The sequence below is a fragment of the Schistocerca serialis genome, chromosome 7, assembly GCF_023864345.2.
Source record: "Schistocerca serialis cubense isolate TAMUIC-IGC-003099 chromosome 7, iqSchSeri2.2, whole genome shotgun sequence".
Classification (NCBI taxonomy): Eukaryota; Metazoa; Arthropoda; class Insecta; order Orthoptera; family Acrididae; genus Schistocerca; species Schistocerca serialis.
The window spans coordinates 548,547,591-548,691,769 of NC_064644.1; positions in this window are offsets into that span (position 1 = coordinate 548,547,591).

The window sequence follows — 144,179 nt, forward strand, 5'->3', positions numbered from 1 at the left end:
CATTATTACAAAAATTTTAAAATTAAATTTATAATCTTAATAAAAAATCTAAAATAATTATAAAATCAAAAATAAAAATAATGAACTAAAACGTAATCTTAGAAATAGCTGGTTTAAAGCTTACTATTGTATTTTATAAAACAAATTATAGGTTATTAACTTCGAAGCTTATCCCTTAAAGAATAAATAAGTTAATATTTATACCTAAAAAATTAAATAAAGACAATTAACTTCAAAAAATTAAATTTTTTCTTAAGAAACTAGATATGTTGGGAAACGATTAACATCTCATTTCTATAAATAATTTAATAATAATTATGACACATTAACCATAAATTATTTATAAATCAACCCAAATCGAGACAAGTAAAGTAAATACTAAAATTTTGATAAACCCTGATACAAAAGGCACAATAAATAAAATCTACTTTTAAAAATTTAAAATAATATTTCATAAAACAATTACATTACCAATAAACTATAATCTAAAAAATCAATTCTACAAAATATATTAAGACAAAATTCGACAAAATTACTTTTATTAAATAATTAAATAAACAAAAAATAAATATAATAAAATAAATAATCAAGATATCCTGATTTGCACAGAAAAATTTTCAGTGTAAATGAAACACTTTACTAATAAGTTATATCTTGAAACTCTTCCTAGATACACTTTCCAGTACATCTACTATGTTACAACTTATCTCATCTAAATTGAAGCTAAATTAAAACAATAAAATAGAATAATCAATAATGAGAGCGACGGGCGATGTGTACACACCTCAGAGCCAATATCAGTTAAATTAAATAAATTAAATTACTATCAAATCCACCTTCATTAATAGTATTTCACCATCAAATCCATTATAAACAAAAATCTATTGTATCCCACCTCCTCTTAATTATAAGCTGCACCTTGACCTGAAATATTTTATAATTATAAATCTTGAGAATTATAACTCTAAAAAGATTCTCTGATAATGGAGATATACAAACAAATAATTTAAGTAGAGTAAATTGTGTATTATCAATCATGGGGTAGGTTCCTCTGAATGGAATGAGATACTGCCAAATTCTTTGGGTTTTAAGACCTTAACTAATAGTACCCTGGTAAATATAATTAACATTTAAAATAATAGGGTATCTAATCCTAGTTTATTATTCAAATTTCACAGATTCATAAAAAGAGCTATAAATAAATTTTAACATTTCACCTTACAAATTTATATTTTAACCCTAAAAATATAAACTGTTTTAACCAATAATATTCACTTGTATCAATCGTATAACCGCGGCTGCTGGCACGAATTATGCCGATACTAAATCAATTGCTAAATCCAAAATCACTTGATAATTAAATCAAATTACTACAAAATAGAACATTTAGTTTCACAAAACTTACATATAATACAAAGAAAAAGTGAATAAATAAGCAAGAATAAAACTTTTGGAAACAAAATAAGAAATTTAAAACTTTATAAAAATAAGAAAAAATAAAAGATTCAAATATTTAAAGAAAAAAAAAGAAAAAAAACACAAAAAATGACAAAAAAAAAAAGACACGCACCCTTGAATGACCACAACAACTTCTCTATTATATATAAATAAAGATTAATATGGAACATGTATACCAATAAATGTGTTATATTCTTTCTTATTTAATCTTTCTTTTCACTAATAATAAGGAAAGATTAAATAATATAATAAATATATTTCATACAATTATGTAAATTAATGTAATGTGGTATTAATATAAAATTAACTTTATATTAAGTTAACTTAAATATTAATTAGTTAAATAATCTAATTATAGATAATATATTAAATTATATTATTATAATTAATATAATTATTTATATTAATATAAAATTTTATATTTAATAATATTAATTATATTTATTATATCCAATTATAATAATATTTAATATTAATTTACATATTATTATATAATTTATAATATAATAACCTATTTTAAGCTAAAAACTTAAGTAGCTATAATCCTAGGTAAATAAATGTATTAAAATAATCATTTAATAATTATAAAATAACATTATAGGTATTTAAATTTAATTAAATGTAATATATTAATATAAATTATTTATTATATATAATATATATTCACATTATCCTAACCGAGATAAATTAATTAGAAATAACCAAAATAATATGTAAACAAATTTTAAAAAAATTTTAATTTATATATTAAATATAAATGAAGTGCCTGATTAAAGGGTTACCTTGATAGGGTAAATCAAGTAAATAAAATTACCTTCATTAAAAATTACATAAGACGGAATTAAACTACCTCCTTTAGTATCAAAAACTAACGTGCATCCTACACCTTAATGTAAAAAGGTAAGCTAAGCAAGCTAATGGGTTCATACCCCATTTATAGAGGTATCAATCCTCTCCTTTTTAATCATCAACAACTCTACAAAACTTCTCTTCCTATCAACATTAATGATAGGAACGATCCTGTCCATTTCATCAAACTCCTGATTTCGAGTTTGAATAGGACTTGAGATCAACTTACTTTCATTTATTCCGCTCCAAACAAGAAATAAAAATATAATAATAAATGAATCATCAATTAAATATTTTATTGTCCAAGCAATAGCATCGACAATACTATTATTTTCAATTTTGCTGATTCAAATAAAGTATCCAATAGGATGAGAAACAGAATTTATTCCATCAATAATAATTAGATCTAGATTATTATTAAAGATCGGGGCTGCACCCTTTCATTTCTGATTTCCAGAAGTAATAGGAGCTTCAAGATGAAATAACTGTTTAACACTAATAACATGGCAAAAATTTGCCCCAATAATGGTATTATCTTATTGTATTCAACTAAGAACTTTCATTTGAACAATTATTATTCTAAGAATTATTATTGGCGCAATAGGTGGTTTAAATCAAACATCTCTATGACAACTTCTAGCATATTCCTCAATTAGACATTTAGGGTGAATAATTAGATCCCTAACAGTGAGAGAAAACATTTGAGAACTATACTTTATTATTTACTCACTATTAAGATTAATTATGGTCTTATTATTTAAGCAAATAAATCTGTTTTTTATAAACCAAATTTTTTCAGCCATAAATATAAAAACTGAAATTAAATTCATAATATTTTTATCTCTTTTATCCTTAGGTGGTTTACTGCCATTCCTTGGATTGCTACCAAAATGAATTGTAATACAATCATTGACAGAAAATAACATAACAACTATTATAACAATTATGGTTGTATTAACTACAATTACACTTTATTATTATATACGTATTAGATTCTCAGCCCTAATTATGTCATACACAGAAAATTCGTGATCTATAAAAATAAAGTATCAAAAATCAAGAATTATTTTTCCTATAACAGTAATAATTTCAACAATAGGATTAATCTCAACATCAACCTTAATCTCATTATACTAAGGACTTAAGTTAACCAAACTAATAACCTTCAAAGTTATAATTAAAAGAATAATCTTTTAGGCCTTAGTAAAATTTTACATCTCTAGAATTGCAGTCTAGAATCATAATTGAATATAAGGCCTAAAGCATGGTAAGAGAGAAACATCTCATAAGTAGATTTACAGTCTACCACCTCAGATTCAGCCATCTTACTGCAAAAATGATTATTCTCAACAAACCATAAGGATATTGGTACTTTATACTTCTTATTTGGAGTGTGAGCAGGAATAGTAGGAACATCAATAAGAATACTTATTCGTGCTGAACTTGGTCAACCAGGATCTCTAATTGCAGATGACCAAATTTATAATGTCATTATTACAGCCCACACATTTGTAATAATTTTTTTATAGTAATACCTATTATAATTGGTGGATTTGGTAATTGACTCGTACCATTAATAATTGGTGCACCAGAAATAGCGTTCCCACGAATAAATAATATAAGTTTTTGATTACTACCGCCTTCACTAACCCTTCTTCTTACATCTTCCATTGTAGATAACGGTGCTGGTACAGGATGAACAGTTTACCCTCCTCTTGCAGGAGCTATCGCACATGGGCGGGGCATCTGTAGACCCAGCTATTTTTTCACTTCACTTAGCAGGTGTATCATTTATTCTTGGTGCAGTAAACTTCATTACAACAGCAATTAATATACGATCAGAAAGTATAACTCTAGATCAAACACCTTTATTTGTCTGATCTGTAGCTATTACAGCCCTTCTCCTCCTTTTATCGCTTCCAGTATTAGCAGGGGCTATTACTATACTATTAACAGATCGAAATTTAAATACATCAGTCTTTGACCCTGCTGTGTGGGAGGTAGAACCTCCCGTTGCACATCCGGATGCACTGTATCCACGTTACACCTAAGTCCGTCTGACGTGGACTGCAGTAAGCAGATATCCGACGGCGCTAGCCGTCGTTTCTTGTGGCGCTTCGGCGATCGTTGTTTGCGCGTGTGCGCCTCCGTATCCGAGTGCGGAAGTGACTCCCGGGTGCTCAGGGACGAAAGCAGCTGTCGGCACAACAGCAGGATCAATTTCCATACCTCCTACCGATTCTTTCCGCTCGGTTAAGGGCGTCGTCGGCGCCGGAGCGGCAGAAGTGTTCGTCGTTTCGTCACTGGAGGCGGCCTCTGCTGCAGTCGGTTGCCGTAAACTGTCAGGATTCTGTAGCTGGTCATTCTTCGATCTGTTCGAAATGCGTCCGCATACGTTAGTGGCAGCGGCGTCAACGTGGACGGAGGCACGGGTTCGCCGTTTGGAACTTGCACTATCCTCCGCTGCATGCATTCGGAACGGACGTGGCCCTCTTTCCCGCAGCCTGAGCATGTTTTGGGTTGTCCATCGTAGATGACTATAGCTCTGCATTCGCCGATGAACAAGTACGAGGGTACATGTTGTGTCAGTTCGATTCTGATTTGACGCACCCCATTGAGAACGGGGTAAGTCGTGAAGTTGGACCATTTTTCCTCAACGTGGCTAAGCACTCTTCCATATGGGCGTAAGGGGTCAACGACCAAGTCAGACGGAACCTCGAAGGGAAGATCGAAAATACGTATGTTTCGTAAGCCCAGTCCCGCGTGATCAATAGTGACTTCTCCAACATGTCCATCAGAGTGACGAAATTTGAGTCCATGTTTAGTATCTCGGATGATTGTCACGTAAACGACACTGCTCACTATGGAGAGGTGGATTCCGATAAGTTCGTTGTAGTCAAGTTATGAAACGTCCCCTTAGAACAATTATACATGACTGTGCTGAAACTGCCACACAATATTTTTAGCGCAACGCAATCTGACTTTCAAAAATCCCTACAAAAGAATAGCTCTGACTAACATTAACCTATACTTTTCACAAATCACTTACCTCACCAAACATCTTCGTTACTCGAACTACTGCAATACAGCGAGCGCCACTACTGCCAGCTAAATAAAAGATTCAAACTACTGAAGGCACTAACTACTAATAGGCATAGTTAGCAAATGAAAGATTTTGATAGAGAACAAACAATGTATTTACCTCAATAGTGTTTAAAAGTCATAATGTATATAGCAGTTCATGATATCCAGTCTTACAAATTTCAAAACTCCGCCATCTCTCTCCCCACATCCACCACTGCTGGCGGCTCACCTCCAACTGCACAATGCTACGCACTGTTAACATCCAGCTACCCAACACTACAATAGCCAACAACAATGCAAACCAGCCACAGACTGCACACAGCACAGCCAGTGATTTTCATACAGAGCGCTACGTAACGTTGCCAATAAGAAAACATAAACAGCCTACTTACATAGCCCCCATGCTCCCCACAAAAAATTTTACAAATTGTTTTGGGCAGTGGCCAATTATGATTTGATAAAATTTTTCATAATTACAATAATAAAGATATCAAATGCACACACTTATTGATACAATGTTGGTAAAAAGCTAAAATTTTCTCACAGTCCATAAGGACAGTCCTGATCATTCATCACAGTAAAATTGCGGTGTTTTTCTCAAAGTCTGAGCAGTAAAAGAAAATGCACATGGAAGTAGTGGATTTCCATGCAGTCTTGAAGAAGTAGTGTTGTCCTTCCAACGGAAAGACAAAACTGACTCTCGACATGCAGACAGGTAATGGGCCACAACAGAGCAAACCCACAGCAGAGTCATTCGAAGTTTTGAAGAATATTGGTAGGTAGGTCATCACAGAGTAGACCTACTGTAGTCCTGGCAGAGATTGTGGTATTGGTGGGCCACCAGAGGTGCAGACCCACTGCAGTCCTTGTAGAAATAACGGTACTGGTGAGTCAGCAAAGGTGTAGACCCACTGTAGTCCTTGTAGAAATAATGGTATTGGTGGGTCATCAAAGATGCATACCCACTGTAGTCCTTGTTGAGATGGCCAGCAGCTATCTGTTGTGACTGTGCAGGTGCACAATCACCATTGAAGAGTCTTGCGGATAATATAGCAAGTCCATAATCACCACTTGGGCACTCACAAAGTTTTTGGAATTGTCCTTAGAACCAGCAATGCTGTTATCCAGTCCCTTGCTGAATTATTAACACACGTGCAAAAACTAATAGTCCCTACTTCTCACATATTGTCCATATACTATGACCAACAGAAACGTGTGCAGTGAAATGTAACTTACAAGTTAATAATATGATGAACTGGTGACAATTACAATTTTATAACATGAGAATACAATTACAAAGATACAGCAAACATAATTAAAAACATAATAATACAGATAACATTTGTAGTAAAACAGGCTTTACAAAAGAATCGAAATAACATATACATCAGTGTTACTGGAATTATAAGTACCTACATAAAAGTTCAGAATAACTTTTGAAACATTAACTTCACACATGAGTAACCACACGAAACAGATAAATAATGTCTAAACATCTTTACAAAGTAAATAACATATTATTAATGCAAATTATATTTGAGGATAACAGTATTCCTCATCATAGTGAATGTAGCTGAGTATTAGAAAAATTCTACAACATAAATCGTATCAGATAAACACATAAAGACAGGATGAACACAATTATACAAGGGTACACAAACACATAGCAGAATAATACAAGGAAAGGACAGGGATTGTTTTACTGCAGTATTTTTCAAACAAAACTTTCTTTACTTCTTGGAGATCTCCCTTCATTCATCATTATTCCCAAAAAGTCCCATCTATACCTGCTTTCTGTATTCTATTCATATTTCTTTCAAAATAATTATTTCTCAGTGTACAATACTCATTTTGGCCCAAATCTTTTTCATATAACTTCTCAATGCATTCTTTCCCTATTGTCCATAGTCAGTTTCTTATATAGTCTACCCCCTCTTAAGCTAACTTAAATCTACTGAGCTCAGATGCATAAACTAAGGGACGAGGCAATGCAGCAGCACAAAACAATTAATACAAACAGCAATGACAAAAAAAATGAAATTGGCGATGCAAGCAGCATTATAGAAATTAGCAAAGCAATTGCAATATTACAACTAATATAAGGCAATGTGAAGCAAACAATAAAAATAAATCAGTCATAAAACTGGCTTAACAGAGTAATACAAAGTCAAATTCAGTAACATTATGCCTGGCAAAGAGCAGCAGCAAATGCAATAACTTATATCTAAACATGACAAAGCTCAAGCAGAAAAATTATTACAGTAAAGATGGCCATGTCTGATACCTATGTCACATCTTAGTGTCTATGTAATTAAGGTGGTGCACCACAACAGCTTATTGTAAAAAAAAAATATTACCATGTACTTGAAAAGAAAATTATGTATGCAGTTACTGTTACTAGTCCCTCTTTCCTTTCCAAGTGCTCCTTTTTTGATGAATGTGGATCACAAAATTATTATTTAATAGATCTGTTGACAGAAAGTGTTCACATTAGCAAATGCATTTTATTTTATTTTATAAAACTAATGCTGCAACACAGCTGGAAACTAGATATCAAATGAAATAAGCAACTATGAAAGGCAATATCATAAATAGTCATGTCATATCATTCAATAGTCAAAAATATCATTCAATAGTCATGTGACATTTCATAAGTTGGTAGAAATTCTCTCAACTCTCGTATAAAGACGCTTGTCATAATCAGGTGTGCAGATGTAAGTATCTTTCCAGGTAATGGGCGTGTCGCATTTGCGATGTTTCTCTAAAGGAATGTCAATGGCGAGGATAATGGCCTCTACTTTTTCTCCACCTAATGGCTTTCTTTTGTCAGACGACTACCTCTCAGTGGGCGCCCAAAACGCATTTCGTCAAGGTCACTTACCTTTCTTACTGAAATATTTATGACAGCAGTTTCTGCTACAGTGGCAGTCTCATATAAAATATTTCACAGGTTGAGAATTTGCATTACAAATGTATAGAAACAAAATCCTATACATATAACAGTGTCCAAAAAATTTTCACTGGCATATACATACATTTCATAACTCTTAAAGTACGATTCTTGGTTTCCAACATCCTTCTTCACAAGTCAGAGTCCCTAACCACTACTCATTATTCCTTACCTTATTACGCATATAGATATTCGTTGACACTCTTCAATATTTCATCATTATAAATATGTAGCATAATCAAATTCCTCATATAGCATCAGCTTATTGATCATAAACATACCTCAACAGCATAATACACATTGTCATCGTAATAATAACATCATAAAAACTCAGCCAAATCTCAAAAACGTCGTAGCTTTCTGCAATAATTTCAAAATCTAAAGAAAATTCTCTGCTCATTTCAGTAACGTCATCTACCTCAAACGTACTTTAAAAATCATGATCTCATACCAAATACATTATTCAAAGCTCTCATAGTATCGCAATGGTTCCGAAAAAATATGAACAGTTCACACAGTACAGACAAAATATAGTTTCACAAGTGTGAAGTTATCCAGCTGTGTAATTGTGTAAACATGTATCACTGATGTATTAAAAAAAATGTTTATCTCTCAGTTAAATGATCAGATAGCTGTGTAATTTGTGTGATAGAGGAATATGGTACCGATGTGTAAAGTTGTATAAGCAAATACCATATTAGCTAGGGCTCCTTGTGCTTGCCAAACACATGGTACACAAAGTAAATGTCTACCCCCCTGAGGATTAATGTAATTATACCCTCAGGTGTTACAGATTACAGCAATGGAATGAAATGTATTACAGAAAACCTTTGTATCATTGTACTTCAAAAATCTTTAAAAATAAATGTTTTAAGTACAAAATTAATCACTCAAATACGTGTACTATAGCGCTCAACTGTGCGTCTTGTTGTAAGATAATCTCTGTGGAAGGGTCGTAGTTATCGTCCTCCAAAAGCTAAGTTCTGCAGAAGTCAATGTACTTACCTCATGATAAACAAAAGTGAAATGCTTTGCATATAGATATCTTAGTTATTACGCTTATTGCCATGATGAATAAAGTACTGTGCTGTAATGTATTGTTGCGCTACGGAAAAGGCTGTCTCATTGTAGGTATACCACAAAAGTTATTACTAAAACATGTTTTACTTTCCAGAATAATACTGAAAAACTGTGCAGATATAAAACAGATACACCACAAAAGCAACATTGTAAATTGTCACTCATTAGTAGCATCATGATAAAATCTTGTAGTTGTCACATAAACTAACCACTGTGTCATCTGGTATCTCACAGAAAATACTTTAAATCCAGAATGTATTTTCATGTAAACCAAAATGTTGCATTAAAATCTCATTAGCAGTACCAGTATATGTTCTAAGTATGTAAGCCTGATAGTCATTACGTAATCGTGCAACTTGTTGCAAGAATATATAACACTGTGTCGTCTGTTCATTATAACAATGCATTCATAATTACTGTCTAAATATGTTGCCCAGGTTCTTGACTGGATATTTAACTTCAAACATTGTTGCATGGAACAGTTTCTTAAGTCTGACAAAGCATACTAGAAATGTGAAATGAAAAGTATTATGGCAAAGACAAAGTTAAAAAGCAGATTATCTCTCAATAAACGGTTTTACATGTGAAATGTGGTGCAATCCTTTACTCTTCATGTACTCAGAGTTTCAACTTGAACGCAGTTATCATGCGGTATACGTCGGTAAATAATACTGGAACTTTTCTGAAGGTTAGCTTATGTTATGTTCCTCAAGCCGAGCCGGCACACGTGGCTGCCTGCGGTGCGAGTCATTGTCTGTCTCTTTGTTGGCGCGCATCATTATTGGGATTAGGAGGCCTAACTTCTACAAATTCACCTTGTCGAGAGTGCCCTGCTCTGTTTGAATCTCGCCAGTTCTGATGCAATTCAAGTCTGTCGTTACGATTATATCGTCTGTCGTCATGTCGGTAGTTCCTATAGTTTCTTTCTTGTTGGTTAAGTGGTGGAGACTTTCTCCCTGAATTATCACTGCACGGTGGACCGTTGCGTCTGAAGATATCCTGTCTCCCGTGATAATAATAGTTCTGGTTGCCATATTGTCTGTTACTATGATTGTATCTGTTATATTCATTACTGCGGAAATGCGATCTTTCTCTGTAATTATTACTACTCTGCCAACGGTTGTCATATGGGTGGTGTCTGTTTTGGTCACGATTTGTGTTGTGAAAATAGCCTTTTCGTGTCCAGTTATTATTTCTTTCATGGCGGAATTGCGACGGATGTGACCTGTAATTGTTCTCTTCCTGTTTTCGCGTTCCGCAATTGTCAGTGTCAATTTCTAGTTCTTGTAAGAGTCGCTGAAAAGCTTCAATGTCGTCTTTGCAACGTCCTGCCAAAATAATATGTCGTAAATGTTCAGGTAATTTGATTAAGCAAATGCAAATAAGTTCTGAGGGGCTGTATGGATTTGACAGGTACTGATTCTTGTGCAACATGTCTTCAAAGTATTTCACAAGACTGGAAAATTCAGATTGTTCGAGATGTTTCATCATTATGATGCTATGTTTTACTCAGTCTTGTGTAGCTTGAGACCAATATGCTGAGAAGAAGGCATGATAAAGTTCTCCTTCACTGTGGCAATCGTGAATGACCGATCGCATTCTTTCAGCTGGTTCGTTCTCTAAATAGCCGCACATAAATTCTAATCTGTGCTCTGATGACCAGTTGGGAGGAAAACAATGAGAGAATTGATGGAGCCATGCTTGTGGATGAATGTCGTTGCCACAGTTCTTAAATGTTTTGAATTTACGTGTATTAATGAACAGCTTATAGTCAAAATCATCATGTCGGCGAGTCGCATGTCGGTCTTTGTTACGTCGTTTCGGCAGTTCCATCTCAAAATTCGGTGTACCTTGCCAATTTCTTTCATAATTTCCGAAGTGCCCTGAGTTATTATTTTGTGGCTGTTCCGTATTTCTATGTCCCTCTTCCCGTATTGGAGCACGAGTGGCCTCTAAAATATGTAATTCCTGTATTACCTGTGTCAACTGATCTTGTACTTCCCGGATTTCTCTTTGGTGTTGCGTATTAATTTGAATCTGATTTTGTTTGAATTTCCTAATTTGTTCATAGTCCTGTGTGTCATTAAAGACTACCGGTTTTGTGTCATTCAGATTATCATCTACCTTCGTAGATAAATTATTTAGCTGATTCGAAAGTTCAACTACTTTATCTGATAATGAACTAATTTCCTCCATGTGTCTTTCTGAACCAATTTTCAGAGTATCTACTGTGTCCTTTAAGTTTTCTTTTTGCAAGTTGCGTAACCGAATCGGTAGATGCAACTGAGTCAATTTTAGATTGCAAGGTGCCGTGATTTTCATGAACTATAGTTTGCAGTTCCTTTATGGCTGCTTCATGATTCTGTAATGCATTTTCATGACGCAAAAAAATTGGTTGGAAATGCTCACAAATTTGTGTTTTTACGTCATTACAGACTTTTTGACATTTCGATTCGATGTTATGTAACTCAGTAGTTAAATCTTCGCGTGTTTCTTCAAGTGTGGTGTCCAACTTTTGAAGCTTTTGCTGTGATTGTCTCTGATTTTGTTCCATTATGTCTAACTGTTGCTGTGTTTGTCTCTGATTTTGTTCCATTGTGTCTAACTTTTGAAGCTTTTGCTGTGTTTGTCTCTGATTTTGTTCCATTGTGTCTAACTTTTGAAGCTTTTGTCCCATTTGTTGCATTAATTGTAACAACAATGCACTGGTGTCTGAAACATGTTCCTCAGCGCTTTTCGTCAGTGAAGTTGCACCAGCAACATTCACATTTTGACAAGCAGAAAATGTGTCCTGACTTATTTGAGAAAATGGTGAGGACCCAAAACCTGAATCTGCAGTATTTGCAAAATTGTGTCCTGTCATTCCCGATTCCTGAGGCGGGCTGTTGCCGACCGATCGATCGATAATGCTTCCCTGTTCACTAATTGTTTCACTGTCTACATCATTGTTTGCAGCCCGCTCCATTTCCCTATGTACAATTACCAAATTACTACTTTGAACATTAATTAATCCATTACTCGGTGGCGCTAACACACAGCTTTCGTCTTCACTGTCGTTTCTCCGTTTACTTTGGAGCCTAGTATTACGTTTTTCACACGCCATTATTGTCACAATATTTCACACGATAACACAGAAAAGCACAATTTGAAGAGCAAAATAAGAAAACACATTAACATAACATTGAAAATAATATCTAGTTAATTGCAAGCGCAGCTGCGAAATACTTGCTGCAAATCTACATGCATGCCAAAACTGTTTTACTGTACAACAATGAAAAACTACAACTACAAAGGAAATTCTCTCTATAATTACGCGCTAGCAATAAACAAAAGCTACACTAATTACACAAACTACAAGAAAAAAATCAGAAGATTCCAGTGCGGTATCCTCGGCTAAGGGTCGACATATGAAACGTCCCATTTGAACAATTATACACTCCTGGAAATTGAAATAAGAACACCGTGAATTCATTGCCCCAGGAAGGGGAAACTTTATTGACACATTCCTGGGGTCAGATACATCACATGATCACACTGACAGAACCACAGGCACATAGACACAGGCAACAGAGCATGCACAATGTCGGCACTAGTACAGTGTATATCCACCTTTCGCAGCAATGCAGGCTGCTATTCTCCCATGGAGACGATCGTAGAGATGCTGGATGTAGTCCTGTGCAACGGCTTGCCATGCCATTTCCACCTGGCGCCTCAGTTGGACCAGCGTTCGTGCTGGACGTGCAGACCGCGTGAGACGACGCTTCATCCAGTCCCAAACATGCTCAATGGGGGACAGATCCGGAGATCTTGCTGGCCAGGGTAGTTGACTTACACCTTCTAGAGCACGTTGGGTGGCACGGGATACATGCGGACGTGCATTGTCCTGTTGGAACAGCAAGTTCCCTTGCCGGTTTTAGAATGGTAAAACGATGGGTTCGATGACGGTTTGGATGTACCGTGCACTATTCAGTGTCCCCTCGACGATCACCAGTGGTGTACGGCCAGTGTAGGAGATCGCTCCCCACACCATGATGCCGGGTGTTGGCCCTGTGTGCCTCGGTCGTATGCAGTGCTGATTGTGGCGCTCACCTGCACGGCGCCAAACACGCATACGACCATCATTGGCACCAAGGCAGAAGCGACTCTCATCGCTGAAGACGACACGTCTCCATTCGTCCCTCCATTCACGCCTGTCGCGACACCACTGGAGGCGGGCTGCACGATGTTGGGGCGTGAGCGGAAGACGGCCTAACGGTGTGCGGGACCGTAGCCCAGCTTCATGGAGACGGTTGCGAATGGTCCTCGCCGATACCCCAGGAGCAACAGTGTCCCTAATTTGCTGGGAAGTGGCGGTGCGGTCCCCTACGGCACTGCGTAGGATCCTACGGTCTTGGCGTGCATCCGTGCGTCGCTGCGGTCCGGTCCCAGGTCGACGGGCACGTGCACCTTCCGCCGACCACTGGCGACAACATCGATCTACTGTGGAGACCTCACGCCCCACGTGTTGAGCAATTCGGCGGTACGTCCACCCGGCCTCCCGCATGCCCACTATATGCCCTCGCTCAAAGTCCGTCAACTGCACATACGGTTCACGTCCACGCTGTCGCGGCATGCTACCAGTGTTAAAGACTGCGATGGAGCTCCGTATGCCACGGCAAACTGGCTGACACTGACGGCGGCGGTGCACAAATGCTGCGCAGCTAGCGCCATTCGACGGCCTACACCGCGGTTCCTGGTGTGTCCGCTGTGCCGTGCGTGTGATCATTGCTTGTACAGCCCTCTCGCAGTGTCCGGAGCAAGTATGGTGGGTCTGACACAGGTGTCAATGTGTTCTTTTTTCCATTTCCAGGAGTGTACATGACTGTGCTGAAACTGACACACAATATTTTTAGCGCAACGCAATCTGACTTTCAAAAATCCCTACAAAAGAATGGCCCTGACTAACATTAACCTATACCTTTCATGAATCACTTACCTCACCAAACATCTTCGTTACTCGAACTACTGCAATACAGCGAGCGCCACTACTGCCAGCTAAATAAAAGATTCAAACTACTGAAGGCACTAACAACTAATAGGCATAGTTAGCAAATGAAAGATTTTGATAGAGAACAATTAATGTCTATACCTCAATAGTGTTTAAAAGTCATAATGCATATAGCAGTTCATGACATCCAGTCTTACATATTTCAAAACTCCGCCATCTCTCTCCCCACATCCACCACTGCTGGCGGCTCACCTCCAACTGCGCAACGCTACGCGCTGTTAACATCCAGCTGCCCAACACTACAATAGCCAACAACAATGCAAACCAGCCACAGACTGCACACAGCACAGCCAGTGATTTTCATACAGAGCGCTACGGAACGTTGCCAATAAGAAAACATAAACAGCCTACTTACAAAGTTTAACTTCGTCTCGTAGGAATCTTTCTATTTCGTAGGCTTTCGGTCTCGCATATTCATTCGAAAAACTAATCTTGAGAGTCGACTTTCGGTATGCATGTGCCATTCTACGTCGAGTCGTCTAAACGCGCGAGTACGCCGAAGAGCTAAACAACTGCGCGAGCGCGAACTTCTCTGGCAGGGACGTAAACAGGTGTCCGTGCCGTAGCATTGCCGAAGGCAGACTGATAACTGAGCTACCCAAGCACGACTCACGCCCCGTCCTCAGAGCTTTACTTCTACCAGTACCTCGTCTCCTACCTTCCAAACTTTACAGAAGTAGAGCACTTGCCCGCGAAAGGCAAAGGTCCCGAGTTCGAGTCTCGGTCCGGCACAAAGTTTTAATCTGCCAGGAAGTTTCATATCAGCGCACACTCCGCTGCAGAGTGAAAATCTCATTCTGGAAACATCCTCCAGGCTGTGGCAAAGCCATGTCTCCGCAATATCCTTTCTTTCAGGAGTGCTAGTTCTGCAGAGTTCGCAGGAGAACTTCTGTACAGCTTGGAAGGTGGGAGACGAGGTAGTGGCAGAAGTAAAGCTCTGAGGACGTGGCGTGAGTCGTGCTTGGGTAGCTCAGTTGGTAGAGCACTTGCCCGCGAAAGGCAAAGGTCCCGATTTCGAGTCTCGGTCGGGCACACCGTTTTAATCTGCCAGGAAGTTCCATTTGAACCTCTTTCTCTCCACCGCAGACTTTCCAGCAAAGCTCGACTCCCCTACCTCGTAACTGCAGAAGGCGGATATTCTCGAGATCACGGAATATTATCCCCCTCTACAGATTCTGCCGAACGCCGACCAACCATATTTCAGTATTTTGTCGTCCAGCGCCAAAAGTTTGCAAGGTACTACCTATCGCCGTTAATTAGGAATTCATACAATGGCACGCTTCTCAGAGTAAAAATCCTCGAAAATAACCCAGCCTGCGTGATTTCCGAGGTAACGCTTTCTTGTTCCTCTCCGCTGTGTCCAAGATCTTCAGAGTTTCCGGTTATCCGTCCGGCCCTGCTACAATACCCGCCACTCTATTGTGCTTCAGCGCTCAGGTGCCCCAACCGGTCGGCTACGGCTGCTTCCTCTGTTAATCAGAACCAACTCACCGGTGAGGGCTTTTCCACCCATGGTCCTATTTATGCCTGCCGTTTCATATCCGCTGGCGTTCCAACCTCTACTAGTGTAGGTAATCATTCATTACACCTTTTTGAAAATGAAGACACTCCATCACCTTTCATGCAATAAGCATTAACAACTATTTACAAGGTGTGCGTGACAATATCAGTGCTCTTTAAATATTCATATACAGGGTGTAAACGGTATAAGGCGCCAAAATTATACAGATGGCACATCTCGCAATGCTTGACAAAAAAGTCTAGTAATATGTTTGCGTATTTCCTACGGTTGTCCCAGAAAAAAAAACAGTTAGTCTCAGATAATGGTTTTGGAAAAGTAGATACATGGCCGTGCACGTACGTAAGCAATCGGTTCCTGTTCTTACCTGCTGCGCGTATTGACATCGCGAGCGTAAATCGTAAACACATAGGCAACTGCTGCGTCATTGTAATATACCGAGCGACGACAGTAGGCGAGTAGCCTGTGCAGATGATATTGCAACTCTGTTAACTATTAGGATGGAAAGGAGATTTACTATAACTGAACTACGCGATATGCATTTTTATGGCGAGGCAAAAGGTGTTGAGAGGGCAGCTGTACGAATTTATCGCGAACGCTTCCCACAACGACGACTTCCTGCACGAAAGACATTTGCTGCTGTGCACCAAAGGTTTTTGTCATTGTAATTCTCTATTTGTATGCGATTATTATGCATTTACATCTTAATAAAGGACAGTAGTTATCTGCACCTTTCTAAATTTTCGTCCGTATGCGAAACGTATCTTCTGTTCTGATATGCTTTCCGTTTTTGTTACATCATGACAGAATACAACTGACGAGTACGTATTTAATTTCCTTAGATTGAAAGATACTGGCTCTTTACTGCCCCGCGCAGAAGGCAGAGGCCCACAACGCGCCGATCGTACATTGGAAGCTGAGGAAAGAATTCTGGACCGCATCCAGGAGGATCCTTCTCAGAGTACTAGAAGCATCACCCGCCACGTGGCTATATCGCACACTGCCGTTCATCGCACTTTGCAAGAGGAGCGTCTGCGGCCTTACCACATTCAACGCGTAAAAGCACTGGAAGAACAAGATTTCCCTCCACGACGTGAATTCTCAGAGTGGTTTTAGTTGCACAGTGCGCAGCATGATTTTGTCAACAAAATACTCGTCACAGATGAAGCGTTTTTCACTCGCGACAGAATAACTAATCTCCATAAAATGCACACGTAGAGTGTACAAAATCCTCGCCACGTAGTGGCAACACTTTTTCAGCGACTATTTTCCGTAAACGTGTGGGCGGGTATGCTCGATAATCACACTATAGGGCCCTATGTTTTACCTGCACGTTTGACTGGTATCTATTACCGAACGTTTCTAGAGGAAACATTGTTACCAACGTTGTTAGAAGATATTTCGTTAGGCATACGTCACAACAAGTGGTTTCTCCACGATGGTGCTCCACCCCAAATTGGTCACAGAGTACGCAGATTTTTGAATAGTCGATTTCCAGGACGATGGATCGGGCGTTCGGGTCCAGGTCGATGGCCAGCCACTGGATTTTTACTTTTCGGGCCATCTGAAGCAACTTGTTTATGCTGAGCCAGTAAATAATGTGGACGAATTGACGCAGAAGATTTTAGATGCTGCCAATACCATAAAGGCCAATGTCCATGTGTGTGAACGAGTGCGACGAAACTGGGTTTGCCGTAATGAAGCATGCGTAGAAGTGCATGGTGGTCAAATGGTTCAAATGGCTCTGAGCACTATGGGACTTAACATATGAGGTCATCAGTCCCCTAAAACTTAGAACTACTTAAACCTAACTAACCTAAGGACATCACACACATCCATGCCCGAGGCAGGATTCGAACCTGTGACAGTAGCGGTCGCGCGGTTCCGGACTGAAGCGCCTAGAACCGCTCGGCCACTGCGGCCGGCAATGGTGGTCATTTTGAACATTTATTTTAGTATTGGCGTAAGAGGAAACGAAGTAATGGGTTTTCTTTTCGTTACAATGTTGTTGTACAGAAGGAAAATAATGTGAATTTGGTATTCGTTATGGCATTGCCGTAAAAAGGTGAAACAGTTGATTGTAATTAATGCACAACTATCTACTTGGTGATTAATTGAATTTGTACTAATGGAAATACATTGTGTTTGATATTAGCTTGTCATTACTACTACGACCTTCGTTATCGACTTGTTGAGAAACAGACTGGTTGTATTCCATTCACGTAAAGCGAATGACACATTCTTGACAACCCAAAAACCGTTTACATTCCTTTTTTTGGTACCACCTGAGTATCACACCACGTCGTTATGCACGTCTAATGATTTCAATCCTCTGGTCGGCTCGTTGCCTTTCTCTGGCCGCCCCGTCATTGTAGGCAATAGGCTCAGTAAACCGTGTACTATCGGTTGACTACGTAAACAGTAATGCGTATACTACCTATCCTACGAACATTAGGTTTTAATAATACAAAAATAAAGTACATGATACAAGAAAATGTCATTAGACTTTTTTGTCAAGCACACCGAGATGTACTGTCTGTATAATTTGGGGTCTTATACCGTTTACACCCTGTATACGATGTACAACCTATCAAATGATACCTAATTCTAGCCGTAAATCATGTCAAATGATGTAGGTGAGTGCTTGTAATGTGTGAAATTATAGCCAGCTTACAGTCAATTGCTTTCATTTCCAGAAACATGTTCTTCCTCTTCGCGACAAACTCTTGAAGGTCTTTGTCAGAAGATATAAACATTGCTTTCCATAAACCATAAACTTCTTAGTTATGAGACAAAAGTAATAGATCTGAATGTCGTGTACATTTGGACCCACGCGACGTGTCGAATACGAAGATCTAACTGCCGAGTGGCTGTTTTTTCAGTTTTTGTTACTGACACCATTTGGCACCATTTTTCGTGAAATAAGCACAAAAACAAAGTAAAGAAGATGAAATTCATAGTGCTATGTTTCTCTCGCCCCTTACAGTAAGGACAGTGGCTAACAACGGTAACGTATAACCTTTGCCATCGCTGAGCAAATGGCAAATGAACGTGTACCACAACTCAGAAGAATTTTATAAGAAAGGCATAAGCAACATATCGGTGTAAAAGGCCAGCTCCTACTTCGGTACAAAGCAATCCCACACTGATAAATGCTGAACCGTCTTCTCGTGTAACACACTAAACATTGAAACAGACACTGGTAATAAAGAATGACGTTTTGAAGGATGTCAAACAATTGAAGCAATGAAATGAACGCCGCTGCGTGGAGTGTCGTTCCAGAGGCGCATACTCTGCGCTGTCTCTTTGTGATTACTGTTGCTGCCCTCCAGTGAAGCTAAAAGCTGACATCAAAGAATCCTTAACGATACAATTAAATTTTATTTCTACGTAATTCGAACCGGAACGCATTGCAAACTGTTTTCGCAACTCGCCATACAATCTCACACATGCCAAACGTTATTTGGAACGCATACCAAACGAAATGATACGCCTGACAAGATTTTGTAAAATTTCGCCATTCTTCCGCCTCGTATTATTGAATGCCATCAGTGTTTACCTTTTGACTAAATAAAACCTAGTACGGAAAGCCGAAAACAAATTAGTATCAGCTAAAATAACTCATTTCAGACCCGACAAAGTTGACTAACCATTGTGGCCTTCAGTGTCCTGGCAAAATTAAAGAAAACTTTATGGCTGTTACCAAGTTTAGACTGAACCGAAAATGTAAAAAGACTGAATAATAACATGCTTTCAGTATTTGCTGTGTGACCCATCAACAACTCATAGAAGACTATATTCAACCATACCCGTCCTCACAGCGGATAAGATGATGCTGAAATGCCTCTGTTTATGAAATTTTCAACATTCATAGGACACTATGGGAACTGAATAATGAAGTTACGCGTAATTTATAGTGACGCAAAGAAGCCACAATTTACGTATAAGTACAAAATATCACAAAACGAGCGACCACACCGAACCTAATGATTAAAGAGGTATCTCATTCCAACTGTTCATCTATACAATTCTCTCGAAGGCATTACTCAGCAGACCAGAACCACAAGTTGAAAGGTGGCTACACTGAGTCACAGCGCCAGAGATTGCGCCAAAGCTTATTATTGGTGCAGTAGTAGTTCAGAGGAAGTCGAGTGCATTTGTTGTTCTGTTGGGCGAGAGAGTAGATGCTGTTCGGTTGGTGTAATGTATAGATGGAAGATGTTGCAATTATCACAGTGTATTTGAGAATGGAGATAGGCTTTAGATTTATGTTGCTGGTGTAATGAATAATTTCGTCAATATACAGTCAACAAAGCATCTGGCTCGTTTTCATGTATTAGACTTATAATTCTGGCTTCTATGTGCAGTTACAGTATTTCTGGTTTTTCAATTAGTTCATTGTAAATGGTGTTTAAAATATTTTATCGTATTGAGAAAGAACCGAGCCAGATACATGTACGTTGAGTCACACTACCACACGCAGAACAGTTACACTTGTGCTTTGTTGTTTCGTAGCTTTTATAGTTGCAGGGGCATAATTAATCAATTGTGGTAATGGAAATTCCTTATCATTCTTTATTTTTATTTTTATGCAGTCAGATTGCGTGCTACTACTAGTCAGGGCCAACCGGTTTCGAGACTTCGCAACCGGTCACACAGCTACTAAAATTATTGCATCGTTTTCTTTTTAATTAAGCCCCCATGCACTGCTTCGGATCATCCCTTGGAATTCTTTTGATAATAAAAATAGCAGACACTAGTATTGTTGTAGTAATTTGTAGTTTAGTAATTGTAGTCTATATTGCAGGTATAGATTTTGTAATTGAACATTTGTAGTTGTCTTGTCATTCTTCTGTTGGTATTTTTGTAGAATTTAATTTTTGATGAGTCGTATACGGGTTTGACTATTTTGTGCAATTGTGAAGGTTTTTAATTGTTCGTTAATCGTGTTTGTCGGGAAGCATTTCGTGTGGATGGTATTTGTGATAAAGTCTTATATTGTGTGTACTTTTTTAATAGGGACGAGTTTTGTATGTTTTGTAAATGATTACGCGATCGGTGAAAAAGGCAAGAATGGTGGATAGTCAGAATAACGAAATTGTTAACATGTCGAACTCGCCAACACAGGAGAACAGTATGATGAATGACGAAGGAAGTTAGTTTTACGGGAAATGTTAGGGGCGAAAAGAATTTCGAACCAGTTAACATGGAGCAGTTGATGAGTGCAATATTAAATTTGGGATCACAAATAGGAACAATTAAAACTGATATGGGAACAATGGAAACACGGTTAGACTCATGAATAGGGACATGTTTTAAAAACATGAAAGATGAATTAAAGAAAGAAATTAGAGAAGAAGTACAACCGATTTTGAATGCTCACAGTAATAGATTAATTTCAATAGAAATTAGACAAAAGGAACAGGATAGAAAACAGGAAGAAAGAGATCGCGTGATAGCACAAAAATTTTCAGAGTTAAATTTTCAACGTGCACACGATAAGGAAGAAATATTTAAAAGAATCGAGGAATCCGTACCAAATGACAGAATAAATAACCTAACACAACAGTATGAACAGTTAACTACTAAATGTGTCAATACTGAAACCCGAGTCGCGACACTTACGGAAGACGTAAATAAACAGAAAGAACAAATAGGTGACTTATCGGAAAGATTTGAGATTTCAGATAACTTGACAAGTCTTAGTTTAAATGGGGAAAGAGATTCAGATGATACAGCTCCATTGCCATTTGCAGAAACAGAAGAATACCAGAATATAAATAAACATATTGAAAATCAGGCAAAATTTAATGAACGCGTCAAAAAGGAATGTGAGGCGTTACGAAAGAAAGTTAAACAAATTGAAAGTGAAATCGTAGGAAAAGACAGTAGAAGAAATTTAGAATCACCGATAGCAGCGGGTTTTGAAGAAAATAATTTATTTGATTTACGAGATGCAACAAGAGAGCGCCATTCGTGCGAACTTGACAATAATCGACATTCGGACTGGGACAGATGCGGTAGGTCTTTGTCGCCACGAGGCGAAAACCTTGACCATAAACACTTTTTAACTGTTCTGAAATTTAATACGAGGGCCGTTCAGAAAGTAACCTCCGGTTGATTTAAAAAAATACACCAAGTTAAATAAAAATATTTTAATATATACATCTTACAACTACATCTTTGCACTATTTTTCTACATAGTCTCCATAGCGATTGAGGCACTTATCGTATCTCTTCACAAGCTTTGAAATTCCTTCTGCATAAAAATCACCCGTTTGTGCCTGGAGCCAGCCTGTGACCGCTTTGAGCTCTTTGTCGTCATCAAACCACTGTGACCCGAGCCATTTCTTCAAATGCATGAAGAGGTGATAATCACTTGGCGCCAGGTCTATGCTGTAAGGTGGATGGTTGATAACGTCCCACTTGAAGGACTGAAGAAGGGCTGTTGTTCTGCGAGCAGAGTGAGGACGGGCGTTATCGTGCAAAAAAACGATACCGGAAGTCAGCATACCACGGCGTTGGTTCTGTATAGCCCGTCGTAACTTTTTTATTGTTTCACAGTACACGTCTTGATTAATGGTCGTACCACGTTCCATGAATTCAACCAACAACACCCCTTTGGCATCCCAAAACACCGTTGCAATCAGTTTTCTGGCAGAAAAATCTCGCGAGGCTTTTCTTGGTTTGGTAGGCGAATTTGAATGTGCCCACATCTTTGATTGTTCTTTTGTCTCAGGGTTCACGTACTTAATCCAGGTTTCGTCACCGGTCACGATTCTGTTTAACAATGGTTCTCCTTCGTCCTCATAACGTGACAGAAAGTCTAATGCAGAGGCCATTCTTTGAGTTTTGTGGTGGTCGGTAAGAATTTTGGGCACCCATCGTGCACAGAACTTACGGTAACCCAATCTTGCTGTCACTATCTCGTACAAGAGAGTCTTAGAAATCTGTGGAAAACCAGTAGACAACTCCGACATTGAGAAACGTCGATTTGCACGAACTTTTGCATCTACTGTCTGAACGAGTTCGTCAGTCACCAATGATGGTCTACCACTCCTCTCTTCATCATGAACGTTTTCTCGTCCACTTTTAAATAAACGTACCCATTCACGGACAACTCCTTCACTCATAACTCTTGGTCCGTATACGGCACAAAGCTCACGATGAATAGCTGCTGCAGAATATCCTTTCGCTGTAAAAAACCTTATGACAGCACACACTTCACATTTGGCGGGGTTTTCTATTGCAGCACACATTTCAAACTGCCACAAAAACTAAACTAGCGCAGGTACGACGTTCACTCGACCACGGCTTGATGCCGACTGACCTGTTGAGTGCGTGAACGCACAGATGGCGTCGCTACTTCCCCCACAACCCGCACTGTGACCAATCGGAGGATACTTTCTGAACCGCCCTCGTATCTTTCGCAATTCTAATAATGACATACACCCATGTTCATGGTTAGATCAGTTTATGTACACACTTCCGCCAAATTGGCCAGTAAGTCACAAACTGGAATTTATGTGTGGATATTTAGAAAACGAACCGGCGACGCGCATGCGCGCACTTATTAGAGATTGTAATAATTTAAATGATTTTTATCATGCATTTCTATCGGTATATTGGTCCGAAAACACGTAAGACAGAGTCAAACATAGTCTTATTATGCAGCGTAATTTTAAACAGTCTGAGTTCTGCACGCCGGTAGAATACTTTGAAGATTCGAAAGAATCAATTCTTTTCCAACCCTTATAGCCCGGCTGAATTAATTCGCATTTGTTTAACTAAGCTACCACAATCGATAAGACACGTTGCTTTAGCCGGAAGATGTAAAGACGACATTGAAACTTTTAAGACTTTGCTACAAGAACTTGAGAATGACAAAGACGACGGAACTTCTTGTAATTTTTTCAGTAACCCTAATCACAATAGAGTTTCAGAGAAAAGGGATAATGATCGGAACGGACGTTATAGCGGTGATTTTGAAAATGACAGACGAAACAGACAGGACAATAGATACCAGCCTTATGACAAAGGAAAGCGTAGCGATTAGAAAGTATTATTTAGTTCGTAATGATATTCTTTTTAAATGAAAATCGGTTGACAACTCTGTGTGGTTAGTTTGCATTCCTGATGAGTGGGTTAATAAATTGATTTGGTATACACATTTCAGTTATGCACACTTTGGTCCCAGAAAATGCTTTCATAAATTATGAGAAAATTGCTACTTCAGTAATATGGAAAAACGTATTCGATTTGTTCTTGCCAAATGCAAATTATGTCAAAAGGCTAAGCCGCCAACTATTTCCCACAGAGCACCATTGTTTCCTATTATTCCAGCGAAATTAAAGGAGATGGCTGCAGTCGATTTGTTCGGTCCAGTGGTTCGCTCTATTAATGGTTTTGCGTACATTTCGGTAGTAGTGGAACTGACATCAAAATATGTGGTTTTACACATTTACGCAAAGCAACAGCTCGTTCAGTATCTAATGCTTTCATCAAACATTTTCTTAAAGAAGTGGGTCATGTTCATAGATTTATATCTGATAATGGATCACAATTTCGCTCTAAAATTTGGCTTCGTACTCTACAGCGTCGTAAGATTAAACCAATTTTCATTTCACTTTTTCATGCTCAATCTAACGCTTCAGAGAGGTGGATGAAGGAAATCAATAAATTGTGTCGTCCTTATTGTCATCATAATCACAGAACGTGGGATCAGTATCTTCATATTTTTCAAACATTCTGAATGAACTCCCTAATGATTCAACATATTTACCGTCTATATTGATATTAAAAAATAAAGCACCGACAAATCGTATTTCTGAAATCGTTCCCTTTCCGCCTACACGGAAACTGCAGCATTCTTAAGTTGTCAACCTGGCTCTACAAAATATTGCATCTGCGGCTGCTAGAAGAGAGAAATCAGCTAAACGTCCTGGTCGTTTAAAAACTTTGTCAGTTATTCAAAAGGTGTTAAATAAGTCTCATCGTTTGTCTCACAAAGGAAAAGGCTTGTGTCACAAATTTTTTCTGCTTTATAACAGTCCATATACAGTTCGCAAAATTATTCATGATACCACTGTTGAAGTAGAAACCCTTAAATCATGACGTTCTAAGGGAATACATCATATAACGAACGCTAAAATTTTTGTGGAATGACATACTTTTGAGAAATTAACAGTTACACGTAAACACACAGTGAATACAGGGATACCGCGCCGTGTTCTACCGACAGCACATACACAAAGCGACAGTCAGTCCGCGCGCTGCACAAGGCAGCCGTTGACCGCAAACAATTACTTCCTATGTCACACTTACCTACAGCTGATCGTGCGCTCAGTGCGAATGCACTGACAGCCGTAGACAAATAAACAGTCTAATTTCTCCGATTAAATTCTGTATAAAGCTATAGTGACTTGATAACTTATGTTATTATCGTTCAGTTTTTCCATGATACAATTGTATAAAATATTTAAGAACTTCAGGTAAATTCTGTGCGTGTCCGACGTTAAGAGGACTTGCTATCGAGAAAATTTCAGGAACAATGTAATTTCGAAGAAGAAAGTAATAAACTAAAAAGGTAACTATTAATTGAGTTTATTTTTCAGGTAACATATTTCTACTTAGGTATGTACTTTATACGTAATTTGCTGCTCGCGATTACGTGATTTATACTTTGTGTTAAATTTTATGCTCTATGAATTTACTTGTGAAGCTACATGCTTGCGTACATTTGCCGATTTTGACAATGTTTTATTAATGAACAGCGTTGTTACTTGTGCATATTATGCATCGCTTGGCTGCTATGCTTTTTCACTGATGTCATATTTTTCATTATGTGCCTGCTGTGCCTATTTATTTAAATTATAATTGTCACCTGATTAGTTGTGCTGATATGGTTATGTATGTAAGTTATACTTTGTGATTTATCTGCTTGGGCCTTCATGTTTACTTATTGAGATTACATATGAACATTTATTTGCTTATGCTGATATGATGCTAATGACCTATTTTTCCGTAAGATACATACTTACTGCTTTGTGTATGGATTGTATAATTACACATTTCTGTTTTGTTGTCATAACTACTCTTTAATTTACACTCCTGGAAATTGAAATAAGAACACCGTGAATTCATTGTCCCAGGAAGGGGAAACTTTATTGACACATTCCTGGGGTCAGATACATCACATGATCACACTGACAGAACCACAGGCACATAGACACAGGCAACAGAGCATGCACAATGTCGGCACTAGTACAGTGTATATCCACCTTTCACAGCAATGCAGGCTGCTATTCTCCCATGGAGACGATCGTAGAGATGCTGGATGTAGTCCTGTGGAACGGCTTGCCATGCCATTTCCACCTGGCGCCTCAGTTGGACCAGCGTTCGTGCTGGACGTGCAGACCGCGTGAGACGACGCTTCATCAAGTCCCAAACATGCTCAATGGGGGACAGATCCGGAGATCTTGCTGGCCAGGGTAGTTGACTTACACCTTCTAGAGCACGTTGGGTGGCACGGGATACACGCGGACGTGCATTGTCCTGTTGGAACAGCAAGTTCCCTTGCCGGTCTAGGAATGGTACAACGATGGGTTCGATGACGGTTTGGATGTACCGTGCACTATTCAGTGTCCCCTCGACGATCACCAGTGGTGTACGGCCAGTGTAGGAGATCGCTCCCCACACCATGATGCCGGGTGTTGGCCCTGTGTGCCTCGGTCGTATGTAGTCCTGAATGTGGCGCTCACCTGCACGGCGCCAAACACGCATACGACCATCATTGGCACCAAGGCAGAAGCGACTCTCATCGCTGAAGACGACACGTCTCCATTCGTCCCTCCATTCACGCCTGTCGCGACACCACTGGAGGCGGGCTGCACGATGTTGGGGCGTGAGCGGAAGACAGCCTAACGGTGTGCGGGACCGTAGCCCAGCTTCATGGAGACGGTTGCGAATGGTCCTCGCCGATACGCCAGGAGCAACAGTGTCCCTAATTTGCTGGGAAGTGGCGGTGCGGTCCCCTACGGCACTGCGTAGGATCCTACGGTCTTGGCGTGCATCCGTGCGTCGCTGCGGTCCGGTCCCAGGTCGACGGGCACATGCACCTTCCGCCGACCACTGGCGACAACATCGATGTACTGTGGAGACCTCACGCCCCACGTGTTGAGCAATTCGGCGGTACGTCCACCCGGCCTCCCGCATGCCCACTATACGCCCTCGCTCAAAGTCCGTCAACTGCACATACGGTTCACGTCCACGCTGTCGCGGCATGCTACCAGTGTTAAAGACTGCGATGGAGCTCCGTATGCCACGGCAAACTGGCTGACACTGACGGCGGCGGTGCACAAATGCTGCGCAGCTAGCGCCATTCGACGGCCAACACCGCGGTTCCTGGTGTGTCCGCTGTGCCGTGCGTGTGATCATTGCTTGTACAGCCCTCTCGCAGTGTCCGGAGCAAGTATGGTGGGTCTGACACACCGGTGTCAATGTGTTCTTTTTTCCATTTCCAGGAGTGTAGTATAGAAAAATACTTATATACTGTGTATGAACATAGAGTTTAGGTTACACTATGGTATTAATTATAGATTGTTCGTTTGGCAGAGCCTCGTTGTAGGGATTGTGCTGCATCCACTTGTTGACTTCTGTTCTCTACTGCTATATTTACTCGCTATTGCATGTTTTGCTTACGCTCAGTGCTTTACAATTTAAGATAAGAAAATAAACTGCTATAATTCTACCAACTACATCGGTACAAGAAACTTCATTGAAGTCACATGAACTGGAGGTTCTATGGCAGCTGTATAATTCATTATAATAGAAAAGAAGCTGACGACTTGAAATACCAACGTTAGCTTTAGACAACTGACAGTTATTACACTGCATTCTTCGTGATCAATTGAAATAGCAAGTGACACTTGACACAAAGAAATACTCCACATGTTTGCTACTGTTTTGCCATGATCCTTGAAGTGGTGTACACACTGTGAAATATTATGATTTATTCATTCAAATTCTTATGTGATCATTAATACGGTGTACTCGCACCTACTTACTGAACGTTATTCAAACTGGAGGCTGTTAGAGGTCATGTATGCATTTCTTTTATTTTATGATGGACAAGGTAACCAAAATGTATTTTATAATTCATAATGAGTAGAAAATTTGGTTCAGATGGTTTACACAGAGGTTGTGTGTGGACATTCTGTCTTCGGATTGTATGGGATGATGAATTGAAGTTTGCACTAGGATTTTATCTGTACTTGTTTGAGGAGACTGACTAGAGGAAAGAGTTGTTATGGAAGTGAAATGATGTTGGTTATAAGGTTTATATGTATCGACATATTGAAGAGGTATTATTGAAGTATTGAAATTGTGTGATGCTGATGTTTATTGGAGTTTTGGTGGATTAGAGGTAAGGTAAGTGAGGGGCATTTTTTTTTTTTTTTTTTTTTTGCTTTATGTGGAACACGAAGGATGAAGATGGCAGACTAGAGACTAGAACACTCCAGTGGAAGGAAGATTGCCTACACACACACTTTGTTAAATCAATAAGCAGTATATACTTTTTTTTGGAGAGAGGAAGTATTTGCAGATCTTGGCACACTGACAGTTGTTCAGCAACCGTACATTTTGATTTGGCTTGGCAAACATTGGTCTTGACATGATGACTATAACGTTGACTAACTATTATTGACTATTATACACTACTGCCATTAATATTTGATACACATATTGGACATCAAATTTTGACAGAATTGCATTTACACAGTTAACACTATTCAATTACACAATAGTATTTAATATGTGGATGAAAGATGAGTGAGTGTGTTTTGTGTGTTTTCCTTTCCTAATCCCAAATAATTGGTACCGACCTACCTCCTAAATATTATTTTACGTGTTTGTTGTGGCTTGCACTGACACCCATAAATATTATAGGTTTACTGATATTTGTGTATTTGTAATAGTTAACATGACAATTATCTGATATCATTTGTGTGTTTATTATAATTTGTATGATTAGTGTAAGAGCATCGATAATAATTTTGTAAAAGCAATTGTGTGTGTATTCAAACTGTTGTTCGTGCTTGCACCTATTATCATTGATGGGTGCCACTTGGAAATGTTTAATTTGTACTGTTGAACTCTGATGAACTGTTTAATTATTGATGGTGAATATTATGGACTGTTACCTACACTTGTTCAACATTGCTGGGTGACACTGTTGGAACAGCTCAACCACTGATGAGACGTCACTTGTTGTTGTTTGCACCTGCTCGCCTTTGCTGGGTGCCACTGTTGGAACTGCTGCTACTGAAATGATGTCACTTGTTGCTGTCTGCACCTGTTCAGCATTGCTAGGTGCCACTGTTGGAACTCCTCAACCACTGATGAGATGTCACTTGTTGGTGTCTGCACCTCCTTCCATTACTGGGTGCCACTGTTGGAACTGCTAGTATTGATGTGGTGACACTCATTCCTGTCTGCACCAGTTCAACATTGCTGGGTGCCACTGTTGGTACTGCTCAACCACTGATGAGATGTCACTTGTTGGTATTTGCACCTGTTGACCACTGCTGGGTGCCACTGTTGGAACTGTCGACTACTCTGAGGAGTGCTACTTGTTTATTGAACTATTGAAAAGATTTTATGTGAATATTTGTGTAAACTGATTTATTGTGTATATACTGTTTATGAAATGTTATGAGACTCTTACATGCACCTATTCGTCATTGCTGGTGCCATTGATTGAACTGTTTGACTACTCAGAGGAATGATACTTGCGTAAACTATTATGTAAAATCACATGTATGCAAGCATTTGTATTCCTTACTGTATTTTTATATATTAGGTTATTGAAGGGTCAGTGCAAAGCCAAAATGTATTTAGTTATGTGATATTTACTTATTAATATCATCTTTTATTTTTGTCTGTGTTTTTTGTACGAATTTGGTGGTATTTTCATCACCAATGCTGGCAAAAATACCACCAAATTCTAGCTCGTGGAGGAGGGGCATGTGAAAGGTGGCTACACTGAGTCACAGCGCCAGAGATTGCGCCAAAGATTATTATTCCGCCGCCTCCACTGCTGCAGTAGTAGTTCAGAGGATGTTGAGTGCAGTTGTTGTTCTGTTAGGCGAGAGAGTAGATGCTGTTCAGTTGGTGTAATGTATAGATGGAAGATGTTGCAATTATCACAGTGTATTTGAGAATGGAGATGGGCTTTAGATTTATGTTGCTGGTGTAATGAATAATTTCGTCAATATACAGTCAACAAAGCATCTGGCTCGTGTTCATGTATTAGACTTGTAATTCTGGCTTCTATGTGCAGTTATAGTATTTCTGGTTTTTCAATTAGTTCATTGTAAATGGTGTTTAAAATATTTTATCGTATTGAGAAAGAATCGAGCCAGATACATGTACGTTAAGTCACACTACCACACGCAGAACAGTTACACTTGTGCTTTGTTTTTTCGTCGCTTTTATAGTTGCAGGGGACTTAATTAATCAATAGTGTTAATGTAAATTCCTTATCATTCTTTATTTTTATTTTTATTCAGTCAGATTGCGTGCTACTACTAGTCAGGGCCAACCGGTTACGAGATCTAATATTAAACGTGGCATTTTACATTTCCAATATAGCTCTCCATTATTATAAAACATTTCAACATTTTCAATCATTAATCTGATTTAAATGAAAGGTGATAACACGTGGCGACAAGTTCTGATCTCTCCCGACGGCCTTTGGGCGGCGTGCTAGAGCGGCCAGCGACGAAGATGTTACCGACTACTCGTCATGGCGCCTTTGCTCGACATGAAACAGAATACAAACAGAACACTGAGTATACAATATTTAACTGAGTATACAATAATTAACGCTAGTCTTATTCAACAGCGGACATCATATCGGTATAATATTGACCCACCCGCCTACTAAACGGTAGGACATGGTGTAGCTTTCTGGACGTTCTTGTCATGCCACACCATACTCTAAGCATCAGAAACTACCACAATCAGAGCATGAGGCATCACAAAAACAGAAGAAATAGGACGTAAAATCCTCAGAAAATTTTTTTGGAGCAGTACACAGAGATGTTACGTGGATGAAGAGACCAACGAAATAATTATACGACCCACTGACAGACTCACAGGCATGATCAGAGAACGTCGACTAACATTCTACAGACACATACACAGAATGAAGAACAACAGACTCACAAAGAGGTTTTTTAATGTCATAATTAGTTGAAGCAATAGAACCAACTAATTTCAAGAAATAGAAGCAGACCTAAAATAAGCAAGGATCGGTAGGGAAATGATAAACGTAAGAGACAAATTCAGAAGCTACATTATGAACGCGAAATTTGAACTAAAAGAAAGTAAGGAAACAGGGAAAATATGGACAGAGCAAAGGAAACAGAAACACAACCAAATAATGGTCTTGGATGTGGAAAAGAAGGAAAAAGGGAAAAAAATGAATTATCATGTAACATTGATGTTAATCACTTTACTAGGGGGGGGGGGGGGGCGGGCAAAAACGTGTAATAATAATAAAACACCACAAACATAAAATCGTAATTGGGCCTAGCTGACGCCAACTACAAGAAGAAACTCTGCACGTCGTGACATTAAACCTGAATGCCTTTGAATGAGTAAGAGACAGAGAGTGTGATGGAGGAAGATCGTCGTCTTCCTCAGGTTCCGACACAGCTAGCCATTAATTTCATCAGACAGGAAGCAGAAGAAGTAACAAAATTTTCTTGTTGTGTATGTGCAGTACAGCAGGTAGAACCACATGATTACGTTTTTGGTGATTTGGAAGTGTACGCTGTGTGAAATATAGTGCACTGAACTACTTCCTATGGCAGCAACAATAGATCTGATACAACTGGGAGTCAAGTCGAACTGACTAACTCATTCGTCACGTACTGTTCCAACGTTTCATTTAATGTAAATAAATAAAATAATTAAAATATTGATAGGGAAATACAAGGTAGATAAATATTCTCTGCCGTAATTAAAAACTTTTGTACTGATATTTTCTCAACTGAATTTTATACTTGTACTTGGATCGTGCAGGAAGCACTTTATTTAGACAAATCCGGCTTACTAGTGGGAGTATTCAAACAGTTACTTTTTTCATACCTCTATGATCTCATAAGTCTTGGATATAGACGAAACGGACCGTCAAAACTATTTCTATTTAGGTAAAACCTAAGACGCAGAAGATATTTCATTAACAATGAGGAACGTAAGTTTTGCTACAAACAAGTAACTAAGAACGATATTTTCGCCTACATTTTAGTCATCTGATATCCACTGTCCAGTCGCATTAATCTGACCACCTCTAAAAAGCCCGAATAACCAGCTTTTGAAGCGCCGACAGGTGCGAGACGTGCAGTAAGAGAGTTAATGAAGTTCTTTGTCTGTTGGGTTTAAATACGGGGAGTTTGGTGGTCAGAGGAGTACAGAAAACGCATCCTGGTGCTCTTCGGACGACTCACGTACGCTGCCAGCTGCGTGACACGCTGCATTGTCCAGCTGGCTTATGCCACAGTACTGAGGAAGAGGAAACTGCATGTAGGCGCGGACATGGTCCCCTAGGATAGATGATCCATTGTGTTGATCCATTGTGATTTCATGAATGACTAGATTACCCAGAGAATGCTTCGAAAACATCCTCCAGACTGTAACGTTCCCTCCTTGTTTGCTTTCAGGCGTTTCATGGCGTCCAAGCAAACGGACGTCTATCCAATGGAACACAAAACCTGATGCATCTGGAAAATCCACCTGTCACTACTCGATGGACGTCCAGCTGCTATACTGGGGTGAAAATTCCAGCCTTCGTCGGCGATGAGCAGCAGTCAGCATGGATGCTTGAACCAGTTGCCTGCTGTGAATGCCTGTAAACAGCAACGTTCGCTGAACGATCATTGTGGAGACACTGTTGGTATCCCCTTGATTCATCTGGGCGGTCAGTTGCTGAACAGTTGCACGTCTGTTCACCCGTACACATCTCCGCAATCGTCGTCCATCGCTATCATCTACTGCCCGTGGCACACCACAGTTGCCTCCACGCCGGTTTTGGATGGCTCCATTTTGTCACGCATAACTACGGCTGCACGCGAACTCTTTGTAATCTTAGCCGTTTCGGAAATGCTTCCACCGTTGTCCCTAAAGCCAATGATCTTGCCCTTTTGTTCGTCAGATAAGAAGCTCCATTTCCACATAGCTACAACGAGTGCGCTCTTTTCCGTATCCCCTAACACGCTTTATATACGCTTCACTGCTTGCTGTCTGTGAGTGGTTATTGTACATTGACTCTAAACATGCTGCGTGGTTTCTGTTTGTTCTATATCGTGTCTCCCTACCACTTTCGCGCAACGACGCTCTGAGCGTGTTTTTTAGGGAATTGACTAGTTTGAACCTGGGATCTGTTGCTGGTAAGGAGACGCCAGACCACACATGACATGTAGAATTCAGAAGAGTTCAGTGAGACTAGCGATGATATAACCAAATACTTAATGATTTCAGCGTCAGCTCCACTGCACTCCTTGTAAAAGAATCTTAATACTAACTAAATTTAGTGGAAGGGGTTCAAGGCTTTCCTATTTTTAGTTAGCTGGTAAAATAACGTCGAAAAAGCAGTTACGTTTACCATTGGAAATTGTATTCTACTCACAAAACATCGTTTATAAATCGCACTATTGATAAAAGGAAATGTTTTAATACAGGATGGTAAAAACCGACTGCGTTCAACAAAAATGTGAACGAATATTCCCTGAATGGGTTTCCAAGTTCTACAATGGATCGAAGGATGACCTATGCCATATCACATCTATAATCTAGGTTTAAATTAAGTTTCACAAAAGAGAAAACTATCAAAATGGTATACAGTGACCCTCAATTATCTTTAATTACTTATCTAACTTGTCGTAAATTACAATGGCTGATGTGGCTTCTCAATAACTATATAACAGAAAAATCATCGCGTTTCAGATTTTTACTTCAAGTGGCAAATGTGAACACCATGAGCTTTAATTGACGATCGACACTAGTATTACGCAAAAAGGGGATGTAGCAGATGAGACTTCTGCAGTTCTGACAGAAGCTTTATGCGCTGTTATGTGGCATCGCGTGCTTTGATTACCTTGTCGGTGTTCGTCAGGGGGCAGCCGGCAGCACAGCTCCGCTCACCTCGCCGTCTCGGAAGTAACTCTCCCCTAACTTCTCCTTACTATAATTTACCGAAGTTGGTTTAAAAAAAAACTATCTGGCTGTGTTTTCATCTGACCAATCAGGGTCTCAATGTTAACCTTAAGCTCCACCTACAAAAATTCTGTCCATCCAATGAGAAACGTTATACTTTCCGTGGTGGGGCAATGTTTTTTAAAGTTTGCAACGTAACAGAGACGCGAAAAAGTCTCACGCTAAAACTTGCGGGTGGTGTAGCACTTTTTGTGTTATCGTAAGATCTATACTGTTCTTCTGGAGGGCTCTAGCTTTTAACATGGGCTGGGGGGTGGTCTTGACGTAACAGACGCGAAAAAGTCTCACGCTAAAACTTGCGGGTGGTGTGGTCCTAGCAGTTAGCTGGCGACGTGGGTGTCCGTCCGTCCCTTATCGTAGGGCCTTCCAGCTTAACCCGGTTCTGCTCTCGGCTTCTGTTCTCGTTTCTCCCCTCGGAACTGCGTCTGTCTCACGGTGGGAAGGTATGACATGCATTTAGGCATTCTTGTGTTAGTCTGTGGTATTCCATTTGCTCACTCGTTACTCGTATTACTTTGGTTAATTAAATGTCACGATTTATTCGGAGCTATGTGACATATTACTGGATTTGCTTATCATGTCAGGGTTTTCATGGAAGGTGTTGGATTTGCCTGACACCTTACATGACGTCCAACGAAATACTAGACCCCGACATTGGTAGTCTTGCTCAGCTATTTTAAAACGTGTGCTGTTATGGGAGCAATCAACTGTTGCGTCATACTCGTTCGCACATGCTGGCCAGAAAGATAGCTACAGGGAAAGAGAACATTTTGCATAGCAGAAAACAAGCGCCAGGGGACACACTCAAATCAGCGATTTAATACGAGGGCTATTCGGAAAGTGAGGAACGATCTGGTCACGAAATGGAAACCACTGTGAAAATCCGACGAGGCTTTTCACAGACGTTTTGGGCAGTGTCACTAGTCTGCCCGTCGATCGCATCATGACGCTCTTTTCAGTTGTGAGCGTACTGTGAGCGAGTAAAGGTGCCTAGAACAAGAATGTCTCCCGCCAAGTAGGAGGGACCGCTGAGAGGCTTCGCCTTAATTAATGCAGCCCACCTAACACAAGTGTTACGCACTTCCTTCTTCATGGCAATTCTCAGCCGCACTCTGCAGGAGCGCTGAAGACGCGCCTGCAGCCTTTTCGATGGGAAGTGTTCAGTCACCCACAACACAGCCCTAATTGTCTCGTCCTGAGTATCATCTCTGTTCACATGAAACGCTGGATACGAACATTTGGGTGCAGGCTACACGGTATAGACCAGCGTAGAGAACTATCGGAAAGCACAGGCGACTGCCTTCTATGATGATTGTGTTGGAAATTTGGTATAACGCTCCGACAAGTGTCGGACGGCGAATATGTAGAGAAGTACCTGGAAGGTGTAGCTAAATGTGCAAAGAAAACAGTTTTGATTTTCATTGTGATTTCTATTTCGCGACCGATCATTCCTTACTTTCCAAACAACCCTCGTATTACAAAAACAGACATAATTTCCTTAGAAATCCGCAGTAACTGGTTTTAAATCGGGTTTGTTACCCGTACTGAGTGCATCAATTCCTTAGTTACCTGTTTCGATTCAAAATGAATCATCCTCAGATCTGATTGCATTGATTACAGGAGTAATGTGTCAAGTCGTGCCTAAAATGCTCGTCCTAAGCCCCTGGATCCATTTCTGTCAAATATGGTACACATATTAGTGTCTGGAAGGCAATACTGTGCGAGTGAGGACCAGCAACTTTCTGTTGAGCTGTGGGTGATAACGCGAGTCAGGGAGGTGAAGATGGAAATAGTCAGGGGTAGGGTGAAATGGACAGAGAAAGGGAAGAGGATGAGATGGACAAAGAGAAGGTACTGGTTAGGTGGACTGAGAAACTGTGGAGGAGGAGTCCTGCAGAAAGTTGAAGAGGAGGAAATAAACAGAGAAAGGGAAAGGATATGGACAGAGAGAGAAAGAAAAGAACGGACAGAGAGAAGGGTGGATGGGACAGACAGAGAATGGGGGAGGGGGTGATAAGAAGAGGTAGAGAGGCAGGAGGAGATCGACTGAGGAGAGGCTGTGGGAGATAGAAGAGAGGAAGGAGAAGATGGACAGAAGATGGATAGAGGGGGTAGGAACAGATGGTTACAGAGCGTGGGTAGGAGCAGATGGATAGATATAGGGGGCAGTAGCAGTTGGCCAGGGAGAAGAACAGCAGAAGACAGACAGTGGTGGGGGGGGGGGTGAGGATGTGGACATGGAGAGAGGCAGAAGGGGATCGACAGGAAGGAAGGCAGAGGTGATGGACAAAGAGAGCGGTAAGGATGAGATTGGCCAAACGAACTGGAATAGATTCATATCCAAGTACACAGCTAGTTTATCAGATAAACGAAGCGGAGGTGATCGTTTACTGTACCCAAAGACAACGAAAACCATCACGTCCGCTGCTAGCATAGTATGGTGATGAAGAATACAAATTATCAACACAATTTCTGCTCGGCGCCTCCATACACACAGATACGTCCATCATGATACTGCACCCAGAACCGGCACTCAGCTGACTAGAGGACATGGTGACTCTCTCGTAACCAGCGTTGTCGCTGGACGCTCTCTCTGCTCGTGCATCAATGTAACACGCAACTATGGCCACCGTGCTGACAGAAGGTGTTGCTGCGGATGTTGTCGCACAGTTCTTGAGGATTTCTGACTTCCTGCAAACGTGCTCATGTCCTGACCCGCGGTGTGCTACATGACGTGGATGCGCTATTTTGCTTGACCGAATGAACAATACGTCCTCTCAGGCGCTAGTCGCTTGGGGTCGCTGAGATCCTGCTTGTAGTGGTCCTACTGAACCCACCGACACAATATTCACATGACAGTCGTGGACTCTCGACCAACGGAGGCTGTAATATCATGGGGCGATAAAATGCGCTCTCAAAAGGAAATGATCGTATCGTTGTTGAATTCAGTTAAGTTCTGGCCTACGTTTCCCTTCTTCAACAAGGCGCGACCCGACCTTCTCACAAACGACCAACACTCAGATGCTGTTACAGGATGAAATACTTGCCGCGCAACCTTTCCTCTTACATAGAATATAGACGCCTTTACGTCTTCCCCACATTCAGTGGTTGTACTTAAAAGCTAATACTGTTGGTGTGTTTAAGTCCCTACCATTCTTCATGACAATTTGATGTTTGTTGAACGCGAACTTCACGGTTTTTCAATTTTAATGGCCATCAATATATTTTGACATGACAAGGTTTCATCTAAGGCATGGATATCCGTGTATTTTACATTACGAAGATTATCTTATTTACTCTCTGTTGTTTCTGGCGAAGTATAAGAAAAACTGGAATATTCTGATACCATTTCGTAGTTTAATTCTTTCAGACCTGAATTTATTCTGGAGGAAGGACAATTTTTCTTCGTTTGGTAATGCGCTTAGGTGATTTTTTAATGATTTTGGATATAAGATTTATACAACGAAAGTACTCGTTTTCAAAACATACTTTGAAAACTTGGCTTCATTTTATGGACTAAAATAAATAATTACGAAATATTCTCTACTGTAATAATATGAAAATCATCATTCCATAATTAGCATGCAAAATAACAATAACAGTGTTCAGTTACATAGTGGAATATAGCGAACCAACCACATCCGTGTTTTCTGTTGATCACGAGGTGTTGCGCACTGCTACACTGACTTGCTTAGATTTTCATAGTAATGCGCAACAGTTGGCAGCACTTATTCATGATGAAAAGCTTGAACATTCAGAATTATGTACCTCAGGTTTCCCTTTGGAAAAAAATAACTCTGCTGCACCTACGGTACAGTAAAAGTTAATGTACACAGTTGTACCCGATGGATCTGAAAGGGTTAAGCTCATCGGTAAATACTATTTCTATAAAATTTATAAAAAGTTGTTACATCTGTTGCAGACCGGAGGCGAACTTTGTACGTGTAAACTAACAAAAAGGTCCACTGATTGCTATAGCGTCTTCGATTAATAATGCAAAGCTCTTGCGTCCCTGGTGATCCCGGTCACTGCGTGGATTTTGAATAAAAGCTAACTTCATTGTCTTTTCAAATTGTTTTTTTAAATTGAAAAAAATATGAAATTCATCACCTTATTATTACAGCGTAGTTGCGTTCCGAAAACACCATCTGCCTTTGAGAACGATATGTGTTGGGATAACACCTTTGCGACAACATTCTGGTTGTCATGATCTGCAATGACGTCATTCGTTTGACCGGCTTTTCAGGTATGGCTCATACTCTTGACCCATGTCTCCTCCAGCGTAATGATAAGGCATAAAAAGCTCCTTTTCGTATCCCATTACAAGTGGATGCGAGCAGCGTCGTATCATAGCCGTTTCTGCATTTCCGTGAGACAGTGTGGAACCTATAGAGATGCAATTGTTCTTGTGCCCAAGCGTTTCTTCAGAATGTGAATCTCAGCTGTGTGCCTTTACCCTGACTCTAGGACCGCCTTACGAATAGTGCGCTGACGCGGTAGGAGTTGTCACTTCTTCTTCAATGACACTGGGCGACGAATGTTTGTCACATTTTAGCTTCCCAGGTTGAAAGCGTCTATCCACCTTGTCACTGGCCTGTAAGACAACGGAGATTGTCAGCAGGACTTGCGATAAACTCAGTTTTCATTCAAGTCTGTTTTTCTTGTTTAGAAAACATGGTGGTAGCACTACTGCAGAAAGTGCGCTCAACAATGCTCTGTTCTTGTCGTAATTGCGCATGCGCGTTACTTGAAGGAAAAGTTCATTTGCGCTGAGGTACAGAAGGTATCTATAACTTAAGTGTTGTAGAAGCGACGTTATTTGATTCCGTTGTGTTGTGCCGCTACGGCAGAGTTCTTACTAAATTATTTCCAAACCTTGTATTACAAAGAAATACCATCTGAAATGGCTTCCCTAGAACGAACCACCAATAGCCTACGTTGAGCAAGGGCTGATCTCGATATTAAGGTCAGACTGTAGTAGGTTTATGGTTCTGAACTTAATCTGCTTCAAAAGACAATATTTGTGAAACTGAACTCTTGTATTTCCTGTAAATCATGAGTGAAAGCAAAGGTGTCAATCCGTAAGTCCCACAAGTGAAATAACTGGAGTTGCAGCCATGCTTGCCAGACACGTTTACTGACAGTTTAACCTCAAATGGTAATAAAAATTTTGTCATGTTATTGCAAACATCGGGGTAGACTCTGAGGTTTTTATTTGATATATATTGAAGGTTTTAATATAATGAAACTGTTTTTAAGCAACAAATTACAATTAAGTAACAAAAAACACGTATTAGAAAGGTATTTAGGTTGTGTGAAATTCATTTTCATGTGAACCACTTGTTCACTAATATATAATTTATTTCACATTGTAGTAATATAACATTGTGTTCAGTAGTGTCTTTCTTTTTCATAAACGTGCATTCTCACCAGGAAAAAGGTTACAGTTTCGTTATACACATTTTGCACAACTTCTTAGAACACTCCAGCCAATTTGGTGTTCCACGCTTGACGCACCTGTAATTAGTTTTTCTGCATTTTTCTTGCGGGCAATAGTGGCATGACTTCCATTTTTCATGTCTGTCTTATCTCTGGTCGGTTCGTATTCCTTTCTGCATCCTGCTCAGGGAAAGTACCTGCTATTATTTTCCTCACTTTTGCTTTTAAATTTTGAATATCTAGCCTTCTTATCACATAATTTTTGTTAGATTATTTGCTAATATCTCCATGAAGTCGAATTTGTTCAATATCGGAGTTTGTTTGGAAACTGTGAATATTATTTGTGTGTTTACCCAGATAACTGATATCATGAAATAGAAAATAGCTAGAGGCCATCTCCTGATTCACCGATTTGTTGAATAGTTTGCACATTTCATATGCACCAGGTTTGGTGGAATTACAGAAGGAAATGATCCGTCATTTAGTTTTTGTTACATCTATGTATTTTGATATATTTAGATTAAAGTTCAGTCTTGATCACGTTATGTCTGTTTTAATGAGTAACCGGTTTCGGTTTTTTCAATAAAACCATCATCAGACCCATTGGATCCCTTGGGTTGGTAGGTGGAGCTCTCCTTGCTGCTCCACCTACCAACCCAAGGGAGCCAATGGGTCTGATGATGGTTTTATAGAAAAAACCGAAACCGGTTACTCATTAAAACAGACATAACGTGATCAAGACTGAACTTTAATCTAAATATAACAATTAATTGATCACTGTATTCCAAAAATGTTTACCAAAATTATGTATTTTGAGCTGTGCATCGACGACACAAGTATCACAGCTTTACAGCTTTAGATTTCTTAGGCACGTATGACAACAGTATTGCGTTAGTAGTGAAGCCATAAATTGAAGAGCCAGTTTCTCTAATTTTATTAGGAAGAAACTCTTTGGGAATCTCTTTGCTATTCTTCTTTAGACTTCGAGCGCAGCTGACTTTCCTCTTTCCAAATTCAGACACCAACTAAAGAGATGAGAACCAACGCTCTGAAGATATGTTGTCGTTAGTTCCCCCTATTGATGCACCACAGATTGTGTTGGTTTGCTCAACTTTTTCTCTTCGACTGATAATGTCTTTCCATCACAGTCCTACGTCAACAATATATATATGAATTTAGAGGATATGCGTCATGAGCATCAGTAAGACACTTGAGCTTTATTCCGCATTTGTCTGGTTTATTCAGGTTGAACATATGAAACCGAAACGTGCCTTTGAACAGAATTCACGCTTCATTTACTCAAGCATCTGCTTCAATACTCTAATATTTGATATCAACTTGTTGAAAACAGAAGAGACTACTGCCGCTGTATGTTCTTCTTCTCTTTCTTTTCGGGTAGATGAGTGATCAAATCGCAAAGCCAATGTGTGGACTTCACATCTTTTCAAGGATAAACCCTAGAAACACTGTGGTCCCGAAGAGAACGGCGACTGGTGATTCTCTCGTCCAAATTCGAAGGTGTCTCACAGTATCATCAAAGCTATTACAGATTCAGTTTCATTATAATCAGCGTCTTTGTACGATGGGTTTTTAGCAATGTTCAGTTTCCTTCTAAATAATCCTATTTTCGCAAAGCCGTACTTAACAATTTCAGTAATCATCTCATCATTGAAAAATAATCTCCACACTTCATCAGGCACAGAATTCTTATTGAGACTGAAGGAGTTGCCTTTTGGTGACGTCAGTTTTACTTTTATAACGTTACTTCCCGTCATTTCACCGTGATTGTATGATTCCTTTGAGTTCCATGAGAAACACTTATTTTTACTCAAGGAAAAACTGACTGTTTTCTTCTTCTGTTGCACCACAATCTGAACTCCCATTGCCACGGCATTCACTATTTTCACTTTCATTTTCATCAGTTACAGAGTCTGCATTATGACTGGAACATGACAGATCATTATTCCCGGGAACAAGGGAATCGTCTGAACCTTAGTCGCCATAACTAACACCTGCTTGTTGTAAAGCTGAGTGGGCCATCAGCTGAGTTCGGTGTGACACATTTACATTCAGGGCCACTTTCGACATTTTCAATCAAACTGAAATAAAAACATCGATATACTACTTAACGGTGATTGTTTAATAAGCGCGTGACCTGTTGTTTCTATATAGCAGAAAATAACAACGACCTTTTGTAAGGTAAGTGATCAGCAGAACCCAGTAACAGTAACACCCGTCTACAAAGCCGTTCTGATAAATTTGTAACAACAAGTAGCAACAATTACAAAACCACGTTTTCAGATCAAAGATGCATAGCTCGACGTTCAAGACTGTGACATGATCAGTATAGGCAGTATCACACAAACATAGAACACCATGGTCTGAGAGACCGAAGTTACCACTTAGCCTGCGGCCACAGTGGCTCCGATATCGGTAGATTCCGCCGACGACCGACATCGGCCGGAGACGGCCGATCTTTTCAAACCAGTAGCCTAGGCCGACACGTTCGCGGTTACACTGTAGCCGATCCCATCTCCCGAACGTACAGACTTCGAACAACAATCGATGAAATTCAAATCAGTTTGTTTTTTTCGGTCAAATCGACCGACGTTCACGCACACGAAATATGGAACGTGAGAAACTGATAAGTTGAGTCCAAGAAAGACAGTTTGTGACATCCTGAGGATTAAAATATCATAATCGGGTTATAGTTTGGAATGTCTGTACTGAAATCGAAGGTTCATTCGAAATCCCAAATTGGCAAAATCGTTATTGGAAATTTTAGGCATAGATTATAACTCAAAAAATAATTCGTTCAAGTGAAAAGGATGGCGTATCTTATAGGTACTTTACTGAATACTTTTTGTTATAGATTGTCATTAGTTGTCTACAAATTATTATTATTGCTTATGTAATATTTCTGGCTTAGTCAGCCATCATATTAGGCTCCAAGAAGCTGTTCCCAGAGCAGTGGAGATGCAAGAAGTATATAGATGACGAAATGTGGTGTGAGGTACCTGTGACAGATGTTAGATTCGGTACCATACCCGTGAGAAAGACCGTCTGCATAATGCTACTGCTCTGTGATTGGCCGCTGTGTTCGGAGCAAGGGCGCCAAAACGTTACAGTATAGTTATTCTTATTAGTTAAACTATTCATTGGAATGACTCCACTTTTTAATATAAATATCTCTCAACAGCTGACTATCAATCAGTCATTTTAGAATTATTAAAAACAATTTAAATAAAAAACAAAAGACTGACGAAATTGCAGACGAAGCACTTCGGAAGCGTTCGGGTCACGCCTTTTCTGGTATGGCGCGCGAAGTGGTTCGGGCTCTTCGTCACTCGGGATTAGGCAGTCGAGAAGAACAGACATGTTGTCTGTCGTAGGATGTGTTTCCAATTTTTATTTAAGTTCCTGTTCGTAACTGGGGATTACTGTAACGATACATTTTCGTAAACACTTTGCTGTATCAGAAGGTGTTGTGTTAAGATCATGTCGTCTTCTCGTGTGGCTATATTAAAATACGCGAGTGGTATCCCAAAGAAGTGATACATTATTTCAGAACAGAACCTCGCTAAGAGTCAGTTTCAGCCTCAAGATACAGAACCTACGACCTGCGTGCTGTTTTCTGTGCTGAGGACATCAACTTGAAGCCAGCAGGTTAGTAAACTATAACAGAACCTTCGTATTCCACACAGTGCACTGGAAACAACTCGGCGCCTGACGTGTACTGCATGCACAGAACAAATGTGCTCAGTGGCACGTCATCCGCAGTAATGCAGAGGAGGTAAAGGAGGATGGTCGTTATTAACACCAACAATCAATTCATTCTTCCTTTCTTGCCGTACTTACTGGAGTTTTATGCCAGCGGGGTAGTGATTCTGTTAACATGAAGTGGTTTGGAAATGTAATGTACCGTATGTATTTCCACTTTTAAGTGATTTAGGTTTTCAGGGTATCTTATGATACGCTTTGTGCTAGTCTTTCACTCGTGTGTTAAATGAAAGTCATTGAAGGTTAATAACTGACGTACGTCTTGTAATGGTTGTTTATTTATCTGACCATTACGGCACTCCAACCCCAGTTCTCGATACTAGTAATATCGTACTACTTTTCTGCGAAGTAACAGACATATTTTTGTGACAATATTCACATTTGGTTTTATTAATGTATAGGTACTCCGATGTATCGATATATTACAGTGATATGGTTCTTATGTTTATTCATTTCTGTGAGACTGTCATAATCTTTGACTTACTTGTAACCATTTTGGCGCGAATGCGCACAGGGCAGTCTTTGTTTCACTTTGCAGAAGTTAAGTTGTTATTTCGCTTTGTAAAAGAACAGTCAAGTCTTGTGTTTGGTTAAAGTGGAAATTAAATATATGAAGATTGATACAAAACTGTTTTCTTGATGATGTGACAATTAAGAAGAAGTATATGTGAATTTACAAGAAGTTTAATAAGAATGTGGATCGTGAACACCAAGTCAAAAATTATTTCTACCATACCATTATTCTGTTCTGGGATTGTTTGATCGTTAAGAATTTCCTGAAAAACGCATTTGTTAGGTCTTCAAATGTTGCTAAAATACTCTTTTACAGTGACTTCATTATTTCCATTCTGACGATACCATCCACAGTCAATAACTTTGTTATTGCCCGATAAAGCGAACATATGCTGCGTGAGTAACATTATTCAAATGGTTCAAATGGCTCTGAGCGCTATGGGCCTTAACATCTGAGGTCATCAGTCCCCTAGAACTTAGAACTACTTAAACCTAACTAAGGACATCACACACATCCATGCCCGAGGCAGGATTCGAACCTGCGACCATAGCGGTCGCGCAGTTCCAGACTGAAGCGCCCAGAACCGCTCGGCCACACCGGCCGGCAGCAACATTATTAATCTGATTTATAACCTACTTTGCAAGTGGTGGTGTTGTTAGAGTCTGCACAACTTTAAATAAATACAGCGAAACAGAGTATTTATAACTTACTTTTCAAGAGCCCTACGAGTTATGCCGAGTATGTAACACAACGTTTCTCCCGTCATCTCACACTTTCGTAAAACGTGTCTGGTTATTCCGGTAACTTAGAACAAAGTGTACAGTACTCGATACGTTCTTCACGATACAGGAAAGGTCATTGACTTGCATTCGGCCTCTCTTTAATAGCAGAAGTCGCTATGCGGCACTCGTATCCAAGCACAGAGGCGTCATGCTACCCATCCCACCCTAAGAGGTTAAAATCTAATCTACTTCATACATAGAATAGATTCTAACCTCACCTAATCTCCTTGACCCTGCCAAAAACTGGCGAAGGAGATCTGACGCACTATGACCACGCTGTCGGCCGATGTTGTCGGGCGACCTCTGGCGACGGTGTCAGACGACCTTTATCGGTGCCACTGTGAACGCAGCCTTATGGTTCAAAGTATGGTTCCTGTCATGCGACTGGCGGTTGCGGCAGTTGATGCAACCTACTGCCCTATCGGAAAGAAAGTATAGGGTGCGGTTAGCGGTTCCTTAGAAGCGCCTGTGGCCTAAGGTCTGCGGCAACAGATGAGCCTCGTCATCAGGTTAGGGTTAGGTTAGTGTTGTTTAACGTCCCGTCGACAACGAGGTCATTAGAGACGGAGCGCAAGCTCGGGTTAGGGAAGGATGGGGAAGGAAATCGGCAGTGCCCTTTCAAAGGAACCATCCCGGCATTCGCCTGAAACGATTTAGGGAAATCACGGAAAACCTAAATCAGGATGGCTGGAGACGGGATTGAACCGTCGTCCTCCCGAATGCGAGTCCAGTGTGCTACCACTGCGCCACCTCGCTCGGTGCCTCGTCATCAGCCGTGCCGCTAAACCGATCAGAGAACAAATTCAGCAGCAGCTCGCAACACACTGCTGTAATGGACCGAGTCGTTGAAAATGAAAGTGTCGTATACTCTTGCAGAAGATGGAAAACTAGTAAGTCCAATTCTATGCATAAAGATCAAAACGTGAAAGACAATGCTTAGAAGGAGATTGGGAAATCTGTTCAGAGATCAAGTAAGAATAATACTTTATTCACTCTGTGTGATTTGTGTACCACGATTACATCAAACTTCACGCAACCAGAAACAGCTATACTTGTAAATAATAGATTTCAGCAATCAGTCGTCCATTTTAAATTTTATTGGCAGATCTAGATTTCAGCTAGAAACTAGCCGTTCTCAAAGCACTATCAATTTTGATCAATGCTTGTAATGCCTGTTGCTCAGGCTTCATCCACAGTTCGTTCGATACCACTGTATTCAATGTACTCAATGAAATGTGGATGAAGCCTGAAGCTGAAATCTGTTATTTACAAGTTAATATAACAGTCGCTGAGTCCAACAGCCTTATGAATGGAACGCAACCTGTTGGAGAAACAGCTATTCTAATGGGTACTAGTGCCGGTCTGTGTGGCCGTGCGGTTCTAGGCTCTTCAGTCTGGAGCCGCACGACCGCTACGGTCGCAGGTTCGAATCCTGCCTCGGGCATGGATGTGTGTGATGGCCTTAGATTAGTTAGGTTTAAGTAGTTTTAAGTCCCATGGTGCTCAGAGACATTTGCCTCGTGGGTATCAGTAACCTGATTACTTTACCATGTTATTGTCCTGCAAGACAGTTGAATCTCGCACGGGGAAATCTTCCATATTGGAAAAACTTCCACGCCTAACAAGTGGTATAAGATTTTTAAATGATGGTGGTTCAGTTTGATCTATGTCACAATATGATTTGTTGCCGCTCTCCGTTAAAGTATCTCCAAGTAGATTGAGAATACGACTTACAATGATTAAATCCAGTCTTGTATCAGGCTTTACAGCAGTCGGCATATAAAAAATGCGAAATACATTACTTAATAGCGCAAAGGCGTTTTCAGACAATTTAGAATTACTTTCTTGTTGTTGACACTTCAACTGGCCGAGAGTAGAGTTTAATCGTGTTTGTGCTCAATCGAATTGCTTCATCCCCTACAAGAACATGTCGTTGTTGTTGTGGTCTTCAGTCCTGAGACTGGTTTGATGCAGCTCTCCATGCTACTCTATCCTGTGCAAGCTTCTTCATCTCCCAGTACCTACTGGAGCCTACATCCTTCTGAATCTGCTTAGTGTATTCATCTCTTGGTCTCCCTCTACGATTTTTACCGTCCACGCTGCCCTCCAGTGCTAAATTTGTGATCCCCTGATGTACTACCAACTGGTCCCTTCTTCTCGTCAAGTTGTGCCACAAACTCCTCTTCTCCCCAATTCTATTCAATATCTCCTCATTAGTTACGTGCTCTACCCATCTAATCTTCATCATTCTTCTGTAGCAGCACATTTCGATAGCTTCTATTCTCTTCTTGTCCAAACTATTTATCGTCCACGTTTCACTTCCATACATGGCTACACCTCATACAAATACTTTTAGAAACGACTTCCTGACACTTAGATCTATACTCGATGTTAACAAATTTCTCTTCTTCAGAAAAGCTTTCCTTGACATTGCCAGTTTACATTTTATATCCTCTCTACTTCGACCATCATCAGTTATTTTGCTCCACATATAGCAAAACTACTTTAAGTGGCTTATTTCCTAATCTAATTCCCTCAGCATCACCCTACTTAATTCGACTACATTCCATTATCCTCGTTTTGCTTTTGTTGATGTTCATCTTATATTCTCCTTTCAAGATACTGTCCATTCCGTTCAACTGCTCTTCCAAGTCCTTTGCTGTCTGACAGAATTACAATGTCATCGACGAACCTCAAAGTTTTTATTTCTTCTCCATTGATTTTAGTACCTACTTCGAATTTTTCTTTTGTTTCCTTTACTGCTTGCTCAATATACAGGTTGAATAACATCGGGGATAGGCTACAACCCTGTCTCACTCCCTTCCCAACCACTGCTTCCCTTTCGTGCTCCTCGACTCTTATAACTGCCATCTGGTTTCTGTACAAACTGTAAATAGCCTTTCGCTCCCTGTATTTTACCCCTGCCACCTTAAGAATTTGAAAGAGTATTCCAGTCAACATTGTCAAAAGCTTTCTCTAAGTCTACAAATGCTAGAAACATAAGTTTGCCTGTCCTTAACCTTTCTTCTAAGATAAGTCGTAAGGTCAGTATTGCCTCACGTGTGCCAACATTTCTACGGAATCCAAACTGATCTTCCCCGAGGTCGGCTTCTACTAGTTTTTCAATTTGTCTGTAAAGAATTCGCGTTAGTATTTTGCAGCCGAGACTTATTAAACTGATAGTTCGTTGATTCTCACATATGTCAACACCTGCTTTCTTTGGCGTTAGACTTATTATATTCTTCTTGAAGTCTAAGGGTATTTCACCTGTCTTATACATCTTGCTCACCAGATGGTAGAGTTTTGTCAGGACTGGCTCTCCCAAGGCCGTCAATAGTTCTAATGGAACGTTGTCTACTCCCAGGGCCTTGTTTCGACACAGGTCTTTCAGTGCTATGTCAAACTCTTCACGCAGTATCGTATCTCCCATTTCATCTTCATCTACATCCTCTTCCATTTCCATAACATTGTCCTCAAGTACATTGCACTTGTGTGGACCCTCTATATACTCCTTCCACCTTTCTACTTTCCCTTCTTTGCTTAGTAATGGGTTTCCAACTGAGCTCTTGATATTCATACAAGTGTCTCTCTTTTCTCTAAAGGTCTCTCTAATTTTCCTGTAGGCAGTATCTATCTTGCCCCTAGTGAGATAAGCCTCTACTTCGTTACATTTGTCCTCTAGCCATCCCTGCTTCGCCATTTTGCACTTCCTGTCGATCTCATTTTTGAGACGTTTGTATTCCTTTATGTCTGCTTCATTTACTGCATTTTTCTTTTTTTTCTTTTCATCAATGAAATTCAATATTTCTTCTGTTACCCGAGGATGTGACACAACTATATCAGAATTGCCGCGCAGGGTATCCGCGCGGTCTAGGGCGTCTCGTCACGGTCCGCGCGTCTGTCCCCGTCGGAGGTTCGAGTCCTCCGTCGGGCATGGGTGTGTGTGTTATCCTCAGCGTAGGTTAGTTTAAGTTGGATTAAGTAGTGCGTAATATTAGGCACTGATGATCTCAGCAGTTTGGTTCCATAAGACTTTACCATAAATTTCCAAAATTTATAACAGAATTGGGCAGTTTACAAGGAGGTGGAAACATAGTGCCACTTTCGAAATGCCCTGGCCTGTATTACTCTTGTCTAAAATTCCACTGCCACCTTTTTTCCGTAGAAGTAATCATCAGTGCACATGAACGTATAGTTAGCATGGACGAAAGAATGCAGCACAATTGAGAAAAAGTGTTTGCGATTATAGAACAGGGAGCTACTATTAACAGGGGAAGAAATTCGGACATGATTTCCATTGATAGCTCCAACAAAGTTTGGGAAATCGCATTTACGTTCAGGTTCGTGAGACTTCGTCTTCAAATCATCAGGTGAGAGTGGCCGCAAAAACAGGGGCACTAACTTTTTTCCAAGTACTGATAGTATGCTTCGTATTATTCTGGTGATGTGACTGTGCAACATTCTGAATGAAAAGGCTAACGATCTAAATAATTCTCCTGTGGCCATGCACCTAAAAAGAAAACAAAAGCGAATCATAAATCAAAAAATAAGATCGAGATGCACATGTGATTAAGTTATACGGTACATCTTATACATAACAGCATGTCTAATTTAGAACAGGAAGCAACGTCATGATTCGTTAATAATTAATACTGATGCATTGCAGGTGAAGATGTAAGAGAAGATAGAAGTATATTAAAGGTAAGTATCAAAAGAGGCAAGAAAAAGAACAAGTAACTGGATCTTCTATTTTGTCAATGTAGGAAATGGCCAATGGCTGACATGTTTGACCTTTCTTGGAGAAGAGGACCGTAAGAGGGAGTAACTTACTGTTCGCCGTTGTTTGTGCCCTTAACTTTCACTCTTAATCAGTAAATTTTGATTCACTTTATTAGGAATTAAATTGTTAGTTTCATTTTACTTCACAGGAACATTCAGTATTCTGATGCCAGTTCTCAGGAATATGAAGATTATAAAGTCACTGCAGTTTAGCATTCTTCGCTCAGAATGCAGTTATAGGTGTTGATTGTCTTTCATCAACTAGTAGAACGCGGAAACGAAACGTTAAAATTCTAGAACTTTTGGAAGTCAGGAGCATCTTAAGAGACAATATAATTAAGACATTTAAACGATGCCTGGTGACCATACTGATTCATTTTTTCTGAAGATTTGCAGTGTCCATCAAGAACTGAGTCCAGGCGTAATCAAAGAGACAAAAATGATGTCATTGCAATGGGTTTCGATCTAGAAATTCGTACCGAACAAACAGCATGTTTAGCAGGCCCAACTAGGGAGGAGTTGCCGAAGTTGTACCGTTGCCTGAGTTGGATCACATTCGTATTTCCTTGTGTGTTAGTAAGTTAACCTTTTAAGTTGGCTCTACTGGTAGAAAATGTTGTCGAGGTCACGTGGCACAGCGAGCAGTCGACAACAGCCACTGAAGCGAGAACAGTTGCCCTTATTGTATTTCCTTCGTTCTTGCTGCAGGTGATGTCCTATAAATCATAAGCTTTTCTATACAATACGAGTAAGTAAATAAATTATCTGCAGTGTAGCTCATAATTGCCATTCATTAGTTAATAAGTAAACATCATAAAACTATATTTTAATTGTATATGTTCCTGTAGCGTTATCTTTACCTATATGGCGTCCAGTTGCCAAAGTTGGACCAATGCTTGTTTCCTAATGTGGACAGGTCCAATCTAGCAGACATGCGTAACGGATAACATTGAAGTGCATTTTTACAATAACTAATAGGTACGGGTAATAGTTTTAGGTTTTCATGATGGCTAAACTTTAACATTTAGTAATAGGTACGGGTAATGCTTTAGGTTTCCAAGATAGAAAAAGGGGGAACGTACGGGAAGTGGACTGAAGATGAACTGAAGGTCGCCGTGGTAGCATACAGAAACGGTGACCATGGAAACGACTTTTCTCGTGTATATAGAGTACGCAGAACTACAGTAAAGAGACGTGCTGATAGTAAAAACGCGATTGAAGTAAAGTTATTCGGAAGGCAATCAACTTTTACGACTGAGATGGGAAAAGTTCTCGCAGGTCACGTCGTTTTATTTGAAGAGAGGTTTCTTGCGTTTACTATCAAAGATGTTCGTTAACTTGTATTCGACTTAGCAGAGAAATATGAACTACCTGATTCTTTCAACAGAGAAAAGAAAATGGTGGATAAAAAGTGGTTTTATTTATTTATGAGACGAAATCCACAGCTTTTCCTCCGTCAGCCAAATGGATCATCAATGACCAGAGCAAATCGGTTTAATAGAGAGAATGTAAATCAGTTCTTCAACCTCCTTGAGGAAACAATCCATTAGAGTAAAACTACAGCTGACAGTATATTTAACGTTGACTAATCTGGATTTACAACGGTTCAAAGAAGGCAACAAAAAGTCATCGCGCAAAAAGGAAGCACGTAGTGGGATTCGTCACAAACGGGGAGCAAGGAATTAGCACCACAGCCGTTTAAGCTGTCAGTACTGTTGTACGCTTTATACCGCATATGACTATATTCAAGCGTAAGAGGAGGCAGCAAGAACTTGAAATCGGTGCCCCACCAGGAAGTGTAGTTGACATCATAGACAGTACGTACATGAATTATCAGTTGTTTGTGTCGTGGCTCAAACGCTGCAAAAACCATATGAACTGTAACAAGGATTCGCCTGTGGTCCTGCTACTTGATGCTCACACAGCACAATTCTAGAGGCCGTCGATTACACAAGTGATAGTGGTATAACAATGTTGAAGTAACCTCGGCAACCACCCACAGGCTGCAACAACTTGATGTTTCGGTTTTGCACCTCTTCAAATCCATTACATTCAAGCCCAGGCGAAGTGTTTATTTGAAAACATGGGTAAAAGTATAACACAGTTTCAGGTGTCTGGACTGTTGAACGAATCCTATGGCCGAGCAGCAACTATTAGAATAGCGGAGAGTGCCTTCTTCTCAGCAAGAATTAAGGCCTGTGAACAGGAATGTGTTTTCAGATTATCAATTTTTCACCAACTAATTGCTTCAAAAGTTATAATAATTTTCTAGGGAAATCCAGTTCTACGAAAGTTAGAGAGGAATCTTCTTCAGAATATATTTCAAGTGATTACGAGTGTAGGCCTACAACACCCACAACGAAATTCAAGAAGATTGTGAACAAGGTGTCACCCCTTCCAAACTGCTATTTGCGTGAAAATTCTGTGAGACGACAAGGCCATTTGGATGTACTTTTAATAAGATTCTTAGGGCTACAAAATACAACACAAACTGCAATCAGAAGATATACCAGTTATGTGTTGTATTTTGTAGCCTTTGAAAATGGCAGAAAGTCGAAACGCGTAAGGTGCTGTTGGAAAAATAGAAGTGTGGTCACGATATAAGAAAATTTATTAAAAGTACCTTCCAATTGCAGACAACAAGGCTGGTATTCAATGCAGAGGAAAGCTACAGAATGCCACTTTAGAGCAGTCGAAGCTTCAAGTGAATAAACATAAAGCTGCTAATACAATTTTATTTTCCAAATAATAGAACAAACGGCACTGTTGGAAATTCAAGCTGGTTCTGTGTAAGAAGATTAGAGGTGATGACATGATACAGTATATGGACTATAAATTAAGGGTCCATACGTGATGTTCCAATGTGAAGCCAAGCAGAAAGAAATTTTCCTGTTCAGATTGCTATAAGACTTCAATGTAACTTGCCATTCTTAATCCCAGTTAGCAGAAATTATTAGCATATTTCAGTTTCAAGTTTCCTAGTTTATTCTCTGTTTTGATTTGAAGCGATTAAAGCTATGAGTACGAAAATTGTTTCAGTTATTTCCTAAACAATATTTTTGTTTAATAAATATGTTGACAAACAAGTCTCTGGACTGAAGACAACAAGAACAGCAACAAATACGTTGAACTGAAGCTTTATTTAAGATATTACAGTTCTTATCTACATTTTGCTCATTGTTTTACCATATGGTCCAATTTAAGCGACTGAAGGTACAAATTAAGCAACTAGTTTGCTAATTTAGAACATTTACTCATGATACCTGTTATGCTATGTGTCTTTTGAAAATATAATACAATCTGAAGAATTTGTGCAACGTGTAGTACACGTTTCGATTAGATACATAATAAAGGCTTGGGGTAGCAAAATAAAAAAGTGGCCTAATATAGGCAACCTCCCCCTCTTATTAATCTAACATCTCTATCATCATATCATGTTGATTTCAGTAACAAGCATGCCACTGAACGTAACTGATTATTCACAAGATGATATACACAAATTTAAGTTGATTGTTAAAATTTTTTTTGTTCAACAGCAAAATAAGTGTTAAATAAACGAATGTCTTAAGTGTTTTGACTTTTCATACTATAATGTTCGGCTAATTTTTTGTCAGGTAATAATGGATACAAATATCTGTTTAATGAAGCCTTTCTGAGATGATCTTTGACCATGTCTAGGACGTAGTTAAACTGGGAAAGGTTTTACCTGAAGAACTCATGAAAATTTTTCGAGATTTAATAAATGAGGTGATAGGTGTCGTGAAGAAACGTTCATCAAGCCTCGCCCTGAAGATGGGATGCGTTACAGCTTTTCCACTGCGCATCTGTAGGAACAGAATGTCTTTTTCTTCATCATTTTCGTCCAGCAGTAATTGCAACAATAAATTGTCATCATTCAGTTTGAGAAACGTGCTTCTATTGCCACGAACTGCTCACAGCTGAACGCCTGCAAACAAGATACTTCAATTCATATTTCTTCCATACTGTAGTGAGATATGGCTGTCGTTCCAGAGTTAAAAATAATTTCGATACGTAAGTTACATTTAGTATGCAGCAACACATCACCTGAAATCAAACAAGTAACCAGCGACCTCATTTTTCACTGCAAGCCCCTCATATTTTATGTGATATATAGTATTTGAAAGTCACGTATCAAGTGTCAGTTAGGCCGTCAGAGAGAGCGCGTCGCTAGTTCCTGCTACTACTAAGGCGAGTACACCGTTCGCTTGTTACATATTTTTACGAGCTAGAAACAGGAGGAGTGCAGTAATGGGTAGGAACTGTGATTGTTGTGTACAGATGCGAGCTGAACTGGCGACCCCTCGCTCACAGCTTAAGGCTGCGTTGGCTTCCGTCACGCAGCTTGAGGCTGCTGCCAAGGGGCGTCACTGTGGGGGATCGGACGCGGGGATGCGAGGGGTGTCGAGTACGTCCCACGTGTCCTCCGCTCGGTCCACTGCTGTGACCTCCCCGGGTACTGCTTGCACTGAGGCTGACCCCTCATCCGTGGTCGAGTGGGAGATCATTCCAAAGTCTGGCAGGCAGCGAAAAACTCTCTGTGGGGCCGATCGTAGGGCCTCCCCGGTTCCAATTACGAACAGGTTTCTGGCGTTGTCTGTGGCTGACGGTGTCTCTGAGCCGGATGCAGTCGTCCACTCCGTTTCAGAGGAAGCTTCTCGACCCGCAGGGTCTGGGCATTCACAGAGGGTGGGTTTGCTGGTAGTTGCGAGCTCCAACGTCAGGCGCGTAACGGGGCCCCTTAGGAACATGGCTGCCAAGGAGGGGAAGGAAGCCAGTGTGCACTCTGTGTGCATTTCGGGGGGAGTCATTCCGGATGCGGAAAGGGAGTTTTTCGGAGGCCATGAAGTGTACAGGGTGCAGCCAACTGTAGGTGGTGGCTCATGTCGGTACCAGCGACATGTGTCGCTTTGATCTGAGGAGATTCTGTGTGGTTTCGGGCGGCTAGTGGAATTGGTCTTGCTTCCGAGATTAAGGCGGAGCTCACCATCTGCAGCATCGTCGATAGAACCGACTGTGGTCCTTTGCTGCAGAGCCGAGTGGAGAGTCTGAATCAGAGGCTCAGGCGGTTCTGTGACAGTGTAGGCTGCAGATTCCTTGACTTGCGCCATCGGGTGGTGGGTTTCCGGGTTCCGCTTAATAGGTCAGGAGTCCACTACGCACAGGAGGCAGCTACACGGGTAGCGGAGGCTGTGTGGAAGGGGATGAGCGGTTTTTTAGGTTAGAGGGTCTCAGGGAACCAAAGAAGGGGCGTCCATCAGAAAGTCGGCAGGTAAAACACAGTATGTAGTTGTAGAAACGATTGGTTTTGTAGTTGTAAATTGCAGTAGCTGTGTTGGGAAAGAACCAGAGCTCCAAGCCCTAATAGAAAGCACTGAATCACAAATAGTTGTAGGTACAGAGAGCTGGCTAAAGCCGGAATTAGTCCAGCCGAAATTTTTTCAAACGATCTAACAGTGTTCAGAAAGGATAGATTAAATACAGTTGGTGGTGGAGTATTTATTGCTGTCGGAGGTAGTTTGCCTTGCAGCGAAATTGAAGTAGACAGTTCATGTGAAACAGTATGGGTAGAGGTTATACCTGCCAATCGGACTAAACTATTAATTGGATCGTTTTACCGAGCGCCCGACTCAGAAGACATAGTTGCTGAACAGTTCAAAGAAAACTTGAGTCTTATTTGAAATAAGTACCCCGCTCATACAATTATAGTCGGTGGTGACTTCAATCTATCCTCGATATGCTGGAAACGTTATGCGTTTAAAGCCGGCGGCAGGTATAAACATCATCCGAAATTGTACTGAATGCTTTCTCAGAAAATTATTTTGAACAATTAGTTCATGAGCCCACTCGAAGCATAAATGGTTACGATAGCATACTTGACCATTTAGCAACAAATAATCCTGGACAAATAGTGAGTGTTGTGACGAACACAGGGATTAGCTACCCCAAGGCAGTTGTTGCTAGGCTGAATACTGTGACACCTACAACCATAAAAAATAAACGCGAACTATATCTATTTAAAAAGGCTGATAAAAATGCTCTTAACGCCTTTTTAAGAGACAGTCTTCACTCCTTGCGATATGATCATGTAAGTGTAGAAAAGTTGTGGAATGTTTCCAGTGAGATAGTATCAACAGCAGTTGAGAGATATATACCACATAAATTAATAAGTGATGGTACTGATCCCCCTTGGTACACAAAGCAGGTCAGATCGTTGTTGCAGAAGCAACGAAAAAAGCATGCCAAATTTAAAAGAACGCAAAATCCCCAAGATTGGCAAAGTTTTACCGAAGTTCGATATATGGTGCTTACTTCAATACAAGATACTTTTAATAATTTCCACAACGAAGTTCTGTCTCGAAATCTGGCAGAAAACCCAAAGAGATTCTGGTCGTACATAAAGTACACCAGTGGCAAGACACAATCAATACCTTCACTGCGCGATAACAACGCTGAAGTCACTGATGACAGTGCAACTACAGCAGATTTGAAACTTCCTGGCAGATTAAAACTGTGTGCCCGACCGAGACTCGAACTCGGGACCTTTGCCTTTCGCGGGCAAGTGCTCTACCATCTGAGCTACCGAAGCACGACTCACGGCCGGTACTCACAGCTTTACTTCTGCCAGTATCTCGTCTCCTACCTTCCAAACTTTACAGAAGCTCTCCTGCGAACCTTTCAGGAGTGCTAGTTCTGCAAGGTTCGCAGGAGAGCTTCTGTAAAGTTTGGAAGGTAGGAGACGAGATACTGGCAGAAGTAAAGCTGTGAGTACCGGCCGTGAGTCGTGCTTCGGTAGCTCAGATGGTAGAGCACTTGCCCGCGAAAGGCAAAGGTCCCGAGTTCGAGTCTCGGTCGGGCACACAGTTTTAATCTGCCAGGAAGTTTCATATCAGCGCACACTCCGCTGCAGAGTGAAAATCTCATTCTAGAGCAGATTTATTAGACACGGTTTTCCGAAACTCCTTTACCAAAGAAGACGAAGTAAATATTCCTGAATTCCAATCAAGAACAACTGCCATGATGAGATACATAGAAGTAGATATCCTCGGTGTAAGAAAGCAGCTTAAATCACTTAATAAAGGCAAGGCCTCCGGCGCAGACTGTATACCAGTCAGGTTCTTGTCAGAGTATGGTGATAAAATAGCTCCATATTTAGCAATTATAAGCAATCACTCGCTCACAGAAAGATACGTACCTAAAGACTAGAAAATTGCTCAAGTCACACCAATATCCAAAAATGGATGTATGAGTAATCCGCTAAATTACAGGCCTATATCACTAACGTCGATTTGCAGTAGGGTTTTGGAAAATATACTGTATTCAAACATTATGTAGTACCTCGAAGAAAACGATTTACTGACATATAGTCAGCACGGATTCAGAAAATACCGTTTTCGTGAAACACAACTAGTTCTTTATACTCATGAAGTAATAAGTGCTATTGACAGGGGATGTCAAATTGATTCCATATTTTTAAATTTCCAGAAGGCTTTAGACACCGTTACTCACAAGCGTCTTCTAACCAAACTGCGTGCCTACGGAGTATCGCCTCAGTTGTGCGACTGGATTCGTGATTTCCTGTCAGAAAGGTCACAGTTCGTAATAACAGACGGAAAGTCATCGAGTAAAACAGAAGCAATATCCGGCGTTCCCCAAGGAAGTGTTATAGGCCCTCTATTGTTCCTGATCTATATTAACGACATAGGAGACAATCTGAGTAGCCGTCTTAGATTGTTTGCAGATGATGCTGTCATTTACCGTCTTGTAAAGTCATCAGATGATCTAAACGACTTGCAAAATTATTTAGATAAGATATCTGAATGGTGCAAAAAGTGGCAATTGACCCTGAATATAGAAAAGTGCGAAGTTATTCACATGAGTAATAAAAGAAATCAGCTAAATTTCGATAACGCGATAAGTCACACAAATCTGAAGGCTGTAAATTCAACTAAATACTTAGGGATTACAATTACAAATAACTTAAGTTGGAACGAGGGCATAGATAATATTGTGGGTAGAGCAAACCAAAAACTGCGATTCATTGGCAGAACACTCAGAAGGTGCAACAGGTCAACCAAAGAGACTGCTTACACTACGCTTGTCCGCCCTATTCTGGAATACAGCGCCGGCCGAAGTGGCCGCGCGGTTCTGGCGCTGCAGTCTGGAACCGCGAGACCGCTACGGTCGCAGGTTCGAATCCCGCCTCGGGCATGGATGTGTGTGATGTCCTTGGGTTAGTTAGGTTCAACTAGTTCTACGTTCTAGGGGACTAATGACCTCAGCAGTTGAGTCCCATAGTGCTCAGAGCCATTTGAACCATTTTTTGAATACTGCTGTGCGGTGTGGGAACCGCATGAGGTGGGACTGACGAATGACATCGAAAAAGTGCAAAGAAGGGCAGCTAGTTTTGTATTATCGCGAAATAGGGGAGATAGTGTCACAGACATGATACGTGAACTGGAGTGGCAATCATTAAAACAAACACGTTTTTCGTTGCGACGGGATCTTCTCATGAAATTTCAATCACCAGTTTTCTTCTCCGATTGCGGAAACATTCTGTTGGCACCCACCTACATAGGGAGAAATGATCATCACGGTAAAATAAGAGAAATCAGGGCTCGCACAGAAAAATTAAGTGCTCGTTTTTCCCGCGTGCGGTTCGAGAGTGGAGCGATAGAGAGACAGCATGAAGGTGGTTCATTGAACCCTCTGCCAGGCACTTTATTGTGAATAGCAATCACGTAGATGTAGATGTACTACTTAATAAGGAATACCAACCACCAGGACTGTTTATAACCTATAGGCACAATAACAAAAATGTAAATAAAATAGCTAACATAGTACATATTCCAAACCACTGATGATGCCTTGCAGAAAATAAAGGCGGAACGCGTATGGCACTAAAATTGTGTTTTATTCAGTTGCTGTCAGACGGTATATACCGTAATACTGCAAGAAGTGGTTTTTACTCGTAGTTTGTTGAAGTGAAAGTAGAAACCAAACCGAAAAACTATCTTTAGGAGCTGATGTAGCATTGTTGCATTTAATACGGCATTTTTTACAGCAAGATATTCTCATATACTGCATTAGCCGCAAGCCACAGCCGCTTAGTGAGAACAGCTCATGCACTGCGATGGTCGCAGCTGCCTGCCGCGTCATAGGAACCTTACCTGTAGAGTACGAAACGTCCTTCTCGAGAAACCAGACGGAAAACTGCAACTTCAGTTGCGAAGTCCATGAAACAATTTAAAAATAAAACTAAACTCCGTTCGAAGAGGCCATGAAAGCCCAACGGCACCGACCGGCCGCCGTGTAATCCTCAGCCCACAGGCGTCGCTCGATGCAGGCATGTGGTCAGCACACTGCTCTCCCGGCCGTTTAGTCAGTTTGAGTTTACGAGACCGGAGCCGCTACTTTTGAATCAAATGGTCCCTCAATTTGCCTCACAAGGGCTGAGTGCACCACGCCTGCCAACAGCGCTCGGCAGAGGAGATGGTCACCCTCCAAGTGCTAGCCCAGCCCGACATCACTTAACTTCGGTGATCTGACGGGAACCGATGTGACCACTGCGGCAGGCCGTTGGCGGTAAATGGCTAAACATAATATATTAAATGATACAGTAGGTGAAAGGCAAACACTCAAAGTGTTTACATCTTCAACTTCTGTAGTCCTGTCTTCCTCAATTGCGTGTAATATTACGGTATATTGATAATTTTTGCTCATGGACCGTCTGACAGCAACTGAATAAAAAACAATTTTAGTGCCATAACGTTTCGCCTTTATTTTCTCCAAGACATCATCAGTGGCCTGGAATATGTACATATGTTTGCTATTTAATTTACATTTTGGTCACTGTACCTATAGGTTTAAACAGTTCTGGTGGTTGGTATTTCCTATTAAGTAGTAATGTTTTGTACTGTACTGTACTGCAAGTACAGTTCAAAACATTACTACTTAATAGTACTGTTCAGTGACCAAAATGTAAATTAAATAGCGAACATATGTACATATTCCGGGCCACTGATGATGCCTTGCAGAAAATAAAGGCGAAACGCGTATGGCGCTAAAATTGTGTTTCATTCAGTTGCTGTCAGACGGTCCATAAGTAAAAATTATCAGTATACCGTAACTGGTTCAAAAATGGTTCAAATGGCTCCAAGCACTATGGGACTTAACAATTGAGGTCATAAGTCCCCCAGAAATTAGAACTACTTAAACCTAACTAACCTAAGGACATCACACACATCCACGCCCGAGGCAGGATTCGAACCTGCGACCGTAGCGGTTGCGCGGTTCCGGACTGAAGCGTCTAAAACCGCTCGACCACCGCGGCCGGCAATATATCGTAACTCAAAGTGTTTATTTTTTTGAACGTGGTGATGACAAGTTTGTTTGGAAAACCGCCGGCAGGTATGCTACCGACCATATTTGCCGAAAAAGGCAGCTATCCAGGCAGAGGAAGCATTTCGTGTGCTAAAATTTACCGCAGCGCGCAGTGGCCGCACGGTTTGAGGCTCGATGTCACGGATTGCGCCTGAGGTTCGAGTCCTCCCTCGGGCATGGGTGTGTGTGTTGTTCTTAGCGTAACTTAGTTGAAGTAGTGTGTAAGTCCAGGGACCGATGACCTAAGCAATTTGGTCCCTTGGGAATTCACACACATTTGAACATTTGCTAGACTTTACCCGTTGCCAATTGGTAGTGAGTGTTAGCTATCCGTGGCAAGTTTCACGGGACACTAACTGTTTCAAACAGCATAGTGAGTTGGTACGAAAAGTTCTAGGAGGACGCTTGTTCGCGCAGTGCAAAACTTTCGGACCGACCTCGAGTATGAGAACTCACAAAGGATCATGTGAGGGCAGTGATGTTGCGAAGTCCTTCAAAGTCTACGGTACCTATCGAACTAGTGCTGAATTGGACATTCCTCAGTGTGCAGTGTGAAAATTATTCGTAATCGAATAACACTGAAGTAGTATAAATTGCAGGCCCTGTAAGCCACAACCCATGACAACAAATTGTGCCGTGTGCATTTCTGCACTGATACGCAGAAAACTGCACGGTCCAGTAACATTAATGTGACCACAGCCTATGTTGACGTCAACCTGCAATAATCACTCACAGACTGCAGATGGCAGCACTAAAAGAGGAGGGTATATCCAGCATGCCAGGGCCAGGGGGGGGGGGGGGTGCGGATAACAGTGCAGTCGTTGTTCTATTGCAGAAACGGAACGAGCTATCTGACGTTCAAATGGGCGTGATCATTGGCTTTCCGGCCACGGATGAAGGCATTTCCGAAACGGCTAAGATTAAAAACTGTTGGTGTGCCACCGTGGTCAAAGTATATCGTGCATTGCAAACTTGTGCTATCGAAAACCGGGGCCGAGATAGTTGTGGTGCGCCGGCCGATGTGGCAGAGCGGTTCTAGGCGCTCCAGTCCGGAACCGCGCTGCTGCTACGGTCGCAGGTTCGAATCCTGTCTCAGGGAGGGATGTGTGTGATGTCCTTAGGTTAGTTAGGTTTAATTAGTTCTAAGTCTAGGGGACTGATGACCTCAGATGTTAAGTCCCATAGTGCTTAGAGCCATTTGAACCGTGTATACCACGGGTGATAAATGACAGGGGTGACCGACGTCTGCGGAGATTTGTGTGGCCGAACAGACGTGCAATAACTGTGCAACTGACCGCCCAGATGAACAAAGGAGGCACCAACAGTGTTTCCTCAATGACCTTTCAGCAAACGTTGCTGCGTATGGGACTCTGCAGCAGGGTTTTTGTTCATGCACCCGTACTGACATCCATTGGCGACGAATTCTGGAATTTGCACACCAATACCACATCTAGACGTCTACAGCATGGCAACAAGTGTCCTTTTCAAACGAATTACGCCTCCTGTTCCATCGAACAGATGGCCGTTGCTTGTACGACGTGAAACGACTGAAAGCAAACATCCTGCAAGAATCGTCGGATGGGTTCAGACTCGAGGAACAGCGTTATGGCCTGGAGAATATTTTCGTGATATTCCCTGGGCGATCTTACCATTCTGGAAGGCACACTAGATCAACACAAGTATGAATCTATCCTTGGGCACTATGTCCAGTTCTGCAAGCGGTTTGTTAATCCTCAGCGCAATGGCATCCATCAGTAGGAGAATGCAATATGCGACATGGCTCGCAGCGTAAGTGCATGGTTCTAAGGGCGCTACGATGAGTTTGTCGTATCCTAGGCCATCAAACTCACCGGAATTAAACCCAATCGAGTCTCGTGGATCACATAGACCGGAGTGTACATGTCATGAATCCTCAACCGTCACCTCACTGAAATTGACATGGTTCCACAGCACTTTTGATAACTTTCAGAACCTTACTGACTCTCTTCCTGCAACTCTCGCAGCGGCCTGCACTGCAAAGAGTGGTTCTTCAGGTTTTTGACAACTGGTCACATTAATGTGATTGGAAACTGCACCTTCAAAATGACAAATTCGCAAGCTAATCAATCTTCTGTGACGACCGCGTCTGGGATTCCAATAATGCTTCCGTGTTCTGTGCAGTGTGCAACAAGGTAGTCTATGGAGCGTTCTCCGTCGCTAAATGAACTGTCCATGCTATTATCTGGATCATTATGCTGCAGTTGTGGCACATGCCACAACTTGAAACTGACAGAAGATATTTCACTTCCACATTTTCAGAATTTAGATGCTCAGTTTTAGATAAATGTAAACCACATACTGAGCAATATTAAGATTTGTACGTTTTTCATATCTGTTAGACGTTGGTAAGACACTTGAGGAGTAGAATTTTAAGAGACCAAGAGATGTCAGTACACTCTCTGTTGCTACATATTGCATCAAGACACAGTACGTCATCTCTGTGCTTTAGTGTCTTGCTGGGGGATCAGCGCTAGTTGTTAGGATAAAAAAAGAAAATGCAGTGTGCAATGGATACAGAAACCAATTGTTTTGAGAGTGAGTCCTCTTGCTATGATAAGGTTTTATATGAGTGTTATCAGCTAAATCGGAGTGATCCTGCATCATCATCAAGAGAAACAAGTATTATCAAAACGCAATTATGTGGCACGCCATAATACAGCATGTGAGCCTGTGGTTTATGATGAGCGAAGCACATGTAAGGGTCTTAAATAATCGTAACATTTAATGGAACCTGAAGTATGGGACAATTTCTAAGATATTTATCTAGAGCCGATTAACCATAAACGGTTGTTGTGCTTGGATGTTATTGTGGGTTATCGTGGCATGCCATTGTACAGCTGCTCATTTGCTGTATTGCTTAGAATAGTTTTGTAGGTTCATGCTATTAGTCACTTCCGCATTTTTCTCTTCCATAAGGAACAATAAGAAATACGGCAACTGATGTGCATCCTACGAAGTTTTCAGAACATCTACATCTACATCTACATCTATACTCCGCGAGCCACCTTACGGTGTGTGGCGGAGGGTACTTATTGTACCACTATCTGATCCCCCCCCTTCCCTGTTCCATTCACGAATTGTGCGTGGGAAGAACGACTGCTTGTAAGTCTCCGTATTTGCTCTAATTTCTCGGATCTTTTCGTTGTGATCATTACGCGAGATATATGTGGGCGGTAGTAATATGTTGCCCATCTCTTCCCGGAATGTGTTCAAATTTTTGTCCTTAAATTGTAATTGAGATGTCCTGTAGCCCAATATTTACGGAGATGTGTCACGAATTGTGTGCTTCGTACACAGACAGCATGGAATACGACCTTAACACCAAAATATAGCACGCCTATTTCTGTATAGTACAAGAAACTTACTGACATCATACGCTTGGTTCGCCCCATACACCTGCAATGCATGATGTATATTATTTTTCTTTGAATGTGGAGCTACAGAGAAAGTTGATAGTCCTCAATTAATTAATGGCAGTATCTTAGATTAAGCTGAGAGCAATTTGATTTGTGATCGGTGAAGCCAAAAGTTGACACCTGAACTTCGGTGATGTACAGTGACAAGCTACAAACTTATATGCATTCCTTCTACATAATATCATGTTTCCTTACGTGGAGTAATTAAAAATATTCAGTTTCATGTGACAAGAAACCTTAGTATGTGCAGTACCTTACACTGAGGTGACAAAAGTCATGGGATACCTCCTAATAACGTCTCGAATCTCCTTTTTTCCGGTGTTGTGCAGCAGTTCGACCTGGCATGTACTCAACAAATCGTGGAAAGTTCCCTGCAAAAGTACTGAGTCATGATGCTTCTGTAGCCGTCCATATTTGTGAAAGTGTTGCCGGTGCAGAATTTTGTGCACGAACTGACCTCTCGAGTACGTCCCGTACCGACTGGATTCAAGTTGGGGCGATCTAGATTTAGAATTTTCCAGAATGCTCTCCAAACCACTCACGAACAACTGCGTCCCGGTGACATTGCGCGTTGTCATCCACACATGAATGGCTGCAAATGGTCTCCAAGTTGCCATTGGCTACAGGAGGGGGTAGTGTTCACTGCAGTTGACAAAAATATTGTCTCTGCTGAGGTAGAAGTTGAGTGTGACAGTGATTCGGCTTGGTACAGATTTATAGAGCTGTTGTACTTCATCCTGAGGAACGTCGCGTCAAATTCTGTCCAATTGGCGCATTAAATTATCGAAATCCTGACATGGCTGGAGAGTCCTGTCCGTAATTCTCTAAACGTTCTGAATTAGGGAGAGATCCGGCGACCTTACCTCTGCTGGGTATGGGTTCCAAAGTACGAAGACAAGCAGTAGAAACTCTAGCCGTGTGTGGATGGGCATCGTCTTGCTCGAACATAAGCCCGGGATGGCTGGCCAGGAAGAGCAACAAAAAGCGGCGTATAATATCGTTGATGTACCGCTGTGCTGTAAGGATTCCGCTGATGACAACCAAAAAGATCCTGCTGCGGAAGTAAATAACACCCAAGACGATGACTCCGATTTGTCGGTCCGTATGGTGGGCGAAACTCAGGCTGATATCCCTTCTCTGTCCAAGGCGTCTCCAGACACGTCTTCGGCACGGAAGCTCAGTGACTGGAATTGTCTTCAGTGATGAGTTCCGCTTTCAACTGAGCCCCAATGACGAGCGACAATATTCTAGGTCCCGTGTTGTTGCCTTTCATGGCTAGTCAGGCTGGGTTACATTTCAGCAAGAAAATTCCCGCCAGCGCACGGCGAGTTTCAAGTGAATGTCTTCGTGCTTGCCAAATCCTACCTCGGCCAGCAAGGTGGTCGATCTCTCCCCAGTTGAGAACGTTTGGAGCATTACAGTCAGGGGCCTCCATCTGTCTCCGGATTTTGACAATGCGCCAGTTGGACAGATTGTGGCACGATATTGCTCAAGAGGACATCCAACAACTCTGTGAATCAATGCCAGACCGAATAACTGCCTGTGTAAGGGCCAGAGATGGAGTAACTCGTTATTGACTTACTCAATTTTTTAGCCTCTTTCTCTTGAGTAAATAATCCAATTTTTCTGAAATTGTAATCGTTTGTCTGTCTGTACATGTGCACCTCATCTATCTATTTCCGTTCCATTCGGATAATTCCTTCATGGTGTTCATATTTGTGCTTAGAGTGTATTTCTCTCTGTCAGATTTTTTTTTTCTTTTGCAAGTCTCTATGTTATATACTCTTTACTTCTGCCATCAGCAGTTTCTTTTCTCCCCAAATAGCAAAAGTCCTCTGCTACTTTCCGTGTCTCATTGGTAATCTAATTTGCTCAGCCGTTCTTTGCATATCGCTAGATATAATTCGACAACAGTCTGGTAATTGTATTTTAATTAGCGAATGAGTAGAACAACGGATGAAAACAGTTTTACCCCTACATCCGAGTAGAGGAATCAGTTTACGCCTTTTTCACGCTCTTATGAGCTGAGGTTAGAGGAATTGTGCATCTGTATGTGATAGAAGATTCAGAAACTGCCGGTCCACTCGAATGTAATGGTTGTAATTGTGAATTTTTCTTTGTGTTGTTTGCCTACGTCAGAGAGTGCGATTCAGTAACTAAATTTCGCTGATAAGCCAAATCATTGTGACCTCTACACACCTGGTGCAAGCGGAGTAGACACGTACGTATATCATCCTGGGAGAGATATGGGCTGCAAATGGGGAAATCCATTGAGATAAGCAACTTTGACAAAGGGCAGATTACTATTACATGGAGCCTGTGAACTAGCTCGAAAACGGTGAAGCTGGTCGAACATTCACGTGCTACTGTCGTGAGCATCTACGGAAACGGGTAGAAGGACAGTGAAACTATCACTAGGTGCTAAATGGTTGAACTTCCACGACTCTTCACAGAACTTGGGGTTCGGAGGCTTGTCTGTTCTGTGACTAGGATAGATGGTGATCTGTGGCATCTCTGCCGCAAGAGCACACTGCTGGTGCGCGCACAAGTGTTCACATGATGGCCCAATGACATCAACAATTACGACTGAAGTGGGCACGGGACCATTGGGGTTCGATAGTCGATCAATGGAAATGTGTCGGCTCTTCGGCTGAATCACATTTTTGCCGCACTAGGTCGATGGTCGTCTCCATAATCGACGTCATCAAACTGACGGAGGATCGAAACGTGCAGCGCGCCACGGATGCAGACTAGTGGGAACGGTATAATGGTACGGGAGACATTCTCCTGCGCTTGCATGGGAGCTGTGGTAGTAATCGAAGATACGCCGACAGCTGCGAGCGACCTACAACCTTTCACGCTTGATGTCTTCCCCGACTGCGATGTCATCTTTCAGCCGTATAGTTGTCCGTGTCTCGGAGCCAGAACAGTGTAGCTGTGGTTTGAGTAGCATTACGATGAACTCACGTTGATTCTCTGCTACCAAATTCGCCTGATGTAAATACTATGGAACACATCTTGGTCGCTATTAAGCACCATCGCCGCGTACACAAATCAGTGGTCGGTTATGTACGAGGAATAGGATGGCCGGTTGATTTGGGGGGAGGGTACCAAACCGCGAGGTCATCGGTCCTATCGAATAAGGAAAGGATGGGGAAGAAGTTGGGCGCGCCCTATCAAAGGAACCATCCCAGCATTCAAGGAAATCACTCCGCAGATTGCATGATCTGTGCGTGGACATCTAATGCCACATACCACCACAAACCTAACCAGACATTGTCGAATCCGTGATACGCAGAATCAGTGATGCATTTCGTTCCAAAGACGGACAAACAAGGTATTAAGCAGATACTCATAATGTTTTGGTTCATCAGTGTATATTTCCAGTAACACTACTCTTGGAAGTAAGATCAAGTCATTATGATGAACGGTGCATAGCGATGCCGATTTTGACGACTGGGCGAACATTGTAGATGAACAGCATTGGTTTATAGCCATTGTAATTAATTTTCGGTTGTGCGCGAGTTGTGCACCCAGAGTTGGAAGGCTAGTCTTATAACACTGAATATTGTACATCGCGGAATCTGCGATGTTTTGGGAAGCGCATTTTTATTCTTGGAGTCTGTTTCTAGACGGATAAATGCAGCGCTACTTGTAAATTTTTGAGTGGATGTCGATTTACGAATCTAAATTTTTCTCTTTGGAATGAGGACTTGGAAATTCCACGAGTATGTGAGACACTGAAATTAAATGTTACAAGCTATTCAATGATGGGACTTCATCATTGTAATGTGGGGTTTGTACATTATGTGGAAGTGTGAGAAGTTTAAGTGAAGATAACTAAATGTCAGTGACTTATGCGAATTCGTAACACTGAATAGTTTTTGAGATACGCTGAACTGACTGCTCTCTTCCACTGTGAGGGCAGACCGTTAGTCACGCTTGGATGCTGTGCATTGCCACAAAAGGCAATGTTCCAGATTCGAGTGCCTCTGCGACGGAACATTTAATCCGTCAGGAAGTTTCACTGTAATGTCTTGTCAAGTGTTACAACCAGCGTAAGTATTTTCTAAAATATTTTTGAGAAGGATGTCAACAGTTAAATAGTGTCAGGAGAAAATATTCTTGCTGGATACTACAGTGTGCATCACAATTAAAAGGTTATCTTTCAGAAAAGTTGTAATTGTCTCCCATTGCGACGCAGAAGTTAGCAGTTTGGCTCGAAGGTGCCTACAACCTTCCCCTGTAAAGCTACAAAAGCGCTGCGCCGTACGAACTCACTGCCTGTCTCGGCGACGCTTGTACCAGAGTGTCAACGCATGCAAAAAAGAAGTCAGAGCTCAAAAGTTCATGAGAGGTGTAAGCTGGGTTAATGACGTTACACTGGCACCAAAGTTCATCACAATTGAGCCCAACGCCACCGTGGATGTATCACATGCTGGGACAGTTGTCACACTCCGTCTTATCCATATTTCATCCCTTCTTTTGACACCTCCGAGATGGGGGTCAGAACCGCGACGCTCAGCGTTGAAAACTCCCGGTTTTCTTACTGGTTGTCGACCGAAAAATTTCACACACTCCTCCGCTTATCAGATCGACACGGAAAGGCCTCAGGGGGTGGAAAAGGGGTATCAATGACACCTTGCGGTGTCGATTGCCTCTCATTTCGCGGTCGGAAACGACAGTTCGCAGTGCTATGAGCAACAAGACGACGTTTTGGAGAACCTTGGACACAGTTGACTGCCCTCTCCCTTTTATGAAGAGATCGTGGCTTGAAACCCCATCGAATATGATCACGCCCCTTTGGAGCGAAGCGGGATTGCGGGATTGGAACCACTAGTTACAGTTTAAAACCATTCAACGAAGTTTGAACATGATCCGCAATAGCGAATGGTGATTATGATTTTTCAGCCCTCCTGTGTAGCGCCCTACTGTGACTTGATCACAGGAGAGTGTGATTTTGCCAAACAGGTGAATAAAAGCGCAAAAGTTCCGTTTAAGGCTACCCTTTTCGACAATACCCTCGCTATTAACCGCGCACCTTTTTTGAGCGCTTTATAAATGTATCTACACAGAGATGACAGTGACTGTTGTTGTATTCTCCAACAGTTTATTGAACGTAACTTCTTCTACAATACAATAGCTGGCTGTACAATAGATGTAGACGTCCGTCGATCTAGCCGGAGATGTGGTTCCTCTCGGTCGGCTGGTACTTCGATCGGCGGGGCAGTACAGCGGCTTCGGTGATATCTTCTCGGAGACTCTGCTGTAGCGGTTGCCATTAGCAGCGGACGAAGACTGGTCTGCCTTCGACCGGCCGGGCGTATATAGTGAACTGGAGCCAATGGAAACCCGGCGTAGGAATCCGTGGCCGGATATGTCGCGGCGACCTCTGCAAGGAAAGGTTCCTATTAATCGACTGGAATCTTCGGCGTGTTTACCTGATGTCTTCGCCTGTTTGGCTGTTGGTTTGTTTCCCTCATGGCGTGGCTGTTATGCGTTGCTGCCTGCCATGTAGGAGAACCCGATGGCAGACAGTACAATTGCTTACCAGGGTGCCGGTAAGACATGCGACCATTTCGACACTCTTGAGCAGAGTGGTGCTATGTCACTAAACAAGCCCCTGCTGACTGCATGTGCTATCTACGGGTATCGAAAAGGATGCCTGTCACACCAGCGCCTAATCAACACAGTGACTGTCTCTGTGCAGGCACATTTTGAAAGTATCTCAACAAGGTGAACGGGTGGGACCGATAGTGTTGACGAAATGGGCGTTCTTGGAGGGACACTTTGCCGTTTTATTCACGCATGTGTCAGTGTCTCTCGTCCCCCTCCACCACCACCACAGGCGAAAAAGGAAAAAGGAAGCCTGAAAAAACGTAACACACTTTTCTGCTTCAGACCACGTTCAACATTCGTCAGATGTTTGTCTTTTTTTTCTCATGTGTGACAGTTTGCTGTTTTAAACGTCGGCGCGCCCATGGGAGACGTCGCAGGACGCTGGGCTTTTGCACGATTACAGAGGAAGTTTGTAGTCAAGTTTGAGCCACATTTCAAACTTCTGCGTCGCAACGAGAGACAGTTGCGGTGTTTCGAAACAGTGACCCGTTAATTGTGTTGTGGAGTGCAGCAGTAAATTAACCAACATGCTCTGACTTCCATGCAATAGGGGCGAAGGGGGAGAAAGAAGTTCTGTCTCTTTTTGTTTCTCGTCCTCCCCCCCCCCCCCACCTCTCTTTCTCTCCCTATCTCCCTACCTCTCTCTCTCTCTCTCTCTCTCTCTCTATCTCTCAGTCAGCATTTCTCCACTTATCTTTTCCCGTTTTCCGACGGTCGTGAAGTCCGTACCGACGAACACAGGACGTCCTTCATCCGTTCTCCAGCTAGCCCTTTCACAGTGAACTGCTGACCCACTATCTAACCACGAAGAGCCGCAATCCGACTTGAGATTTCTGTGTGTGTGTGTGTGTGTGTGTGTGTGTGTGTGTTGTGCCGGTGGAGCGCAATCTGTTGCCCGTGTCGGCCTGGCCGCCTCAATTGGGGAAGGGGTGAGCAATCTTCATCAAGGGGCGGTCGGCCGGCGGAACAGCCCCGGCAGCGCCGCGGCAGGCGTTTTGCAGTTTGGGGCCGCGCCGAGTGCGCCCGGCAAATCCCGACCGCCGCCTCCCGCTGTCCCCCTACTGTTCTCCGGGAATCAACGGGACGCCAACTCTGCACGCGGTCAGGGAGAGGCGAGGCTTCGCCTAAGCCGGACGTCTCTTTAACTTCGTTCCGACAGCGCGGCACACAGAGTATTCGACAACACTACGCCTGCTGGGATCACTTCACGTGCCGACTGTTTAAATGTATCTCGGCGGTGGTAAAAGATTTTCTATTACTGCAGTAGTCGATACCAGTGTTTATAGAACCTCTCGATACAAACTAATATCTGAATTACATGTGATCACATATAAGTAATTATTTCATTCTGCATTTGCTACAAGTAATAAAACATTTCGTTCAAACTACAGTCAATTGCAAGACATACACTATGTGATCAAAAGTATCCGGACACTCTCAAAAATATACGTTTTTCATATTAGGTGCACTGTGCTGCCACCTGCTCCCAGGTACTCCATATCAACGACCACAGTAGTCATCAGACATCGTGAGAGAGCAGAATGGTGCGCTCCGCGGAACTCACTGACTTCGAAGGTAGTCAGGTGGTTGGGTGTCACTTGTGTCAGACGCCTGTACCCAAGGTTTCCACACTCCAAAACATCCCTAGGTCCACTGTTTCAGATGTAATAGTGAAGTGGAAACGTGAAGGGACACGTACAGCACCACAGCGTACTGGCCGACCTCGTCTGTTGACTGACAGAGCCCGCCGACAGTTGAAGAGGGTCGTAGTATGTAATAGGCAGACATCTATCCAGACCATAACACAGGAATTCTACAGTGCATCAGGATCCAATACAAGCATTATGATAGTTAGGTTGGAGGTGAGAAAACTTGGATTTCATGGTCAAGCGGCTGCTCATAAGCCACACATCACACTGGTAAAAGCCAAACGACGCCGCGTTTGATGTAAGGAGCGTAAACATTGGACAAATGAACAGTGGAAAAACGTTGTGTGGAGTGACGAATCACGCTACACAATGTGGCGATCCGATGGCAGGGTGTGCGTATGGCGAACGCCCGTGAACTTCATCTGCCAGCGTGTGGCGCCAACAGTAAAATTCGATGACGGTGGTGTTATGGTGTGGTCGTGTTTTTCAGAGAGGGATCTTGCACCCCTTGTTGTTTTGCGTGGCACTATCACAGCACAGACCTACACTGATGTCTTAAGCAACTTCTTGCTTTCCACTGTTGAAGAGCAATTCGGGGATGGCGATTGCATCTTTCAACACAATCGTGCACCTGTTCATAATGCACGGCCTGTGGCGGGGTGGTTACACGACAATAACATCCCTGTAATGGACTGGCCTGCACAGAGTGCTGACCTGAATCCTATAGGACAGGCTCGTCCAGACTGTGCCCCTGGGGCGCTAGCGCCCGCGATCGCCCGCGGCCAGCGCTCCGGGCGAGATATACTTGTTCGCCCGGTTTCCCTTCGGGAGAGGACGTCTCCCAAGTGCTTCAACTAGAGCTTATTGACCTGCAGTGCCATATCCGCCCGAAGGACCGCTTTCTTATGTGTAAAACTTTGGATGACCTTTACAGCTGTCTTCCACGAGAGAAATATCCTCTTTTGCACAAGCACGCGGCCAAAGTTCTCCTAATGTTTGGTTCCACGTATATTTGTGAGCGCTTTTTCTATCTTTTATAGCTTTCTAAAACTAAGAACCGTTCATTCCTTGGCGATAAAAATTTGACCAATTCTTTGAGGTTAGCAGTCTCACAAAAGCCTGGACAAAACCGTTTCCTCGTAAAAGAAAAGCGTGTAAAATGTTAACTGTCTTCTTTAACAATGATGACAAAATTAAAGAGCTTTATAACCTTAATTCTACTTTAATAAGTGTTCAAACTTGGTCGGTTGAAATTATTACGTACAAAACAGCAAACAAAGGATCCGATTTCTAAACTCTGGAAAGGGATACAAAAAATTGTAGTACGAAGTATAACAAAAAATACTTACTTGTAACTACTAACAGTAAGAATGAGACACTTTTTTTTTTTTTGGTCATCAGTCTACTGACTGGTTTGATGCGGACCGCCACAAATTCCTTTCCTGTGCTAACCTCTTCATCTCAGAGTAGCACTTGCAACCTACGTCCTCAATTATTTGCTTGACGTATTCCAATCTCTGTCTTCCTCTACAGTTTTTGCCCTCTTCAGCTCCCTCTAGTACTATGGAAGTCATTCCCTCATGTCTTAGCAGATGTCCTATCATCCTGTCCTTTCTCCTTATCAGTGTTTTCCACATATTCCTTTCCTCTCCGATTCTGCGTAGAACCTCCTCATTCCTTACCTTATCAGTCCACCTAATTTTCAACATTCGTCTATAGCACCACATCTCAAATGCTTCGATTCTCTTCTGTTCCGGTTTTCCCACAGTCCATGTTTCACTACCATACAATGCTGTACTCCAGACGTACATCTCCAGAAATTTCTTCCTCAAATTAAGGCCGGTATTTGATATTAGTAGAGTTCTCTTGGCCAGAAATGCCTTTTTTTGCCATAGCGAGTCTGCTTTTGATATCCTCCTTGCTCCGTCCGTCATTGGTTATTTTACTGCCTAGGTAGCAGAATTCCTTAACTTCATTGACTTCGTGACCATCAATCCTGATGTTAAGTTTCTCGCTGTTCTCATTTCTACTACTTCTCATTACCTTCGTCTTTCTCCGATTTACTCTCAAACCATACTGTGTACTCATTAGACTGTCTATTCCGTTCAGCAGATCATTTAATTCTTCTTCACTTTCACTCAGGATAGCAATGTCATCAGCGAATCGTATCATTGATATCCTTTCACCTTGTATTTTAATTCCACTCCTGAACCTTTCTTTTATTTCCATCATTGCTTCCTCGATGTACAGATTGAAGAGCAGGGGCGAAAGGCTACAGCCTTGTCTTACACCCTTCTTAATACGAGCACTTCGTTCTTGATCGTCCACTCTTATTATGAACGTGTCTTGATTTTTCTTTAGCCTTGCTTCCATTATTAGCCGTAACGTCAGAATTGCCTCTCTCGTGCCTTTACTTTTCCTAAAGCCAAACTGATCGTCACCTAGCGCATTCTCAATTTTCTTTTCCACTCTTCTGTATATTATTCTTGTAAGCAGCTTCGATGCATGAGCTGTTAAGCCGATTGTGCGATAATTCTCGCACTTGTCAGCTCTTGCCGTCTTCGGAATTGTGTGGATGATGCTTTTCCGAAAGTCAGATGGTATGTCGCCAGACTCATATATTCTACACATCTACGTGAATAGTCGTTTTGTTGCCACTTCCCCCAATGATTTTAGAAGTTCTGATGGAATATTATCTATCCCTTCTGCCTTATTTGACCGTAAGTCCTCCAAAGCTCTTTTAAATTCCGATTCTAATACGGGATCCTCTATCTCTTCTAAATCGACTCCTGTTTCTTCTTCTATCACATCAGACAAATCTTCACCCTCATAGAGGCTTTCAATGTATTCTTTCCACCTATCTGCTCTCTCCTCTGCATTTAACAGTGGAATTCCCGTTGCTTTTAATGTCACCAAAGGTTGTTTTGACTTTCCTGTATGCTGAGTCTGTGCTTCCGACAATCATATCTTTTTCGATGTCTTCACATTTTTCCTGCAGCCATTTCGTCTTAGCTTCCATGCACTTCCTATTTATTTCATTCCTCAGCGACTTGTATTTCTGTATTCCTGATTTTCCCGGAACATGTTTGTACTTCCTCCTTTCATCAATCAACTGAAGTATTTCTTCTGTTACCCATGGTTTCTTCGCAGCTACCTTCTTTGTACCTATGGTTTCCTTCCCAACTTCTGTGATGGCCCTTTTTAGAGATGTCCATTCCTCTTCAACTGTACTGCCTCCTGCGCTATTCCTTATTGCTGTATCTATAGCGTTAGAGAACTTCAAATGTATCTCGTCATTCCTTAGTACTTCCGTATCCCACTTCTTTGCGTATTGATTCTTCCTGACTAATGTCTTGAACTTTAGCCTACTCTTCATCACTACTAAATTGTGATCTGCTCCTGGGTACGCCTTACAATCCAGTATCTGATTTCGGAATCTCTGTCTGACCATGATGTAATCTAATTGAAATCTTCCCGTATCTCCCGGCCTTTTCCAAGTATACCTCCTCCTCTTGTGATTCTTGAACAGGGTATTCGCTATTACTAGCTGAAACTTGTGTTACAGAACTCAATTAGTCTTTCTCCTCTTTCATTTCATGTCCCAAGCCCATACTCTCCTGTAACCTTTTCTTCTACTCCTTCCCCTACAACTGCATTCCAGTCGCCCATGACTATTAGATTTTCGTCCCCCTTTACATACTGCATTACCTTTTCAATATCCTCATACACTTTCTCTATCTGTTCATCTTCAGCTTGCGACGTAGGCATGTATACCTGAACTATCGTTGTCGGTGTTGGTCTGCTGTCGATTCTGATTAGAACAACCCGGTCATTGAACTGTTTACAGTAACACACCCTCTGCCCTACCTTCCTATTCATAACGAATCCTACACCTGTTATACCATATTCTGCTGCTGTTGATATTACCCGATACTCTTCTGACCAGAAATCCTTGTCTTCCTTCCACTTCACTTCACTGACCCCTACTGCATCTAGTTTGAGCCTTTGCATTTCCCTTTTCAGATTTTCTAGTTTCCCTACCACGTTCAAGCTTCTGACATTCCACGCCCCGACTGGTAGAACGGTATCCTTTCGTTGATTATTCAATATTTTTCTCATGGTAACCTCCCCCTTGGCAGTCCCCTCCCGGAGATCCGAATGGGGGACTATTCCGGAATCTTTTGCCAATGGAGAGATCATCATGACACTTCTTCAATTACAGGCCACATGTCCTGTGGATACACGTTACGTGTTTTTAATGCAGTAGTTTCCATTGCCTTCTGCATCCTCATGTCGTTGATCATTGCTGATTCTTCCGCCTTTAGGGGCAATTTCCCACCCCTTTTACGTTCTGCATATAATAGATGTATATATAGGCCCTATATATATATATATATATATATATATATATATATATATATATATATATTAAACATATAAGCTATATGTCAGAATGTTCATTAGCTATCATGTAAAAATTTCAAGCAAATCAGTCAAGAGCTTTTTGAGATTTTTGGTTAAAGCGCTTCCCCTTTATATATTAAATATTTCAATGCAGCGTTGTGCCAAAATTTCAATTTAGTAAACTAACTACTTTTTGAGTTTTTCGACTGCAGACATGCGCAGGCTGGATTTTTATACATAAAAATAAAGGAAGTAATTAAAAACAGAAGGGGGAACTAATGATCCAAAGAACACTTTCTATTTCAGCTGCTGGTAAATCTTCCAGATTGTGTGGTTGCGGCCCATGAAACTTTTCCGCTCCCAACGTTTCGCTCAGAGCTGCGCAGCACACATTTAATTTGCTGGTTTTAATACTGTGTTCAGACACTGCAGTTAACAGCACAACTGGTTTTCTTAATCAGCAACGTTGTCTGCTTTTTCGAAGATTGAGAAGACGTTCCCACGCTAGAAACGGAGGCAGTGATACCGGCCGCGCCTGTGGTGTGACGAGCGATGAGTCAGCCAGGAGAGTAAATCCATCTCGGAGATCCTAAACGACAGGAAGTACCTAAGACATTTTTTTTAGCACATATTGATGGTTAAAAGCCGCCTTGAGCATGTTACATGCAATGGGGAGCCGAACTGTCATCAAACCTTTGCTACTACCGTGCCAATATGCAGTTAACTGATGATATCGGGAAACAAATGAAAATATTCTACTGACAACGTTAGAACAGTTCTAAAGTTACATGACGTGTACTAAACATTTGTGTTGCACGCCCAGCTAGTCAGCCGGTGTAAGGAGATGCAATTCAGACCCCATACCTGTGCAAGGTATGCACTCGTTTTTAAGTAATCTTGAGGTTATTTGAGTCTAGCGGTGTGACTTAACTGTTTTACCGTGTTTGTCAATAAATTTTATTTAAAGTAGATTAGCTACTGGTATATCTACTAACAGCAACAGACGAGTAGGTAGGCTTTTTGCATCTCCGAAAGACTCCAATAGCACTACAAGAATTGCTTCATGAGTCTATATCATCCAGAAAAATACGCCAAACAGTCAGAAGGAGTGACAAATTCTACCGTATGTCTCCCATACCACTTTCTACGACTCTTGGCCAGACGAAGACACTCATATGGAGGTTTAGTACAACGGGGGCATCTTGCAACATCTTCGGAGGTGCTCTTTGTTTCGCTGAGTACTGTCGACTGATGATCGAATATCGGAGAGCAACATAAGCGCTGTGGAAATGGGGCCGTGGAACGGTCGAAATTTGCTGGTTGTCCATAGAAATAAGCCCTGTCAGAGATAAAACTTAAGTATAGTTTGTCGTCCGTCAAAGACGCAAATTGTCTATCGCACCATTTGACCTACTGTCCATATACTACTAACTTTCATAGCTTCTTCTTTTCAGTTACAGCCATCCCCCTGTTTATAGTCTTGATGACACGCTATATAGCTGTCGACAACAATTCGTAATTGTAAATAAAATGTTGACATCATGATTTCACGACTAAAAAGCATGGTCCACTAGAGCTAGTTTTTCTATTTCCCTAGTCACAAAAGGCCGGCCAGAGTGGCCGAGCGTTTCTAGGCACAGCAGTCTGGAATCGCGCAACTGCTACAGTCGCAGGTTCGAATGCCTCCGGCATGGATGTGTGTGATGTCCTTATGTTAGTTAGGTTTAAGCAGTTTAAGTTCTATGGGACTGATGACCTCAGAAGTTAAGTCCCATAGTGCTCAGAGCCATTTCGAACCTAGTCGCAAAAGACTTGTATGTTCCTTCAGCAGTGAATACATGGACCACGGCATTACATACGGAAGATTCCCAGCAAGTAACACATCTGATAGTGTACAGTCATAAAGCATCGGCCGCACACTACCCAGCGCAGCGCCGCGAAACGGCATCGAGAAGGCGCTGACCCGAACGCCAATGGAGAGAGCGGGCAGTGCCACACCTCCAGGAAGACAAAAGTTCAGCGCTCCCTGTCAGCGCTGACTTAACCAGCCGGCCATCGTTGCTCGCCCCAGTTCGGTCACAGACATCAATGAGACCTGGTAGTCAAGGGAAGATAGAATTCGGTTACGACTGTGGATGGGGCCGTAACCAGTTACTTACTATTGGTTGCCTTTTACAGTTACAATTTATCTTAAACCAATAATTCCAGAATCAACAATAAATTTAAAAAATACCACACGTTTTTAGTGAAGGAATAAACAACTGTGGAAATAATAGTATTTTCAGTGAGTTACAATTTAACAAATCATTATTAAATACAGATACAACAGATAATGTTTTAGAAGCAAACCACTGTGATCTGGGCAGAAGACCTCACGCGTCAGGAATGGCAATAATTAAGAATGGATTAAAACTCGCTTACAAACTACAGGTATTAAAATATTAAAGGCAAGTCGCCACAAACACAGCAGACGGCATCAGACGCCAGGAATGGCAGTAAATAAGGTTTTAAGACTTACTGCTAAAATACAAATACCAAATTAGAAATTTAAGGCAAATGACCACAACGTGGTGTCACCGACAGACACCACACTTGCTAGGTGGTAGCCTTTAAATCGGCCGAGGTCCGTTAGTATACGTCGGACCCGCGTGTCGCCACTGTCAGTGATTGCAGACCGAGCGCCGCCACACGGCAGGTCTAGAGAGACTCCCTAGCACTCGCCCCAATTGTACAGCCGACTTTGCTAGCGATGGTTCACTGTCTGCATACGCTCTTATTTGCCGAGACGACAGTTTACCATAGCCTTCAGCTACGTCATTTGCTACGACGTAGCAAGGCGCCATATTCAGTTACTATTCTGAACAGATAATATTGTGAATCATGTACCGTCAAGAGCGACGTTGATCATTTTTGGATTAAAGTTAAGTATCAAAATAATTACGTCCGCTTTCTGAATTCTAATTCCTTGTCATGTTCCAGACCTCACGTCAGTAGAGTCCTTCCCTCCTCACGCCAGCCTGCGTGAGCTAAAACGCGTGCATTTCGGCCCCCACTAGTAACACGGTGTTGGCTCTTCTGCCGACACAACACACAATCATGGCTGAAGGCCTTACACGCCAAGCATGGCAATAAATTAAGAATTATTTAAGAACTCGCTGTAATTCACAACTTACAGGTATTGAAATATTAAGGTAAATCACCACAAACACAACAGGAGGCAACAGACGCCAGGAATGGCAGTAAATAAGGTTTTAAGGCTTACTGCTAAAATACAAATACCAAATTAGAAATTTAAGGCAAATGACCACAATCATGGCTGAAGACCTTACACGCCAGGAACAGCAATAATATTTTTAAAAAATCTTTGAAACCTGCTGCAAAACAGCAAATACAATAGCAAAAGTTAGTTAAAAAAAACAAGCAACTGATCTAGACGGTGCTCTAGGAAACGACCTATGAGAAGGTGTGGCAAGAAACACTTTCGCGAGCGATGAAACAGGCAGCCAAGAGTTGCATTCACTTCACAAGATGGTAACTCAGACTAGTGGCAGTCCAACGAATGACTAATGATAATCTTGCTGAAGCTACCTGACGTCCAGTAAACCAAATGCAATGATGGAGCAGTACGCCAAAGCCAGAACTGTCGGTCTGCACTACATCCCCAGAATACTGTGCTTAGAGTACCCAGAACGAGAAAGGAACCACTACCATCAGAGAAGAATAATAAGAAGTCGAGGAATGCTAATCAGATCCGCCTTCGCCAAGCACTAGCTGCTCTTCGTCTCGGCGACACTACGAGCAACAACACGAACCCAAGTCACTGGAGAATCGCGACGTGTCACAATGGTGTAGGTTTCTCTACTTGGATTGCAATGCACTCATCTTAAAGCTTCCTGGATCCGGTTTACGGCGAGGTCGTGCACCTTCCAGCCGGCAGTCCATTCACCTCGCCAGTGGTCCCGGGTGTATTCACACTGCACAGACGTGGCTCCTGAGTCCCCAACCAAACTGGCACACTGACACGACCCGAACAGAACGACGACGTCGCCCCAAAGATAGGGCAACAGTTACTACATATCGATAACCGCCGCACGTGCTTCTCGCGGGCCCCGAGGAATCGCTTCATGACGTCATCAGAAAGGCTGAAAGCCTGATAGCGCTGCCTGGTGACTAGACCTGTAAACAACTCTGTTGACATAAGTGACGTCACACGTTGGCCACAGCGATTGTACAGACTTGCCTTCAGCTGTTGTTTTGGAACGTCAAATCAATCCAGATTGTTTGAATGAAGCTTCCGTTAAAAGAATTAAATCTAAAAATAAGGTTTGAATGTGAATAATCCGGATTATGTTGACATGATAATCCGCAGCGTAGTCAAAATTACATATTAGAGTCTAACGTGATTGATTCAAGACAACTGATAACAAATTGTTGGTCGAAAGGCAGAGTGATTTATAGCATAACACATATTACGCATTGAGGACAATGTGTACAAATGTTTTTAACGCATTAACTGCAGCTTAATAATGTAGGCTAACTACCACTGAGACGTTTGCAGCACGAATTTGTCTTTGAACCCATACCAGCAGTAGAAAATGCGGAAAAACGAATCAAATATGGTAAAGGATACGTAGTGGAACGCCCATTGCATTTTTTCCAGTTTGTGTACGGTATCTGTACGTAATATGCATCAAAGCACGTCGGATGATTGTTCATTTTCTAATATATGTTTTTTGGGGATGCCTTAGTAGTTTTATTTTTTTATTATGAGAAATGTGTCAAATGTGGGAAAGTGCATTTAAATCCGCCGCAAACAAATATTAGGCAAAGCCACACGTCTGTCTGTCACCACAACCTTTATTTCTCATTTGCTGTGTTCCACATCTGTCAACGAAATTATCGCTTTTTAAACTAATGTAGACCTCAGACAATGCTGCAGATAAAGTTATTACTCTAGCCAAGGTTTCTTGGTAAAAGGCGGGGGGGGGGGGGGGGGATGCGAAATCCAGTATAGTGCTCTAGCCCAGATATGTGCTCTTGCCACAGTGTGTGTTACCGATATGCTTAAATTTTGATCGTTGTTTTTCTGTAAGCAAACAGCTATATGCCAATCTCATCTTCCTGTATGTAGTTTCTCAAAAATCCAGTTTATCTGATCTTACGATAAAAAGACCTCAATGAGGGAATATTGATAGATCTAAGCAATACTGGCATCTCCAAATTGTAAGACTGCTATAGATGCAAGTCACTGATTGTCAGAGTGTATCAGTGGGACAAAACATTTGAAGTGAATCACGAAGCTTTAGGTTAGTTCAACTATTACTTCTTAATATAGTAGGCAGTCACAATTTTCTTCCATATTTTGATGTATATATAAAACTACAGAGGCAACCAAATGGTACCCTGTGGTGGGTACCTTGTAGCACTACAAACCATTTTTTTTCCTATTCCACTCTCAAACAGAAATAGGGAAGAAAGGCTATCTACCATCCGAGCCCTGATTTCTCATGCCTTCTAAATTTTCTGAATAGTGTTATACAAAGAGGACATTATTTTCCCTCCAGGGATTCTCACATGAGTTTGCCAAGCATCTTCATTATACTCGCACTTAGTGTGAAACTACTGGTAACCTATCTACCATCCAGCCTCTGAGTTGCTTCAATGTGTTGCTTAAATCTGACCTAGATCTCAAACATTGGAGCAGTATTCATGAACGTGTCACATAAGTGTTCTATGTGGGTGGTGTAAGTGATCTTCCCCTCATTTCCAGTCACAAAACATACTCATCTTCCCAGAGGAAGAAAAAATAGTTCAAATGGCTCTGAGCACTATGAGACTTAACATCTATGGTCATCAGTCCCCTATAACTTAGAACTACGTAAACCTAACTAACCTAAGGACAGCACACAACACCCAGCCATCACGAGGCAGAGAAAATCCCTGACCCCGCCGGGAATCGAACCCGGGAACCCGAGCGTGGGAAGCGAGAACGCTACCGCACGACCACGAGATGCGGGCCAGAGGAAGAAAGTAATGACCCTTAAAGCTAGAAATGTTTTGTTTATTCAAGTGTTGTTTTTCTCTCATACTTCGTGCAAAGCATTTCATAATTTTACAATGAATACCGTCAGCCGTACATATAATGGTAACATTAAAATCCTGTTAATTTGAACTTTAGTGTTAACTAGCATATGCATCCATGAGTCGAAACATTATGTTTACTTATAATTATAGAAGTAGAGGCTAATAACATAATTTTTTACTTTGTATTTTTTTAATACCTTAGGATTTTCAGTTTTCTGCCTGATGTCTAGCAGCAACCTGTTAAATACTTGCGATCAGAATGTGAAATTCCATTCTGGATCATAGGCAGGGATGTGTAGTCTACATGGACATTGTTTTTACTTCCTGTATTTTGCAAATTCATTTCACTGAACAGAATAAAATTATCCCTATTATGAACAACAAATACTATTAGGGAGTAAATGTGTTGACATGTAAGTGAAAGACTCCGAAGGGCCCAGAAGAGACGTCTGTAAGAAGCTGCGCTATTGATTTTACACAATAATTTTACTCGCATGGATAAAAAGTTCTGTTAACTTGCCACATCAGATTTGAATAAAATTGCAAGCTTTTCATAACAGCCTCCATCACCATCACCAGTAATGGTACTAGTATGGTGTACTGTAGCAGCACATTAAAAGTGTTTCAATTGAATTGATTCTGCATTATTTCTCTTCCCCATGTCCTTGACATTAATGCTACCAAGTTGTGTTCTTGTACGGTAATTAGTTTCCATGTTATAACATGCTAAATATAGAAAGTTTAACTATAACCAAGCAGTAGTTTTCTTTGATGACAATATCAGTTCCAGTGCACAACTCAATTTCAAAATCTGTCTTGTGGGGGTGTAAATCCATTACTGCTGCTATCTTGTGCTGACAATGAGAGGACTTTCATAGAAATACTGAATTATTTCATTTGTAATACAGTTTCATAGTTTTTGTAGTTGCTCATGATCTTAACACTTGCATGCAATGGATGTAGCATCAGCATACAGAACTATCCTTGAATTTGGGGAGCAGTATTTTGTCATTTACATAAATCAACAAAAGAAAGTGTCCCAGTACAAAGTTCTGTGTACCTTGTATTACACATCAGTAATGTTAGATCTGTGTGTGTCACTCACCATTCTTATCAGTAAAAATTGATTCCTGTTAGATACGATTGTATAAGACCATGAACAATTATCAGCCTATTTACCCAGACATTTTCTCAGAGTATTTATCATCTGTCTCTGCAAGCATGTGATGGAGATTAACTAGAAAAATGCCTATACTTGCAGATGGAGGACTGTCCATACACACAATTATGTGTTTCCTTTTCCATCTGTAATTCATCACAGAAAGTCCAATGACATATTCAGCAGGTAAAGAACTTACAATATGGGGCAGTAATTCTTCCAACTTTTTGCAAACTTTGAAACATCATCATAAAGCCTGAGTTTCCTACTGAAAGATGAGGACAGATTCTTTGTTAATGGATGCATACTAAGGTTCACCTTTGGTATCCCAGTGCTCAGTAATAACTGAAAAATCTCATTTATTAACGTATGTTAGATGTCCTAAGTACTGTGCTTACTTCCAAGGCTTATAAAATTTTGGTTGATAATCTTGAAACTGTATTTGGATTTGTGGATCATATCTGCAGATTTAACTCCACCTTGTGTATTAACTAAGTTTACAGGCTGCATTGTCACTACCTTTTTCATTTCTTTGTTTGAAGCCGTAAGTATCCTCATTAAGCAAAGCAGATGTACTTGACAAACTGGTAAGAGGCCACACATGTAAAAAGATAATGATGATGACGATAATGATAATAATAATAATAATAATAATAACGAGCATAAACTAGCAAAATACACAAAGCAATCACTCATATAAATACATCGGCTACACCACTGCAATTTCATAACCACTTCTACAACCCTTTAGATCACATAACATCAACAAATACTAAGAAAGTAAATTGGAAAAAAAACACTACATGGCAAGCACCCGTATCATCTAACACAGCCACACATCGATCAAGACGCATCCAACACATGGCTAAGAAAAGGCAATATATTCAGTGAGACGGAAGGATTCATGATTGCAATATAGGATCAAACAAACACCAGATATTACAGCAAACATTATATTATATTATTATAAAAGATCCCAATACCACAACAGATAAATGCAGACTTTGCAAACAACAAATAGAAACACTAGATCACATCGCAAGCGGATGTAAAATACTAGCAAATACAGAATATCCCAGAAGACATGATAACGTAGCAAAAATAATACATCAACAACTTGCCATACAACATAAACTAATAAAACAACACGTTCCCACATACAAGTACGCACCACAAAATGCAATGGAGAATGATGAATACAAATTATACTGGAACAGAACCATTATGACAGATAAAACAACACCGCATAACAAACCTGACATCATACTCACCAATAATAAGAAGAAATTAACACAACTAATCGAAACATCCATACCCAATACAACAAATATACAGAAGAAAACAGGACAAAAAATTGAAAAATACATCCAACTGGCTGAGGAAGTCAACGCAATGCAGCTACATCCAAACTTATATATACAATTACAGAAATCTGTAATTATTGGTACATTTTCAATTACTCGAAAGTTCCTAAACGCAATGTAACATATACCATACAGTTAAAAGGAAATCACGCTTGATCAAGGTCCGCGTCACTTTCCATTTTTGACTAGACATAACGTCTGAGAAAAGAAAGAATGATAATAATAATAACAATAACAATAATTATAGTATGGTTCATACTGTTATCCATTCCTGTCAGAATGTCAACTACTACTACTACTACTACTACTACTACTACTCAATAATAATAATAATAATAATAATAATCCCGTGGAGGCCCGGGAAAAGAATAGGCCTCCGGTATGTTCTGCCAGTCGTAAAAGGCGACGAAAAGAACAAACCACTAATAGTGCTAACCCCCCTTTTAGTGTGATTAGTTGGTTCAGGACAGAACTAATGAAGCCTCGGACAAGCGCCGTCATGGTCGGGGACGACGTTTGAACCCTATGCCCGCCCACAATGGTAACGACACTGCTAGCCAACTGGAAAATGATTTAAATCCAAATAGAGGTGTTTTGCAGGATATGCTTCCTGCAACCACCCTAGAAGGAAAACAAAGACAGAGGATGAGATGGTCAGATGAAGTTAATCGACACCTCATGTTCTGTTATTACCAAGCAACAAACCTAGGAACCAACACAACTGGATACAGATCACAAGTATACACAACATTTATTACCAGATACCCAGAATTAAAATTTTTAACAGAACAACGTCTAGCTGATCAGATCCGTGTAATAATAAAAAATAACAGGATACCCCAGTCAGAATTAGATAACATCAAACAACAAGTACAACAAATACTGGAACAAAATAATGCGCAATCAGAAGAAGAAGAAAATACAGTAATGGACTCAAACATCCCAGAGCAAACAAACAAAGAACAACACGCACCAATTAAACAATCAGAGGAAAACGAAATCTTAAGGCAGCCACCAGAACAAGCACAAATAGAACACAAAGTGACACAGATATTAGATATAGAAGAAAAATTTCACCTAACATATATAGAATACAAAGACACAAATACAGACATTAGACCATTCTTACATAGACCACCAAATAACCCACAAGTCGAAACAACAATAAAAACTATCAACACAATCATACACAACAAAATAAATGAAAACACAACTATGGAACAGTTACAACTACTGGTATATATAGGAGCACTCACTACACTAAATATACACACTAGGCAGAGATCAGAACCAACCAACACACAGAAGAAACCCACAAAACCAGCATGGCAACACAGGCTACAGATCAAAATAGAAAGACTGAGAAAAGACATCAGACAGCTAACACAATTTATAAGAAATGAAATCTCGGAAAAAAAACGAAAAAGGTTAGGGAAAATCTCACAACAAGAAGCGACAGAGCAATTAGACGAAAAGAAGCAGAAATTACAAGCATTCGCCAAACGACTCAGAAGGTACAAAAAAAGTGAAAATAGAAGGAAACAAAACCAAACATTCAACACAAACCAAAAGAAATTTTACCAGACAATAGATAACACACACATTGAAATAAACAATCCACCAAACATAACATACATGGAACACTTCTGGAGCAACATATGGTCAAACCCGGTACAACATAACAGGCATGCACGGTGGATACAAGCAGAAACAGACACATACAAGATGATACCACAAATGCCTGAAGTGACAATTTTGCAACATGAAGTCACCCAAGCAATTAATTCTACTCACAATTGGAAAGCCCCTGGAAATGATAAAATAGCAAATTTCTGCTCAAAGAAGTTCACTGCAACACATTCACATCTAACTGAATTATTTAACAGTTACATTGCAGACCCATACACATTCCCTGATACACTTACACGTGGAATAACTTATCTGAAACCTAAAGATCAAGCAGACACAGCGAACCCAGCTAAATATCGCCCCATAACATGCCTACCAACAATATACAAAATATTAACTTCAGTCATTAAACAGAAACTAGTGACACATACAACACAGAACAAAATTATAAATGAAGAACAAAAAGGCTGTTGCAAAGGAGCACGAGGATGTAAAGAGCAACTGATAATAGATGCAGAGGTGACATATCAAGCTAAAACTAAACAAAGGTCGCTACACTACGCATACATCGATTAGCAAAAAGCTTTTGATAGTGTACCCCACTCATGGTTACTACAAATATTGGAAATATATAAAGTAGATCCTAAATTGATACAGTTCCTAAACATAGTAATGAAAAACTGGAAAACTACACTTAATATCCAAACAAATTCAAATAATATCACATCACAGCCAATACAGATTAAGCGTGGAATATACCAAGGAGATTCATTAAGTCCTTTCTGGTTCTGCCTTGCTCTGAACCCACTATCCAACATGCTAAATAATACAAATTATGGTTACAATATTACTGGAACATACCCACACAAAATCACACATTTGCTATACATGGATGATCTAAAACTACTGGCAGCAACAAATCAACAACTCAACCAATTACTAAAGATAACAGAAGAATTTAGCAATGATATAAATATGGCTTTTGGAACAGACAAATGTAAGAAAAATAGCACAGTCAAGGGAAAACACACTAAACAAGAAGATTACATATTGGATAACCACAGCGACTGCATAGAAGCGATGGAAAAAACAGATGCCTATAAATATCTAGGATACAGACAAAAAATAGGAATAGATGATAGAAATATTAAGGAAGAGCTAAAAGAAAAATATAGACAAAGACTAACAAAAATACTGAAAACAGAATTGACAGCAAGAAACAAGACAAAAGCTATAAATACCTATGCTATACCAATATTGACCTACTCATTTGGAGTAGTGAAATGGAGTAACACAGACCTAGAAGCACTCAATACACTTACACAATCACAATGCCACAAATATAGAATACATCACATACATTCAGCAACAGAAAGATTCACATTAAGCAGAAAGGAAGGAGGAAGGGGATTCATCGACATAAAAAACCTACATTATGGACAGGTAGACAATTTAAGAAAATTCTTTCTAGAACGAGCAGAAACTAGCAAAATACACAAAGCAATCACCCACATAAATACATCGGCTACACCACTACAATTTCATAACCACCTCTACAACCCTTTAGATCACATAACATCAACAGATACAAAGAAAGTAAATTGGAAAAAGAAAACACTACATGGCAAGCACCCGTATCATCTAACACAGCCACACATCGATCAAGACGCATCCAACACATGGCTAAAAAGAGGCAATATATACAGTGAGACAGAAGGATTCATGATTGCAATACAGGATCAAACAATAAACACCAGATATTACAGCAAGCATATTATTAAAGATCCCAATACCACAACAGATAAATGCAGACTTTGCAAACAACAAATAGAAACAGTAGATCACATCACAAGCGGATGTACAATACTAGCAAATACAGAATACCCCAGAAGACATGACAAAGTCGCAAAAATAATACATCAACAGCTTGCCTTACAACATAAACTTTTAAAACAACACGTTCCTACATACAAGTATACACCACAAAATGTACTGGAGAATGATAAATACAAATTATACTGGAACAGAACCATTATAACAGATAAAACAACGCCACATAACAAACCTGACATCATACTCACCAATAAAAAGAAGAAATTAACACAACTAATTGAAATATCCATACCCAATACAGCAAATATACAGAAGAAAACAGGAGAAAAAATTGAAAAATACATCCAACTGGCTGAGGAAGTCAAGGACATGTGGCATCAGGATAAAGTTGACATTATACCAATTATACTTTCAACTACAGGAGTCATACCACGCAATATCCACCAGTACATCAATGCAATACAGCTACATCAAAACTTCTATATACAACTTCAGAAATCCGTAATTATTGATACATGTTCAATTACCCGAAAGTTCCTAAACGCAATGTAGCATATACCGTACAGTTAAAACGAAGTGACGCTTGATCAAGGTCCGCGTCACTTTCATTCCGAACCAGACCTAAGGTCTGAGAAAGGAAAGATAATAATAATAATATTATTATTATTATTATATTATTATTATTATTATTATTGCTTCGTTGATCATAGCAACAAACAAGCCTGAGATAACAGTACTGTGATATTACCTAAGAAGAAATCAATGCACTGGGTGTGAAGTGCACAGTTTACTCTACCAGCAGGTATTCCACAACATGGCTTCACACAGTTCTATACCATCATGAATATCTTTGTAGTAAATACATTACTGATATATTCATCATTGACAGAAAATTGAGTCACATTTTTGCTTAAAGTCCCTATAACGGCAGTTGATCAGACCATATCTGAAGAGACAGCTACCAACCTGCACTTCCCACAGGAGGCAGAACTACCGATTAGCAGAATTCTGAAACGTGGATCTTGTAAACCTAGAGTTGATCTAGCAAAACAAGTCCATGGTGGCATGTGTTCTACATCACAGATGGGAAAAAGAAAAGGTTGGTGTATTAGTTATAGCACACAAATACGCGGTGGCTAGGAAGTGTCTCTAATGACTGTTCAAAGCTATGTAGATTTAATTCATGGTTTAAGTAATTTACATTATTTCATTGTTATGGTTCATACTGTTATCCATTACTGTCAGAATGTCAACTACTACTCTGTTACTTTAAAATCTTCACCAAGTTCACTGTGGTCAACCCAAACCACCAACCCCGTGCTTTCAAGTGTCACCTGCAGTGAACTGTGGATAGAGGGAAAAAAGTTGCAATGTATTGGGAAGTCCTAATTCAGCTTCCTTTTCAGGTATGTTCATTTTGAAATATTAAAACTAAGAAGAGTTTCATTCCTAGGCCCCTAATTTTGAAATCTGGACCACCTCACCATGCCAGCAGTGGAACAAAAAGTACACCATACGCATGACAGGTCCAATGTAAGCTCTCCTCTCCCAGAAATTCACACCACAGAGGTGTTGGGAACACAGGAAACTGCGCCAAATATGTAAATATAATTCCACAGTTCATTTTCCAAGTATTTGAGCAAAACCAGTTCTGGCATGCCATGAAATTTTTATGAAGAGTTCTCTGAATATTCTGTACCTACAGCCAATGGGTGCATAGCCTAGTGTGCCACTTGGAGGGGTTTGCTTGTGTATCAATACAATTGTCATGTTTGATTCTGGGGGTTTCATAAAATGTATTCCCACATCAGTTTTTAAGTATCTATTCTCAGTTGCAAAATATATTATGCACTTGTCAATGCTACTTCAGTGTTAACATTTTAGACCATGCTGGGGAATATACCAATAACACGGTTTGAACATACCTCAGAAATTTTATTTTCTTCAACCACAGAGAACTAGGGACCAAGTTCTGTGTAATAACTGGTTGGCTGGCACAAGGTGCTGGTGGTCACAGCGGATAGCTCTACAGTTACCGGTAGTATTAATTCTCAGCGTTTTTACACTTTAATTGTATTGAGCAAAAATATTTGTATCTGACATTCCTTATCATTTCCACAAGACTTTTGGGATTGCAGTATCTTATAAAATCAAATGATTAAACAATTAGAAAGGTGTCCACAAATTCAGTTTTACACATATTTCAGCACAGGATACCTGGCTGTGTAAAGGGCAATCCTGCAGACAGTATTCATGCTCCAGGTTACTAGGAGCCTGGTTAACACACTGACTGCCATCCTGCTACACCGACAATGGCAGAACCACACACCTTACTTGGTGTGCCCAGCCTGCCAGTGTAACATCTGTCACTAACCAAGTCAGTCAACATGTTAAATATAGAAGATTAAGGCCAGCAATCACTATAATCTAAAAAAAGTAAAATTACAACTGAAAAGGCAATTTACAATTGTGTCAACCAAGTAAATTTTGCTTTGTGTCATTGATTTTTTTGCCACAACTGACTAGTAAACATGCATACTTGAGGACTGCTGAATATTCATACTTTACCTGTGAAAAATAACCAAAGCCATTAGAAACAGCTATGCGCATAGTCCAATTTATGTTGAAATTATTACCTGGGTATTTCAATTAAATTTGGGAACTATAGGTAACAAGATAAAAAACAAAAGAAACAGACAGACACAGAATTAATTTCTTTATTAACAATGCTTGGGTTTCCACATCACATAGAGGTACCAAGCTTGATGCGTTACTCTTTATTTTACATGGCGAGTTTCCCCAGTAGGCCTACAAACCATGAAACACTCACAAATCAAAGGGAGATCAAGTTAGATCTTAGAGTACGTGTGATCGAAACCAGTATGTACTGTCAACACTTCAGATTCAGGTTGTTTCAGTGCACTAGCAATGTTCAACTTCTCGTCAGTAATTAGTTTGGCAAATGTGCTCTTCGGACGGATATTATGCTTATTAGGTATTCGTTGTACTTTCACCTTTTCATTGCTGGCACAATGTCGACCTTCCCTATTGCAGCGAGAGTTAACAAGTAGTAGCAAACTGTCAATTTCTTTTTCCACAGTACCTGCAGTTTCTCTATCCAGTTGGTCTACTTGGCTTAACAGAACTTTCAATTTGGCTTTTAACTGTGTTCCATGAGAGGCAATTTCCTCATTATCACTTTGTTTTTTCATCAAAGAATAAATGTCAGAAGCCTCTTTGATTGAAGTAGTTTCCATCATTTTGCCTGTTTTAATAGACTGTAATCCATACATCATAGAGACAGTGTGAATATGTTTACATATATTCCAATTTATTAAATTGTCTGGGCAACAGCAAGAAAAACTGTGCACACATATCTCACATGCAGAGCACAACAGTTTGCACTTCAGGTCACAGTCCAGGTTTTGCAGGACAACAGTGTATGTCATACCACTTTTTGACTGAGATTTTACCTGAAAATGCTTCCCATCATTACTGGCCGCAATCTGTCCCCTGTCAATATTTTTTGACTCTGTATGTCGTTGTTGAATCTGCTGCAGTCTATAGAAGTGCCCACCATTAAAGAGTTTCACAACTCTCTCAAAAAATTTATCCCTCGTTAGCTTCATAAGTATCAGCAGCAACTTGTCCAGTCTGTTATTAGTCTTTCCGTCCAGATAACAATACTTCAATACTCTATGCATGGCTTCGAGGTGCATATTAGTGTTGATATTTAAACTGCGGCGATGACAGTAAGCCCAATGTTGAGGCCTGAATCCATAAGTATTTGAGAAATATATTTCAAAGTCTTTCGTGTTTTCATCTTCTTGGAGTTCCCTCTCAAACAACTCTAACAGCTCACCGAACTTGTCTACATCAGGTTCTTCCAGCAGCATGCGTAAGGCTTTGTAAACCTGGGTTTGTCTCTGTGGGCCACCACACACTTTCCTTAAGTTTTTTCTCCAGGAACGGTCAACATGCCACGTACATAGCAAATTATTATCTGCTAGGCCCATTACACGCGCCCATGCACATCGGAAAATTTGCGTATCATCTGACGTAAAAACAGATGGTTTTATTAGACCTGCTTTCTCTTTGACACAGGTAAAAAATTGGGTCATTACTGTAGTGATCTCTTTATTTGAAACACAGAAGGCAACTGGAATGCCGCTTCCAAATTCATCAAGAACTAATAGTGTTGTTACTAGTAACTTGTACACATTTGTACAATGTGTTGAATCTACACATACTGTTTTTGGGCCAAACTTCTGAAGCATCTGACACTGTAGATCTGTCATTAGCACAATCATCACATCATTGTCCGATGAATAGTCCACATTACCAATGACATTTTTGTTCATTAGAACACAGTCTTTTATTTGTTCTAAAAAGATGCTCACACTTGTTGCATCATTGGCATGGAACTGGTGACTTAATTCCAAAGTCCCTCTTTATGTTATGGAGATCCTTTCGAGTTAAAAGGTGGAATCTTTCTACCTCTTCGGAATTGATGGACTCTCTCACATCATCCAAAATTCTTTGGAAGGTCACGCCTTCGGCTATTTTACCTGTAACATTTCTACAATTAATAAAGCTAGAAACACATCATTAATCACATACTACTAGCAATACCTAATGTTTCACTGTTTACTTAATTCTACCAGGACATATCTGTGGGGAGGGGTAATAAATGCCCTCAACAGTTAACACAGTGCACAATTGCCATAATTTATAAAGCTTGCTATAATTCATAAAGGACCACAGAAACAGTCATTTCAATTCAAATATACAGGAATTTTATCTTTCCATTGATGTAAACTGTATTTGTATTTTTACTTTACATTTGTAAGGGATCCAGGTAGCACCAATACGTTTGGGTATATATTATGTGCCACATGAAATTTCAGGTCATACACTGGCAAAACAATGGTATGTAGTAAGGCAAATATACTTAGAATGTATCAGACTTTAGCAGCATATTTAATTTCGTCCTTTGTTAGTGTTGCTGCTGTGACTAACACTTTTATGAAAGATCAAAACAAATCATTGTCAAACTGTGATAAATAAGCCTTTGTACATGTAGTTTGCTATAGTAGAGTATGGAAGAGAGGCACAACAGGCAGGGCAAAACTGAGGTGGCAGTGACACCTAATTACTACATGGTAGCCAAATGAAAAATGTCCTGAGGAACTATACTGAGAAGGATGAAAAATATCAACATCTTTTCAGATGAAAGAGTAGGACCATTACTTGCTATAGAATGGTGAGGATACCGATGTGCTAGACATACAGGTAAACCACAAGCAAACTGCAAAATGGTGGTCAGAAGAAACAGATAAAGGAATAACAAGGATAACAAAGAATGGAATATGAGAAAGGACAGATAGTGAACCAGGGAGTATCAATCTGGAGATTTTGAAACATTGTACCAAGATAGTAAAATCAGTACCAGTTATTCAACAAAATGGTATGTGGAAATTTAATATGTGAAGAAATGTCAGTTACATTACTACCAAATGGAGATCACTAAATTTGTTTGAACTATATAGAAATTTGTGTTACATATCATTAAGAAGAATTTAAAGGTAAAAAAGAAAAGACAGGGCTAAACCTAATTTTAAGACTTTACCACATTTTCACACTATAACATTGCAAAAAAAAAAAAAAATAATTGACACCAGCTAAAAGAAAATTGCATAAGTTTTCATAGATTTAGATAACACTTATGATACTATTCCAAGGAATGTACTTTGGAAAGCATTACATATGGTGGGCAGGGAGGACCTCTCCATAAAAATAAACATAGTTATAATTACACCAAACTAGAACTACCCACAGCCCCAAGAACATATTATGAACACACTTTAGTTAATTTATTCTTTAAGAGTCACTATCTACATTCCCCATGTAAGAACCTCATAACCAGGAATGCCAATCAATGTGATACACATCAGTCTGCTATGTTTCCACCAGCAAATTTGTTGCATATGTTATGCACAATTTCTGGTCAAACTATGCACACAATCTGATACAAATACCCTTTCTGTAAATAATACAACACACTGTCCTGACTTAAATGCAGATTCCATACAGCAAGTCAACCTACTTGAATAGCCTTAAATTATTAAAAAAGTTATAACTAATATTAAATAAATCTGTATAAAAGCACTATTTAATACTGTTGCATCTATTCTACGGTTAAGGCAACACTCACCAGCAATGACTTCCCTTTCAGATCTAGGGAGTTGTAGAAACCCTATATTCTTTTCATGTCCAAAATGGGTTTTGAAATAAACAACATTACAAATACCATTTGTATCTTGGCTAACCTCTATGGCAGCAGTGCAATGACCTCCCATTTTGTTACTGCCTTGCGACTTAGGCTGCCTCTGACCTTTTGATTGAGATTTGAATACCCCAGATCTATGACACATGTAAATGGTCTTAGTGGCACCTTTCATAGGCTTAGCACCACCGTGTGTTACAAAGCTACTGCTTTCTTCCTTCTCTTCTCTCGACTTCCACATCAGAAAGTCTGAAACACCCATTACAAAGAAATATTACACTACTCACAAATCTGCTTTCTGTCGCGCAATCCATACCTATTTTACTGCCAAAAAGACTTACTACGGTCAGTGATGTAACTTTGAACCTCAGAAGTTTTCATGTCTGTATGAACATGTTACTGAACACTATTTGAGCGATACTAAACTTAGAATGCAGTTACTACACAATTTCTGATCAACAAATCAGTTCAACATTACATCTGAATACTATAGGCACAAGGATCGAAATTTCGCTAGACATTTTACTTTTCTTGTACATCATAAAATTATTATACGATGATACTTACCGTCCATTGACTGAAATATAAGATTTTCTTTCTCTGTTGGAACCACGTGCTTTTCCTGTACATGTGCTCTCAACTTAGCCAAACCGTTAAACGAAAAACTACAATCGTCCTGTGGGCATTTCACTGTACCATCCGTATTCGGTTCTATATCATGCACTTTATTTATGTGTGCATATAAAGTTTTTCGTAACTGAAATGTCTTATCGCAAACAAAACACGTATTCAAACCCTCCATTTTACGCACCGTATCAGCAAAGGATGCCTTGGTTGGAACTTGAAAGAATATCTACGGTTCGAAAACTACCAGCGATATTGCCTAGCATGAGAGACGACGTCATGTCTCATGATATGACGTCATGATTCTTCGGGGCCCGCGAGACGCTTCTAACCGCCGCAGCTGCCACTAGCGGACAGGCAACACTTGCGAAACCAAGTGGCACCAGTCAACATGAGAAGAAGACAAACAACCGCATCCATGCCAACTAAACGATACCGTCTGGCCTCCAACACAGGGCGAAAACCTACAAATAGCACCAACACGAGCAGCAGCACCGCTCAATCGAGAACATCAGTACTGAGTAATAAGAAGACGATACTTAGCCTGCGTTCTATAAGTAGTAATACTAGCTGAAGTACTTGCAAGTAGATGGCATGCGGGCCACTGCATAAAGAGAAGTTGCGTTTATGATTCTTTTTAAAAAATCAACTGTTATAATAATTAAGATGTGATTCGCGCAGATGATTTTGGGTTCCTGTCACATGCCATCGCTTATTTTCTTCCTTATTTGTGTGAGTGCTGACTCCCACAGTACCCAACACAACGGAGAGTGAAAACCAACAGTTTATATTTCTTTTATACTATCCATAAAATAGGTAATGTGTAAACAGTATGTTCCAGAATATGTCGAAATTTTATTGACGTTCTTTTACATTGAACTTTAGTATCCAGTATTTAGTAATCAATCTCATGATTCTAATAGTTAGTTTTATTAGAAACGTTTTATTTACAATAGATAAATGTGATAAAATTACGATACCTACAAAGTATGTACACAGTAAGACAAAAACGATGCACAACGAAACAATTAAATGAATGGGACGAAAATCGGTAGATGTGATATATATATATATATATATATATATATATATATATATATATATATATATGAACAAAATGATTAAAATTTCGGGAAAATTAGATTGGATGATTTATTGAAGAGATTGAGCTTCACAACTTGAGCAACGCAATAAGGCGTTGGTCCACCTCTAGTCGTTTTGTAAGCAGTTATTCGGCTTGGCATTGTTTGATATTGTTGGATGTCCTCCTGAGGGAAATCGAGACAAATTCTATCCAACTGGCGCGTTAAATCGTCTAAATCCCGACCTCGTTGAAGGGTCCTGCCTGTGTTGCTGCAAACGTTCTCAATTGGGGAAAGACCCAGCGATCTTACTGGCTAATGTAGCGTTTGGCAAGCATGAAGGCAAGCAGTATAAGGCTGGTCGGTTGATTTGCGGGCGAGGCCATCGGTCCCATAGGACTAGGGAAGGATGGGGAAAGAAGTCGGCCGTGTCCTTTCAAAGGAACCATCCCGGCATTTGGCTGGAGCGATTTAGGGAAATCGCGGAAAATCTAAATCAGGATGGCGGGACGCGGGTTTCAACCGTCGGGTTCCCTAATGTCAGTCCAGTGTGGTAACCACTGCACCGCCTCTCTCTGTCAAACGGTAGAAGCCCTTGCCGCGCGGGGGCGACATTGTCTTGCTCAAGGGTAAACCAAGGATGACTTGCCATTAAGGGCAATAAAACAGTGCTTAAAATATGGTCGACCTATCGCTGTGCTGTAAGGCTGCCGCAGATGACAACCCAAGGGGTCATGTTATGAAAAGAAAAGAAATGGCTCCTCAAACAATCACTCCTGGTCGTCAGGTGGGCGACAGGAGACTGGTACCACATTCCTGTCCATGGCATCTCCAGACACGTCTTTACTTGTCGGGGTTCATTTCGAAGCGGGGCTCATAACTGAAGACACTTCTGTTCCAGACAATGAGATTCTAGTCTGCTGAATACGTGTCTGGAGGCGTCCTAGACGGCAGTTAGACATCAACCTATCATCCCCCATATGGTTCCGCAACCAGGAGTGAGAATCTGAGGTTCCATTTGCTTTCATAGCACGACTCCTATTTTTGTCACCCGTGGCACACTTACCACAGAGCGATACGGCGACGATATATTACGGCCCGTTTCTTTGCCCTTCATGGGAACCCATACCGAGGTTTAAATTTCAGTATGGTAATATCCGACTCCGCACAGCAAGAGTTTTGTCTTAGTGCTTGCCAAAACCTACCTTGGCCACCAAGGTCTACATCTACATCCATACTCCGCAAGCCACATGACCCTGTGTGGCGGAGGGTAACTTGAGTACCTCTATCGGTTTTCCCTTCTATTCCAGTCTCGTATTGTCCGTGGAAAGAAGGATTGTCGGTATGCCTCTGTGTGGGCTCTAATCTGTCTGATTTTATCCTCATGGTCTCTTCGCGAGATACACGTAGGAGGGAGCAATGTACTGCTTGACTCTTCGGTGAAGGTATGTTCTCGAAACTTTAACAAAAGCCCATACCGAGCTACTGAGCGTCTCTCCTGCAGAGTCTTCCACTGGAGTTTATCATCTCTGTAACACTTTCGCGATTACTAAATGATCCTGTAACGAAGCGCGCTGCTCTCCGTTGGATCTTCTCTATCTCTTCTATCAACCCTATCTGGTACGGATCCCACACTGCTCAGCAGTATTCAAGCAATTGGCGAACAAGCGTACTGTAGCCTACTTCCTTTGTTTTCGGATTGCATTTCTCCCCAACTGAAAACGTTTTGGAGCGTAATACTCATGGCCGTCCAACAACCTCGGTATTTTGACGATCTAAGTCGCCGGTTGGACAGAATGTGGCATGATATCCCTAAGAAGGACACGTAACAACTCTATCGATCAATGCCAAGCAGAATAACTTGTAGCATAAAGGCCAGAGGTGAACCACTGCATTACTGACTTGCTTAATTCACCTGTTCCTCTGTACATGTACATAACACGTACCGATTTCCGTCCCACTCGGATATTCCTTCTCGGTCTGTCGTAATTTTTTTTTTCTTTTGTCGTAGAGTATATTTGAATAACCTGTTCACTTAAACCTATCTTTCAAGTTTCTTAAAATGTAGCGCCCCGCCGACATCGAAGTCATTAGATACGGAACGCAAGCACGAAATGTGTCAAAGATGGAGACGGGAATAGGTCATGTCTGCCATAGGAAAACTAAATCTGGAGAGCATGGCGCAGATCAGAACCGTCGTCCTCCCGAATGCGAGTCCATTATGCTACCTACTGCTCCATCTCATCCTGTTTTCTGTTTCGAGGAGATCGGCTCTGGAAATGCAAAATTATAAATATGGTCTTTGCGTGTCGATTCTTCGAGTCTCTGCGTATCTTTCCACCTGTAAAGACATTGTACCACTCAGTCTGTAATTAACGTACTGCTTAAATGTTGATTTGTGGACGAAGTTTTTCCTTGTCCGCGTTTTCTTCCTAATATGTAATAAGGAAATGTGTTTCTGCCTTAAGAAAACACAGTTTTTCGTATTTTACTACCCACACATACCGGGTGATCAAAAAGTCAGTATAAATTTGAAAACTGAATAAATCACGGAATAATGTAGATAGAGAGGTACAAATTGACACACATGCTTGGAATGACATGGGGTTTTATTAGAACCAAAAAAATACAAACGTTCAAAAAATGTCCGACAGATGGCGCTTCATCTGCTCAGAATAGCAATAATTAGCACAACAAAGTAAGACAAAGCAAAGATGATGTTCTTTACAGGAAATGCTCAATATGTCCACCATCATTCCTCAACAATAGCTGTAGTCGAGAAATAATGTTGTGAACAGCACTGTAAAGATGTCGGTCGATCACGATACACTTGCGACTTCAGGTAACCCCAAAGCCAACAATCGCACGGACTGAGGTCTGGGACCTGGGAGGCCAAGCATGACGAAAGTGGCGGCTGAGCACACGAACATCACCAAACGATGCGCGAAAGGGATCTTTCACGCGTCCGATAATAGAGCTTCACTAAAAGCGCCTTTTCAGGTAACGTCAACACGCTGCGACTCCTGGCGCATCTGATTCTTTCTCTCATTACAGCTCCTTTTATACACGATTGTCATGCGCAGTCACTGACGTTTTGCTGTCCAGTGCCATCTGTCCGACATTTTGTGAACATTGTTTCTTTGTTGTTGTTCTAATATAACCCCATGTCATTCCAAGCAGCTGTGTCAATTTTTACCTCTCTATCTACATTACTCCGTGGTTTATTAACTTTTCAAATTTATACTGACTTTTCGATCACCCGGTATTTCGGAGATGTTTCTTCGTCTTCAAGGGGTTTTATTTATTATCTGTTGAAAAATATGCGAAGAATTTATATGTTATGATATATAAACAGATTCTGAAATTATAGTATTTGAAACGTCCCCTTGAAAAATTATGAATAACTGTGCTGGTAAACTTCTACGTTATTTGGTTTTCAAATAGACGAGCAAAACTCAAAGTACTCGAACAGTTTTCTCTTTACTTATTCTAATCATCACTAAACTGACACACAATATTTTAGCGCAACGCAATCTGACTTTCAATAATCCCTACAAAAGAATGGCTCTGACTAAGAATAACCTATAATCCACCTACTGCAATACAGCGAGCGCCAATACTGCCAGCTAAATAAAAGATTCTAACTACTGAAGGCACTAACTACTGATAGGCATAGTTAGCAAATGAAAGATTTTGATAGAGAAAAACAATGTATTTACCTTAATAATGTTCAAAAGTCATCATATATATCTATCAATTCATGACAACCATCTTTACAAATTTCCTTTTTCTGGGGGACACACGTCCAGATCGTCCGCTTATAGTAACCTCTCAAAACTCTGGCATCTCACTCTCCACACCCACCACTGCTGGCTGCTCACCTCCAATTGAACAACGCTACGTGCTGTTCACATCCAACTGTCCAACACTACACAAGTGAATATTCCAACAATGAGTCCACATCGGTTGATGGACTCAAGTATAGAGCTGAAGGAACATGGAACTGTCATCAAAGTGCAGTCTGATTCCACGTCCAGCTGCGTTCTACATCTACATGATTCATCGAATGAGCTTCAAGCTATTCCTCTACCATTGCACTCACGAACAGCTCGCGGGAGAAACGAAGTCCTTGTGTGCAAGCTCTGATTTCTCTTATTTTATTATGATGATCATTCCTCCTTATGTACGTGGGCGCCAAGAAAACATTTTCACACTCTGAAAAGAGAGCTAGTGATTGAAAGTTCATGAGAAGATTCGGCAGTAGACGAAAACACCTTTGTTTCTATAACTGGCATATCTGACCGCCACCAACCTCTTATAACCCAAAGTCGATTCATTAATTTTGAAGTAGGTTTAAATTTGGGTAGCTGGTCACAGCTTCACAGCACTTCACACGCTGAGATAGTGATGCACTACAGAAAGAAGTAGCAACGGTAGAATTTAAATAAACAGTTTTCATAGTACTAACCTGATGTTTTTCTTCGTTGTTGTCGGAAGGTGTAGGCTTGTAATCCATGTAGTTGCTAGATTCTGAAATGTAACCTCATATATTGGTCTAGCGGACTCTCGGCTTCATTTTCTTAAATGATATGAACAGTCGTTGAGGTTCTGTTGGAACTTTAAGAAAGGCAACTATTTACTTACAGCTCGTACAAAATAGATACATGTTTCAAAGTTCTACTGACCATCAAAGTGAGCAACATTGTGTATAACCCGTTGCCAGCGATATGGAAGTCGTAGGATACTTTTAGCAGTGTCAGTTGTGTTGACAGTTCGAGCGGCGAGGACTATTGCCGGATGAATTTGTAGTAGTTCAGAAGCGAATGCCGTGAAGTGTTTCCTTCAGTTTAGAAATCGAGTTGAACTCACGAGGGCTTAAGTCAGGGGAGTACAGTAGGTGGTATAGCACTTAACAGCCCGATCAGTCAAACAAAACGAGTAACAGCTTGCACTGTACGTGCTTGAGCATTGTCCTGCAAAATGGTCAGGTCCTGCAGAAAGAGTCATCACTTCTGTCTCTATACTGTTCATTTTAGGAACATAGCTTACGACCAGTACTGGTCACGGCTAGTTACCCTCTGCTGATGGGTGATTCGTAGCTATGTCGAAACAAGCACCCCCCACATTCCGCGTGTCCACGCCGCAATATCTGCGTTAATTAATAGGTAGCGCGAGCGGACGGGCATAAATCGAAGCATTTGCACTTAGATGAGAAGCTAGGGCCATGTGTTAGGGCAATGAAGGCCTCTCTGACGTGACCAGGAAATGAAACGCCATACACATCTGCAGTTGATTTTATCCACTTCCGGCCTGCAAAACGAAACAGTGCGTGACCGTTGGACGTGCGCTGCTACAAAACAACAACCCGAAACACGACACAGAAAACCACTTAAATCTTATTGGAGAACTTTGAATAGAGAGAGGATCAAAAAATAATTCTTACACCCTTTCCTTTAGACTGAATACGTCATTTTTTCGTCGGCACTTGTCCGGTTAGTGTTTAATCCTCATTAATTCCAAAATTTGTACACCTACCGTTTCGCATATCTTTCTACAACTATTTCACCTGCCAATTGGAAGTTTACTCCTAAATTCTTGTGTTGTCTATCCTCTGCAGGTGTTAATTTGAGATGATGTGGAACCGATTTATTTTGTTCTGCTTCCACAAGCAAATAACACAATTTAACATCTTTTCTTTGAGTGGCCACTAGCTGTAGTTTAGAATATTATTTCTGCTCTCTGTATATTTATTTACTTGAAGTTATTTCTGAAAACACCAGCCGCTCTCTCTAATGTAAACGCAGCGGCAGATATATAAAGGCTGATCCTTAAATGTCTTCTTATTTTCTTTTTCAGAGTGTTATACAAGACGCAACATGTATTTCACGGGTCTGAACGCGATTTTTACGTGGATGATTTGACTGGCGTCATGCATGTTGATTTCAACCTCTTCCTCCTGACTACTAAGACGTAACGTGAGCAAAGTAAAATATTTGAAACAGTGTCTGGATTCCGTTGTCGGTATATTTCTTCCATTTTTGAGAACGTCATCAACATAAGACATTTTTCATATTTTTTATTGCCAATGGCTTTGCTGCAGTGGTAACACCGGATCCGTTAGAGCAACGAAATTAAGCGCTGTCAGGCTTGGCTATCGCTTGGATGGGTCACCGTCCGTGCCTGCCGAGAGCTGTTGTCAAGCGGGGTGGACTCAACCCCTGCGAGGCCACTTGCGGGGCTGCTTGACTGAAAAATAGCTGCACTGGTCACGAAAACTGACAACGCTTCGGTGTGATGACCATTCGCTCCTTCGTATATGCAGGGGGTGACGTCAAACGGCTGTGGATAACATGGTGGCCGGTCGGTACCGTTCGGTTTTCACTGCCTGTTCAGACGGTATATTATTTATTAAAAACTGAATTGATTAACTGTTCTGCCTGATGATGGCACAACAGTCGAAACCTGGTTTGTGAAATAAATAATATTACATCAGTGTTGTGTGTGTTTTCATTCATTATTTATAAAAGAAGTTGCTTTGTTGATCACTTTATTAAAAAGCTTGTTTTGTTGGTCACTTTCATCCTACCGATTACAATTTTTTTTATTTATTTTGGAAGGTGCAGTATTTGTGGTTTACTTATTCTAGGATTGAAGGCAACTGTGTAAGTTGAAATGACATGTTTAATGTCGCAATATTATTACAAAAATATACGCTTTTACATAGTTTTCAATGGGACAACAAAAAAACAGTTGTCAGGATAACGCATCTCATCAACATCAAAAAGTGAAATAATCCTAAACACAATAATATTAAATATTAACTCTCAGAAGATTAAATTATCCTAAGCATGACAGTATTAAAGTTTAACTAGAAGTTTCTTTACAAAATTGTTCCTACAGTTACGTTATGATGTTAGTCAATACTACGAAAATCGTCTGATTCCAGTTCAAAGTTCGGTACTGTTATTAGGATGACAAGATGGTTAGTTATGTGACAAATTGAGTAAAAGATTATCCAAGGTCGCTCGAGTTTACAGTGGACGCAAGCTGATGAACCAACAAGATTACACCTCTGCATGCAGTATTTACCTTAAGCTGCAATGAGCTGCCGTCTGCTAGGCCGCTCTCTTCCGCTCAAATTCGTATGAAACTAATTACACCTTTGTTGAATTTTCCAGCAGAAACATTCCCTATGTTTCTCGTTATGCGAGAGAACATGTACTTATTCCTAGTCTTAGAAAGTGGCGATATACACGCGCATGGTTGGAGCAGCGTGCATATTATAATGCCCTCTCAGTTCTCGCAAGAACAATTAACTAATTGGCTGGTTCGTTTCTACACAGTTGGAGCTAAACGATGCTACAGATAATTTCTAGCTAGATATCAGCCTCTGTGAACGCAGTGTTCACACAAGTTACTCTGCGTCATACAGAGCGTTATGCGCTCCATTCTGCACTTGATGCCAGTTCAGGGAAGAGTCCCCGAAAATTTCCCTCTTGTCTTACTCATAGCCGAACTGTCTCACCACCTGGGTTCTTTCGTTCTTCACGCCACGGCTTTTTTCGACCAATAGGAGCGTTCCTCCTATTTTGTGGAAACTCTCTCTACCAATCGGAAGGTCCCTACCATTAAATTGCATCGAAACTTTGGCTCTTTTCTGCTTCCTAGTGTGTGTCCGCCAATCGGACGTTTTGTGCCCATTCCAGAGCCCTAAATGTGTACATTGACTCTCACGTGTGTACCACTCGCTGGACATGTGATCGAAAATGAGTCACTGGTCTTGTTTCGTATCTATTTGTAATTCTGAAATGCTGTTTTCTAAAAGCTTTCTTTCCTGCCCTCCCTCAGATGGGCTGTTATACTTGCTCTCCCCACCTAAGTCACCTGGTCGCTCGTTGACTGTCTGCCTGGGACACCCCTTTAAGTGGTTTCCATGGTACCCCCTGTATGACGGCCCTGCCTCTGCCCTCGTCCCTCTGAATTCCAAACTAAAACGCCTGTCGCTGCTTGTTTCACCTTCCACTCAAACATGCATTACAGGAACGATGTGTTAATTACCGTTGACTGAGTGTCGTCCCTGTTTTGCATTACATACTGGTAGGCAAATTTGCCGAATTAAGTTAGGTGTCATATTCACCTTCCCATTGCTATATATGAGGTTCTCATGTAAGGTGCGAATCTGACCCTCATCTAATCTGCACCCTTACAATTTAACCTTTGCATATTTTTGCCTTTTTTCTGTAAGGAATCTCTGTGCCACTTGATGATTTGGAATGTATATTGTTTTGAAAACTTTTGGTTCTGTTTACTTTGTCAAACTCAAGAACAGAATAACTACTTAGCTGCCATTGGTACAATTTGTTCTCAAAAGAGAGATGTTATTAACGCCTGGTGTATCTCATTTCAAAAAGAAGAGAATTGCTACCAGCTGCTTAGAACAGCCACACACAGTTACAAGTAAATGAGCATTTCATGCAATGACATAGTAATTTAAAACTGTGCTGCAATATAAGAAAATGTTAGACTGAATTATCTATTACTAACACATACATAGTGGAAAACATAGTAACTGTTTATTTAGGGATCAACAAGATTCGTAACATCTCTCAAACAATAGTTTTCCTTGCATGATAGTCACACTATCAAATTCTCTACATCACAGTTCAATGCGATTCCATTAGGATGTTACAAATTTGCTGGGATATTCGAGAAAGCTAAATGTATCAAATTTCGTGTAAGGGGCCATGGTCCGAAAACGACCGAGTGAAAAGTTATAAGCGAAAATCGTCCTGATACCTCAGACAGTAGGACACATGTACTGATGCTGCTGTTGTTAACATTCTAGCATAGACTACTTTAAGCGGTGGCAACATGGACCAAAACAAGAAACAAATGTCTAGTAAACATGGTCTCTAAGATGTGTAGCTTAACAACTGTGACCACTTGCTTGTCTTTGATACCACGAAACGCGTCTCTTCTACTGGAAGCTCTTTCATTTTGGACGAGTTAGTATTGACCGAAACAAGCAAAAAGTCCAGTAAATCTGCGCTCTAAAATGCATAGTTTAAGAGCTATAGCAGCTTCTTCTGTAGAAAATATGTGTTTCACAGTAGCAAAGACGAAGAAGTCTTATAGCTCTTAAGGTACAGATTTTAGAGTCCAAGTTGACTACACAATGTTTTCTTGTTTTGGCCCATACTGATACTTCTTAAAGTAGCCTAACCTACATTCTTAGCAACAGCAGTTCCGGTACTTGTATACCTCTCTCAGAAGTATCGAAACGATTTTCGTTTCTAAATTTCGATAACGTCGTTTAGTGACCGCGGACTCTTACCCCAAATTTGATAGATTTATCCTTCGTCGTCATCCCCGAATGTTAATAACACCATTACCGAGTTACCCCGTACAATATGAAGAAGATTTGTAGTATGTTCGGTTCAGCCGCAATCGTGCTCATATTCAAGTCATTTAATGATCCGAAACCACCAAGTGAACTTAATTTTGCTATACTACATGCGGAAAGACAATTATTACATTCAAGAAAGCGTATCGTATTTACTCGTGAAGATATGCTGATAGCAAGGGTAGACAACATCTTGATGACTCTCAGTGCGGTTTTTCTCATCGTGTTTCTTCGTATCCGATCACAGACACTGTACGATACTCCTACTGCAGACCGAATACAGCAATGTCGGCAGTGTTTGGTTTTCTAAGTGTACATGTCGTGGTATGTTTGTGCACATTCAGTGCTAGCAGACAGCCCTGTACAGTGGCGGCTCGTAGGTGTACATTCTAGGTGGTCAGAAATTTTTAAGTTCAGATAAATATGAGAATGCGAAATTAATAGCATCTGTTGTATACAGTTATGCTTATCAATATATTTATACGAGGGATGCCCACAAAGTAATGCACCACATTTTTTTTTCTCTACCGATAACAATGCTACGAATGCGAAACATTACGTATTTATTATTTCAAGTCTCCCGAGTGAGCTCGCCAAGTTTCCGTTACTTCCGACAGATGGCTTAGCTGCAGGATCGTTTCAAATGTCTGTAGGTGACATATGTTATAAGCAACGTGACGTCATTGAATTTCTCGCTGCAGAGAAAGAAACTATGGTGAACATTCAGAAGCGCTTGTACAAAATCTATGGAGCATCTGCTGTCGACAGAAGTAGAGCTAGTCGCTGGACACGGAGGGTGCGGTCATCAGAAGGCGGTTAGGCCGAGTCCACGATTTGCAGCGGTCGGTGAGGCCATCCACGGCTGTCACATCTGACATTTTGCAGCGAGCTGATGTTGTCATTCACTTGTTTGGGCCATTAAAGGATGCCATTCGTGGAAGACATTTTGAGGACGATGAGGAGGTGATTCACACAGTGAAGCACAGGCTCCGCCACCAGGACAAGGATTGGTACAGACAGGGCATACACGCCCTTATTTCGCGCTCGAGGAAGGCCATAGAACGGGACGGAGATTATGTGTTGTAAGTAGGCTGTTTATGTTTTCTCTATGTAAGTAGGCTGTTTATGTTTTCTTATTGGCAACGTTACGTAGCGCTCAATATGAAAATCACTGGCTGTGCTGTGTGCAGTCTGTGGCTAGTTTGCATTGTTGTAATACTCGCCATTGTAGTGTTGGGCAGCGGCAGCTGCATGTGAACAGCGCATAGCGTTGCGCAGTTGGAGGTGAGCCGCCAGCAGTGGTGAATGTGGGGAGAGAGATGGCGGAGTTTTGAAATTTGTCATGAACTGCTATATTTATATATGATGATATCAAGGTAAATACATTGTTCGTTCTCTATTAATATCTTTCATTTGCTAACTATCCCTATCAGTAGTTAGTGCCTTCAGTAGTTTGAATCTTTTATTTAGCTGGCAGTAGTGGCGCTCGCTGTATTGCAGTAGCTTGAGTAGCGAAGATTTTTGTGAGGTAAGTGATTTGTGAAAGGTATAGTTTACTGTTAGTCAGGGCCCATTCTCTTGTAGGGATTATTGAAAGTCAGATTGCGTTGCGCTAACAAAATATTGTGTGTCAGTTTAAGCACAGTCCTGTATAATTGTTTAAAGGGGACGTTTCATATGTCGACCCTTAGCCGAGGATGCCTCGCTGGGATCTTCTGATTTTTTTCTTGTAGTTTGTGTAATTAGTGTAGCTATTGTTTATTGCTAGTGCGTAATTGTAGAGAAAATCTCCTTTGTAGTTGCAGTCTTTCATTGCTGTACAGTAAAACAGTTGTGGCATGCATGTAGATTTGCAGCAAGTATTTCGCAGCTGCGCTTGCAATTAACTAGATATTATTTTCAATGCTATGTTAATGTGTTCTCTTATTTTTGCTCTTCAAATTGTGCTTTTCTGTGTTGTTGTGTGAAATATTGTGACAATAATGGCGTGATGAAAACGTAACACTAGGCTCCAAAGTAAATTGAGACGAGCGTAGCTTATCAGCACCGCTGTGTAATGAATTAACAGACATTCAAAGTAGTAATTTGGTAACTGTGCATAGGGAAATGGAGAGGGCGTCAAATAATGGTGTAGACAGTGAAACAGGTAGTGAACAGGGAAGCATTATCGATCGATCGGTCGGCAACAGCTCGCCTCAGGAATCGGGAATGACAGAGTACAATATTGCAAATACTGTAGACTCAGGTTTTGGGTTCTCACCGTTTTCTCAAATGAGTCAAGACACATTTTCTGCTTGTCAAAATGTGAATGTTGCCGGTGCAACTTCACTGCCTAAAAGCACTGAGGAACATGTTTTAGACACCAGTGCATTGTTATTACAGTTAATGCAACAAATGGGACAAAAGCTACAAAAGTTAGACACAACACTTGAACAAAATCAGAAACAAATGGGACAAAATCTTCAAAAGTTAGACAGAATGGAACAAAATCAGAGACAAACACAGCAAAAGCTTCAAAAGTTAGACATCACACTTGAAAAAACACGTGAAGATTTAACTACTGAGTTACATAACATTGAATCGAAATGTCAAAAAGTCTGTAATGATGTAAAAACACAAATTTGTGAGCATTTTCAGCCTATTTTTTCGCGGCATGAAAATGCATTACAGAATCACGAAGCAGCCATAAAAGAACTGCAAACCATTGTTCATCAAAATCATGAGACCTTGTCGGCTAAAATTGACTCAGTTGCATCTACCGTTTCAGTTATGCAACTTGCAAAAACTCAGGAAAACTTAAAGGACACAGTAGATTCGATTTCAACACAAACGGACACTCTGAAACTTGGTTCAGAAAAACACATTGAGGAAATGTGTTCACTATCGGAGAAAGTAGCCGAACTTTCGGATCAGTTCACTAACTTATATACGAAGGTAGATGATAATCTGAACGACACAAAACCGGTAGTCTTTAATGACACAGAAGAGTGCAAACAGATTAGGAAATTCAAATAAAATCAGAATCAAATTAATACGCAACACCAAAGAGAAATCCGGGAAGTACAAGATCAGCTGACTCAGGTAATACAAGAATTACGTATTTCAGAGGCCACTCGCGCTCCAATACAGGAAGAGGGACTTAGAAATACGGAACAACCACAAAATAATAACACACGACACTTCGCAAATTATGAAAGAAATTGGCAATGTGCACCGAATTTTGAGATTGAACCGCCGACACGACGTAACAATGACCGACATGCGACTCGCCGACACGATGATTTTCACTATAAGCTGTTCATTACTACACGAAAATTCAAAACGTTTAAGAATTCTGGCAACGACATTCATCCACAAGCATGGCTCCATCAATTCTCTCATTGTTTTCTTCCCAACTGGTCGTTAGAACACAGATTAGAATTTATGTGTGGCTACTTAGAGAATGAACCAGCTGTAAGAATGCGATCGGTCATTCATGATTGTCACAGTGAAGGAGAATTTTATCACGCCTTCCTCTCAGCATATTGGTCTCAAGCCACACAAGACCGAGTAAAACATAGCATCATAATGATGAAACGTTTCGAACAATCTGAATTTTCCAGTCTTACGAAATATTTTGAAGACATGTTGCACAAGAAACAGTACCTGTCAAACCCATACAGCCTCTCAGAACTTATCCGCATTTGCTTAATCAAATTGCCTGAACATTTACGACACATTATTTTGGCAGGACGTTGCAAAGACGACATTGAAGCTTTTCAGGGACTGTTACAAGAATTGGAAATTGACACTGACAATCGCGGAATGCGGAAACAGGAACACAACAATTACAGGTCACATCCGTCACAATTCCGCGATAATAACTGGACGCGACAAGGCTATTCTCACAACACAAATCGTGACCAAAACAGACACCACCCATATGACAACCGTTGGCAGAATAATAGTTACAGAGAAAGATCGCTTTTCCATAGTAATGAATATCACAGAGACAACCAGGGAAACAGACAATATGGGAACCAAAATAATTATTATCAAGGGAGACAGAATAACTTCAGATGCAACAGTCCAGCGCGCAGTTACGATTCAGGGAGAAATTCTCCACCACGTGACCAACAAGGAAGAAACTACGGAATCTACCGACATGACGACAGACGATATATTCGTAACGACAGACCTGAATTGCATCAGAACTGGCGGGATTCAAACAGGGCAGGGCCTTCTCGTCAGAGTGAATTTGTAGAAGTTAGGTCTCCTAATCCCAATAACGACGCACGCCAACAAAGAGACAGACAATGACTCGCACAGCAGGCAGCTGCGTGCGCCTGCTGGCTCCGAGAAAAATAATATAATTTTAGCATTCTTTACCGATGTATACAACATGATAATTGCTTTGAAGTTGAAACTCTGCGTACTAGGAAGAGTAAAGGTTTACACCACATTTCACATGTAAAATCGTTTATTGAAAGATAATCTGCTTTTTAACTTTGTCTTTGCCATAAAACTTTTCACTTCACATTTCTAGTATGCTTTGTCAGACTTAGAATCTGTTAACATACAACAATGTTTGAAGTTAAATATCCAATCAAGATCCAAAAGAACTTATTTAAACAGAAATGACGAATGCATTGTTATAGTGAACAGACGTCACAGCGTTATTGTGTGTGTACATTCTTGCTTGTTAGTTGCACGATCATGGAACGACTATAAGGCTTACATACTTAGAACATTTACCAGTACTGCTAATGAGATTTTGATGCAACATTTTGGTTTACTTGAAAATACATTCTGGATTTAAAGTACTTTCTGTGAGATACCAGACGACACAGTGGTTAGTTTATGTGACAACTACACGATTTTATCACGACGCTACTAATGAGTGACAATTTACAATGTTGCTTTTGCGGTGTATCTGTTTTATATCTGCAAAATTTTTCTGAATTCTTCTGGAAAGCAAAACATGTTTTAGTAGTAACTTTGTGGTATAGCTACAAGGAGACAGCCTTTTCTGTAGCACAACAATACGTTACAGCACAGTACTTTCTTCATCACAGTAATAAGCGTAATAACTAAGATATCTATACGCAAAGCATTTCACTTTTGTTTATCATGAGGTAAGTACATTGACTTCTGCAGAACTTAGATTTCGGAGGACGATAACTACGACACTTCCACAGAGATTATCTTACAGCAAGACGCACATTTAGCGCAACAGGACACGTATTTGAGTGATTAATTTCGCACTTAAAACATGTATTTTTTAAGATATTTGAAGTACAATGATACAAGGGTTTTCCGTGATATATTTCATTCCATTGCTGTAATCTGTAACACCTGAGGGTATAATTACATTAATCCTCAGGGGGGTACATGCTTACTTTGTGTACCATGTGTTTGGCAAGCACAAGGAACCCTAGCTAATATGGTATTTGCTTATACAACTTTACACATCGGTATCATATTTCTCTAAAACATAAATTACACAGCTATCTGATCATTTAACTGAGAGATAAACATGTTTTTTACTACGTCAGTGACACATGTTTACGTAATTACACCGTTGGATAACTTCACACTTACGAAATTGTATTTTGTCTGTACTGTGTGAACTCTTCATATTTTTTCGGAACCATTGTGATACTATGAGAGCTTTGAATGATGTATTTGGTATGAGATCATGATTTTTAAAGTACGTTTGAGGCAGATGACACTATTGAAATGAGCAGAGAATATTTTTTATGGTTTGAAATTATTGCAGAAAGCTACGACCTTTTTGAGATTTGACTGAGGTGTTATGATGTTATTTTTACGACGACGATGTGTATTATGCTGTTGAGGTATGTTTATGTCAATAAGATGATGCTACCATATATGAGGAATGTGATTACGTGTTTATATGTATATGAATAATGAATAGAAGTTAGGGACTCTTGACTTGTGAAACAGGATGTTGGAAACCAAGAATCGTACTTTAAGAGTTATGAAATGTGTGTAAATGCGTGAATGTATCACAATGCCGGCGAAAATTTTTTTGGACACTGTTACATTCATAGGATTTTGTTTCTACACATTTGCAACGTAAATTCTCGACCTGTGAAATTTTTATATGAGACTGTCACTGTAGCGGAAACTGCTGTCGTAAATATTTCCGTAAGAAAGTTAAGTGACCACCTGCACTTGCGTCGTCGGCACACCGCTGTGTCAGACACCTGGAGAACAAGCCATTAGGGTGTGCCTTTCCGGAAGCACAGGTAGAAAAAAAAAGGGGAGGCCATTATCCTCGCTATTGACATTTCCTTGTTGAAAGCATACTGTGGAGCTCGTAATTTATGATATTTACTGAAATGCCTAATGAAATGACGAGAAATATTTTTACCCCTGCACACCTGATTATGACAAGCGTCTTTCTACGAGAGTTGAGAGAATTTCTACTAACTTATGAAATGTCACATTACTATTGAATGATATTTTTATGCTTTGGTTTGCGTAATTGCTTATTTCATTTGATACCTGTTTTCCAGCTGTGTTACAGCATTAGTTTTATAAAATAAACTTAGATGCATTTGCTAATGTGAACACTTTCTGTCAACAGATCTATTAAATGATAATTTTGTAATCCACATTCTTTAAAAAAAAAAAGGAGCACTTGGAAAGGAAAGAACAATAAGAAGGGACTAGTAACAGTAACTGGACACATAATTTTCTTTTCAAGTACATGGTAATATGTTTTTTACAATAAGTTGTTGTGGTGCACCACTTTAATTACATAGACATTAAGATGTGAATATACATTTCCCTTATCTGCATTGTTGTTTTTACTGTAATATTTTTTCTGCTTGAGCTATGTCATGTTTAGGTATAAGTTACTGCTGTTTGCCAGGCATAGTGTTATTGAATTTGACTTTACATTATTCTGTTAAGCCAGTTTTACTAATGATTTATTTTTATTGTTTGCTGCACATTGCCTTAGATTAGTTGTAATATTACAAAAATGGTTCAAATGGCTCTGAGCACTATGGGACTCAACTGCTGTGGTCATAAGTCCCCTAGAACTTAGAACTACTTAAACCTAACTAACCTAAGGACAGCACACAACACCCAGCCATCACGAGGTAGAGAAAATCCCTGACCCCGCCGGGAATCGAACCCGGGAACCCGGGCGTGGGAAGCGAGAACGCTACCGCACGACCACGAGATGCGGGCTGTAATATTACAATTGCATTGCTAATTTCTTAATGCTGCTTGCTTCGCAAATCTGCGTTTTTTTTCATTGCTGTTTATATTAATTGTTTTATGTGATGCTGCATTGCCTCGTCCCTTAGTTTAGCATCTGAGCTCAGTAGATTTAAGTTAGCTTAAGAGGGGTAGAATATATAAGAAACTGACTATGGAGAGTAGGTTAAAAACGCATTGAGAAGATATAAGAAACAGATTTGGCAAAAATGAGTATTGTGCACTGAGAAATAATTATTTTGAAAGAAATATGAATAGAATACAGAAAGCAGGTATAGATAGGACTTTTTGGGAATAATGATGAATGAAGGGAGATCTCCAAGAAGTAAAGAAAGTTTTGTTTGCAAAATACTGCAGTAAAACAAACCTTGTCCTTTCCTTTATATTATTATGCTATGTGTTTGTGTACCCTTGTGTATTTGTGTACTTCCTGTCTTTATGTGTTTATCTGATAAGACTTATGTTTTAGAATTTTTCTAGTACTAAGCTACATTCACTATGATGAGGAATACTGTTATCCTCAAATATGATTTGCATTTATAATATGTTATTTACTATGTAAAGATGTTTAGACATTATTTATTCTGTCCTGTTTTAATTCTCATGTGTAAAGTTGATGTTTCGAAAGTTATTCTGATCTTTTATGTATGTACTTATGTCATAATTCCTGTAACACTGATGTATATGTTTATTTCTACTCTTTTGTAAAGCCCCTATTACTACAAATGTTATCTGTATTGTTACATTCTTTAATGATGTATTTTGTACCTTTGTAATTGTATTTTCATGTTGTAAATTTATAATTGTATAGACACCAGTTCTTCAAATTAAGTTACATTTCACCGTACACGTTTCTGTTGGTAATCGTAATGCACTATATGTGAGAAGTAGGGACTGTTAGTGTTTGCACGTGTTACTAATTCAGCAAGGGACTAGATAACAGCATTGCTGGTTCTAAGGACAATTCCAGAAACTTTGTGAGTGCACAAGTGGTGGTTTATGGGCTTGCTATATTGTCCGCAAGTCTCTTCGATGGTGATTGTGCACCTGCACATTTGCAACAGATGGCTGCTGGCCGTCTCTACAAGGACTACAGTGGATCTGCGTCTTTGCTGACTCACCAGTACCATTATTTCTACAAGGACTGCAGTGGGTCTGCGACTCTGGTGGACCACCAATACCATAATCTCTACCAGGACTACAGTGGGTCTGCTCTGTGATGACCTACCTACCAATATTCATCTAAACGTCGAATGACTCTGCTGTGGGTTTGCTCTGTTGTGGCCCATTACCTGTCTGCATGTCGAGAGTCAGCACTGTCTTTCCGTTGGAAGGACAACACTACTTCTGACTGCATGGAAATCCACTACTTCTGTGTGCAATTTCTTTTACTAATGAGACTTTGTGAAAAAAAACCTGTAATTACTATTATGATGAATGATCAGGACTATCTTTATGGACTGTGAGAAAATTTTAGCTTTTGACCAACATTGTATCAATAAGTTTGTGCATTTGATTTCTTTGTTACTGTAATTATGAAAAATTTTATCAAATCATTATTGGCCACTGCCCAAAAAAAAATTTGTTAAATTTTGTTGTGGGGAGCATGGGGGCTATGTAAGTAGGCTGTTTATGTTTTCTCTATGTAAGTAGGCTGTTTATGTTTTCTTATTGGCAACGTTACGTAGCGCTCAATATGAAAATCACTGGCTGTGCTGTGTGCAGTCTGTGGCTAGTTTGCATTGTTGTAATACTCGCCATTGTAGTGTTGGGCAGCGGCAGCTGCATGTGAACAGCGCATAGCGTTGCGCAGTTGGAGGTGAGCCGCCAGCAGTGGTGGATGTGGGGAGAGAGATGGCGGAGTTTTGAAATTTGTCATGAACTGCTATATTTATATATGATGATATCAAGGTAAATACATTGTTCGTTCTCTATTAATATCTTTCATTTGCTAACTATCCCTATCAGTAGTTAGTGCCTTCATTAGTTTGAATCTTTTATTTAGCTGGCAGTAGTGGCGCTCGCTGTATTGCAGTAGCTTGAGTAGCGAAGATTTTTGTGAGGTAAGTGATTTGTGAAAGGTATAGTTTACTGTTAGTCAGGGCCCATTCTTTTGTAGGGATTATTGAAAGTCAGATTGCGTTGCGCTAACAAAATATTGTGTGTCAAAAATATGGTTCAAATGGCTCTGAGCACTATGGGACTTAACTTCTGTGGTCATCAGTCCCCCAGAACTTAGAACTACTTAAACCTAACTAACCTAAGGACAGCACACACATCCATGCCCGAGGCAGGATTCGAACCTGCGACCGTAGCAGTCCCGCGGTTCCGGACTGCGCGCCTAGAACCACTAGACCACCGCGGCGGGCTATTGTGTGTCAGTTTAAGCACAGTCCTGTATAATTGTTTAAAGGGGACGTTTCAGTGTAAAAGTAGGGTGTGTACATAAAGTATCATTCTTTCATATGTGTAATACTCATTATGTTTAGTAAAGATTGTTGAAGAAAAAACCTCAGTGCTTTACTTTCTGGGCAACCCCCGTACAACTTCAGCAGCTGTCAATAATAATAATAATAATAATAATAATATTGATAACTTACCTGCAAAAAAGGAAGAATTTTTTTTTTTGAATTTTGTTGTTTTGTACATAGTAACTCCGTCTTCAGGCCACGAGTGGCCTACCAGGACCATTCGACCGCCATGTCATCCTTGGTGGAGGATGCGGATAGGAGGGACACGGGGTCAGCACACTGCTCTCCCGGTCGTTATGATGGTGTTCTTGACCGAAGCCGCTACTATTCGGTCGAGTAGCTCGTCAATTGGCGTCACGAGGCTGAGTGCACCCCGAAAAATGACAACAGCACATGGCGGCCTGGATGGTCATCCATCCACGTGCCGACCACGCCCCACAGCGCTTAACTTCGGTGATCTCACGGGAACCGGTGTATCCACTGCGGCAAGGCCGTTGCTGTTTTGTACATAGTTAAGTACAATTTATGGCAAGATGAACTAATGTTTAAGATTTCACTATTCTCCGTTTTCCAATTTTCTGTAAGTGTGAGTTTTCGTGGTTTGAAGTTTTTTGGGACAAATGTAAAAAATCCATTATTCATGTATTACTTACTGAATAAACTTCTGGGCTGAAAATCAGGCATTCTTACTGTTACGTCTGCCACAGATGTCCCCTGCCAGGCAGACTACACTCAAGACACCCATGTGTACCATATAACATACACAAACACTTGCAGGCACAAACAAGAGGAAAACAACTCTTCAAAATAAACAGAATTTGCTAGAGACTAATGCGAACCTTTTTCTCCACTGAAGAATAGTCAGTATTGTAGAACACTCAGTATAATGTCGTTTATTGAAACTGAACTACACTTCTCGAACAATCACTATATACACACAAAAAATCAAATAACTTGTAGACGACCATTCATGAAGAGCATCGGTGAGGTCCGTCGGAGCTGGTCCTAGCTCGGCGAGGAACTGGCTGTAATGCTGCTGCGCTGGTCTTATAAAGCCGGCGGAGGCCGGCGGAGAAATCCAACTTTCCCTCTATCTGTGAGGCGACCTCTGCAGAAAAAGGTTTGCATTAGTCTCTAGCAAGTTCTGTTTATTTTGAAGAATTGTTTTCTTCTTGGTTGCACCTGCAAGTGTTTGTGTATGTTATATGGTACACAGAGGTGTCTTGAGTGTAGCCTGCCTGGCAGGGGCCGTCTGTGGCAGACGTAACACTTGTGTTGCACCCACACACAAAAAAAAAAGGCTTTGAGCACTATGGGACTTAACTTCTGAAGTCGTCAGTCCCCTAGAACTTAGAAGTACTTAAACCTAACTAACCTAAGGACATCACACACATCCATGCCCGAGGCATGATTCGAACCTGCGACCGTAGCGGTCGCGCGGTTCCAGGATGTAGCGCCTAGAACCGCTCGGTCACTCCGTCCGGCGCACCCACACAACATCTTACGTTTAATATACACTTCTTTGTTATATGTTTGCTTGTAGTCACGCTTATTTGATTTCGTCACTTTCTCAGAGAATGGATCTCATATGGAATGCCCTAGCGTTTTTGCAGCTAACTTCACCACTGGTAAGCTTCTTTTGTGTTAGCGCCTAATACAGGTTCAACACAGTTGATTATGACGCTCAACAGGAAAGCTGATTCCAGTACAGTAGACAACTCCAATCAAAGACTACCATTTGCGTAAATGATTAAATTGAAGTAGTACTATTTACCAACAAGATCATTTGATTAGGATACAAATGAGGCGCTGAGAGCCATAAGGACCAAAAGCACATCGTCTTCGACCCGCATATTTAAGTGAATATAAGAGTAACAGATGATACAACTTTTCTTCAAAAAATGGTTCAAATGGCTCTGAGCACTATGGGACTTAACATCTGTGGTCATCAGTCCCCTAGAACTTAGAACTACTTAAACCTAACTAACCTAAGGATATCACACACATCCATGCCCGAGGCAAGATTCGAACCTGCGACCGTAGCAGTCTCGCGGTTCCGGACTGCGCGCCTAGAACCGCTAGACCACCGCGGCCGGCACAACTTTTCTTGAAGTTCATGTTAACGTACAATGTGGACCTACAGTACAGATAAACTTGACCCATCATAAGATCAACAGATCACAATCGATGATGATATGCTTTATGGTTCTCAGCGCCTCAAACGGGTTACTCAAAACTTAATGTACTATGTCTCACTCAGAATCCCATATAACACTTTTTTCTATCAGTATAACTATAACGACTATACTGATATCCAGTCTAATTTTAGTATACAGTGACTGAATTCGCATGTGTGTGCGGTGTGCTACTGTGCTACTGCCTAGCGGGATTTAGCCAAACGAATGCGTGCTGCAGTTTGCTACCACCTCGAGGAATTGCCGTAAACTTGTAGTTGATTGTTAATGCCTAATAGTGCACGCCGTAAACCATGCACGTTGTTTATGAATTCCATATGTATTTGGCCCATAAGACAATTACGTCACACCGGTTGAGTATGCACAGCAGCTCCTTAAAACGTGCACACGTGAAGGTGTGCTCACGACGCTGATCCCAAGTTTCACGAAGTCTAGACTAGCAATTGTAGCACACTGCGGTAGATTTAGTACCGCGTATTTCATAGCATTCAAAGAAAAATAGCCAATACATGCATAAGCTTTCAAAAGTTAGGGTGCTCACATGCTCTTGTGCTGTAACGCAGCAGCCGCCACTGGTCCTTTAGCAATGTCCCTCGCATTTGAGCAATATTCTATGAAGGGACGGCGAGTGCTTAGTACCATACAAATGAAACCAGCACACGTGGACAGTAATGTTTGTATCGGGCTTAAGACATAATTGCGAGAATGTTAACTACAAGCAAAGATTTTAAAGAGGCACTCCCGTACTGCTCACCGCAACCGCTTGAGGATGGATAACATTGGATGTAATAACTTTCTGGAAATTAGTTCCTTCGTTTCACCAAATTTGTCGCGTTCTTCGTTTTTCGGTAAAATACAAGGACGAAACTCTGCAAGTGACAAATATAGTATAAGAAGTAGATGAGGATGATAACTGACGAAATTTTACATCAGTATGAATAGACCTATGAATCGCTCCTCCAGAGGGATTACATTAATAATGTTGTGTCGAATCTTCATATATTCAACTATTTGTGCTTCAGTAATATTTTTAAAAAATCTAAAATTTTTGAAGACATTGATAACTGAAAAAGTTCTCTGGATAATTTTTGAGCTGTTGTTAGAACTGGTGAAAGTATCTGCGGTGTGGGGTCTAGATTCAAAGCGCGGATTCATGCCGCTTTTTTGTCGCGAACGAGCCACTATTATAATCGTCAGACGACGGAGACAATATCGTTTTTACCTCAAATGTGTATGTAAAACTAAACTTTATGCCAGATTAAAACTGTGTGCTGGAACGAGACTGGAACTCAGGACGTTTGCCTTTTTTGAGACCGTTTCGTCTTGTTTGTTGAGTTTGTACTAGGAGGGCGTTCATCGTTGATCCGTTTTCTTTTTTTCTATTATAGGTTGCACCCAACCCCCTGATCGAACACGCTAAACTACCGTGCCATCAGACTGAGCTACCTAAGCACGACTCACGAACCGTCCTCACAGCTTTACTTTCGCCAGTACCACGTCTCCTACATTCTAAACTTCACAGAAGCTCTTATATGAACCTTACCAGATTAGCATTTCTGGAAGAAAGGATATTGCGGAGACATGGCTTAGCCAAAACTTTGGTATTTTTTCAGAATGAAATTTCACTCTGCAGCGAGATGGAAATTTCCTGGAAAAATAAAACTGTGTGACGAACCGAGACTCTAACTCGCTACTGGTAGAGCAGTTGTGCGAGAAAGACAGAGGTCCCGAGTTCGTGTCTCTGTCTGCCGCACAGTTTTAACCTGCCAGGATGTTTCATATCAGCTAATAATAACTTCGTTCTGGAAACGGCATGTAATGCATTTAACTAAGTCAACCAGCGATGTGAACAGCCACAGGGTAATGTCTTCCATCGAGAAGCGAGATGCCTGCTTGACCGGTGAGGTAACAGAGAGAAATGGCACACCATTTTTCTGTCAACAAGAGGGCCTTCCAAGGGAAGTGGAAGTGAAGTTCTACATCTACATCTACATGACTACTCTGTAATTCACATTTAAGTGCTTGGCAGAGGGTTCATCGAACCACAATCATACTATCTCTCTACCATTCCACTGCCGAACAGCGCGCGGGAAAAACGAACACCTAAACCTTTCTGTTCGAGCTCTGATTTCTCTTATTTTATTTTGATGATCATTCCTACCTATGTAGGCTGAGCTCAACAAAATATTTTCGCATTCGGAAGAGAAAGTTGGCGACTGAAATTTCGTAAATAGATCTCGCCGCGACGAAAAACGTCTTTGCTTTAATGACTTTCATCCCAACTCGCGTACCATATCTGCCACACTCTCTCCCCTATTACGTGATAATACAAAACCAGCTGCCCTTTTTTGCACCCTTTCGATGTCCTCTGTCATTCCACCTGGTAAGGATCCCACACCGAACAGCAAAATTCTAACAGATGTAACCTCCCCACCGTAATTTTAAAAGAAAAGACGATACTAATTAGAAATGCTAATGGACATTGCTCTATGCGTAACCTGCCCACAATGAAATGTACTGACAATGGCAACAAAAATGTGAAATTCGCAATCTGACTCAAATACGAATTCCTCACAAAAAATTAAAGTCCATTCAGTGATAAGAAAATTCAATTAAACCGAAACATCGGTCTTTGGCCCTGTGTAAAACAAACAGAATTAAAGTCTTACCTCAGAATAACTGGATGTCAAATTTCTGCTCTTATCTTTGCGCACGGCTTGGAGGAACTGCATTGCAAATAATAATATTCCTTTTTTTCTGTGAATTTACTGAAATTTTTCTTCAAAAGAAGTGGAATGAAATGGGAAGTGCAACGAAATCTTTAGTTCAATAAAAAAATAAAATTTTTTGAAAAATGCTTTTGAAATCAAAATTATTATTGGGGGACTTGTTAGAGATTGATTACAATAAATAAGTTTTACATTGTCTAATGATTATATTAATTAACAGTATACCTCATTCAGCATCTTGACCAGTGTTGCCGACCGCCTACATCACACAACCGCACTGGGCTGCTACTACTGACCGACCGCTCTGCATGACGACTACTCGCGTACTGCACGCGACGACTACTGACAGAGTACTGCCCTCAACTAGACAGAGCTACAGACTCGCAACGACTGAACTGACAGACTCGCAACGACTGACTGACAGACTGAGAACCGCTCGCAACACTCGCGCGGTCAAGCGCAAACTCTCTGGTCACAGATGCTACAATGCCTCGCCATCGCTGCTATGTTACATACGTGTTTCATAACCCTCCACTGGGGGGGCAAAAATTTGGCAGCGATGGTGAGTCATTTGGACTTGCCAAGCGCGGCAAAATTTTTCTTTAATTAACAAAATCCTACAACTTACAGAATATTTAAATGTTGTGCACACGCACTAAGTACAAAATATATCAGACAAAGACAAAATGTGAATACAAAACATAGTAGCAAATCAGAAAAATGTATATACAAATTTTTTGACAGATAACAAAGTGCACAGGCACTGAAAAAATTCTTTAGCATATTCAGAACAAATAAACAGACTAGCAAAAAATATTATGTTGACAAGTGACATGAGTGCACATGCACTGTAGTTCAGAAAATAAAAAAAATGTATATACAATATAAAAGACAAGAGTGTACATATACTGTACTTCAGAACAAATCGAAAAATGTCTTTAGCATTTTCGCAATAAATAAACATAATGGCAAGAAAATCATGTCCAAAGTGCACATGCACTGAAAAATGTCTTTAGCATTTTCACAACAAATAAACATAATGGCAAACATCATGTCGACCAGTGACATAAGTGTATTCGCACTGGAGTTCAGCGAATCGAAAAAAATGTATAACCTACGAACAGAAATGATGTTACCAAAAAAATGATTTTCATTATGTGACAAGAATTAGGATAGGAAAGGGAAGGATTGCATCATGGTTGTAGCACTTTAGATTGCACACAGCTGTTCTGAAAGTCCATATCTTTCCACAGAAGTACAACACCAAGTGACACAACTTGAAGTTCTTTTCCCATCAGAATTTATCAGTGTAGCCAAGACACTGAACTGTCGTAGTAATGTTCCATGTTTTCATTTTGGCAGTACATTAGGTACACCAAACAGTGGGACCATAATAACGTCTTCATTGCTCACGGTGGTGGACAGCATGTCGTGTCAACACCACGCTCTTACAAGGCACACCAACGTAGAATTAGTGCAAAACTAAAGATAGTGCTCCATGATCACTGGGATAAACAGGACAAAATGGACATTGCAGTAATTCAGGGTAGTCAGCTTATGAGGTGAAGGACATCAAGTCACATAATATTGACAATTACAGACTTAATTAGCAGTTTGTGGCATTCATAGCCCAGTTATTGAACATTTCTGTACCAAGTATGTAGTATTACAGAAAAATGTTCATTAATTGTTTTACATAGAATCAGTAGTCTTCTTTTCCTAGTTACAAAATGTAGCATGGTTAATTAATCATTTGTCATTCCAATATAGTAAGAATCATTAGCCTTCTCCTGATTACAAAGCATTATGAAACAATCACATTCTTTTCCAGTTACAGAGTATAATTAAGAATCATTAGCCTTTTCCTAATTACAGTTAATTAATCATTTGTCGTTAATTAATCATTTGTCTAATTACAGTTAATTAATCATTTGTCGTTAATTAATCATTTGTCTAATTACAGTTAATTAATCATTTGTCGTTAATTAATCATTTGTCATTCTAATATAGTAAGAATCATTAGTCTTCTCCTAATTACAAAGCATTATTAAACAGTCACATTCATTTCCAATTACAAAGTATGAACATTGAAAACAAGAGCTAATTAATGGCATAATTAATAACATAATTCGTTGATTGACATTAATTATTGGCACTCAGTGGCCAGCAAGTATTGGATAGAATAAAACATAGTTCATCATTCAGTATTATTCAGATCATTATGAAGTCATTATTAAAAATCAGTTAATTACAGTCATAGTATTAATAATCATGGGCATTATAAGTGGTCTCATTACAATAAACAGTGTTTCTCCTTCAGTAGTATTCAGATCATTACAAAGTCATTATTAAAATCAGTTAATTACAATCACAGCATTAATAATCGTGGGCATTATAAGTAGTCTCATTACAATAAACAGTGTTTCTCCTTCAGTAGTATTTAGATCATTACAAAGTCATTATTAAAATCAGTTAATTACAATCATAGCATTAATAATCGTGGGCATTATAAGTAGTCTCATTACAATAAACAGTGTTTCTCCTTCAGTAGTATTTAGATCATTACAAAGTCATTATTAAAATCAGTTAATTAGTCATAGCATTAATAATCATGGGCATTATAAGTAGTCTCATTACAATAAAACATTGTTCCTCATTCAGTAGTATTCAGATCATTACAAAGTCATTATTAAAATCAGTTAATTACAATCATAGCATTAATAATCGTGGGCATTATAAGTAGTCTCATTACAATAAACAGTGGCAGTTATTAGCTAGTGACAAAGCATTATTTTATATATATATATATTTTTTTTGTCTCATTAGGAAGTCATTACTCAAGTGACATACTATTCAGAGCTAATCAGTATCATTCAGAATTTTCTGAAACTGGTATCACTACTTGGGACTGGTAATACCTCTTTTAGCAATGCATTGCGTTGGGATCGATAATTAATTGCTAAGGCATAACACTTTTTTGCTTTTGACCTATTGCTGCAAATGAGGATAGGTAACGTCATTCGTCATGAGTCAGCTGTAGCAAGATTATGTAACAAGGCAGTATGTGTGATCACATTTATAAATGATAAACACAAATGGGTAAAATACAAAAAAATGCAAGTACTAGAACAGGTATAATAAGTAACAGGTTTAGTAAGTATCATGAAAAACTTCTCCTGGAAAAATTACAAAATGGATTATTAACCTGAAAGAAGAAACGCACACTATGCTGAAAAGTAGTGAACTTCGAATTAACAGGTAGTGAAATGTGTATAAAATGTGTTCCATAGCTGTCCTTTCCAAAACTTTCTGTCATCCTACTATGCAATATAACACCTGCTGTCAAAACAAACTGCAACAAATACTTAAATAATTACATAGCATAAATACATAACTTCAACATTATCCTCATCTGTAAAGAAAAAACTTCATTAACAATCACTTCATTATCCACATTATCATAACTTCATTATTATAATCACCTGTAAAGAAAAACTTCATTATTCATAATACCATATCCTTCATCATTATTCATCAGTATTCATTATCATCTGCAAAAAATCACTTCATTACAATTATTCCTTATCTCTAGCATATTTCATCACTAAAACTAAGATGTGTAGTTTAGTCTGACAGCCTGCATCAATCACCTTGTATTCTGAAAGAAATAATTAGTTAAGACCGCTATTCTGTGATGAGTATAGTATAGTCTTGTTAATGCTTGTTAATCCTGATCCATTTACTCTTCCTCATAAAGTTATTGCATCTCCTTTCGTTTATCCCGTAGGTGAAATTCCCATTTCTGTTGAATTTATTTCTTACATGCATCATTTCTTTCTGAAATTGATGACAGAGATTAATGTCCTGCATTTAAATCATATACCCACTAAATAAGGACTGGTTTATGGTAACATACTTAAGCATACAGCATAACATGACAGAAAACGTAATATGTCAAAGACATTGACAGTGTTCAGATGCAAAAATGTACACAGAATATCACAATGCAGCAGCAAAAGGAAAAATGTAAAACAGTCACGATGTTGAGATATCATAGGGCAAAAAAAAAAAAAAGTCAAAGTCGACTGGTGTGTGTTATATCTTAACTATTTCACAGTGCATATAAACAAAACTGGAATACAATCATACATAAAAAGACAAAATGTGACGTTCGTTGTGTTCAGCTTGTATGTAGTGTAGTTAATCGAGCGAGAATTAAAGACTTTAATGGAGAGAGAATTTGATAAAATTAATACGTCATTACATAGAATTGCATAATTATTCATAAAATACGTAAGTTCATTTGGAAAAATATGCACGGTCTGATGTGTAACGACAAGAAAAGCGACCTGCTAACCTTACCTTGCCGGGCACTTGCCAAGAAAATATACGATAATCATCAGTAATTAGTCACGTGAAATAATTGCATTAGTAAATGGCATCATAGTGTGTTGAATCATACAGTGGTTTCACTCAATAAACGGTTTAATGTTTGAGATATGGTGATTGCCTTTCGATTTTCTAGTTCTCAAAGTTTCGACGTGTACAACATTGGGGTGAGGGATGCTGCGAATCCGATACGGACCTGCGTATAGAAGTTCAAATTTACTGCACTTACCTTTTAATTTGCTGGATAAATAGTGTGTACGTACTAATATCTTCTGTCCAACGTGAAAGTCGCGGCGTGTACAAACCTGTTTTTGCTGTCTTCTCCGGCGCTCTGCGGCACGTTTGATGTTCTTCAGCGCAATGTCAATTATTTCGTGGTGTCTTAGTCGCCTACATTTGGGTAATTTTACTAATTCTTTAATTTTGTTCGGTGGTTCAACGTTTTTCAGTATAACAGTCGGAGATAGCATAGTGGATTCATTTGGAATGGAATTAATTACATCTTGGAATGAGAGTATGTGTGTATCCCAATCAATATGTGTTTTGTGGCAGTATATTCTACACAGTTTACCAATTTCCTTCATTAATCTTTCACAGGGGTTCGAAGAAGCGTGGTACTTGGATATATATATCGGAGAAATGTTTCTAGCTCGTAACATGCGTGTCCATACGCTACTACGAAATTGTGATCCATTGTCAGAAATTACTTTCATCACATGCCCTACATGAAATAGAAAATGTTTTACAAATGCTTTAGAAACAGTTTTAGCAGTAGCTTTGCGTAACGGAGTGAAAGTAACAAATTTTGAAGTGAGCTCAACAGCGACAAAAATGTAGCAAAAACCTCTGTTAGTTCTCGGAATCGGACCAAAAATATCTACTGCGGCCATATGTCTTAATTTAACAGGTACAATGGGATATAAAGGAGGAATATGTGAAGTGGTGTCTGATTTAGCTTTCTGGCAAATTTTACAAGACGCTAAAACTCGTCGTATACGTTTTTCCATGTTAGTAAAATAACAGTTCTGTCTCAGTATAAGAAAACATTTTCGTGCTCCGTAATGTGCGTAGCTTAAATGAGTGTACCAAATTAATTTGTTGACCAGTTCGTCAGGAATGCATAATAACCAATTGTTGCTGTCAGGATGAGAGCGGCGAAACAGAACGTCATTGCGTACAGTGTAATGGTTTCTAATCGTAACATTTTTTCTATCTTGCCAAAGGTGTTTAATTTCTTTCCACACATTGTCTTTATTTTGCTCCTTTGCTATGTCCTGTAATGACGATGAAATAAAGTTTTCAAATGCAACTTGCTGAATGTACATGACACTGAAATTTGTTTTGCAGAAGTTGGTTGCTACGTCTTGCTGATTGTTGCCGAGGGAACGCGATAGTGCGTCTGCTATAACATTTTGTGTGCCGGGAATGTGAACAATTGTAAAATTAAATTCCTGTAAATAAAGTTTCCATCTACTTAACCTGTCGTGAGTAAATTTAGCCGAGAGTAAAAATTGTATCGCTCTGTGGTCTGTGTAAACGGTGGTATGTCTGCCATAAAGAAAGTGCCGAAATCTCGTAAAAGTCCATACAACACATAATGTTTCAAGTTCTGTAACGGAGTAATTTCGCTCAGCAGGTGACAGAATGCGGCTTGCAAATGCGATGTTTTTGATTACTATTGAACCATCTTCTTCAATTTCCTGGAAAATATGTACGCCTAAGGCGGTGTTGGAACTGTCGGTGGCAATGGAAAAATTTCTAGTAAGATCTGGGTGCGATAATAGTGGTGCATTCAACAAAGCATGTTTCAGGTTCATGAATTCAGAGTGTGCTTGCTTATCCCAAGACCAAATAGTGTTTTTACCTGTTAATTGGCATAATCTGGGTGTGTCTAAAGCAGAGTGATGAATAAATTTACGAAAAAAGTTAATTAAGCCCAAAAAACTGCGTAACTGCTTCTTCGTCGTAGGAACAGTAATGTCACGTAGAGCTTGAAGTTTTTCCGGATCAGGTGCAATGCCTTCTGCTGAAATTACGTGTCCAAGAAATTTTATAGAAGTTTTGCCAAAATGCGATTTACTAAGATTAACTGTGAGTCCTTGAGCATGAAAAGTTTGCAACAGTTGTTCAAGAATCATATTGTGTTCAGACCAGTTAGTTTTTGCAATAAGAATGTCGTCTACGTACGTCGTGATTCTGTCTTTAATGCAAACGTGTGTCGGATGGTGTCAAAATTAATAACATTTTCGTGAACAAGATTCTGCGTGCCTAAATTATTGCTTACGTTATTGGAATATGCAATCTGTACTGTGTCTGGTCAAATTCTATCGTACGTGCTGTTATTTACGGGACGATATTGTGGCATATCCACTATATGAACTGCTTTGTTATTTCTTACTGACGTGTTACGCTATGGATGACACCTATTGTCTGTTTCATTCATGATTATTTGTTGTTGCTGATGTTGTTGCTGCTCATAAGATCGACTGTTATTAAATGTACGCTGAAAATTGTGCTCATCATTTTTACGTTGGTCATGATAGTCACTTCCATACGGTGCATTGCGATAAGAATTCAAATACTGTGTTTTCTATACGTAGTTGTTTCCTTGCTGCCATGCGTTACTATTTGTTGGAGCTGGGACTATACGTGCACGCGGCGAAACATTAAAGTTTAGTTGACCTTGTAGACTACATTGTTGGTTACGTATGCTAAGCGGCTGACTTTCATGCTATTGTGGTGAAAAACATCTATTGTTACAAAAATGTAGTTGCGACTGCCGAAAATTTTGTACATACTGATGATTACGATTTTATCTGTTAATAAAGTTACGGCGGTAGTTGTCATTACGGGAGTGCCTACTGAAAATTGTCACATTCGGTAAAATATTTCTCATATCCGGTTTTCATTACTCGTTTCTTAATACTAGGTAGAGCAATAGTTAAAGAGCAGTTTGGATAGATATAAAGGATAGTGGAAGAAAAGGCAGCAGTGCAGAAAACTAAAGATGAAATAGCACTACTACAGCTCGGGGCCCTATGCTCGCTACGGCACATATTCATTAAAGCGTAATGAATCCCCTGAGGTCATTTACGCACTGCAAATAAATTTTAGCTTTTGTGTTACAGGCAATAGCGGTAAAATTTCAAAGGCAAATTGTTGTATCCGTGCTAATTCAAATTTCTTCATTACAGGCAATGCTGTTGTAAATACAAAAATAAATTGTCGCATCTGGTTCAAAGCTAGCTTCTGCATTACAGGCAATAGCGGTGAATGTACAAAGATAAATTGTCGTATACAGTGCAAAGCGTGTGCCTGTACGCTGTCATTATTAAATTCCTTAGATTTTCTTACAAATGCAAATTGCTCGAAATCTACGTTCTCGTCACTTAGTTTGATAATACGTTCAGGTTTGTGTGTGAATTTGTTTGTCTGTGTCGTTTCGGATCTCAAGTTGCACAGCTTTTCAGATTTTAAGTCGCGTGGCCTTTCGGATCCCACGTCTCGTAGTCTCTGTAAACCGCCCACACCACACGCGCTGCGCAAGTCCGACAAATGTTCGCAAAGCAGTGGATTCTGTGACGTATTGGTGACTGAATTAGCCCTCAACTCTGTTACTGTAACACTTTCGTCAATTTGGCCGATCTGTCGTGCAAACCTCTCATCAACCTCCGTATTCGGAGTGTGCGAAACCTCCACCGACTGTAAATTAACTTCGTCGCGAATCTGTACTGCGTTTTTAGGGCATTGTTCAGTGACTGCATTAATTTCGTGTATCTGTGTTTCGTTCGCTGAACATTGTTCAGTGACTGCATTAATCTTGTCTTTATGTGATTCTGTTGTGCCTACACGTGTGCTACTTAATTCTTGTGCAACAGTGCCAACTTCTTCATTACTGTTATTAGCACAAGTCTTCGTATCCACACGTAATTGTACTTTTGTGTCCTGACACTGTATGGTAACAGCTGTAATCTGTTCGCTAGCTTGTTTGTTCTGTTCATTAAGGTTTGCATTAAGTTGTTTATACTGTTCTCTAAGTTGTTTGAAAATGTTGTCTGTTTTCTCACTCTGTTGTTTGATAATTGCACTAAGTTCGTTCTTAAACTGTAGCATTATTGCCCTAAATTGATCCAAACTTAAAGTAGCTGTTGCATTCACAGTACTCTGTGATGGAGTACATGCAATTGTCACGTTTTGTGTGACCATTCGGTCATTCTTTGGTTCACAAAAAGCTTTCCCTGTCAAATGTACACTCTCATTCACTATTTCGGAATTAACAGAATTTGTCTGTACGTTACTTGAGTTTTCCAAATCGGCTGTGTTAAGCTCGGCAGCGCTCATTACTATAGACCGCTCCGCGTCATCAATTGTCGTCAAGTTAACACACGAGACAATTGAGTTCGTTTGTTCATCATTAAGGTAAAAGTCATCATTAGTGGTTGGAATGCACTGATTGTTAGTGAACGCAGGATTGTCATCATTACACTGCGTGTCACATGTCCTATCAGTAAAGTTGTTTGTGTCGGTAATTTCATTCATAATACCTCGCGATACACTATTCACAGTCTTTCGCGGCATTTTAACAATAGTCAAAATTATTCACAAAATAAATAAGCACAATGCAAAAGCAACACACAAATACAACAAAGCAACAAAATGCCGTTGACCTGTAGAAAGAAAGTCACAATATTATTAAAAGCGTTGCGCTAAATCCTAATTATATCTAAGCAAATAAGAGCAGATATCTGACTGTTGTTCAAAAGACTCTCAACGAAATACGATCCTGGACTGGGTGTCGCCAAGTGTAACCTCCCCACCGTAATTTTAAAAGAAAAGACGATACTAATTAGAAATGCTAATGGACATTGCTCTATGCGTAACCTGCCCACAATGAAATGTACTGACAATGGCAACAAAAATGTGAAATTCGCAATCTGACTCAAATACAAATTCCTCACAAAAAATTAAAGTCCATTCAGTGATAAGAAAATTCAATTAAACCGAAACATCGGTCTTTGGCCCTGTGTAAAACAAACAGAATTAAAGTCTTACCTCAGAATAACTGGATGTCAAATTTCTGCTCTTATCTTTGCGCACGGCTTGGAGGAACTGCATTGCAAATAATAATATTCCTTTTTTTCTGTGAATTTACTGAAATTTTTCTTCAAAAGAAGTGGAATGAAATGGGAAGTGCAACGAAATCTTTAGTTCAATAAAAAAATAAAATTTTTTGAAAAATGCTTTTGAAATCAAAATTATTATTGGGGGACTTGTTAGAGATTGATTACAATAAATAAGTTTTACATTGTCTAATGATTATATTAATTAACAGTATACCTCATTCAGCATCTTGACCAGTGTTGCCGACCGCCTACATCACACAACCGCACTGGGCTGCTACTACTGACCGACCGCTCTGCATGACGACTACTCGCGTACTGCACGCGACGACTACTGACAGAGTACTGCCCTCAACTAGACTGAACTGACAGACTCGCAACGACTGACTGACAGACAGAGAACCGCTCGCAACACTCGCGCGGTCAAGCGCAAACTCTCTGGTCACAGATGCTACAATGCCTCGCCATCGCTGCTATGTTACATACGTGTTTCACAGATGACGAACGAGTGTAGTGTAAGCTGTCTCTTTAGTGGACTTGTTGCATCTTCTAAGTGTCCTGCCAATGAAACGCAACCTTTGGCTCGCCTTCCCCACAATATTATCTATGTGGTCTTTCCAACTGAAGTTGTTCGTAATTTTAACACCCAGGTACTTAGTTGAATTGACAGCCTTGAGAATTAAGTTTACAGATTGGCCAAATATGTTTCAGACATACTCTCGGCGCTCGAGTATGGCTTTTTTTGTTTTTGTTTTTTTTGTTTAAAGGTCCGTTCATTTACTTTTAACCGTATTTCTTCTCTCTGTGTTTTCACCCTAATCGGACATCGTGATAAGACAGTACCCGAAGACGACCGTGGACCGGGGTATTACAAGCGAGGGATAGTGAAAAACGTGAAAATAAGTCATGTATCAGTTTCCATCCGGTACTCACGAGGCAGCAGCGGAAATCTTGCAGCTGTGTCAGGTCAACCGAAATAATTGCTTCAGTTGGCTAGTCGCCATGGACGGCCGCTGGGTACATCACTATGGGCCCAAGGGAAAAGAGGAAACCAATCAGTGGTAGCATGTGTTTTCACCACCACTGATGGAGGATAACACCCAAACATCATCAGGCAAGATGATTGCGAATGTTTTTTGGAAGTCCGATGGTGTGGTGTAGTCCTCGTATGCTCTTAAGTAACAAATAGTACAAAACAAGGAAGGCGCATACTACTGAAATCTATTGGCGATTTAATTTTTTTTTTTTTTTTGGCTCACTTGCAACTGGATCGAGACCACACAATTAACTATAGTAATGAATATTAAATATATATCAATTAAGTTCACAGATTGTACAGATTGGCCAAATATGTTTCAGACAGACTCTCGCCGCTCGAGCATGGCCTTTTTTTTTTTTTTTTTTTTTTTTGTTAAAGGTCCGTTCATTTATTTTTAATCGTATTTCTTCTCTCTATGTTTTCACCCTATTCGGACTTCGTGATAAGACAGCACCCGAAGACGACGGTGGATCGAAATGGATCACTTTTTGCTTAAAGGTACGGAACCTTTTGCCATGCAAAGTCACCCAACAATCTTACAATGATTACTGATACAAAATAAAACATACATAAGTTAGTAATAACAATATATTCTGAAATACAAACACAATTTAAAGGACATTTACATTATGTAACTACGCGTGCCGTTTGGTTAGAACTCTTGAACAAAATAATGTAGTATTATTGGCGGCGTTCCATATACGTCCGATGTGGACAACACCTAGAAAACAAAAGGTGCATCTTAATCATTTGACGATCAAAAATCTTCAAATGTTTCCAGCGGCAGCATACAATATTTATACGGCCTTTGACTACATCTATGGCTCATATTATTTCTTTTTTATTACTTATAATTACTTTTTCTGCTAAAAAAGCTCAGCATACAAATGTGAATGTAGTCACATGAGAAACGACGAATGATGGCAGTGGTAGTAGCAGATCTTATAGCATGCAGTTTAACATGCTTGGAGAATAAATCGTAAAATGCAAGAATATATATCACACCACCATTGCTTGTGGGCTGAGCACCACTTATGTCAGAACTTGCAATTTCTAGAGGTTTACTGGGTAGAATAGAATGCAAATCAGTCTTCGTAGACCAGCTCAGTGGTTTAGTTTTTGACAGATCGCACATGGTTTGAGTGTACTGCGGATCTTACGTCTCATATTGCTAAAGTAACAATAGGTATTAGGCTTTGCTAGGGACTTCTTGGTACCATAATGACCCCAAACAAAATGTGTGTGCCAAATTAGGAATAAAAACACACCAAGTAGTGGCTTGAGGATGACGGCGATAAAATAATACGTCATTATGTATCAAATATCGGTTGGACAGAAGATGGCCAGGTTGATTTATGAGTTAAACTCCTACCTTATTCCAGTGAGGATCAGATTTCTGCAACGCTGACTTGTTTGTACATAAGTTGATGTAATACTTATCCTCCATAAGAAGTATTCGGTAGTCATTCACATTCTCCATGTGAGAATTACATTCATTCAAGCCTTGACGCAGACGAGACAAAGCGTAGGCAATGATGTTGTCTTTACCCTTAATATATACAAAAGAATAGTTTTGCAAAGATAAAGCCCAGCGTGATGATCTGGGATGCACCAGCTTACAAGTTAACAGAAATGTGAGACCTTGGTGATCAGTGTAAATTTTAGTGCGCTTACCATACAAATAATAATTGAATTTCTTAAAGGCCCACACTATAGAGAGTGTTTCAAGTTCTGTGGTAGAGTATGTGCGTTCACATTCACTAAGTACGCGGCTCGAAAAACTAATAATTTTCACATGTACTTGTTCTCCAGTCTTTACAACTGGAAGCAAACAACGGCCTAAGCCACAGGACGATGCTTCACATGTCATACAAATATCGAAGTTAAAATCAGGGTGATCCAAAATGTTTGCGTTAACCAAAGCAAGTCTTTCTGACACTGGTCAGACCATTTACATATCTGATTCTTTTTGAGTAAATTCCATAGGTGTTTGCTGTTTAACAGCTGGTGTGGTAAAAATCGTCGAAAGAAAGAACAAAGTCCAAGGAATGATTTCAATTGCTTTCTAGTCCGTGGGCTAAAAAAGTTACTGATTGCTTCTAACTTTCCTGGGCGAGGCCGTATACCTTGAGCATTAAAAATAATCCAAGATACTTAAGCAAATTTAGATTTCTTGAGATTAACTGTCACTCCAGCTTGTGCGAATTTATGTAGAACCTTCTGCAAAGCATCAATGTGTTCAGACCAAGTCTTACTGGCTATGAGCAGGTCATCAATGTAGTGAGTAACCGATTCAAGCAAGTCATCACCACGTACAGTATCCAATGCGGTGATAAACACGCCTGAACTGACGTTCAGGCCGAAGGGAAGGACACAAAATGGATAGATTCTCCCCTCCCCCCTCCCCCGAATAATAATGCAGTATACCTTCTAGAATCTGGCGTGATTGCAACTTGCCAGAACTAATTGGTCAGATCTATCGAAGAAAAATACTTAGAATCTAAAAATTTCTAGATTTACTCCTCTAAATTCTCAGGTTTCGTGCGAACAGGTAAAATAATCTCATTAGCTGCACCAGCATCCAAAACAACTATGATATTCGTGCTGGGTTTCTTTACAACAATAATGGGCTGCAGTAAGGTGGCGTGGAATGTTCGATAATTTTCTACTCTAACGTTTTGTTTCAGCTCGTGCCACACAGCAGGTCGTTGGGATGGTGGCACATTATAGGTTTTGTGAAAGAAGATCTGGTGAAGCTAAACTTCTGTTTCATACACATATGTGTTGATCACACCTGGTTGTTTGCTAAATACTTGTATATACTTGAACAAAACATCATAATGTTCATTACGTTCATCATGTGTGTCAGCTGTGGTTTCTGATAACTTATTACTAATTAAAGTTTTAAGTGCAAACTCGGCATCAGGTGCGTGTGCCTGTGTGTCAACAACATCAATGTCCTGTATTAACTGAATATTTATCGTGCTTCAGAGCCCTAGTACCCAGGTCAATTGAAATTTCACTGCCCTTATCTCTATGTATACATTTACGTTGGGTGAAGTCAATACTGCTGTCCTTCTCGCACAATATATCTAAACCTAAAATACAATTAGTGACCAGGGTTTGGACGACGTGGAATGGCCATTGTAAGATTATCTACCTTGATGACCAGTTTCTCAACCCTAGAAGGCCTATTGCCTACGGCAGTTAAAATTTTACAGTTCTGGACGGGATACTCTGGTATGGGTCCAGACTCCTACATTTTCTTGTAAAAATCATAGGTCAAGACACTAACAGCCGCTCCTGTGTCCAGAATAATAGTAGTGGGGATACCGTCCACAAGTAGTTGAGGCCAAAATAAATTCATTGGATGATGAACGATATTTTTTGTTCTCTTGTAACAGTTCCTGAGACAAGTTTTCGTCATGATTATACGTTATGAATAATAATGGTTGCTGTATACAACTGTCAGGTACATGATCATTGTTCCGTTGCAAAGTGGGTGTGTCAAATAATAAATTTAAATTGAAGCCCCCCCCCCCCCAATTCTTCCATAGTCACGACCTGCGGCACAATAGCACAATAGTGACTGTTTTTAGTTTGACGTCGTCACATTTGTAGTGCGTGCATGCACAGACGAAGGTGGAGTATCACTAATTATTTAGGTAATATTTGCATTTGAATATTATTTATTCCAGTCCTTGAACCGTGGCGGTCGTTTCGTTTTCATGTTTTGAATCACCTGCGGGTTCGTAGATGCATTCCAGTTTTCGGCGGCGGCAATTGCCACTGGCCTATATTATTGTTTTGCTGCGGTGGTCTCCAGTGTTTTGACACTGCGCAGCGGAGTAGTTGGTGTTACATCAGCTCTTTTACTGGTTTTGTGAGTACTGATAGTGATTTTTGTTTCTCTTAAAATTTTGGTACCATTCTGATAATTATTATTACCGCTGTAGTTGTTGCTGTTGCCGTTGCGCTGTCTCTTATTTGGATTGCCGCCAATAGAATAAGAAGTGTTATAATTTGCTGTTTGTGCTGTGTTGAGCATGGTAGTTCTGTTATATATATACATTAGACATTTGAAACGGTTGATTCTTTTGGCTTGGGTTTCCGACGGCAGCCGCACACTGGACTCGCATTCGGGAGGGCAACGGTTCAATCCCGTCTCCGGCCATCCTGATTTAGGTTTTCCGTGATTTCCCTAAATCGCTTCAGGCAAATGGCGGGATGGTTCCTTTGAAAGGGCACGGCCGATTTCCTTCCCCATCCTTCCCTCACCCGAGGGAATGACCTCGTTGTCGACGGGACGTTAAACACTAATCTCCTCCTCCTCCTCCTCCGACGGCAGCCGGCGTACCGGCATTGGGTTGGCTACCCTGTGTATTTTGCATGGTGCGGATGTAAACATTGTAGACATCGCTTTGCCTACCGAACGCTGGTCCTGGTAAAACATATCAGCAGAATCGAGCACTTTGTGTCTGGGATATGCAGAAGTTTTTCTTTGATATTAAACGGCAATCTTGCCTTCAATGCGCGGGGGATGTCGCGCGTTGCACCGGCTCGTCAAGGAAATGTTTCGTATTTAAATATTTCTGAAAATACCGGCACAAATTGCCGTGCTTAGGATTGAATGGTTCAGGATCCAGAATCTGCCTAAGAACTCGTTCCTGTACAGATTGTGACCAAAATTTAGATAAAAAGGTTCTCTCAAATTGTTCGTACGTGACGCATTTGTCTGCTTCAATATACGCCCATACAGTTGCGTCGCCTTGGATATAACCGACAACATAAGATACCCTCTTATGGTCACTCCACGTACGAGGAAATACATTTCTGAAAGCTTTAAGAAAGATGACAGGATGTACGGTCCTTTTTTAGGTATAAATAGCTGAAATTGTCTGTGTTTTATGAGACTCTCCTATTCCTTGGCATTATAGTAATGTTTAGTTTCAGAACGATTACTGTAAGGTTCAACTGGCGAATGGCAAGGAAAATGATGGTAATTATCACGACTGCAATGCAGTGTGTCATGACGAGGTGCGTGCTGTTGTTGTGAGTACGTAGTGTGCAGCGTGTATGCGTCATAAATGTACTTTTATTCATTGCCAAACTGTGTGTTTTGGTTACAATTACCGTTACTGCACCCTGGTTGCACGTAATTGTCAAACAGTTTCGATTGTGCAGCGGCAGATTATGCTGCTTGATTGATTATGTGTTTGTTGTTATTTACAAATTCCGCGACAGTGTCGTGGACAACAGCAGGCAGTTTTTCTTGTAAGCACGCCCCAAAATATTTGCCTTTTTGCTCTATCCAATTGTGAAATTCTCTATTGATGCATGAGAAATTGTTGTCAGTGCGTAGTCTTATTTACCAGAAAGCTGTTTGTCAATTGTGTCAACCTTGTTTTCGACATCAGCAATAGTGGATTTTATATCATCATGAACTGCCGGATAAGATATAATCTAAGTAACTACAGGCTCACATGATTTACTGAGATTGTACAATTGTTCCGCCCCGCCACGTCGTTAAACATGACGTCACACCAAAATCGGTTCGGAACTGTATTTAAGCATATTACTGGTAGACGGTCTATTTTCTAAATTTGCGTCACCAGCTTAGTCAATAATATGTCGCTCGTTAGTATTATAGTCAACCGTAACGTCACCTTCATTATTAAATGGGATGTAAGAGTCGGATTGCGTTTGTGTTTGCAGTCTCTGGTTCTCCATCTTTGCCAATTGTTTTCTGGTCAGCACCATGTCACACATAACGTATGACACAATAAAAATTTAAACTCGTATGAGTAATCAGAATAAATGTAAAAATAAATCTCACTGTGCGACAATGTCTGAACAAGAAAATTAAGTGTCGAAAGTGATGGTGGAATTTTGAATACTAATGCTGCACGCCATATTACGTCGCACAGAACTAAAGTCGGCCATATTGGGAACTGATAATACTGTATTGTCGCACTGTACGAATAATGTAAATAATTTTGGAAGCCGCTATCTAGCTTAAACTCACGGCTACGGAAACGGAAAATTGTGATATATCTACCAAGAAAGCTACGATAATACAAAGCGCTTGGGAAAGATTGCTGATGTAGTAAAGATGCGGTGCCTTACCTTGTATCCGCGATTGCAGCGTAAATTCAGGTGTCGACATACAGTTCAGTAATTTGTCTTGCTTCAATGTATTCCGGTCTCGTATTCCGTTTGTAGTTCCCAATAAACATGTAACAAAAGGAAGGCAATATAGTACATATAACAATGCGTCCAGACACGAAATCGCAAATTAATTTTTTTTTTTTTTTTGCTCATTCGTAACCGGATCGACACCATACAATGAATTATAGCAATGAATATTAAATATGTATCAATTAAATTTACGGATTGGCAAAATATCTTTCATACACACTCTCGGCGCCTGAGTAGGGCTTTTTTTGTTAAAGGTCCGTTCATTTATTTTTAACCGTGTTTTTTCTCTCTGTGTTTTCACCCTGGTCGGATTTCGTAATAAGACAGCAACCGAAGACGACGGTGGGACGAGCTGGATGGCCTTTTGCTTAGAAGTACGGAACCTTTTGCCATGCCAAGTCACCCAACAATCTTACAATGACTAAAGACACAAAATGAAACATACATAGGTTAGTAATAACAATATATTCTGAAATAAAAACACAATTTATAGGACACTTACATTATGTAATTACGCGTCCGTGTGGTTATAATTCTTGAATAAAATAATGAAATAATGTAGTATTGATGACGGTGTGCCATATAGTCCTATCTGGACAAGACCAAGGAAACAAAAGGTGCCTCTTAATCATCTGACGATCAAAAATCTTCAAATTTTTCCAACGGCTGCATACAATATTTATACGGCCGAGGACTATATCTATGGCTCAAATTATTTCTTTTTTCATTACTTACAATTATGTTTTATGTTAAATAAGCTCAGCATGCAAATGTGCCTTTAAAGCGAGGTTCCAGGAAGTTCTCAGTACCAAGCGTCGTGGGCAACTGTCCGACGGGGACACTTCAGACCCACGGCAAGGCGCCACCTGATGCTGAACCTGACGCAAACACAAATGCTGCTTCTTTGAACTATTAAATTTTTCCTCAGCCCCTTACCATCCTGCCCTGCCATCCACTGATTTCTTCCTCTTTCTTTGGATAAGGAAACCGTTGCACGGCACGTATTTCCAGAGGGACGGGACGACGAGATTGTTTCTGAGCTGAAAATGTCAAAACGCAGAGTTCTATAGCCGAGGTCTCTTCCAAGTCACCCACCATTTGGAAAAATGTGGATCTGTTTAGAAGGTCTAACACAATATAAGATTTTTTTCGAAGTGATAATCAAAACTTTGACAATGCCCTTGTATTGATTAAGCTGTTGCTGTTAAACAACTAACTAAAAGGTACACAGAATTCAGTCCAGCTATTGACATCGCATTTACACACTTCCCAGATCGATTGAAGGCAAAATCTCCATGCTAGATACTTCAAGAACACGAATATTAGAAACACATTATAAGCACAAGTACCTAATTATATAACAACATCAAACGGGTGACTGACCAGACAAATTTAAGTGGTGAAAACATAATTACGTATCAACTGTCTCACTGGACCTCAGCTTCCATCCTACGTTTTTTAACAGATGTCTAGGCGATGTTTTGGAAAAGTCCAAAAGACTGTCAACACGTAAAGTACAAAAAACTGATAAGAAGACATTACATACACTCATATCTGCTGATGGTCTTTTAGTTGTACATAACACAGAAGGCATGAATCAATTCGACATTCGTAAACTGAAACAAATCTTTTCTGACTAATATTTATGTCATACAATGGGTGTCAGGTTACAACTCGTAACAAAAGACCCACGTAGATCAGAAATAACTGTTTGTACGTGTGTATGTTCGTTTAGAACAGTATTCAGGTCTTCTTTCTCGTGAGTAAGGATTTCTATTTCTTCGACTGCGTTAAGATATCTGCGTTTATCAGCTGTGTGTAAGACTGGCAGGCACTAAATAGACATGCAAAACAAGAATAGAGTCGACAATTTCACCAGTATCCTCCAAGATGAAGTAAGTGTCAAAAGATGAAATGGCCTCACATATTACACACAACATAATTTATACTAATTGTATTTTATAGTGTTTACTTTTACATCAACGAAATTTTATGTCGTTTACATTCAATAAACAAAATAATCAAAGTAATCAAATAAAACGCATATGCACATAGCTTAAGCCACAGGAAACAACAATCACATTATGAAAAATAGAGATAGTACAATAGCGATATCTTTGGCGACAAAGTACACCACTGGTAACGTACAGCATGCTGACTCATCTCAATCAAGACGAGGACATGCTGAAAAGCAACCAGAAGTTAAATTTCCATATAAATCTAAGGAAATTCTATGAGAGCGAAATAGTAAATTATACGTAAGTACTTCAGAATAAAAGCAAAACTGTGATCCGGGACGCGATCACAGTTTTGCTTTGTCGTCAAAAATATAGCTATTGTATTGTCTCTATTTTTGCATAACGTGTTTATTGTTTCTGTGACGTAGTCGATGTGTATATTCGTTTTATTTGTTTACTTCCGTTGTTTTGTTTATTGAATGTAAAATACATGGAAGTTCATTAATGAAAAAATAAACTCTATAAAATACAATTAGTATAAATTTTGTTGTGTGTATTATGTGAGGCCGTTTCATCTCTTGACACTTTCTTTATCTTGGTGGACATTCGTGAAATTTTCGACTCGTTTCGTAGGACTATTTAGCACATATCACGGTGCCCGCCAGTTTTATGCACACCTGAAAAACGCAGATATCTTAATGCAGTCGAAGAAAAGATCTGACTACTCTAAATGAACAAACAAACGTGCAAACAGTCATTTCTGATCTACGTGTGTGTTTTGTTAAAATTATCATTACCTGACATCCATTGTATGAGATATATATTAGTCAGAGATGATTTGTTTCAGTTTACGAATGTCGAATTAATCCATGCCTTCTATGTCATGTAGAACTAAATACCATCAGCAGATACGAGTGTCTATAATGTCCTCTTATCAGTTTTTTGTACTTTGCGTATTGACAATCTTTTGGACTTATCTAAAGCATCGCCTAGACATCTGTTGAAAAACGTAGGATTGAAACTGAAGTCCAGTGAGACACTTGATACGTAATTAAGTGTTCAAGACTTAAATTTGGCTGGTGAGTCACCAGTTTGGTGTTGTTATATAATTCGGTACTAATGGCCGGTCGGAGTGGCCGTGCGGTTCTAGGCGCTACAGTCTGGAGCCGAGCGACCGCTACGGTCGCAGGTTCGAATCCTGCCTCCGGCATGGATGTGTGTGATGTCCTTAGGTTAGTTAGGTTTAATTAGTTCTAAGTTCTAGGCGACTGATGACCTCAGAAGTTAAGTCGCATAGTGCTCAGAGCCATTTGAACCAACCATTTTTTTCGGTACTAGTGCTTTAATGTGTTTCTAATATTCGTGTTCTTGAAGTATCTAGCATGGAAATTTTGCCTTCAATCGATCTGAGAAATGTGTAAATACTATGTGAATAGCTGGACTGAATTCTGTGCACCTTTTAGTTAGTTGTTTAACAGCAACAGCTTTATCAATACGAAGGAGTTGTCAAACTTTTATTACTTCGAAAAAATCGTGTATTGTGTTAGACCTTCTAAACAGATCCACATTTTTCCAAATAATGGGTGACTTGAAAGAGACCTCGGCTATAGAGGTCTGCGTTTTGACATTTTCAGCTCAAAAACCATCTCGTCGACCCGTCCCTCTGGAAATATATGGCACGGAATGGTTTCTTTATCAAAAGAAAGAGGAAGAGGTCAGTGGGTGCCAGGATAGGATGGTAAGGGCTGAGGCAAAATTTAATAGTTCAAAGAAGCAGCATTTGTGACTGTGTCAGATTCGGCATCAGCTGGGGCGTTGCCGCTGGGGTAAAGTGCCCCCTTGGGAAACTTCCCATGACGCTTGGTATTGAGAACCTCCCGTAATCTCGCCAAGAGATTTCGGTAATGTGCTCCTGGTACTGTTTGTCGCTTGCGAGCATGATCTGTTACCACAACATCACACCACCGGACTTCCAAAAAAACATTCGCAGTTATCTTGTAGGGTGATGGTTGGGTGTTCCACTTCTTCGGTTGTGGTGAACGTACATGTTTCCAGTGCTTGGTTTCCCCCTTTCTTTTGGGCTCGTAGTAACGCACACAGCAGCCGTCCATGGTGATTGAGCGGCTGAATCAGTTATCTCGGTTGGCCTGAGACAGCTGCAAGAGTACCGCTGCTGCCCCGTGAGTAGCAGATGGATACTGATCCATGACTTATTTCTCGTTTTTCGCTATCCCCTCGCCTGTGATATGCCAAACTTTACTTCCTCTTCCCTTGGAATTCCCTCTTGTTGACAGAGAGGGATGGTCTGTCATTTGTCATCTCACCGGTCAAGCAGGCATCTCGCTTCTCGATCGAAGCAATTACCCTGTGGCTGTTCGCCTCGCTAGTTGACTGCATTACATGCCGTGTCCAGAATGTAATTTTCACCCTGAAGCTGTTAGCTGATATGAAACATCCTTGTAGCTTAAAACTGTGGGGTACCTCTGTCTTTCGCGGGCAACTACTCTACCAGTCCTGAGTTCGAGTTTCAGTCAGTCACACACTTTTATTCTGCCAGAAGGTTCCATATCAGCAAACATCTCGCTGCAGAGCGAAACTTTCATTTTGGAATCATACCACAAGCTGTGGCTAATCTGTGTCTCCGCAATATTCTCTCTTCCAGGAGTGCTAGTCTGGCAAGTTTCGCAGGAGAACTTCTGTGAATTTTAGAAGGTAGGAGACGAGGTTCTGGCGGAAGTAAAGCTGAGGGGACGGGGCCTGAGTCGTACTTATGTAGCTGAGCCTGCTGGCATGGTAGCTCAGCGTGTTCGGTCAGAGGGTTGGCTGCCCTCTGTAATAAAAAACGGATGAACTATGAACTTAAGAGGGTGTCATGGGACGTCCTCCCCCAATAAATGCAACGAACAAGAGACTTTTTTAAAGAGGCAATGATCTTGAGTTTCACTCTCTTTCCAGTACACAGTTTTAATATGGCAGGGAGTTTCATTTGACACTTAGTGTGCTTGAAGTAAACTCTCTCCATCGTCTGGCGACTGTAATAGTGGGTCTTTCGCGACAAAAATGTGGTTATTGACAACGAGAAAGAAGAAGCGTGATGGATGCGCCCTTTGAATCTAGACCGCAGGTACTTTCACCATTTCCAACAACAGCTCAAAAATTACCCAGAGGACTTTTCCAGGCAGTTATCAATATCGTAACATATTTTAGAGTTTATTTTAAGTATTACTGAAGCACAAATAGTTAAACATATGAGCATTCGTCCCAACATTATAAATGCAGTCCCTGTGGGTAAGCGATTTGTTGGACTATTCACGCTGACGCAATATTTCGTCAGTTTTCATCCTCAACTACTTTTTATACTTTATCAGTTGCAGAGTTTCGTCCTGTTATTTTACCGAAAAAAAAAAGAAAACGATAAATTTGGCGAAACAAAGGAACAAATTTTCAGAAAATTATTACATCTAATGTTACCCATCATGAAGCGGATGCGATGATCAGTACGCAAGTGCCTCTATGAAATCGTCACTTGTAGTTCAAATTTTCGGAATTAAGTCTTAAACTCGCTACAAACATTATTGCCCATGTAGGCTGGTTTCATTTGAATAATACTGATAAAATACAGTCGGTGTGCAAAGGAGATTACTTACGAAACACTCATGCGACCCATCGTAGAATATTGCTACAGCACTGTCTACTGGTAATGAATGTACACAAACACACCGCAAAACGTGCAGTTAGTAAAACAAACACGGCCCACGGCGCTGTATTCGGACTGCGGTAGGACTATACTATACTGAAGAACCAAAGAAACTTGTACACCCACCTAATATTGTGTAGGGCTCTCGCTAGCATGCAGAAGTACCGCAACACGATGCGGCATGGACTCGACTAACGTCTGAAGTAGTACTGTAGGAAACTGACACCATGAATCTCGCAGAGCTGTCCATAAAACCGTAAGAGAGGTGGACATCTCTTTTGAACAATACGTTGTAAGGCATACCAGATATGTTCAATAATATTCATGTCGGGGGATTTGGTGGCTAGTGGAAGTGTTCCTGGAGCCACTGTGTAGTAATTCGGAACGTGTGGAGTGTCGCATTGTCCTGCCGGAATTTCCGAGGACCCTCGAAATTTACAATAGATATGAATGGAAGCAAGTGATCAGGCAGGATGCTTTCGTAAGTGTCACCTGTCGGAGTCGTATGTAGACGTATCAGGGGTCCCATATCACTCCAACTGCACACACCCCACACGATTACAGAGCCTCCCCCAACTTGAATAGCCCTCTGGTGATATGCATGAACCATCGATTCATGAGGTTGTCCCCATATCCGTTAACTTCCATCCGATCGATACAATTTCAAACGAGATTCATCCAACCAGGCAAGAGGTTTCTGGTCGTCAACAGTGCAATGTTGGTATTGACGGGCAAAGGCGAGGCGTAAAGCTTTGTGTCGTGTAGTCATCAAGCGTACACGAGTGTGCCTTCGGATCCGAAAGCCCATATCGATGATGTTTCGTTGAATGGTTCGTACGCTGACACTTGATGGCCCAACATTGAAATCTGCAGCAATTTGCGGGAGGGTTGCACTTCTCTGACGTTGAACGCTTCTCTTCAGTCGTCGTTGGTCCCGTTCTTGCAAGATCTTTTTTCGGCCTCGGCGATGTCGGAGATTTGATGTTTTACCAGATTCCAGATATTCACGGTACACTCGTGAAATGGTCATACGGGAAAATCCCCTGTTCATCGCTACCTCGGACATGCTATGTCCCATCGCTCGTGCGTCGACAATGTCACCACATTCACACTCACTTAAGTCTTGATTACCTGTCATTGTAGCAGCAGTAACCGATCTAACAACTGCGCCAGACACTTGTTGTATTATATATGCGTTGCCAACCGCAGTACCGTATTCTGCCAGTTTACATGTCTCTGCAGTTGAACATGCATGCTTATGCCAGTTTCTTTGGCGCTTCAGTGTTTGATGAACATCTTCACATAGTTTTATATACGTTGAACATATGCTTCATGCTGTAGCACTCTCCATTCTTGTAAGTACACTGTGCCTTAACCTGAATTCGTTTACCTGTAGCTGTCGTTCGAATTTCTGGCTGTGTGTTCTCTTTGGCTGCATTGTAACATACGTTACAATTTGCAGAATGTATTATCGTGGGAGTGCAAGGTCCTCTTCGCACACACCGCAGCGGTGTTTTCGCTGCCCATGCATGCTTGGGTGGTCGAACCGACAGTACATAAGGTTTTAGCTCGCATTTTGTTCCAAGCAACCTTATGTATTTGTGGTAGTGTCTGTTCATCGACAGTCAGAATACAAGTTTAATTCCAGTATGTTTTGACGTTATCGTGGCAAACGGGTTGAATGAGTTTTCGTGTCCCAAAGACTCATCCGTGACCTCACTTCTTGTAGTATATTCTCAACTTTTACGTGTATATGCGCATTGCGAATGATGCTCTGTCTGTGAACAGTAATATACCGAATTTATGGTTCAAATTTCATCTCTGTCGCTAGCGTAGATAACATGATGCTGTCTGCTGCTCTCCACAGAACTGGTTTCAGTTTTTATTTTGTTATTTCCTGTTTGATTTCCATTAATAATCTGGCCGCCAGTTTCTGACATATTTCGGTGTAGTAATTTTCCAAGCGTAATTGGGAGTACATTTCCCATATTCGTGTCTAGTTCTTCTACAAAGGCAACTTACGGATCGCTGGCTGTCATTTAATATAGCGGCGTCTGTATTGCATCACTACTGGCAACATAATTTTGATTCAGAGCACCGTGAAGGCTTTGCATCTATTGGGACTCAGCTTTATCTTTTTTTGAGTATTTGCGTTTCTCCATTTAGGCATGGATAAAGACAGACAGATGGATACAGTATTGCTTGATCTCCGAAAAGCAGAGCAACGAATATCTAAAAAAAAAAAAAGTTGCATAGTGTGGAGTATCAAATAATGTTTGTGACTGGATACGCGATATCTTGATGGGGAAGATGTATCATGTTATCTTGGATGGAATACCATCGGCAGAAATAAGAGTAACTATTTGGATTTCCCCAGGAAAGTGTGTTGAGACCCTTGCTATTCGTGTTGTGTATTAATGATATGGAAGAGAAAAACTGAAAGCAACCTTATACAGGATGACAATTTATGAACTACACTCCTGGAAATGGAAAAAAGAACACATTGACACCGGTGTGTCAGACCCACCATACTTGCTCCGGACACTGCGAGAGTGCTGTACAAGCAATGATCACACGCACGGCACAGCGGACACACCA